This window comes from Nilaparvata lugens, chromosome 2 (genome assembly GCF_014356525.2).
Source record: "Nilaparvata lugens isolate BPH chromosome 2, ASM1435652v1, whole genome shotgun sequence".
NCBI classification, from domain to species: domain Eukaryota; kingdom Metazoa; phylum Arthropoda; class Insecta; order Hemiptera; family Delphacidae; genus Nilaparvata; species Nilaparvata lugens.
In genome coordinates, this window is record NC_052505.1 from 70296185 (window position 1) to 70418977 (window position 122793).

General features: G+C 34.1%; 2 protein-coding genes across 3 annotated transcripts in view; both read left to right on the top strand.

Moving 5' to 3' along the window:
- The window catches only part of LOC111048858, a 118687-nt gene extending 92991 nt beyond the window's left edge, over nucleotides 1–25696 (top strand). For both annotated transcript variants that reach the window (XM_022334837.2, XM_039421586.1), the window contains 3 exons: nucleotides 11279–11527; nucleotides 20199–20458; nucleotides 23302–25696. In XM_022334837.2, the coding sequence (XP_022190529.2) occupies nucleotides 11279–11527; nucleotides 20199–20458; nucleotides 23302–24331 (1539 nt within the window). In that variant the 3' untranslated portion in view covers nucleotides 24332–25696. The remainder of the gene's footprint in view (nucleotides 1–11278; nucleotides 11528–20198; nucleotides 20459–23301) is intronic.
- A 15010-nt stretch (nucleotides 25697–40706) lies between these two features.
- On the top strand, nucleotides 40707–98458 carry LOC111048855 (kinesin-like protein KIF23). Its single transcript, XM_039421589.1, has 12 exons — nucleotides 40707–40961; nucleotides 44566–44647; nucleotides 45742–46223; nucleotides 49708–49878; nucleotides 62373–62571; nucleotides 67374–67724; nucleotides 68794–69005; nucleotides 70247–70377; nucleotides 71473–71576; nucleotides 90263–90367; nucleotides 92939–93583; nucleotides 94592–98458. The coding sequence occupies exons 1-12, from the start codon at nucleotides 40957–40959 to the stop codon at nucleotides 94784–94786; spliced, it is 2682 nt and encodes an 893-aa protein (XP_039277523.1). The 5' UTR covers nucleotides 40707–40956; the 3' UTR covers nucleotides 94787–98458.
- The last annotated feature ends 24335 nt before the right edge of the window (nucleotides 98459–122793 follow it).

Genomic DNA, 122793 nt, shown 5'->3' on the forward strand with positions numbered 1-122793 from the left:
ACTCGACTCCTGATTTATGATGAATAATTCTCTAGTCTGATTTTTACTCTAATATTGGCGTATGAAAGAGGCTCCTTTTTTCTTTTATATTATCCTTGAAATGCAAAATTTCCAAAAACCTTGTATATACGTCGACGCACAATTAAAAAAGGAACATATCTGTCAAATTTCATGAAAATCTGTTACCGCGTTTCGCGCTGTAAATGCGAAACAAATAAACATTTAAACATTCAAACATTTTAGCATTTAAACATTCAAACATTCAAACATTCAAACATTCAAACATTCAAACATTTAAACATTCAAACATTCAAACATTCAAACATTCAAACATTCAAACATTCAAACATTCAAACATTCAAACATTCAAACATTCAAACATTCAAACATTCAAACATTCAAACATTCAAACATTCAAACATTCAAACATTCAAACATTCAAACATTCAAACATTCAAACATTCAAACATTCAAACATTCAAACATTTAAACATTAAGAGAAATGCCAAACTGTCGACTTGAATCTTAGACCTCACTTCAAACATTTAAACATTAAGAGAAATGCCAAACCGTCGACTTGAATCTTAGACCTCACTTCGCTCGGTCAATTAAACGAGTACTCAAAAAACAAAGCAACAACGATATTCAGGAGCTCACATTAGTTGATACTTCATTAATAAAAAATTGTTCTACTCTCTCACATGGAAAATTTGGAGAAGATATTATAGTTTTTCAAATTATATTTGCAGACAAGTTGTGATCTCAAGTAACGTTGATGTAGTAAGTTGTCAAGTACGCCTATCCAACAAGCTCTGCAGGCTAGTCCAGGCTAATGGCCTACAAATTGTGTTAGTCTAAACGTGACGTGAAATTGCACATTAACGTCTAGCAAACTCCCCTTCACAAGTAATCTGATTCGGCAACTCGTCATCTTCAACCAAGCAACGCTCATCGTGAGTTTCATTTTATACAGTGATGAGAGTTTTTAGAAGTGCACCATAACCCGAAAACAATTCCTATTGAATCCGTCTCAACTTCAAACTGTACGCTACCATAGAGAAACAATAGTGTAAGTAGATATCCCACGGTATAGGGAATTTATGTCGCAACTTTTACTGTTATCTCAAGCCGATTACTGTCGATTATTGTCAATTTTTACTGTTCTGTTGGGACGATAGTGTATGAACGGCACAATTTGAGAGACTACCAGCATCACACAGCTGCATAAGAAAGAACTACGTGAACTATTGGCTTGGGATAACAGTAAAAGTTGCGACAAAAACGCCCTATACCATGGGATATCTACTTATGCTATCGTTCCTCTATGACGCTACCGAATAATTTTACTTCTATATCATAACTTGAGAATGATCTGTGAATTCATTGATTTTACGGGAAAGAACAAAGAATAAAGGAACAACTCTCACGTTGCTTCTCATTTCTAAAATGTATAAAATTACAGAATATAGTTATCGACGACTTATGTTGAACTCACAGTATTGATTGAAAGTTTCAGATTCGGTGCCAGAAAAATAGAAAAACTTTCTCGAGAATTCAGGATCTAAAATGGACTACTATCATTCAAACTCTAATAGGATTGCAACAAATTTGTTGAATATTACTCAGTGTTCACTGATTGATTAATGGAAAGAGTTCCATATCAGAGATAAATTCCATTCCAATATATAGTAATAATATTATTCATTGTCATAGCACAATTCCGTCAATATATTTTCAAATTGATTCTAATAATTCATATGTAATTGTTACTCTTGATTAAATATTCGCAGTCACATGTTCCAACCCAGCATCCACTTCAGCAAAAATGTATGATTGGAAAAATTCTTTCGATGACTGAAAAAATAATGACAGAGTTATTTCTTCCCACTACTCTCAATCTAAATATATTCCATAAAAATTTCCAGTTCGATTCATGCTTGTCCCATTCAATACATTAAGAACGTTGAGAATCGTAGATAAGATGAATAGCAATCTTAGTTAGTGACATTATTCTGGTTTACCACGATAAGATTGAGAGAGGAAAGACTCAAGATCCTCTGAATAAAGAAAAGTACATTGAATGGTGAATGGAGTTTGATGCATCCCTTTTTTCTGTGGCCGACTTTACGCGTTGTTGAGAAGTAATGATCCTTCCTATCAATTGAACGAGAGCACTGGCTGAGATGAGATCAGAAATGGAGAAGCAACAAAACGAAATGTCATCTTCCAGGAAGCACATTTAAAAGAGAACAATTCATTCTATCTTGCGAAATGGTCAACACCATCTTCAGCCTACTTTGCTCACTTTATACTAGTTTCAAATTCAATACAAGAACAAAGAAACAATAGATTTTCATTCAACAAGTTTCTCGAGTAACATATTTTGAATAGTCATTAGGTGGGAAAACTTATTTTTCCTTCCCATTCAATATCGTCGGTAGACTCTTCCTTATTCATTTGTTCAAATATCTTCACAGTTTTGAGTATTCGTTCTTTTCTGGTCAGCGGAACTCTGTTTAAAGCTACTTCCTGAAAATATCTCAACAGTAAATATTATTGTCTGCTGAGAGCAAAATATCCATAAGTTTTATTCTCCATTTATCATTTCTATCATCAGATTATGTTTTAAAATTGTATAGGCCTACCATAGACTATTGATCCACTCAGTCTAGTCCTAATACTTGTTAGTATTTTCACAATATTCTCTCTAGACCCGATTGACTTTACTTATAAATCTTATCAAAGAAATAGCTACCTTGGTTTCTTTTCCGATTTAAAAGGATGAGTGGTGACTCAAAGATCCAAGTTTTCCTTAAAGAATTCACTTAAATCTCTTTACGTCTGGTATAAAACATTCTCTCCAAAAGACTACACGAATATATTATCGAAGAAACGAACCTTGGAGAGTAAAGCATTCATGAAATTGAATAAATCAATCATGAGTGTAAGCAGCTGGATAACTGAGATGAAGGTTATACAGGCTCAAGTGGGAGAAAGTGCTGAATTCGGTTTCTTTGAGTGATCGTAGATCTCTATGATTGAATTGGTAAGCAGGTGGGTTCAGAGTTGTAGCAGTGGATAAATTGTCGTAGCAGAGAGCTCCCTTGACTGATATGGGATAGCCCATGCTGGAACTGGGACCAGGGTTTGAGGGTTTGGTTGGGTCACCGGCTGTCACTGTTGCCCTGGTAATCTCATCAGACCGTTTGGTAGACACGCAGTAATTATCGACTCGTTCACAAAGACCCTCATCCACTCATAGACCGCAGACGTTGATGGTTTCTATCCACGATGCTGTCGTTCATTGGGTTTTGTGCGGCCGCTTTCTAATCAACGCCGCTCCGTCCGTAGCCTATGCATCGATTCAGCTGCTCAGGCCAAGGCTTAACTCTCCACTTGTATATGTGTATTAATGTACTCTGATTTGGCGACCGCTCGCCATCAATTCATACGTGTCACTACGAATTGAATGGGGCTTGCACGTTCATGTGTTTATTCTAATGTAGTAGAGAACCGCTACTGTAATATTGTTCAGAAGGTCAACGATTTTGATCGTTGTTATATCTTCCGCTCCTGATCTCAGGAAGAACACTAGCCAACTTACACTCTCAGGACGAGTGGGAGGTAATTCACCTAAACCATAGATATTGTGACCAGTAATACGAATTAAGCTTACGACATTTTGCTCTCCTTTTTCAAATAATGATTCAAGATCTTGGTAAAAAATAGAATTAACGGATACATGTATTTGAAAAATGTAATTAGAGAAAAATACATGTACTTATACAATTTAAAAAAAATGAAATGGAAATATTTCCTTTTTGAATAAACCTTTCACTTCTTTAAAAACCAACCAACTTTTTCTATGATTTAAATCCATAAAAATGAATTATACTTATTACAGAGGGAATTGAATAGAGAATGCATCTGTAACTGGTTGGCCGCTATGGCTTCGTATAAAATGAGCGCTGCTATCCGGAGATTGTCAGTTTGGTGTAAGGGTAAGCATTCCTGACTGGCAATTGGGAGGTACCGGGTTCGATTCCCGGGCTGGCAACTAATTTTTGAATAGTAGTTCTCATCGAATTTCTATCTAGCTGTCAACCCTGTTGTCAATGTCTGCAGTAGCAGAAGTCTTCGGGGTGATTTAGAGCATATTTATTTAGGATTTTCGTTGAATAATAATTAATTTTACTTATACTTATCATACATACTCACATATCATACATATCATTATACTCAACTAATACTATACTATACCCATACTAAATATTTGATAGAAAAATAAATATTATCAGTGTACGATTATAGGCTACTAATTGCACTCAGGTTATTAGGCTACTTTTATTCTCTTTGATAACTTTACTTCTCGAGCAGTAGGCCAAAACCATGACTGCTTTGGGAAAAAATGATTGCATTCCGCTTTGTCCTAAAATAAGAGTGGAAAGATCGACTTCAATTCATGTCATATTCATACTATCACGTCGTGATTATTCAGAGCTTGAAGAAACGATTTGTCACAAATCCAATCATTTTAATTTTGAAGTTCATGTGCAATATGTATCATTCCCGCAAAAAGTGATTTCTCTGAAATATTTAAATCATAATATGATTATATAATAATAATAATAACATGATTAATAGTAGTATTATTATTATATCATCCGTGTTTCGGATGGACACGTTGAGCTGTCGGTCCCGGCTGCCTAAAAAGCAGTCGTTAGGTCATATCAGAGGCCCTGATATTGATCAGTTGTGACCTGAAAACTCTGACACCAGACCTGAGTCAGCCAGGTCACTCGACCATATTATTATCATTATCATCAATCATCAATACTATAATAAACACGATCATTTAAAACCACCGATTAACTTCAACTTGTCGATTTGACTGGTTTTTAATCTCAGAATGATTTTCGAAAATAGAAAATGTATTTATAAAATAGGATTATATTAAACAACTAGTTTCAGTGATCCACATCATCTTCAGGTTTGAAATATTCTATTTTATAAATAAAAAATAAGTAGCCATGAATTCATACATTTTAATAAAATAATAATGTATTTATTTTATTACCAGAATCACAATCAAAGTTATTCTGTACAACTAATCGAGAACTCATGCCACACATGATGTAGATTAATTGATTGTTACTGTGGCAGCGAACTTCGAATTATAGAGGCTGGATAACATAGGCAAGTGTGAGGATTATAATTGGGTGCAATTTTGTAATACTTTGGGGTCGGTGCGCTGCGGCCCGGCAAACGGCTGCATCTCGCAGCTATCTCCATCTCCATCCCCACTGCGTAACTAATACTGAATTCCTGTTTCCCGCTGGATGAAGATTTACGACGCGAAGTTTTCGTGGTTGTTGTTAGTCGAGTACTATGCATTGAGCCATCGGGCTTCTGGAGAAAATCGTGTTAGAACTGAGCTGAGAGCAAAGTTAAGTTCATGCACCGAAATTTCCTCGTCGATGTTGACCAAGAGTTGACAGACTCGTGTTATTCTGCAAACTGTAATGCATTAGAAGAGAATCTTTACTGAACATTAAACTTGGAATAGTGTCACACGTGATGAGCGTTTCAAATGAGTGTACTTTTCCAACTCAGTCTTTGTGCAAGTCTCGTTTCTGTTGAGTTTTCAGGTTGAAAACAGCTCTTCAAACTTGCCAAGTATGGTCCAACTGCGTAAAACTCTGAGGTCTGTTTGAAACCATCAGTTGCTGGTTGAGTTCGATCCACGGGATATATCTAGAGTTGATTTTCAAAATTCAAGTAGGTTATAAACTTTTCAGTTTGAGCTATCGGTTTCAACAAAAAATATCGAATAATAAGGAATACATGTTGTATTTTTATAACTTTAAACGACACTTACCAAAGAAAAAGTACTTCACAATAATTTCTCAGATGATTTCCTAATGACGGATACCTAATATCCACACATTTAGGAATTTGACTGGGAGCACGTATTTGTCTGGGAGCCAATTTTGTCAAGAAAACTTATAATTATTATTCATCTGCAAAACGTGCAATCGATATAAGTGTGGAAATCCCTTATGAAAATTTTCCTAGTCTAGAAATAGTACAGCATACGACTCAAAATCAAGAATCAAAAAAAAAATTGATACACAATCCATTGTAGTTCTCGGGCCATTCAAAATTTCGCGCTTCCAGAAATTTAGTAACTTTCGAATGGTCGTCATCTAGTTAGGTAAATAAGTCGGTAATAAGCAGGACTTCCTATATACCAGGTAGTATAATATATGGGATCCTGTATTAAGTCGTCAATAAGTCGATTTTTATCGAGATTATTTTTTGTTAATCAATATATTAGTGACAGAGGTGTTACTTTGATACTTCTTGAAACTTCCATCTTATTTTCTAACATTTATGAGTGTTAATTATTTCAAAATTCCCCGTTTTTCTGTGCATTCCTGCGTATTGTATGGTGTCCACAAAAGTTCTCAAGTTATTCAATTTCCTAGTTTTTCCATCTCATTTTTCCGTTTTTCTCCGTAATTAAGCTCTTTTCCTTCTTGGGTATTGTCATTTCTCAACAAGTTCGCAAATAACTTTCATTATGGAGCTTCAATATATTCATGATATCCTCTGAGAGACGAATGAGTTTCCCTTGCTCTTTTTCAAGATAGTCTATAATATTCCGCATTGGAAATTGGTTATCCAGTCAATTGTTTCTAGATACATAGTTGAAGTTCATCGAAAGTTTGCTTATTGCAAAGGAATAGATAAACAATAATATTGATGAAAAATACACCTGAAGGAGATTGTTCTGAACTCCAAGTTACGGTTGAATCTGCATTTAGTTTCAAAGAAGGTCGATTTCGTATTCAATTGATTAGCCAAACAAAAAGTTTATTTTTGGTTGGAGCTCACCGTGAACAGAACTCCCTTTCAACTTTGCAAACCCAATCTGGAGATTCTGACTGATCGATGACTTTAACGAGTTAGCTAATTATAATTTATACTCAGAAGAAAAAAAACACAAGGTACTAATCTCATCATCCATCCGTATAATATGTCTCTTTTGCCATTGTATTAGAGGTCTGAAGAATCTTTAGATTTATCTGATGAAAGGTCTCTTTTTCCTCGCTTAGCAATTTTGCTATATCTTTTAACTTTTCTTACAGAATTCGTGAAATTTCATTTTCAATAGAAGCATTCTTCCATGAGTTCTCTAAAATTCTAGTATTCAGGAAAAGAAACTTTTCACCGATAATGAGAATCAATTCAAATGAATCATTCTACAATATCAGTAGACTCTTTCATCACTGATGTAGTTACTACTTTTCCCCATATCTTTATCCTATTAAAAGATAGCATAAAAGCAGAATTTATGAAAATTCCAAACAAATATATTTATATTATGTTGTACTTGTCAAGGAGTGGATGATGGAAATGTTACTTAATTTTAAAGTAGGTAGATAACCAACTTTGACAGGATTAATAGTTTGTATATGGAACAATATTGATTCTGATAAGAAATTTCTCCAGAGAGCTCCATAGGATTATTTTCTAATTACGTCAGAGGTTGACAATGAGTGACATGGAATGCCATAATAGAGAATGTAATGTACTTTGTCAAGTAGACAAGCTTTGCTTTGTGGTATGCTGGGTGCATTGTATAAGTTTGGCAACTGGACTGTGAGCAGGTGAGCGCGCATTCTATGATAGCTGTATTGTGCTCCTCGAGATAAATCGTGAAGCATTCTGAGATGAAAAGACCGTTGCCGACAAGTTGGCAGTAAAATCCTCGTCAGATCGTCGCACTGTCAAGCAGACTCTCGCTCTAATTGTCTGCTCAAATGACGCTCACCTTCCACAGCTGGACCAATGAAAAATCACATTTTCCTTCCATCCTCAAAGGTGCAGCACGAACGAAGCTCTCTCACAAATTATTCGTACGATTCCAATTTTCTGACAGATAAGTCGTGAAAATCCCTCAGTCACCGAACCACATAGCATGACTTTGTTAATGAACAGTGGGCGCTATCACAAAATCTCATTTCCAGCTATGACCGCTTATACCGCTCTTTATTGAATTGAATGTAGCCTTGAGTGATTCATCTACTTCAAAAAAAAAAAAAAAAAAAAAAACTAATGAAGCATATTATGTACCCATAAAACTCCCTCGAGAATGTTTTCATTGGTATATGATATTCTTATAGAATTAGGTTTCTGATAATCTTCAGGGCCAAACCACACGAAGCGTTTTTCAGGCGTTTTCAGAAGAGTAGACAGGGCAGGAAGCTTTCCGACCTTGGCGTTAGGGAGTCATTACTTGACTGTATTTTTATGACTTTATAATCTATTTGGGTATATGGGTATCTAATATCTATATGACTGTATCTAGGTATCTAATATCTATATGACTGTATCTAGGTATCTAATATCTATATGACAGGGATGGTTTTCCCTTATGTACCTGACGATGTCCATGTATTTGTGTAAAATTCTCGTGACATTAAAGAATGAACTGAATTGAATTGAATCAGCTGATAATCAGTCAATCAGAGATCTCCATGCCCTGACGACTCGTCTGAAAACGCCTGAAAAAACTCTTCGTCTGGTTCGGCCCTTATTCTATAAGACACAACCGTTATCGGCTGATTATACCATTGTCGAGTGTTCAAAAAAAGGTAGCCTACTAATAATTCTATAAAAAGACAAGCCCTGTTGAAATAAATGTAGAATATCATCATCATTTGAGATAATGGCATTCCAAAAAATAAAATTAAATCAATCCTGATATAAGTATAATTTTCAGCCTTGATCAGAGTAAAACCTTGTGAAAAACAATGACACAGTTGCTGAACGTTGATATAATCAAAGAGTCATTTTTTCTTACCCTTACAAGTTAAGAACTTTCCGTTTCATAATTTTCAACTTTCTCCATTCAATGGCGACAATAGGCCTACTTTTCGTTGGTTTCATGGTAACTCAGTTCTTGAAGTGAATCTAAAATAGAATTTCTAGATTCAGTAGTTGGTTGGAAAAAAGGAAGCAAGAGAGGGAAACATATTCAAACCACCAATAATAAATAAATCATTCCTATCGCCAGTTCTCCCCTACAAATCGAACCAATATAAATTCATTTAAGTGTTGCATATGGATTCAGATTCGTTATCCTGTTTATGCTTCAACCACTCATGCTCCAGCTCCTATTTGTATTCATAGTATATGGCGAGAGAGGTCAATATAATGATGTAGCCAACAAACCAACTATTATAGCATTGCTGGATAATTTGATACCGTTTTATTGAATGATCTGCTACAGCTTAATAATTATTATTCATGTACTTTTGTTATCTTTGAGATTGCATGTATAAAGAATGTATCTATAATGAAGCTATTAATCAGAACATTAACTTCACAGATGAAGGCATTTTCCTCCAATAAGAAGAGCTTGATTATAATCAATCCACTTGAGCTATTTCCTATGAATATAATCTGGTAACAATATCGATAATATTAATAGAATGAAAATATTCTAATAATATAAATAAAGAATCGGCTTAGGATGAGGAGAAAATATAATCTTGATACGTATTTGCGAAAATGCAGCAAGGTATTCATCTGTATTAATTTTGCAATATAGAATCCTTACTACACTAAAACAACAACATTACAGTTTCTGGTGCATTCCGATTCCTTGATCGAGTTAGTATAAGAATCCGATGAAATTAAGTCCATCAAAACCATAATTTACGACTCATATTACTGAATACAAGATTCAAATCACTCTCACTAATTATTGTCTATATTATATAGGGAGAATTTTCCATAAGTAACGAAATGATAATCCGATTCCATTGAATAACTCCGAGTCGAAAACATTTCAGGATAACTAGATAGAACTAGATACTGTATTAAATCAGAGAGTAAATAATACTCGGAGAAAAAAGAATATAAGTTTGTCTCTGATTGAATGTAGTCTGTACAAGATAGACTAGGTGTAAACTAGAGAGAGAGGCAGATGAGATGGTTTTAATGCAGCTAAAGTACATATGAGCTCTTCAAACATATTATTCTGAAGGAACTTGGACATCACTGGACCCCAATGGATTGTAGCACTGGATGGCATCGCTTGTGTTATTTCCCATGAGGTTGCACAGAATGGACAAAGCTAATTTTACCAACTCCATGTGTCTCACTAACTAGGATTGAAGAGGGTTCTTCGCTTCTTCCAAACAACTAGGTTCCAACAAGAGAATTCATAATTATTTATCCTAGCCTTGCTTGCATTAAACTAATTGCTTCCAAAAACTATTGAAGGTAATCTGCAAGAAATGAGGTTTAGTTATTGAAGATCATAATATGAAAGAAAAATGACAGGGTTTCAATATTGACTTAATATTAGTCCATGTGCTGACTTAAGTGCCGGTTTCCGAGCTCGGGATTTAGCTAAGTTCTAGACTTTGAACAGCTGGAGTCAGAAAATTAGCTTTCCAAAACGGAGCGTAGCCGCAGTCTTTATAACAGTAGTCACAGTTTTTATTCTCTCATTTCTATAATTGGAGACGTTTACCTTGACGAAATTAAACATTTCTGAATAGCTGAAACTTTACACTATTTTCTCTTTATTTTATTTTGTGTTTAATTTTCTAGTTTTTAGAAATTTATTTCAAACGTGACTTTGACAATGACTACGACTACGCCCCGTTTCGGAATGCCAATTTTCTTACTCCAGCTGTTTAAAGTCTAGAACTTAGCCAAATCCCGAGCTCGAAACCCGGAGCGATGAAAATTCACGGACGATGGAAATTAAATATTGTCATCAATCATAATAATACAGAATTTTATAGAACCGAGGCTCTGATAATTCTAGAGTTTTACCACAGAAGAACATTATACGAATGGAAATAAGTATTTCTTATCACATGAGCATTTATAGCTTTATAGCAATCTTTTATCCGTTTTCTGTTCAATCTTACCAAATCCTATCCCATATTATATCAAGGAGGACCAACAAAGATGAAGAATATTGGAATGTATATCTAAAATCCAAAGTGTTCAAAAAGTTTTGAAACTCAAACCATATCAAAGTCTAATCATTTGGGATGCGTGAATTCTTCAAGATTCTACAAGAATTATTGTATTGCAGGAAATATATATTTTATTAGTGGATAGCTTTCTCCTGGCAGTGCAAAACTCAAGATAGCAACGGCAGCGCTAGTATTAAATTTGTCCAAACGATTCTTGATTGTTCTTCAGCTTATATTGGTGAGAAATGATGAAGGTCACTGTTGTGTTTTAGATGCTGCGGCGAACTTCTCTGACCGGGCCGCCGGGCTTGGGGGGACCCAGTTCGGAGCCGCTGATCGTGGTCGAGGAGTCGGGCGCCGAACTGGAGGAAGAGGAGGAGGATGGAGCCAGAGCCATGACTCCGACCACGCCGCTCGACTCACCCCTCCTGCAGAATCCATACCTACTATCGCCCTACCGAGACCTCAGGAAGAGGTCTTTGCCCACCCCTCAGTGCACGTCAGGAATCACTGCCAGTCAGGTGACAATCCTTCTTATATAATCTATAATCATAGATATCGTGTTTATACATTATCTACAATCTGATGATGGTACTCTGAGGTTTTTTCTATTTATAGTATTAGATGGATGGAACAACTCTCCTGTGTTAAACCTATTTATTTCTATTAATTAAACAAAGAGCCTCCAAAATATATAGACCTGTTAGTGGGAGATTCTTTGACTCTTCGAAATAAGCTCTGCAACTCTGAATCACCCACCATCATTCTAACTGCCGCTTTTGAATCTTAAATATATTTATCGCATGACTTGAACTACCCCAAAATACAACAGAGCAAAATAAACACTCCTGAGCGTTCCTGTATTTATCAGTTTCTTCAGGGTTCTAAGAACAAATACTGCCGAGTTTAGCTTGTTTTTTAGGTTGTCCAAATGAGGTCGGCAGGAGAGTTCAGAGTCCAGCACCACTCCAAGTACCTTTGCCTCATTTGCTGAACCTATGTAACCATCTCTTGTCTCCAATACAGCCTCCCGAGCCGTCCTGAATGGAAACTGCTAAGTCTTATTATAATTTAGTACCAACATATTGGAAGCCAGCCATTCTTCCACTCTTTGAAAAGCTCCTTCTCTTTCAGACTTCATGTCATGCTGACTATTACTTCTCAATAGAATACTTACATCATCAGCGTATAAAACACAGTGTGATGGTTCAAGGTGTGATGAGAAGTAAAAACAAAGGACCAAGGACCGATCCTTGAGGGACCCCACTTCTTGCCATTACCCATTCTGACCGATCCACAAAACGGTGAGACTGTATTTCCTAAAGATATACCTGCTCATATCTTTCATCAAAGTACGATACAAACCACTTGAGAAACGTGCCTTCAAAACCATATAATAATTTAATTCTTTTCAATACAATTTCAATATTTACGAGATCAAAGGCTTTAGAAAGATATGCGATCAGGCCACATACCCTGGATCCACCATCCACAGAATTTAGCACTTCATCTATTAAAGAAAATAGCTTAAAGAAAATCTTGTGGTTACCTTTCTTATAAATGACCTGCCATCTTATAAATGATGCCATCTTAGAATATTTCATCTTTGCACATAACCGAGTGGCATTGATTTATTAAAGTTATAAGGCGGAGGCTGAATTATAATTATGTTCTGCTGTTTGTATCACTAAATAATTTGAAATATTGTAGTGATCATAGGATTTTTATTTCTTAGTGATTTAATCAGAGTTCTGTTCTACTCATTGGATAAAATTCTTTCAAGTGAGGATTACGCGACTTTTGCATGATGTAAACTGCTGAAAATTAAAAAAAATATATCTACTCAGTATTTTTACAGATTGCTTGCTGTATTTCCAGAGGAGTGTTTTTAGAATAATTATTTAGTAAATCTGCAGCTTGTTTACCTCATTTAATTACTCCAGATTCATTGGCTATATTTGTTACTAATGTTGAAGCATTGCTCTTTCCTGTCTCAGTTTCAACAATTTTCCATATTGCTCTTGTTTGTTTTGTAGATTTTTTATAAATGAACTAGCTGCAATTTTTTGGCAGCATTCAAAACCATTCTATAAGTATCTTTGTAGATTCTAAGATAGGATTACAAGCTCAATTATTTCATACCTGGCGATGTAATTGAGTGAATCAAGGTACCTTCTGAAGATGGCATTTTCAATAATAAGCTCATGATCTCAAACTAATGATCTCTTTAATCTATCTCTTGAATATCCCAATACCTTGAGTAATCCACGAGAGCCAGTCAAGCCTTGAAAGTCAAGTAGTAAATAGGAATAGTGGAGTTATATTGATCTATTAATTGCACCCATAATTGCACACCAGGATAACAGGAAACACACAAACCTACAAATCGTATCATTATGACAATGACAGAATCATTATTTGAGGCTTGCATTATTTGAATCTATTTTGGAGACGATTGACAAAAGTCTGTTGGTCTCTCATACGCGTAGTGGATATGAGGCGTTTTTCCGAAATGAGGTGTCAGGCGAAATTGAAATCACGGGCGAATGACGCCGGGGAGCTGAAATAGGATTCCTTCATTAAATTAGATCCTAACGGAGCTGGATAAGTGATGGGGATGCCATTAGAACTCAGTTGCAGAAGCGCTGCTGATCCAATCACGCTCTAGCAAAGCAAACCACTCACTCGTCTCTTTTTATGCGTCTCTGATTCTCGCTAAAAACACTTCCCAGCGAAAGATCAATAATCAACATTGTTGGACATCACTCGCCCTACCCAGTCCACTCCAAATGTATTCTACGTAGAAAGAGCTTTAAAGCTCTTCTCTGAAGTTCCAATGTTAGCTTTAACACTTCTACTGGGAAAGTCTGACCTCTCTGATAAATCTCAAATCTGAAGTCATTTGATGGAGAGTTCAACTGAGGAGATCTTTATTTAATACTACTAGTATTCTTTATATTTATATGTGCATATTTTTTATCCATTATCAATACAACCATATCATGTCATTTTTACAAAAATACTTGTTTATGTTGAGTTATAATCCGTCTTAATTATGTTTTGTCTGAATTTATAATTCTTTCGTTATAAATCCTACTTATTCTAGCTTTAATCTTCTTTGTCTTTGAACTTTAGTTATCGTTTGGATTAATTTGGGCTATGTCGTTAGTTCCATGAGTGTTGCTTTGCTAAAGTGTAGATCCAACTAAATTATAATAACTCTACATTACTTGCCTTTGTCTATTATTTCATTGTTTGTTTTTTTACTCAGAAATGTCGGCGCACGAGTTGATTTTTGCCGGTAGTGCCATATTGTAAAAATAAGAAGATGAGTGGAGCCATTCCTAACATAAAATTTTGTTCTATCATTTTATGGTCTATGAGAAGAGTGGGGATTTTGTTTAATCAGTGTACTTCTGATCACTTATTATTTATTGATATGCCAGTGAATAGAGTTTGGATGTCATATCGTATTTTGGGAAATGAAGATAGAATCATAAACCAATAACATGAATAAGAACCACAATTTTTCGATCAATATTCATTCTCATATTCTCATTTCCATTCGAACTCAGATTTGAATTATAATCATGGAATATGCGGAAAAATAATATAATGTTGTAATGTATCCTATATCATAAGGCCTAATATGTTAATTCGAATGGGTTTAGCTAGATGGGTTGATGTTCCTAATCAATTTCTATCAAATGGATTAATTTCAAGTTTTCAATGAGAAACAAAATGAGAGTTTCCAATGAAGCTGTTGATTCATTTAGAAAACTTGTGCAATTTATGGATCAGTTCCTCCATTAGCAACGGATAGAATAGAAATTCAACAGAATAAATTATCTTGAACTTTCTGTTGAAAGAGTTTCACATCAGCTTTTCTAATTGAATTTCATTTAATTCTGAAGAGCTGAAATTTTAAAAAGTTTGGAATAGACTGTCACACTGTACTTCTCAATCAGCAAGGAGGGTTTTCATTTCAATTTTGATTATCACAATGAAACTCATGAGCATTCAGAAACTAGTGCTAAAGCATACCTAGGTTCTGTAGAGCTTTCCTTTACCAAGATATTATATAGATTCCTTTAGTTTCATCAAGGAAATATTCAATTATTTATGCTTTCCTGGTTTGGAAAAGTGGATGATAAAATGCAACAGTGGTAGAACCACACTGTGGTATTAAATTGGAAACAAAATGGCATCATCATCCACCAATCATACTTCTCATGAGAATTAGCAGTTGAATTTCATGCATATTCATGCCGGAAAACTGAATAATACAGTATTCGCATTTGGTGCCAGTAGTCGGCCAACTTTCAGCACCTCACTTCATTATTAGCGTCTATCATAAAAACGTGTTTGTTTTCTCAACAATATTAGAAGCTTCCAAACTTGAATAATTTACTGTAGTTCACTTGAAAATCTATGAAGCACTCTTATCATACCAAAATGATTTTAGTTTGAAATTTTATTTATTTATTTTTATTTATTGTATTAAATACTATAATCATAATACAATTATGACATTGGAGGAAAAACTAGGCTAATGCCTGTACTATTTCTCTCCAGAAATTTTGATAAAATGTTAATGTTGTCCAAAAGATAAGGTTATATAATCACACATTGCTTCGTCACTTGATTTTCGGTCCAGAAATGATGATTCAAAATTTTGAATTTTGAAGGTTGATTTTATACTCTAAATGAATCACAGAATGTATCACAATAAATTAAAAACTTTACAAATATTGCACTTATTTAAAAAAATTGAATACAAAATCAAAAACCTACTCACTATTTGTTATTCACAGCTGAAACCATGAAAATAATATCATTATTATTACAAATTTATAATGATTTAGAATATCATTATTGTTACAAATACAGCACAAAAGATATCCTTCTTCTCTACAATTCTGTTTATTCATACATGAAGAGAGTGATCCAATACAACAACATTGGAGAAAAGAACAAGTTTCACCGAAACACCTACAGTTACTCATAATAGAAAATCAATCGTGTACGAAGATTAGAAGAAATCATGATTGATCTACATTCAACTAAGAAGTGGGTTGTAATTCCCTTGATATGGATGATCTATTCATAGCGTTTGGAAATGAAATTTGAAATTTTGTGCTAGTTCTCGCCACAAATAGGGGTGACTTTCACGTATCTCGCGTCCAAATATCAATTTATCGACTGGGGTTGTTTCCTAGGCAACCAAAACAGCCAGGTTTGTGAATACAACTTGTTTGAGGCTCAGTCGGCTCGCACGATGCACGTGCTCCATTCTCCATTCTCCATTCTCCATTGATGTTGTCAGTTTGATGTTCAGTCCCCGATTTTCAAAGTTCAACAGGTTCAAATAATTTCCTGTATCAAGCTTTATCAAAGGTACTGGTGTCAATGGATATCAATCATAGCCCACGGTAAAATAATTTATTCTGAAAACCTTGTTCTTGCTCAAGTCTAATTTTTCCATGAACTTGTTAGACATCAACATTCAAAAGCTTTTCATTGTTAAATTGGTGGTTCTAGAATAAGAGTCTTTTTCTAATTTCAAAGAGGATCTATCGATCAGTCTCATGCAATTATTTTCAAGAGTGCATGATCAAGATGGAATAAAAAGTTGTATGAAACCGTTGAAAAGAAAATATTATTCATGAATAATAAGATCTTCGATCTTGAATAATAAAGAAGCTCTTTTGACATTTTTATTGTAGGAACATGGAAAGCTTGTTGAATACTTACAATCCCATTTTTAATTTACTGCTTTTTTAAATTTATTTTTGGAAGAGACATCTTATTTCAAAGTTTTCAGTTCTTCTGCATCACTCTCATAGAATTCTTACATTATAATTATAACAGAAATTCTTCAAAAGGAAATTCTCATGCTGACGAGTTATTTTGTCAAGATTATAGATAATTTTAGAACTTTTCCAACGATGCTGCAGAGCAAGTAGCCTAAATCACAAAAGTACTTCATATCACTAACAACTTCTTCACTTTATAATCAATTTATTTAGACTTTCACAAGTGCAATACCTACCTATTTTTCCTCTATAATGTACGCTATTATTTTCAAAGTGAATTATATTATTTCTAAAATGAAAGTGATTGTTGAGAAGATCTCTTGATAAAAAAATATTCCTAGAAGATGATTATGTGATAATCATCATACGCCTACGGAAAACTAGTAATTTCAAATCGTAGAAACCCATGAAATAAAAAAATCAACCCTAAAGCTATAGAAACAATCACTCATTTAAAACATACTATACCTTTGTTCACCGTAACTCAGTAATGCTAATGACTTCTTCCGTAGTACATGATAATACTTGATATTATATCTTTCTATACTATATCTTTATCCCATTTAGGCCTAAACCAGATACATAAAATAATACATTTATTTCGTGACAATGTCACGATAAGTTTGCGTCATTTTTAGAATTAAATATATCAGATCTTCATATTGAGTGTAATGCATACACGCAATATTGAACGCGTGATATAAGGACGAATCACTCAGTTCATCCGTACTGAGTAATGTGCAATTTTGGCGTGTAGCGTCATTTATGTCGGAGAAGTCAAATTCAAATTCATTTATTTGCCATAAAATAATACATATTGATAAAATAAATATTCTAAGGAGTGAAATAGATAATAAATAAGTGATGGGAGAATGTTTATTATTTCCGAACACACCGAATTATGATTTCGATTTCCAAGTTGATTGGACACTCAGAATTATATTCAGTGTATATAGTACTAGGTGCGCTACTGATAGTGTCGTTCGGACTGCTGGTAGAAAAATGCCCACAAACCCACTCGCTAACGAAAATAATACATATTTCGGCTGAAATCATCTCACGAGGGTTTTTTTCTATGAGAATCATCCGTTAGAAACATTTAATTTCAGTATTTCCTAGTAGGGTGGTACGTCATAAGGATACGTCAAGGGTCAAAACTTTAAACACTTATAACTTTCGACAGAATGAAATTCGATGAAAAAATAAAAATCTGGTGTAGCTCACTCACACAACTTTCCTTGCCGTTATGAAAATTAATCACCTGACGCTAGTGTTCCCGCGCATCTCAAGTCTACTATGCAAAGATCTAAGCCAGCTGGTGACAGGACATAACGCTGGAGACACACGAGGTCTGCTATCTCTTCATAGTGAATGATTTAATAGAATCAACAGTTGCCAATAGTTTGCAATTGAAATAATAACATTTTTTCGAATTTCGAGCTTATTTCAAATTTTAGGTAAGAATGTTACTGAACATCAATTGTAGAGAGTTTCATACTCAATCTTTTCCGTTTGGAATTTTTTGTTTAAATTGTATCTGAAGCCTGATAATTGGAAATCTAAAATCAAACTTTACCTAGATGGGGCGGAGCTCCTGAAATTTCTACAGATATGGGACTTATGGCAGTTGATAAAGCTTAACAATGACTATTTCAGGTATAAATGTGATCAAAATCGTTCGAGCCATTTTCGAGGAAATCGCTTTTCCAAATGTCAAGTCATTGTCAATGTCATGTCAATGTGACACACACACACACACACACACACACACACACACACACACACACACACACACCACACACACACACACACACAGACCAATACCCAAAAACCACTTTTTTGGACTCAGGGGACCTCACCTCGAAACGTATAGAAATTTACAAATTGGGGTACCTAAATTTTTTTCGGAAAGCAATACTTTCCTTACCTATGGTAATAGGGCAAGGAAAGTAAAAATTCCTCCTTTAGTGTATTAAAATACACAGAAAAATGGCCAATTTCTATATTCAAAACTGTGTATCTCGGTAACCCGAAATGAGAAAAATGGTACTTGGTCTTGATTTAAAGAATAGAATCTCCTATTTTATGTGAGGTAAATGAATTTTGTAAAAATATAATCGTGAAGTAAGATACGTTTGTTTGTTGAAAAGGTATTATAATGGAAAATTTGTATTTTGGCTATAGGACATGATTTTCTATTTTTGGGTGTATTCCCCTCCCACCACTCCTAAATTAGAAAATTCCTAAAGAATCCTGTTCGGAATGAATTGTTCTTTCACGTGATGTCTGGTTTTTAATCCATACTAGAAAAATATCCAAGTTGTATTGGGTAGAAGTGGTAGGTTTGCATAATTTCGAAAACCCCTTGAAAAATTCCCTTTTTTTGAAAATTCGTAGCTCCGGAACCAAGAATGGTAGAATCTAACGCGACCACTAAATTTATTGGAAATTTCATTCTCTATAATTTTGTCGAGAATGATTTTTCTCCCAAAACTCGAAGTTTTTGAGATTAAATGGAAATATTAGAAAAAATCCAAAATTTTAGGGGAATTGGGGGTGAAGCCGCCCTCTGACGTGTCAGCAAATTTCAGATTCGAATTCAGCGGCCCAAAATAAATATAGAACCGTCGAGAAAAATTCTTTCGTGGCTGTTTCCTGAAAAACGACCATTTGACTGGACTATGAAGAAGGAAGTGTTGGAGAAGAAGGAGGCTAATAATGAATGATGATGGAGAAATCACTCGAATTATAGAATGCTGAATATTCAATGTGCAATCACATTATGGATATACATTAAAAATAATTTTAATTTGAAATTTGAAAAAAAATATTGACAGATTTTTAAAATGACAAATGTTAAATGATCAGAATTCCTGACACATTTTTAAATATTCAATCAACTCAATATTTTCTTTCAGTTGAACATTTTTTATCGCATCGTATTCATTTCTGGTAGACTAGCGCACAACACTACTCATAATTTACATTCGAAAACAGGTTAACAAATTCCTCATGCTGACATCCAATGCTGAACTGTACTTTCAATCTTTATCAATACACAATATTAATTTCGTCTGATATTTTCCACTATATATTGTTTCACTACGATTTGTTGATGTTTTTTCAATGGACCGTGCTTATACTACGAATTATATTGGTCTGAATTGCCGAGGCTCTACTGTGATTATTATTGATAGAGATTTGATATGCGTGGTCCCATCAACTACGAAATATAGAGGTTCTACTGAACATTGCGTTACTACGATTTGTAGAGGTTTTTTCAAGGGACCGTGCTTACAATACGAGTTATAGAGGTGCGAATCATTGAGGTTCTACTTCAATAATAATTGATAGAGATGCGATGTGCGTGTTTTAGGTGCGACGGCTGTCAGAGCAAGGCGGCGAGGGCAGCAAGTGTCCGTCTGCGAGGGAGACGGCGTTCCTGGCGACGCTGAGTCAGGCACCCGTGCCGCAGGCGGGTGGACGCCGTCACTCGGTGGTCACCATCTCCCGGGCGCCTCCCACCTCGGTGCTGTTCGGCCGCAACCGGCGCGAGTCCATTGCTGCCTTCCCCGCCGGATTGCCGCTCGCCGGCCGCCTCTCTCGCAAGGACTCGTCTTCCAGCATTGCTGCTAGGTACCACCATAGAAAAAGAATACTACTTCTACACTAAATGATACATTTTACTATAGTCCGATATACTTTTATTATCAGATATTACTTTCAACACGGCTCCCACTCGAAGACAGAGAGGCCCGATACTCTTTCCTTCACTATATCACTAATCATTCCCACTACCTAACAGCATTCTCCCTACTTTTGTCGCAGCATCCAATTGTTCGCAGCATGCTTACTCCACTACTCCACTACTATGTCAATGCTACAAACTGTGCAAGGAGAACTGATTTACCCTTTTCATGTTGAATGTAATATCTCTCGGAATATAGATATCTTCTACTAGAAGATAGCCTATTCATTTGTCTCTGGTAGCACTCATGCTCGCTATCACCCTTCCCTCCACTATCACCTACTACTATATTCAAAGTCGTATCTCATCTCACTCTCTCAACAGATTACTCATAATATGTACTATAATTGCGGCTAGTGTTTGGTGAGATTTAGTGATAGTTATTGAAAAATACAAAGATGTAGTCAAATATCACGAATTCAATTTGGAGAAAAAAAAACTAACATGTTCCAGCACCTGTTTTATTCACTGTTTGAATTCGTAGGAATTGGAAAATATTTGTGTTTTTCTTCCACACTGTGTGTATGGTGTCATCTGTACTTTGTGAATAGCCTACTGTCATCTTCAGACACTGATGTGAAACCATAGGTGTTGGAACATATTTGCTTTCTTCTGTGTTTTCCTTTTCAACATGTTTGTGTCTTGTTGTCATGTTGTCTATTCCAGGTAATCTGAATAAAATTACTAATTATCCGCTCCCAAGGGAGAAACATCAATACCCTACCAGTACTCAAGAATTATGTTCCAAAGAGTAAAATACAAATGTATTCCGTTTAGAAATGTATCAGACTTCTAAGTATCCCCAATCCATATAAGAAATAACAGCTAAGAATCATAAAAATAATTATAGCGGAAAGCTGATTTTTTATTATTGAAGGTCCAGATACTGCCATCATTGAGAAGGCCTACTGAGGTAAGCCCCTGAATTGTATGAGCTTCTCAATATTCAAAATGAGAATAGAAAACTGTTTGAGAAATAGACCCATCTCACATCACCCACACAATAATAGAATAATAGTTCATTATCATCACTCTAAATGCTTATTTCATATACAAATGTCGGGATCAGGATAGAGAAAAATTCTGATTGTAATAATATTACTTACTTACTTACTCCGTGGCTCTACAACCAACCCATTGAGGGTCTTGGCCTTCCGCAATATGCCTCTCCATTCGTCTCGGTCTTGCACCTTTCTCCTCCAACCTCTGATACCCATTTCTTTCAGGTCATTCTCTACGTCATCAATCCAGCGCATTCTCGGTCTTCCCTTTAATCTTCTTCCACCTGGATTCATTCTGTGGACTTTTTTCGCACTCCTGGAGTCACTCATTCGTTCAAGGTGTCCCAGCCAGCTAAGACGCCTAACTTTTATCTCACTCACAATGTCTGGGTTTCCGAAAAGCTCTCGTAACTCCTGATTAGTACGTATCCTCCATTCTCCATTACTGAAGATAGGTCCATATATTTTCCGGAGGATTTTTCTTTCCCAGACATTAAGTAGCGCTTCGTCTTTTTGAGTTAGGACCCAAGTTTCTGCACCATAAAGCACTACTGGTCTAATAACGGTGATATATACTTGTATTTTCACTTTCCTAGTGATGAGCCATGAATTCAAAAAATGTTTCATGGCATAATAGCATCGATTACCTGCTGACAGCTTTGCTTTGATATCTACCTGCACTTCATTTCTATGTGTTATCATAGCACCTAAGTACTTGAATTCGTCAACTCTTTCAAAGATACTATTGCCCATCACTAGTTGCCTTTCGTTTTCTTGACCATCTATCCTGCTGTTGAACATGTATTTTGTCTTGTTTGCATTTATGGTGAGTCCTGTATTCTGAGAGCCAATTTCCAGTTGGTTGAAACCTTCTTCCAGAGCTCTTTTGTTCCTAGCAATCAAAACCACATCATCCGCATATGCCATATATTGCAATGTTCTATCCATGATTGTTCCATTTGGATTGACAGTCAAGTTTCGCATTACTTTCTCCAAACTTATGTTGAACAGCATTGCTGATAAAACATCTCCTTGTCTCAGACCTTTGCTTGCCATGAAACTGCTAGATAGTCTCCCTTGCACCTTTATTTTATATTTAGTCTCAATGATACAATAATACTGATCTCATACTTTAGGAGTTTAAAGGTGTAATAATATTGATGTATGAAAATAGTTAGAGAAGAAAAAACCGTAGCACTCTCACTCAATTTGTTTCTATAAACGTAGAGTAAAATTTTTATGGAAAATATTACCTTTAACCCATTCATTTGCATTCCAATAATATTTCTGTTGATACGATTACATTTATTCACGGTACATCCAATATATAATTCTTAAATTGCAGTGATGACCTCCCGCCAAGCCCATGGATCCCCCTTAATTATAAAAAATCAGCTTCTATCCCTCCTGCCCTCCCATAAATAATGAACCCTCAAAAAATGTTGTCAGTAGTAATTTAAAACACTGCTGACTTTTTTGGGACTCTCCACCCCAAAGAATCTGCCCCCTGTGAAATAAATATAACAAATTGAAAATAATAAAAGAATGAACAATATATAGATATAATTTTTCAAGTGAACATACTCTGAGAGTTTTCTTCAGCATTTCAAATAATCGAATGATGACTCATATTCATAATTATGCTTAGTACGTCTTGATTTCTTCTCTCAATAAACAACAATTACAGTTAATTTATTACATCTATCAATAAATTATGAATTCAATTTCAGATCACCGAGTCTCTCAGGAAGCAGCTTCAATCTACAGCTTGACATTATGGATGACATAGCCGATATTAAAACTCCGAGGAAAGTGAGACTGAAGATGTGGCAAGATGAAAACGAAGAAAAGATTTGCGAATTGGAACCAATGGAAGGAGGTGCAGCACCGCAAAGATATCAGGCGCCATCGAGGCGGTTATCAGAAATTCCACAACCAGTGACTCAGGCACCAGCAAAAGAGAAGCGCAGGGCATCTGGAATTGTATGCACCAACACTGACCTAATGTCTATTATGTCACTGACGTCATCAGCACAAGAAATCAACACATCAGAAGCATTGGCAAAAGTGCCTGAAGTTCCAACTCCAGCGCCATCCGCTACTGCTCCACCATCTCCAGCTCCAGCAGTGGCTGGACCATCGACAAAACCTCCAAGCTCTCTAGACCAGAAACGAGGACTCCTGAAAGGCGCCCGGTCCAGCAGCTTTGACGTCTCCTTGCTTCCAGACTGCAAAGATCCTCAGGGTCCCAACTGGTTTGCCAGACGCCATCAGCCGATGGCCAACAAAAAGTATCTCACACCCCGGCCAGCCACTGACCAGAAACCTCAGAATATACCACCTCCCATGGATAAGTCTCCAACAACTATCACATTTGCTGACGAAAAGGTAGATCCATCATCAGAGCGTAAGAAGTCTGGCAGTGTGTCTGAAGCAGAACTGAAAAATGTTCTTTGGGATAAGCCCTCTGGAGCTGTGATTGATGCAGAAATGATAGGCAGTGCCATCGAAGTGTATCTGAACAAAAAGGGTGGTGAGAGTGAGAAGGCAGCAGGAGCGGGTGTGGTGGCGGGGGCAGGGACGGAGGCGGCAGCAGTCGACTCCCCACCACCTTCAGCTGGCCCATCAGACCAGTCCAAGTCCAATGCCAATGCCAAAGGCTCCTCATGGTTCGGAAACAAACCTAAGCCGGCTGATGAGGAGGAGGGGTCGTGTGACAACTCCATTTGTTCCACTCTCAAAGATCTCTTTGTCAAGTAATTCTAAAACCTCCAGTTTTTATTCATTCCGGGAATCGAGTTTTATAATAATTTAGCATGGATAAAGTAGATGCAGCATTGTCATCTATATGAATCTTCGAAGCAATTTCCATTCTCAGTTTTAAATTATAACTTACCTAAACCTATAATTTTGTATTGGACCCATCAATCAAAATGATGGAATCATTAAAAACGTTTCCTTTACTCTCGAAACATAATCCCAAATATTATTTCATAGTTACAGTATTTGTTATAATGATTATTATTGAAGGCCTATACATGTGAATCTAAAAGACTGGGCATAATATTGTACTTCTTCCACAAGAAACGTTTTTTGAAAACGAAAATAGTTCTGTGAAACGTAGGAAAAAATAATGAAAATATTTGAATCTGATCTCAAAATTAATTGAAGTTCAACTAATAGCAATAAATCCTGAAAAATCACTGTAAGCTAAAAGTCAACAAAATCAGTCCTAATTTATAATCAACTTTGGAAAGAATAGATCGAGTGGAGAAATTTCTATTAAAGTGTCTATATAATTTATAATATGAAAGCATAGCAGATGACATTTCTGGATATTGTTTTGTTGAAAACTGTCAACTTTCTCATGAAAATCCCGTTTTATTTTCGCTTGTATTGTAATAGGAATGTCGTTATCCGGGTGAAAAGTGGAAGATGTTTTTCAACATGTTTTTAAAAAAATATCCACAGTTCGCACTTTCGGAAGAAATGTTTGATTCAGCTATGTCATTGCTATTTAGCTATGAACATTGTCGAGATAGGATTAAATATATTTGTTGGACATGTTTCTTAGTGGAACATGAAATATACAGAATTCCAATAATGATGCACACATATAAGGCCTAAAATAACCAAAAAAATTATGTTCAAATGTTGAAAAATCTTCTCTGTTGGTCGAATACCGTAGGTACTGGCACAGTATGATGTATTCTGTGGTACCGGTAATAGCTGATAATGTTGTGTGCAAAAGTTGAATAAATTACAAAGAACGTTCTTCTTCAATGCAAGAGTAACATTAAAATAACACAATAATGTTCATACACATATTTGATAGGTGATAAAAATAGTGTTGTTCAATTTTCTCGACAATTTGTACTACTAGCCTCTAGAGTATGGTCTCTTTACATTGTAACTCTCCCCAAGATGACCAATAAAGGATACATTCAACATTTATATAATATATGAGGCGTCGTCCCATAACAAAACTCGCCTTCTCCATGTTTTTCGAAAATGAGTTATGTATTGCCTATTAATTATAGAAAGAATTTATGGTGTTGGTACCCATGGGAGAATTGATGTATACAAAAAATACGACGAGTAAGTCCGTTATCAGAACTCGTATTTCAACAAGATTTCAGAAATTATTTGAAACATCCTAAAATTTCAATAAGCAAGAATAAAGAATGATAAGTTGGCTACAACTCATTCATAAGATATATGTGAACTATTTAGGGAATGAGCTGTTAAATTTCTCAATAGATACAGCCTATTACTCGTTACAGGCAAAAATATGAATCATAAATGCTTCGATTGATTAATGCATCACAGTATATCTATATTTGTTCGCAGTCTGTTCTCCACTACAAAGAATTCAGGTAAATTCATTACACTGCACTAATGTTGTAATTCCAACTGTTTTAAAGTCCACCCTCTTATAATTACTTGAAATCCCACCCCTCATCTTGCAATACCGTACTAGAACTAATAACATACCGTGCTGTGAACAGTGTAAATAATGATTGTTATTGTGTAAATAAGATTTTCTCTTGAAAAATTGATATGCATGTATAATTCATTGTATTAGTACAATGAATACCGTATAATGTTGTTGATAGTATAAACTGTAAGTATCGTATGTTGTGTAAATGTTCGATCGTAAAAGATTCTACTTGATATTTTATTGTTGTAAATCCTTCTCCTTTGATATATTAAAAATTTATTGAATACCACTAACATTGAGAATAATGTATTCATAAATAAATCGTTAATTTATCATCCATAATAAGATGGTGAGATTAGGTAGTAGTTATAATTGTTGAAGTGATTATAACTATCAATTTCACTTGATCAAACTCCTTCATTGATGAAATAATTTTCAACTATTATTTATATTTTACTTAAACGCGGAATTGATCGCATGCTAAGTTGTCACGCTGGATAGTGAAATCAATCTCAGAGATTGAAAAGTTCTGAATAAGTATTGTTGATGGATTCGACAATACTAAAACAATAAATTATTCATTAGTTAGACAAGAGTGAGCACTTCCCTTCTGTGAGTGTGAATCATTTTTCATTGAGCATTTATCAATCATGGGGTAGATTCGCCATTTGATTAAAAAAATGGAACATATTGGAATCAACTTGATAGTAAATCATTTTATTGGAAGAAGGCAATCAGTTACTCGAAAACGTTGAATCAATAATTTAAAATATCGGCTTTTCTACTAATGAGATCGAAGACTGATAGGGGAGAAAGTATAGAACTGGAATCCAGGAGATATATGGATCTGAATTGGATTGTATTCAATCATGATAATATTTTCCTGGAACAAATAATTATCAACTAAATTATTGATTTCTGAAAACATATTACACGTAGCAATCCCTGATAGCTTTGATTATGCTTATGAAATAAAGAGAAAAAATCAAGTCAAAACATTGATGATGCATTGGTTTACTGGAATAATAATGCAAATTTCAAATATTTTGGACATAATATGGAGCAGTGGTTAATAGTGTGTCATTCCACAATCATGACATATTTATCTCTTATAACTCCAGAAGAAAAATGTTATTCAACTGGTGAATTAAATACCTAACTAAATGATTTTCGTTTAAAATTCTTCAAAATACCAATAAATAATGGGCAATCAATGTTTAAAACAGGCAAATTTTAGCTTATGGATATTTAGGTACCTACAACTCAAAATTTAAATGTGTCTGACCTGTTGATTCATTATGCGATAGTATGATAATTATAATAGCTTGGATTGGTCATTTCTATATCCGTGTATGTTCCTGATTGACTCTGTTATATATTAAACTTTCCTTTCTTAACAAAAGATTATATCTACTGACTATATATGAAAAGTACATAATGCCTGGAATAAATAACTTTAGTTACTTTAAGAATGTGCTGCCAACATGAATGTCTGCTTTACCTCACCTGAAAATTTATTTATTGTGAATGACACAGAAATAATAATTCATTATTATGTGTACCACTTCCTAGCTTTAAGAGTTTATCCTCTACTTTTAGAAGACTATATTTTGAACTTTCGGACTCATAATAATTATATTGTCTTTGTAAATATGTTAATTATGCTTGGACTTTGAGAGGTTGACGAGGTCAAATGTGGTTAAGAAATTCAATGTCAAAACAAAATTATTAAGATGTGTCGATACAGGAATGACTCAAATCACTCGTTTATTATGATTAAATAATTGATTTATTAGTTCGTTTTCATCCTTCTCACATTAGTCGAACGCTCTCTCTCACAGTCACAATCCTACTACATCATGTTGCTCAAGTGAACAACATAATTATTCTAATATATCCTATACGGTACGAGAGATATATTTGTCAGGCACTTTTTGTGTAAATAATGTAAAAACTCAATATGAATAAGTCACCTACTTCTTCTTATATTCTTTGATGATTTCATATTTTCTCAGTATTATCACATGAGACTCTCTTTAAGCAGTATTTTTCAAGTTGTAAGTGAATGTTTTTTTTCCATTTTATATCCTTAGGTTGGCTACTAGGAGAGTAATGAAAGTTTAATTGGTACATTTTCATGATTCCCAATGAAACTACTCAAATAAGTTACAATCAATATAGCCTACTTGTCATAAACTAACTAGTCATGGTATTTCTCACAATAATAATATATTAACATTATTATGCATTATTTTCTAGTCGATCATTCTATTTTAAAAGTCTCTTGCTGTTATTCTATGAAGATTAATAATAATTATTAAATTAAAATAATAAATATAGTCTTGATAATGTGAACCCTTCATTGTGAAAAAGGGAGAAGAGAAGCTGAATACCAGCAGCAGTCCTCTTCTCAATGAGCAAATGACTATCAACATATTAAGGTGAATAATAATGGATGATGTTTGGAATTGCCTTAGCATATTTAATGTTACCTACCTGTTACATGTTCAACCTATTCATGTTATAATAATTCTATTCTGTGAATGTTGTAGAACTATTCAATATACAGGAACTCAATGTATATGGAGAATACACTCAGAATATGGTACCATATTACTGTTATGTAGAAAACCTGGATTTTATAAAATGTTGGATTGAAACTATAAATTTTCTCTATCTATTCAACAATCATTCCATTGTTTAAGTGTTTTGTACAGATTAAACAATAATTTTTATTTTTAATGAAATTTCACAATTCTTTATTTAATTCACCTACAGTTTTGTACTCTTCTTGGAACAAGCCATCATCATTCTTAGCGCATATACAGTCATTTTGTAATAAGGATGTGCGAGTGGCTAAATAAACTTTTCACTGGTGATAGTCTTCAAAGTTATTCGATCCGGATACTATCAAGACTTGATAGAGACAGTGAATGAAGACAGTTACAGAATAGAAACATTTTCTCAGGAAGTTAATGTTTATCCAATTATCACTTTTAAGATCCATCTTAATTTTATTTTAACTTGAAAATTAAATTCAAGCTCTTATCTCTAAAAGTAATAATCAGAAAAAAATGTTCCTGGCAAAAAGTATTTTATACAATTAAGAAGTTTTGAAAAAAAATACCAATTGGACCAGTCAAGGAAAGGTTATAGAGGGAAAAGTTTGGAAGACAATTTTTGACCCCGCAGTTCTGTTCAGGGTGGTAGGTAAGGAGGTGAACATATCATAAATCCCCAGCCCCACCCCTTGTGCTAAGGGGGCCACCCCCACCCCTTTATAGTGGATAGTGGAATAGTGAAATAATACACATCATTTCAAAGAGAATTTAATGCCCTACAATCCTACGATAAGCATTAATTTTTACGATGCATTGTTGGAGGGTTATATTAGCCCTGAAAGAGCAAAACATTGAATAAAAACCTGTTATTTCAACAAATACACACTTTCAAGAGCGAATATCTCGGAAACTGTTGGGAATATTACAAAATTCAACTCAACAAAAAAGTGTAGAGAATTTATCAAGCTTCATAAATTTTTGAATAGTTATTTATTTAGGTTGAACGTATTACTCTCAAGATATGAGTGTGGAAGCAAAAAGCTGAAATAGCAACTTTTAAACCACCCTCATCCCCATGAGTTAGCACATGAGTTAGGAATGGGGACTATATATATGTTCTCCTCCTGACTAGTCTTAACAAAGCTGCAAAGTCAAAAATTGTGTACAAAACATTCCTTCCAAATTCCTAGTCAATTATTGGTCTATTGTTGAAAAACTGGAGATTTCACACTCAACACTAAAATTGCTGCAATAGTTGTAGAGAAATGCGTAGAAGTGTGAAAATTTATCTGGCTTCTGTAAAAATGGGTAAGAGTGTAAGTGAAAAAAATCTGGTGTGGTACACTCACACAACTTTCCTTGCTCATTGATCTATATAAGCCTCATTCTTAAAAGAGGATAATTTCGGGGAATAACATTATGCCGATTGGCGGCTAAAATAATTGAAACTATGATTATACTATTGTTATTGATATTGAGTACATTTTCCTTTGTTTGAATTATGAATTTGAGGATTTTTTTAAATTTGTCAAAACAGCTGTTTTACAAATAAAATATCGACATGATGTGCTCTTTTGAATAAACTGCTCTACCTACCTACCTCACGCACGAGAAGGAGGTTACAAAGTAAATTTCTCAGGGATGGGTGGACCCCCTGTTAGTTTCCCAGGGAGGAGACTCATGCCAGTTGATAGAGCTGATAAATAACTATACAGGATATGAATTTGAAAAAAATCGGTCAAGTCATTTTTGAGAAAATCGTGATAGAAATTTAACAAAATTCATACTTCTCAGGAATATTACGGAGCTCCTGCAATTTTTCCCCAGAAATGAGACTCATGTCAGTTGAAAGGGCTTATAAATAACTAACTAGGGTATAAATTTGAAGAAAATCGTTACATCCGTTTTCGAGAAAACCGTGAAAAATATGGTTTTTTAGCCATTATCCGCAATTTTTTCCGTCATTTCGAATGGAATTTTATTGAATTTCTTATTGTCGGATCCTCATGGTATAAGGACCTTAAGTTAAAAATTTCAAGTCAATCGCTTAATTAGGAATGGAGTTATCGTGTTCACACACACACACACACACACACACACACACACACACACACACACACACACACACACACACACACACCCAAAAATCATGTTTTTGGACTCAGGGGACCTTGAAACGTATAGGAAACATGAAATTAGGGTACCTTAAATTTTTTTGGAGAGCAATACTTTCCTTACCTATGGTAATAGGACAAGGAAAGTAAAAATCTGGTGTGGCGCACTCACACAACTTTCCTTGCCGTTATGAAAATTAATCACCTGACGCTAGTAGTGTTCACGCACATCTCAAGTCCACTTATAAACAAAGATCCGAGCCAGCTGGTGACAGGACAATAACGCTGTAGACAAATGAGGTCTCTTCATAGTGAATGATTCAATTGTCATAGTGAATGATTCAATTACAATCAACAGTTGCCAACAGTTTGCAATAATCACATTTTCTCGAATTCTGAGCTTATTTTCTATTTTTGGTGAAAATGCTACTAGACATTAATTGTAGAGATTTTCATGCTCAATCTTTTCCACTTGAATTTTTTGTTTAAATTGTATCTGAAGCCTGATAATTGGAAATCTAAAAACAAAGTTTGCATGGATGAGGCGGAGCTCCTGAAATTTTTACAGATATGGGACTTCTGGCAGTTGATAGAGCTCATCAATGAATATTTCAGGTATGAATTTGATCAAAATCGTTGGAGCCGTTTTCGAGAAAATCGCAAAAAACCCTGTTTTTGACAACATTTTCGCCACACACACACACACACACACACACACACACACACACACACACATATACAGACAATACCCAAGATTAGATAGCATCAGCTTGTTCTGGCTAAATGGTACAAGAATTTAAAAAGGATTTGAAGGAAGTTTACTACTCATAAATAGATTATTTATAAAATATTTGAAGTTTGAGGTTAGGTAGATGTATTCACAGATCGGTGACCTAGAGATCGATCAAACCGAAGAACGTAGAATCTGACCAAAACCCCTTGGCAGAGCTTTATTGCATTCGGATGGTGTGCAATGTGAAAAAACACCCGTCCACGTGGCTAATTATTAGGTAGCATGGAATTAATATTAATGTATAGAATATTAACTAGCATGCAAAGAGCATAAATAAAAAACCAATAAAAATAATTTGATGTATTCAGGAAATAAGAGTTACCAGGCGCATGAATACCTAATAAAAATTTGCATGCACCAATAGTAAAACGGCAGTTAATAGGCGGCAACTGTAGGCCAGTTCAAAAATATTTATATATATTTATATAAGTGTAGTAGATTTTGTGTAAAAATTTGTGTAATCTATGTTATCAATATGGCTCGAATGCAAAGAAATTATTAACCATATAATCTAAGCAATATTTTGGCATTTTTTGTAAGATCTATTTGAATTTAATGGCGGAGGATTGAGATATTTAAATTTTATGCTAATTTGAAAGTCGGAAAGAGGATCTGTAAAACTTGAAAAGGAAGAACCAGCACTCGCCAGCCAGATGCCACCATAAGAGGACCCCAAATATTTTAGAGCGAAGTACCTTATTAATAATTTTGTAAAAATTAAAGTTAAAGTAAATTATTAAATTTCTTAAAAGACTTCGTGATGCTATTGTGAAGCAGAAGTCATTTTTCATTTTTATTAAATCTATAACCCCTTGGAGGAGACGATTCCGGCTACCATATTCCCGGACCACATGGAGTTGGATCGACATCGGCGGCTTACAAGAAGATTTTCGACACGTGAGTGATTAAATTTGAATTTAGTGATGGGCGCCCTAGTGCTTCGAATTAATCTGATGATCAAAGCTAGCTCGCCGAAAGGGTTATTATAAATTGAGAAATTAAAAAGAGTAATACTTGCGCAAGTAAAAATTAGTATTAAAGGTATTTAATTGAAAGTAAAATATATAGATCAATATTTTAGAAATTTCTATTTAATCAAAGAAGTACGAAATCTAGGCTATCAAACGTATGCATACAATATTTAATTTTTTGCAATACAATTTGCGATAATTTATCATAGTTCTAATTCACTAGATGAATGGCTCTACCTATTCCGTCAGGTGCCGAATCTTGCACCCTGAGATAAAAATGTATATTCGATACAAATAAATCTACTAAATACTAGAGATTTTAATATATAGATATATTTGGATTATTAGTGGCTAATTTATCAAGCTGATCTTAGAGCACATATTTTCGATTGAATTATCCAAGCCGACAAGTATTAGCAAGTACATGTCACAGCTACATGCCAAAGAATGCATATGATTTCAAGATAAAGGCACATGGTAATGATTCGTGCCACAAATCTAGAATATAAAGTTAGCCTGTGATATTTTTATTGATTTCAAATATTGTTCTATTTTTTATATTATATTTTTTATCGCTCTATATATATTTTTTGCCTCGACTGATCTTTGCATTATTTATGTAATATATGTATGAACATTCATGGTGTGCAATTTATTTTATATTCCTCATCTCTATAGTATAAGTATCATTTATATATATATTTATTATTTATTGAATTACAAGAGTTATTGGAGAAGCCCATATCTAGGCCTATCAAGATTTTTTAAGACTGAATACTATTAGAAAACCACGCCCTAATTATATTAAATCTCATGCTTTACCGACTGATGCCAAGCAGGAGGCTAATCGTTATTTTAATATAAAGAATAACGTGACAGAAAGACATGGCGCCCAACGTGGGGCCACGGATACGGCAGAAAGACATGTCGTACCAACGTGGGACTGATGATGAGAGCCAAGCTCATTAAATAATTATTTGAAATTAAGTCAATAACCATATTGAAAATTATAGATAACTTATACGAGTTGTGAGGAAAACTGGCGAAGGGAAATTTGTATTACTTTTTGGGGAAACAAGAGCTTTAAATAAAGAGAAATTATATGTTTTAAAGAAAATTTTATATTATTATTATTGTAGAAAATATATTTTATAGAGAGAGCTATTATATTTTATGGGCCTAAACTGCTAGTCAGAAATCAATGAATAGTATTATTATATTATAAGAGCTTAAGTAATAAATAGGTTACCTGGCTTGTAATGTCCATAGGCCTATCCTCATTTGTGTCCTTATTAATGCCTTGTTGGCCAAAACTTTCACTTTTTTAACAAACACTTGACACTTAATCCATTTTTAAAATATGAGTCTCTTTTCGTCCACGCAAAGTAAGGTAGCAGACACACTGCAGACGGCGATAGTAGCGGAGATCGACGCTGAGGGGGGCGCGATGGAGTCCAACGCCCAGATATCTTCAATCACCGCCAAGAATCCTGTGAACAGTAATAAACCGTTAAATGTCTCCCAAGAAGCAATAAGGAGGGTTATAGTAGAGGGGATGATCAAGTCATTTTCTAATAGTTTAGAAAAAACAATGACCACAGTAATGAAGAACTTAAAGGCGGAAATGAAGGAAATGCGGGAATCACTGAAGGATACATCGGTAAGAATGGGTAAGGAGACTGCGGAAAGAATAGATAACCTACCAGCACAAAACACTTCACAAATTCATGAAATAGCTACAAACAGGAACAATAGTCAACTTATTTCCATAAATAAACAACAGAATAGTAAATCTACACAAATAGCTCACCTAAATTCTGATATAAATCAAAACAAAGTACAACTTAATTCATTGGAGACAGCCGTTGGAGAACAGCAATTATTTTCATCTGAATTAAATGCCGAAGTAGTAGATAATGAAACAGAAGCTTCTAGTCATTGGAAACAGGCCCAAGAGAAGTTGGTACAACTTGAAAGTCAAATACATCAATTTCCGCACGAGAATATAGAGCCTATTCCCATAGCAACGTTTGATTCACTACACAGTTTCAATGAATTAGGCCGTTTTGACAATACAGACCGCTATCTCCAACCTAAAGAATTATAGATCAGATAAAACTAGTTCAATCATTAACACCCACCTCTTGGAATTTTTGGCGTCTTCGTTTGACTAGTTTATTGATTGGCGAACCCCTGATGTTCTTTCGGAGTAGAGTCCATGAATTTACATCATTGGATGAGTTTGTAGCTGTCTTCCTGGAACAGTATTGGAGCAGAAGTAAACAGTTGGACGTGCTAGCGGACATTATATCATGCGATTTCAACCCTAACTTAGACGGTGCATGTACCACTTTCGTCACTGCCCTACAGTTTAAAAATTCTCAATTGAGCGAGCCCATTAATGAATCGGCATTAGCAAGTATTATTTTAAAGAAGCTACCGTATCAAGTTAGAATGGCACTCGCCACACAACCCATTACTGATTGCAAGCAGCTGATAAATCATTTATATGGCATACAGTCTGTGATGGCAATATCAAACCACCGTTCAGACCAGAGATACGCACAAAATCAACATAACTCAAAATTTAATCAGTATAACAGCCAAAATTATGAATCAGTACCATATGATTGCTCACGATCTACCCCTCAATTTAAACGCCGCTATAATCATAATCATAATAACAGCTGGAATAATAGAAGTTTTCAGAATCGTCAAACAAATCATTATCCACAGCAAACCTATGAAAGAAATTATTATTATGGCCGTGATCGATTTAACACAAATAATGATTACACTCAGAATAATTATAATAGAAATTACAAACCGCCACCTCATCAAATAAGTACAAATTATACACTAGCACATGCAATAGGATTGAATCAACAAAAAACCCAGAACCCAGCACCCAACGACCCGCCACCAGATATACAGAAAACTACAGCTAATAAACCAGGACTATATGATACCCCCGATATAACAAGCACAAGCTCAAATGAAACAAACCAAGAAAAGCAGGATATTTCAACGTCATACACCACATTCAGAATTGATTTACCGGAGACTTTGTTACAAGAAACACAAGATAACCACCACCAGACACACAGGATCCCATACAAGACAGCCTATCACAAAAACCGCCGCCCAACATGCAATTAAAGCCAGCCGCAAGCATCAGCCTCTATTAAGTTTCCTGTTCCCCACCGAAGAGCAACCTGACACCGAAGAATCACTGCTAAAAATAAACAGTTGCCAGGAGGAGACCGTCACCATACTATCCGCTTTGAACGTCTCACTCGCGCATCAAGAGACCGCCACCGCACCCGCGCATCATTTGACCCCACAGCAGACCAAGGACCCGGACCAAGAGGACGACACCAGAGAGGACGGCATGCAGGAGAAAAGAGGCATGCATCATAAGGCCCGGAGACGGAAGCGCCCGAGGACACCCGACCGGCATCAGGACGAGGAGAACGGACTACATAACCAAAGGTACCAGCATCGCAAGGCCCGGAGGCGGAAGAAGCGACGAAGGAGGAACCGCGCGCGCGCATACCGGCCGCATGCACGGTTCAAATGCCCGAAGAGGACACCGGACCGACACCGTGGAAGACAGGAGCGGACCGACGGCGTGCATCCGCGGCACATACGTTTCAAGAGGGCAAACCAGCTATGTGACCGGAAGAATAGGCCAAAGGAATATGATAAAAACGGAGCTGCTTACGAAACTACTATGGATTCATGCGTGGAGGATAATTAAAAGTGGACTACTTATTGAGGTTAATTAAGGATAAACGGTGTTTGAGAAGAATGGAAGCAATAAAAAGTTATATTAATAAAATGGAAGTATATAGTTATTATATGATGAGAGATTATGCTATTAAAAAGATAAATAATGTTTTGATATTGTGTGTAATGATAGTTATGGCTGTGATATTAATAAAAGAGTGTGTTGTGGATAGAACGAAAAATATTGTATTGTTGTTGTTAAATGAATCTATTATTGATGGTTGGAAATTTAATATTATAAAAATGTTTATTGTTGTAAGCCTAATGAGTTATAATGAGCCGAAATCAAGAGTATTAAATGAAAATAAGAGGAAAGGTGAATTAAAATTACAGGATGATGGGAAAAAGAATGGATTGAAAGGAATTACTATTAATGAAACAAGGAATTGTTTAAAGGAATACACCAGATACAAGGGCTTTAAGTTTGAGAAAGATAAATTATCAATTAGGACAGCCTCACCAACAATCAACAGCAGATAACCTCACCAGCCTACAACATCTACAAACAGAATGCAAGAAGATGCAAGTAAATCACAACATTTCCACATGCAATATCGTTGAATTTGAAATAAATATGATAAGAAATCAAGGAAAACATTATTATCAAACCGATTACTAACCTTCCTTAATAAATTTAATATTGGTATAGGACCTCGTGGCAACAATCCAATGTTTTAATTCCTTCCAGCCGTTAGAAGCCTGCAATAAGGAAAAGAACAATTTTTAAATATGTAATTAAATTATATACATCAGATAAAAAAGGACACAAGCGGGGATAATAAAATTAAAATTTGTTAATTACCTTTTTAAGAGAAAAAATTGAGCAGTTAGGTTAATAGTTATGAAACTCGACAGCAAATTCTGTAGAACCAGTGACCAGCTGGCCAAAGCCACCCAAATCAAATGAATGTAATGTCTGTTGAACATATGTTTATAAAAAGAAGTACTGTACCCAAAAAGTTATTTATTATTGTTATTTATTATATTTATTAATGTCGATATATTTATTTATATGTTTTATATTTATTACTTTTAATTATGCCACGTTTGTTACCTGAAAAGACTTAAAGTGAATACCAGTTACCAAAACCAAAGAGCCATTAGCAAAGAAAGTATTGTACCTGATGTATAGAAAATTATTTATATTAAGACCTAAGAAATACTATAAGATATAAGCCCAGAAGTTTATGAATCGAAATTATTGTCTAAAAGGAATCATTTATGAGAATTATGAAATGTGTGTAGTTAAGTTGGCGGCCTGCAAGCGGCGAATTCAAAAATTACTGTGTTGTAAATGGTGTCAGGAGGAGTACGTTTAGAAGTTTATATTTATGATATTTTATGTGTGTTGAGGAGGAGAATTTGTTATTGTTTTTGATAAAGGTATAAAGGAGATGCAGCAAATATGTCTGCGAAATGTGATAGAAGTAGGAGAGTATAATTTATAAATAAAGTATAGTGTATATCAATGTATTGAAGGGTGGGTTTTCATTAAAAACATTGTGATTCTCAAATATTTTGAATTCAAACCCAGGGGCGCGTGTAACATATTAAATCTGGGTAGATGAAAAGCCCTAACAGAAATAGTAATAGGTCTAAAAATAAAGTAATTGGCTAATATCGCCAAGCAGATAATAACAAGATAGATAGCATCAGCTTGTTCTGGCTAAATGGTACAAGAACTTAAAAAGGATTTGAAGGAAGTTTACTACTCATAAATAGATTATTTATAAAATATTTGAAGATTGAGGTTAGGTAGATGTATTCACAGATCGGTGACCTAGAGATCGATCAAACCGAAGAACGTAGAATCTGACCAAAACCCCTTGGCAGAGCTTTATTGCATTCGGATGGTGTGCAATGTGAAAAAACACCCGTCCACGTGGCTAATTATTAGGTAGCATGGAATTAATATTAATGTATAGAATATTAACTAGCATGCAAAGAGCATAAATAAAAAACCAATAAAAATAATTAATGTATTCAGGAAATAAGAGTTACCAGGCGCATGAATACCTAATAAAATTTGCATGCACCAATAGTAAAACGGCAGTTAATAGGCGGCAACTGTAGGCCAATTCAAAAATATTTATATATATTTATATAAATGTAGTAGATTTTGTGTAAAAATTTGTGTAATCTATGTTATCAATATGGCTCGAATGCAAAGAAATTATTAATCATATAATCTAAGCAATATTTTGGCATTTTTGTAAGATCTATTTGAATTTAATGGCGGAGGATTGAGATATTTAAATTTTATGCTAATTTGAAAGTCGGAAAGAGGATCTGTAAAACTTGAAAAGGAAGAACCAGCACTCGCCAGCCAGATGCCACCATAAGAGGACCCCAAATATTTTAGAGCGAAGTACCTTATTAATAATTTTGTAAAAATTAAAGTTAAAGTAAATTATTAAATTTCTTAAAAGACTTCGTGATGCTATTGTGAAGCAGAAGTCATTTTTCATTTTTATTAAATTTATAACCCCTTGGAGGAGACGATTCCGGCTACCATATTCCCGGACCACATGGAGTTGGATCGACATCGGCGGCTTACAAGAAGATTTTCGACACGTGAGTGATTAAATTTGAATTTAGTGATGGGCGCCCTAGTGCTTCGAATAATCTGATGATCAAAGCTAGCTCGCCGAAAGGGTTATTATAAATTGAGAAATTAATAAGAGTAATACTTGCGCAAGTAAAAATTAGTATTAAAGGTATTTAATTGAAAGAAAATATATAGATCAATATTTTAGAAATTTCTATTTAATCAAAGAAGTACGAAATCTAGGCTATCAAACGTATGCATACAATATTTAATTTTTGCAATACAATTTGCGATAATTTATCATAGTTCTAATTCACTAGATGAATGGCTCTACCTATTCCGTCAGGTGCCGAATCTTGCACCCTGAGATAAAAATATATATTCGATACAAATAAATCTACTAAATACTAGAGATTTTAATATATAGATATATTTGGATTATTAGTGGCTAATTTATCAAGCTGATCTTAGAGCACATATTTTTGATTGAATTATCCAAGCCGACAAGTATTAGCAAGTACATGTCACAGCTACATGCCAAAGAATGCATATGATTTCAAGATAAAGGCACATGGTAATGATTCGTGCCACAAATCTAGAATATAAAGTTAGCCTGTGATATTTTTATTGATTTCAAATATTGTTCTATTTTTTATATTATATTTTTTATCGCTCTATATATATTTTTTGCCTCGACTGATCTTTGCATTATTTATGTAATATATGTATGAACATTCATGGTGTGCAATTTATTTTTATTCCTCATCTCTATAGTATAAGTATCATTTATATATATTTATTATTTATTGAATTACAAGAGTTATTGGAGAAGCCCATATCTAGGCCTATCAAGATTTTTTTTTAAGACTGAATACTATTAGAAAACCACGCCCTAATTATATTAAATCTCATGCTTTACCGACTGATGCCAAGCAGGAGGCTAATCGTTATTTTAATATAAAGAATAACGTGACAATATATATACAGACAATACCCAAAAACCACTTTTTTGGACTCAGGGGGCCTTGAAATAACGTATAGAAATTCAGAAATTGTGGTACCTTAATTTTTTCCGGAAAGCAATACTTTTCTCACCTATGGTAATAGGTCAAGGAAAGTGAAAATATTATAACAGCTGTTGAGTTACATATTTGAAATATAATTGAATTGTATTAATATTCATATTGTATTGTATATTGTAATCAATTTGAGAAACATCTGAAAGGCATAAACAGATTAACAGCCAGAAGAGAAACACATTCCTTATTAATAATCTGAATTGGTTCTAAGCAATTTCATAAACAGAGTTGCTCTCAACTTCCTGCTCAATATTCTTGTAACAACTTTCCATAACAAACATTCCATACTATCAGTAAAATGCATGAGTAGACACTGCAAAGTTGTCAAGTTTGATTAAACATTAACTGCACTCTGATTTACTTCTAAATTTCTGCCCCTATGAATGCCTTTGAAATTTTCATAAACCTGAAAGTATTTGAAATATTGATTGAGAATCTTACTCAACCTGAACAATCATAAACTCCACATTATTTTCAAAATCAAATAAAAATATCAAATCTGGTAACTTTTCTCATGAAATGTGTATTTCTCTAGTTGACAAAATGCACACCTGCAGCTCTGTAAGTAAGTATGACTTTAAAATCATGCAATAACGGTTAAATTCCACGGCAAAGTATTTATTTATTCATGTTGTTTCCATGTTATAATTGTATAAAATACTGTTCAGTTGTGACGAATAATTTTAAAAGTATCAATAAACTTAAAATTTGAATTTATGGAAGATATTGGACTCTTTTGATTTTCCAATATGTTGAAGTTGGCACTTGGCAAGCAAGTCATGTTGGTATACATGTAGTTTGATTTGGAAGTTTGTCATTGTCAGTTGAGTTGAATTGAGTTTTGTTTTTGTTTGAGATGAGGTTGGATTGGAATTGGAGGTTTGAAGTTCAAGTTCAAATGTTGGGGCATGCATGATTTATGATTTTATAGTTCAATTTATTAATTATAGGCCTTTATAGTTTACTTCGACAGTATTATTTGTTGCATGTGGATATAAATCTTACTTTTGCTTATTAAAACTAGTATGCGATAATAATAATATTTTATCAACTCAAGAGCTTTTACAAACATAGAGTTTCGTCATAAGCATGAAGTAAGTACAGTGTTTCAACAAGTTTGTAAACATTCATTAAGTTATGTATTCTTTGTAGGACTATACAAATAGGATATATCGGTACTTTCTTTAATTGCAACAGTACCTACTAGTCTTAACTCTTCAAAAGCCATTTCATGAACATGTTCAAAATTTCATACAAACATGTATGAACATGTTCATAATTTCAATACCGTACATAATAATTTGATATCATTTTAAATGCATAAAGGCCTAAAATCTTTTATATACCGTATGCTTTGAATACGAGTAAAAGCTTGGTTTCCTTCTTTTTATATGGCCCTGTAGTTTTAACCTTTTAGGCCTACTCCTGTCTGAATAATCTACCGTTAGGTATTCTAATTTAATCTAATATAGAATCTAATCTTCGGTAGCCTTACTTACTTACTTTACTTTATCCGTCTTCCCAGCAGTCCTGTGGCTGCAGGAGCCTATAATATAAATATAATTTCTCACCCTATTTTCATATTTCAATCATCCGAAATTCTCATTAATTTTGTATTTTGACTGCAGATGACATGTCAAATGTCATCTGGTAATCTAAGTTGTATTAGCATTTTGCCTTTAGTCCTATTTGGATTTTGTTCTATAAAAGTTGATACTTTTATACCTTCTTCATCCATTACCCTTCAGTTTGTCTATATGCTAAATACTAATCATTTCAATTTTACCATTCACGTTTACAATATTAATATGCAGGTTATTGACTGTCAGCAAAAGCGCGTTTTTGTTTGTTTACGACTTAACGTTTTATAATTGAACAAGCTTAGTAAGTTCTTACTGATGACTATAGAGGCTCGAGTCTTTGTTCGTATGTGGTCTTGTTTTCATCAATCAACTTTAAATTGTCAACACATATTCTCTGAACCATTATAAATACACATAACAAGTTTGTTGGCCAACAGAATAGACTCTCTTCTGTTCTTTTTGAGGATATAGATAGGTAAAAGGTTAACATTAAAAGTGCATAAGAAAATAATTCCAGTGACATAATCCAGCTCAGCAGTGGTGTATCCAGAGAAAAATTTGGGGGGATCATAACATTAGCCAACTTTGGGATCACCGGGGGTGTGGGGGTATGGAATACCTTTTCGCCAGATATTCGAGGAGATGTGTCCTGTTCCTAGTGGAAACTACGCCCATTGTTCATAACTGTGAAATTTTATGGGTAGGCTACCTACTCTAGAAAAAGCTAGAAAAAAAATTCACGAGAACCTCATTACCATCAAAGGCATTAAACTAAAATGAACTATTATGTGTGCCTGACCTTTTTAAAAGATGATAAAGAAGATAATTTTGAATAAAATTTAGAATTTAGAAATAGGCAGACACATCTAGAAAATACCTGAGTCTATACCTAATTCATGCAGGTGAACGGGCTAGAGTCAAGAAAACTTCAATTAATCTTGCCATGCCTGATTCAATAGGTTTATACTATAGAATAACACTACAATTTGAAATAATTGAAAAATACAAACAGCTTCAATAAACATTGGCAACTAAAAGCGAACAACAGAAACAACAATTTCATGTTACTTTGTTGACATTCTTCATCTGATTTGGGGGCGCATTACTATCCTTCGTTTAGATAGCAATACGTCACAAAACCAAACAATTTCAGTCATAAAATAACAAATTAATTTCAACATGAAATTACTCAAGAAAGAAAAGCCCGTTGAACCCAAATTTCGTCGATAGTAACTCATATAACCCATTTCATAATAATTTTGAATCCCCACTTTTGATTGACATTTTCGAATGAACCTTTGTTTCACTACACTGCACTTTCGTTGGTCTGTACGTTGCTTTATCGTCGGGGTTACAGCACCTTGTTTTTGGCGGTGAACTTTTACCGGTTGAATTTGGCTTGACGGCGACGTCCTCTTACGTCCCTAGACCTGTCGTCTGAACGGGTGTCTTGAAGCGGTGTTACATAAAATTGCGGAACTAAAGTGGTGTTAGTACATGAAGTTGGTTTGGGGACACATGAACCGCTGTAAATAAATGTATTACAGCATTAATTTCTAACTCTTCCTACAATTCATCAAAAGCTAAAACAGGAGTTTATTCTGTTATTTAATTTAGATTTTATCTTGACGTTCTGATTTCACAGATTGAATTAAAACGGATTTACTTGCCAGAGTGTCATTAATATACAATGCAACATTTATGAAAACACTCGTAATAAATTAATATAATGCTTTTAGAAAAATGAATACTTCATTAATTATGATGTTAACTTTTATATAAATTGATATAATACTCTTAGGAAAGGAATAATTCAGATGGGAATGATGCTAACTTATATGATATTTTTCGTTTGGTTTGCGAAATCAAATATAATTTTTCATATAGTAGCTCGACTAGTATTGTTGGGAACTTGTGCGCTAGCCAACATTTATTAATATTAATTTCATGGAAAAGAAAAACTTTCTTCTTCGTCTATTAAGATTTCTATCATAAAAATTTACTAAATCATTCGAAAGCCTTAATGACATAAGAAAACAGAGTCTGAAAAATATAAAATTATAAAATGTCATAAACTCAATATGAACATAATCTTAAAAATTTCATTCCAATTTAAAGGCTATCTTCCTGACTTTCAGCAATACTCTACGATAATATATTTCCAGAAACAATAACTCAAATGTAACGTACCGTAACTGAAAACTTTCTATACTTCTTTAGAAAAAAAATTATAATTATCTTCCATCACTAATAAAATCAAAAGGATTATTCTCAACCAATATCATTAACTTGAAAAATAACAGGCTTTGTTAATACAATACTCTTATGGAAGTTTCAATCAATTAAATTCCCTAAATTATATTTTAACCTTATTTTACATACCTTAGCGGTTATTTGAAGAAACAATTATTCATACATGATGAAGAAACACAATTAAACTTTTCAGGACATGGCACTACTAGAAAATTTAAACTTTAATAAAAATAAAACTAGCTCCTACATTAACTAATGATATAAACTTGTAAACCTGCCCAAAAAGGGCGAAACATAATGACTACATCTTTACTCTCGTAGTGCTCCTAGCAAAGTGTCCTCCGTAACGTAATCTGGTCTCTCGGCTGGGGAATCCCCTCCACTAACTGTATTTAGAAACAGGTCTCCTATTGGGCGAAGGGAATCAATTTGACCAATCGTCGCGTGGCTTCTAGAGCCTTTGGACCAAATAGTAACTGCAAAATCGGTAGTTTGTTATAATTTCAATGCTTGCTGTTTTCCAACTTATCACACTCTATGTCGCGACAGGAAGGCTAAGTTTTAGAGATAATTCCATAATCTACATTCCTCGACGACTCGGAGCCACAATTTTTAAATATCTATCATGGGAAACTCGAAGTCATGGCCGTTCATAATAGAGAGAGAGAAAATAATTTATTTCGCTAACTCACAATAATGGCTCTAGTCTATTGCGTATTAAATTTACTATTATAACTTGGGAAAAGGCCTGAATTAAAAATAGTGCTCGGCACATATGAATAGAAGCTAATCTTTATCACAGTAGGTTACTATGTTTCATTTGTTATCAAATATATAATTTATTGTCAATCTTTGCTTGCAGGCGGATGAAGCAAAACACTGTTAAAAGTACTATAAAGAAAGCTAGATCAAATGAAAATATCAAAGGAAAACATCCTTTACAGGTGAGAGACATTTTTCCGACTGTAGGCTATTAATATTTATAATAGTAGTGAGTAGGCTATAGTGAGGTTCACGTTATAATGGCAGTGGAGAAAGATAGCAGAACATTGTTGCCAATCTCTTTCCTGTCAATGCCTTCTATAGACGATAGCTGATACAGGTTTATTGATGTAATATTAACTGTTCATTCTCGTTTAAAATGATCAAATCATCTTATATTCTGTCAAGCAAGAAATTATATTCTTCTATAATTTCATAATGAATTTTAATGATTAAGATGAAATATTTTGTTAAATTATTATTAATTCTACAATTCGATTTGGCAACATAGCAAAGCAAGAAAGAGATAGCGCTATCTGCTTTGTTGAATGATGGACAAGGATAGCAATACCATTGATCAAACACTGCCATTATAACGTCGTGGTTCTCACTATAGGTATAATCATAATAATATTGATTTTAAATTTATTAGAAGTAGAAACTGTTGCAGGTTTACTTATCACTAACGATAATAAAGACAATAACTTTAATAATGTTCCCTCCTTCAAATTTTAATAATGCATATTAAATAGAACTATTTTTTAAATGCCTATTCACCTTTTAATTAGCTCATATGTTAATGAGAACAGCATTCTTCGGCAATTGGGTTTTGTAAGCACAAACTACATTTCCAATTTAAAGCTGATGGGATCATAGAAAAAATAAAATTAGGAAGTTGGATTTTTAAAGAGATGCATGGACGTATATTCAAACTATTGATAACCTTGAATACGCTAAAATTGAAGAGGTTCCATTTGAATTAATGTATTTGAAAAACACCATCTTTCATTGCAAACATGATCAAAAAATGAATAACATAGATATATAAATATAAGTTAGTGAAACCTCCCCGTTATATCAATCAATTCTTTCTAGAGTCCCCCTTTTTATTTGTCCCCTGGAATGTAGGTTTCTATATCGAGGTTCCTCTATACTACCTCATATTTTAGGCTACATTTATTTAAATCAATCTATTTTACATCTATTTAAATCAATATGTTTATGTTTCGATGTGTTTGTTTGGTTGAAGGCATCAATTGTTGTGATTTGTGTGCAGGTCTATTGCAGAGTGCGACCTCTGCAGAACGAGAATGAGTCGTCGTGTGTGAGGATCGAGTCAGCCAACAGCCTGCTGCTCACTCTTACCGATGTAAACCGCGCCGGCGCCGGTCTCCACAAACAAATGCGCTTCACATTTAAAAGCGTTTTCGATGAAACTGCCAATCAAGATCAGGTGTTCACAGAAACCTCTCTGCCATTGGTGCAGAATCTGATCGCTGGGAAAAATGGCCTGTTGTTCACGTATGGAGTATCCAATAGTGGCAAATCGTTCACCATGGATGGCACGCCTGATAACTACGGCATAATGCCCAGAAGCATCAGTGTGCTCTTCAATTCAATCAACATCCGTCAAGCACCCAAGTACCTGTTCAAACCTGATAAATTGAACGGATTTGATGTTCAATCAGAACCTGATGCCTTGCTCGAACGTCAACGAGAGCTGATGTCTTCTATGAGGAACCCAAAATCAGCAAAAAAGTGAGTGCTTTCATCCGATAGTATTTTAATATAGGCCTAATACAAATTTCATGGTTGAAAAGACGCTTAATATTTCTGTACAATGTAGTATAGTACTTAAGGTTCGTACCCACTAGAACGTATCATACCATGACCGTGCACGTACCGACACATGCAAAAAAATATTCTTTGCATCATTTGATATGTAATACACCCCATTAGACCGTTCCGTCACCGGCCAAGCACGGAGCGTGCCATGCACGTCCAGGTCAACATTTGTTTTCCAGTATATTTTGTCTGTGACGAAACGCTCCTTGCATGGTACGTGACGCCTGCAAACCTCGTTGTAACCGCGCATTCGCCGCGTTGGTAACCAGTGTAGACACCATTGTGGTAAAGTACCTAGTTAGTTGCTACTTGCTAGTTGTTGTTATACATTAGTTGTGGTTATACCATTTTCAATTTTTCTCAACAATTCATTAAACTGGAATGACGTCATACGGAAATACGAAAAAACTTTTCTTCATCATCCATTAGGTGCCTATATAATGTCCAATACTCCCCCTCAGTTTTCCGTTTTCTTAGAGATTCGTGAATCCAATAGCGCCTCTGAGTTCCTCTATTCTCCTCTTCCTCGTCCAAAATAATTGCAACCATTGCCAATTCTGTTAATGATAATCGCCTAATAGCCATTTATTTAAAAATAATTATGTGAACACTGATTAGAACACTATTTCACAACACCGCAAAATACGTACATCTGTTCATCGCTACATTCTCTTGCTAACTGACGCGTTCCCAACAACTTCTGACCGGGCATCATACGCGTACCATACGCGTAATGTACTGGCATAGAACGCTGTTGATCCGTTGTAGTGGGCATAGTTGTTATTTTACGTGCCTGGCATGGTCTGACACGGTCCGTGTCTGGTACGTTCTAGTGGGTACGAACCTTTATAGTACAGTATAGTGTACTACAGTATATTGCTTCTGTACAATATAGTACCAACTTACTCATAATTTCAAGCCGCAGTGTATGTGTTTATTACAGTTGTGTGCCTAATGTTATAAGTAGGTATTATATTTTACAATAATATTGAACGTCTATTTCGTGCTTAAGGGTATGTGCACACACCCTAACTTGTGCTATTGTTCGACAATATTGATAAATAAAAATATGAGTAATGCAACGAATGCGTCCAAGTAAAAAACGATGAAAATTATCCAAGTGTTGCATATCTGAAAGCTACTAATTTGTAATGGAATTTGTTCGTGCTCTTTTCCATGTGAGCTGATACAGTGCTATTTCCGCCCTTCCCCTTGAATCGCGATGATTCACTGAAGGTACGGAAAAGTTTGATACAGGTGACTTGCTTTCCAGGTAAAAAGTAAATTCTTTCGCTTTTTGTTGACGCGCATTCCTTTGCGGGAAGGTCCCACCTCGCCTGAATACATTGTTGTTCAGGATATGTTGTTTCAAATTGGGGTTGTTTGTTCTGCCGCATCGGATACAATGACAGCAAAAAAAAAAAAACAATCGAAACCAGATTTTAAAACGAGTCTTGTAGCTAAACGTTCAGCCTATGTAATGAATGAATTATTCATCCATTCAATGATGCACAAAAAACACAATTAATTAGGGTGTTAATAATGAAACTCACCTGGAAGTTGTTAAACTACTATTTGTGGTCACGATATGTTTACTTACAACTCTCGTGAATTGTTAAACCAGTAAACTTTTTTGTAGTGTTTTTCTTTTTGCGAACACTGAAGTAGTTTTCTGTATTCATATTTATATAAAGTAAATAAATATAAAGTATTGCCCTGAAGCGTCGCATCTTCAGTCTGCTACTGCTGCGCCTGGTTTGAATCTCTCCAAGGGATGGTATTTGATCATATAGTTATGAACAATATCTTATGTGGGCATCATTTTCAGTATAAATGTATAAACATTTAGTATAAATTTAAATTAGAATGGTGATAATAATAATAATAAGACATTGTTTTCGACCGTAGTAGCAATCAAGTCGGTATTTGTGTTTTTAAAAACCTTGATTTAGCGTGTTATTTGGATATGATGAAACATATAATTTAGGCCTATAGGTGAAATGAATGTATCTAAACCATGTGAAATGGACTTTATAGGCCTATCTATAATGAATATGAACATTCTCTTTCAAATAAATTAGTTTAATTTCGTCAAATACCTTTTTTAGCAGGCATTTTTCGATTTAAACTCATAGCCTATTATTTTCCTATAAACTCAAAATATACTTCTTGAAGTTTCTTTCATTCTACTAGAGTACTGATATCATATATTATTTCAAGCAAAACTAAAAAGGAGGAAGTGATACCATTTTAATGATGTAATTCATTCTGTGGTAGCTGTGTTATCTTTGTTATAATTTTTTCCCAATTAACGAATGAAATTTTTTGTCAAGACCAATTTCCGATGTGTTCTGATTACAGTACCTATTATATATAAAATCATCCGTTCATTTAAAAAGTATTTTCGGAATGATTATTATTCTTTTAATTTATAGTACTTTCGTTGTTTGCCTCACATCCGGAAAAACTTATCTCTCTTACTCTTGTGAAATAGATGAGTTTATTGCTCTTGCCTAATACCGATATCTAACTCTCTTGAATCGCCTGTCTACCGTTATTTGAACATTTGAATTTTTTAATAATGCTGATAAAACCGTATTGGGATGACACAATTGAAAGTTCCGTAAATGCATGTCTTCAACAAAACAAAATGTATTTCGTCGAAAAAAATGCATGGGATTTGAAAAATTAATAACCAAGGCTCGTATTACATTCGGACACCAGTTTCGGCACCCAGTGGGTCGCTAAGTGTCCGAGTGAGTTGAGGGGCATTAGTGCTTATTGCGCTCATGAATCTAGGGTCACCAGATTCTAGCGCCGGACACCAAATTCAGGTGACCCAGCTGATGTCTCACTCGGGTAGCCAATCCTGGTGTCTCAGCGTACTTCACACTTGGCTGCCAATGGTTGTTCTCTGGCGACCCGCTAGTATCCGAATACTAGCGCAAGACCTCAAATAACTTTGAATAACGAAATATTTCCCTTCGTGTTAGAATCCTTGATTCAGGTCTCAGTCTACAATAGATGATTCAAATTCGAGAAACTGCTCCTTCCTATCCATGGATGTTGTTCAAGTTCGCCCGTATTTTACCCAGTTAATACCGAAATACAGTCCGTGAGAAAATGAATAACATTGATCTTAGACTGCTGGACTGATAACACGTCTTAAGAAATCTTACTCCTTATCTAGAGTATTTTTTACTTTTCTTATATTATACCTTATATTTCTTATTTGTTCATACTCACCGTAACGTGTTTACGTTCCTCAATTTCAATTAGAAATAGAACTCGTTCATAGTTTAAAAAAGTACTTATTTTTCATCGCAAATTAATTTTACTAAGTAAACTTCATTTTTAATTTATTGCTTCAAATCAAACATTATTCTTCTGTTTTCAGAAAAGATCCTTCCGCTGAAATACTTATGAGAGGAAGACAAGTTTCTAGTCAAAAATTTGATGTGAATGAAGAAAACGTATTTGCAGTATTCATAACGTACATAGAAATTTACAATAATTGTGTCTATGACCTTCTAGAGGACTCTCAAACGGAGGATTGCACAAGAATAAGGTAGGCCTACTGTCCTTTAATGTGTATTTCTATTCACATCTAATATTAAGATTAAAACTGTTTCCAATACCTAACAACGTCAATTAGAAAGTTATGGATAATCATGTTTATAATTTCTATGAAAATAATAATAATAGCAATATCATTGTTCTCTTTTCAGAACAATACTATATATATCATTCTTTTATTTAATTATAGGTAACAGTATCTGCTTCAATCATATTAATTTAAAATCCTGGGGGCGCGACAGTCGAGACCGACGACATTCGAGGCCTACGACCGTAGAGGACGGTTTTACAGTCCTCTACGGTCGTAGGCCTCGACTGTCGGGAGTGTACGAAAATTAGAGTGGCCTCAACTGTCGCCTAACGCAGGCGACATTTGAGGCCACTTTTTCAGGAGTCCTCTGCCGTCGCAGGTCTCGACTGTCGGGGCTGTACAAAAATTTGAGTGGCCTCAACTGTCGCCTAATGCAGGCGACATTTGAGGCCACTTTTTCAGGAGTCCTCTACCGTCGCTGGCCTCGAATGTCGCTGGTCTCGACTGTCGGGCCTGTAAAAAAATTAGAGACTCGCTTGCAGCAGGCGACAGTTGAGGACACATCCTACTGCGATTCCAGACAAAATACATTTTGTAATGATTATAACTTCTGATTTGTTGAAAACCAAATAATGGAAACTTCCTTCATAAAAAAAACATATGAACTTTGAAGGTAGATAGGGCTTATCCTTGGAGGATTTTCAGAACGATCATCTTTGTGAAGATTTACAGCTTAATCAGTCAAGTATTTCAAGCGTGATGAGCTCACATAAAAACAGACAGAAAGACAGACACCATCTCGTCTTATAGATGGATAGAAGATAGATAAATATTTAGATTTGTCAATGAAGGAGGCATAATGCAGTAGTAATAGATTCCCATTACTTAAAAATATGTTTAGGGACCATCATCCAAGTACTGGAATGTATATGACTTGACCACCTTTGTTGACGAAGCTCAATTGGAGGATGGAAAGATGCTGGTATCTTTATTTTACATGCTGAACTTTCAAAGTTACACGAATTTAAAGTTATAAAGAATTTAAAAGTTACAAAATTACTAAGCTTCAGAGAATAGAGAAAGGTTATATACAGTAGTATGATGCTTAGAGTAATGAACAAATTAACCTTTTTATATAATCTAGGAAGTTGATTTGAAAAATCAACAACTTTACATAAACATTCTTCCTTAAAAATATTTTTTACTGTGTTTTGGAAAACTATACCCGAAAGATCTCTAACAATTACTATATATAATCAGGCATATAATTTTGTACCTGTGTAAAACCACCTTTTTTGAGATCTTGCAATTTGTAGAAATTCAGTTCTAAGATTATTCCTGTGCCTAGTATTTATAACCCGCGGCACCCCTGAAAATGTTATTTTATATATATATATATATATATATATATATATATATATATATATATATATATATATATATATATTATTTTGGTTGATTTTTTTTAATTGGGGTTGGGCTGTACCCCCTTGCACCACACAATGTTTAATTGGAGTGATAAAAGTTTTGGGTTGGACATTTTTAGGGTTAGAAAGATTTGAGGCCTAAAAAATGATTTGTTTTAACCTTTTTGTGGGCTTGATATTTTTAAAATAAATTAACTTGCATTCCCCTTATTTTCTAACCATTCTCTTCCATTCAACTCAGATTAATTTTCTGAACGTCTTATTCCTTTAGCTTTTTTGATAAAATCATCCAGTAAAAAGTTAGATAATTCTGAATTTATTTCAATTCTTCTCTCATGAATTATACAAAAGCCATTGTTTCGAGGAAGTAGTAGCCATTGAACTGAGAGACAAGGAAGAAGATAGGAAATGGTATTGAATAGAAAGAGATGGAGAAACAACAGCCAGCCGGTAGCCATCCAGCTCTGTATAGGGTCGGTTGCACAGAAGCCTGTCAAACTTTAACCATGATTGAATGCTATGAAAAGAGGCGCCTTCTTTTCAAAAAAGACTGACCTGATTGGTTCTTTTGGCATTTAATCATGATTAAAATTCAACAGGCTTTTGTGCAACTAGGACAATGGGTTTGTTTAATTTGGAGTTGAAGACCATCTTCCTATATGAGTAGGTGGGTCTCACCATATTTCCTGCTATGCTGATTCACTCATTATAGCAGACAATTTTTCATAATTATTGAGCTACGACTTTAATTTATAACAATAAATTGATATCAACAGGTACACCTTTACATGCTGACTAAAGACTTGAATTAATCATACCCTTTTATTTCCGAAATACCTGGTAAGTTGTTATAGCATAACATATATTAGTCAATATAGACATCCACTACACAGTTCATAGGTTCGTATAATTGATTTTTTGAGTTCATATCATCAGTTTCTTATTCAGTGTTTCTATAGCTTCCTTTAATGCTACTCTTGCTTACTATTTTTAATCTCTTATTTATTGCTAACTGTTCTGTAACATCAGAATCTACAAAGGACCTCAAAATATCTTGTGATCTATAATTAGATTTCCTATTGAATAGGACAAAGGCCTATTCATACAGAAACCACATGGTACAAATTGTATAGGTATTATGTGGTCGCTGTATTCATAGCCCAAAACATAGGCCTAAGAAGTCCTGCAACTAGAGAGTTAAAGTAAGCAATATTCACATTAAAAGGACAATATCATTTTGAGTGAACCAATGTTTGCAATGCACCTTTGAAGAGCTAAACGAATCTTATCTCTTGTCAATATCCTAAAAGTTCTTCAGCCCGGGGGAGCTTACCAGTTTCTACAGTATTATTATCACCTCCTGACTACTTCTAACCAATCTACTATCCGTCTGATTTCGTCTTTTTTGTCTTATTTCATTGATGCAGTACAATGAATACTGAATACTGTTCTTGTTTCTCAAATGATCATCATTTTTCTCCTTTAGAAACTTCGGCCAAAGGATATAGAATATTTACAGTGTATGCGAGAGTGGAATAAGCTGTAACGGTGTTGAATAGTACTGTATTCAATGCAACACATTTTGGGAAATACGTGCTCCAAAATATACAAAGCTTATGTGTTTTAAAGTATTGCCAAACATTTAATATGACAATAGGTTGACATTATTTTCGTTTGTGTTCACATTCATACTTTGTTCGTTCATCAAAAATCCTAGTTCAAAATGTCAATACCTGAGAGAAACTAACAATCTGGTGATTTTAACCGTTGTGCATTGTATTACCACATAAAGAAATAATTACAAGTGAGAGACTAAAGTTGCTCTTGACACTTGACAGTTTACACTTGATGGTGTTTGACCTCGAAGAAAAACACATTAATTCAGTTTTCAATAAGTTATCATCATAGTTCAGTTTAAAGTAGCCTAACAATATAACCATGGTTATATAGTCATCGTCAGTTACTTCTAATGGAAGAAGACCGTTTAGGGAAATAATTCCAAAGTAACTGAAAGATTCTTGGAACGATTCTGCAGTATTGGACAACGTCAATGAAAAAACTTGACCCCCTATTCGCGACCCCCTCCCCGCCCCAGAAAAATGGCTTCAAATATATCGGAAATTGGTGAGAAAGTATGGAATTATGAAATTCAATTAATTTTAAGGTGAAAAATGAGAAAGCATTTCTAATATAATTTTTAGATATATTATTTCCGATTTCGTGGAATTATTACAAAATTTTGATTTTCAGAAAGTTACTGATATCTTTGGTTTTAACTTGAAATATACATACAATTTATGTCAATTGTAAAGCACTAGTATTGTTAAATACTATTATTTAATGACTTCAGGTTAGTTACCTTTTCTAATGGGCCTTTCTTCTCGGCAAGATCTTGCACATCTACCGGACGTTTTTCGAATGAACTTTCATTACCATTGCACGCTTCTTGCACAATCTCCACTTATGAATAATCCCCTTTTCCTTAAGAGACTCAATCGATTTGTGCGATAATAATGTTGTGTGCAACCAGTGGCAGATTCTAGGCGGGGGGAGGTGGGGGTTGATCAAGGATTTATATCATCTGAGCTAATGTCACGACGCTCAGGTAACGTTTCTCTTCTCGAAATATGAGCAGACATTGTGAACTTGAAGACTGCACAATACCAATACAAATGAATTCTGCCAACTGACAATCCATAATTATTATTATAGACTTGAAGAACTGGGAAGGACTGAGAAGTGTTTTAATGGTTAAGCGCAGTTGAATCTATCCAAAAATACTATCAATACCGTTCCAACCTATTCCGCTTCATCAATTCCATACACTTAACTCTTATAATAATTATCATGCATCATCTTCATTGTTGATTTTTGCATCTTCATCTTCATAGAACTCGTAGAATTCTTCATAGAATCTCTTTTGGTATCATAGAATTCGAAACTGAGTTTGTGGTAACTATAATCACAATCAAAAAGTTAGTCTTGACGCGGAGTTGATTTCTAACCATGGTACCAAAACCTAGATTTGAATACCAAAATCAATCTAAAAATTTACAAGCATTTGATCTGATTCCTTATAATGATAACTCATCAAATCCTTGTAGTGGAGAATTATTGAAAATTGTTGATCAATTCAATTCAATTCAATTCAATTCAATTTATTTTATTCACGTATCATACAATTTTAACAACACAATTACAATTATAAAATGAATATTAGAACCCACATAGACTATACGTCCGTGTGTGGGAGCAGTTCTTAAGATTAGTTGTGTTCAATAAAAAATATTGGGCTATAAGTATAAGATACATACGGTAAATGAAATAAAAATAGATTATATTTAATATATTTTTAGGATTAATTATATGAAAAAAAAAATCAATTTGAATTTGAGAAGGAAGAAAAGACAGATCCATTGGAAGAAAATTAGACAATCGGCTTGTAATAATACCTATTTTTATAATTTATTAATAATTATTATTTTCATCACACCAGAACAGCCGGAATCGCTTTTTGCAAAATGTGTTTGGTAAGAAAAACAGATTAAAATTTGAATTTCAAACATAAGGTGATTTGATTAAATTCTCTGCATCCTGCGATCCAACATACATTAACCATTCAGAAATTCTGTGCTTTAACACTACAGTGACTCGGCCCGCCCCAGCCTCAACTATTTCTGGAGGAAGGTTTCTATACAGCCATTGCGAAATGTAAAATGAATTGTGCCTTTGCAAACTGATACTAATAGGAGGATTAAATAAACGTGACATTGTTTGGTTTCTGGTTAGATGACTGTGTTGAATCTCTCTGAAAAAAGTGTCCTTATTATTGAAAATGTAAATTACTAAAGTTTTTATGAAAATCTGCCTAACATTCATTACTGGAAATATATTGAATAGTAGATTGGTGGGAAAACGCTGGTTTTTTTGTAATATGGTTTTAATTATCAACCTCTGGGCGACCGACAGAGGCTCCAAGACCGCTAATGACGCACCTCCCCACGCCAGAATGCCATACTGCAGCAAAGACTGCACATACGCAAAGTACACTGTCCTGCAGCGATCCACAGTAAGCACTTGGCCCAGCCGTGAGAAGGCATAGATTAATTTTCTCAAACGGTTCTTCAGCCCTTGTACATGAGGAACCCAGCTTAATTTACTATCCAGGATGACTCCTAAATATTTATAATGAGCAACCCGTTCAATTATGCCACAGCCGCAGGCCTCCGACTGAGGATCGTCACAGGTGTGCATCCTTAACACATAGCGATCACAGTCAATATCTTGTCGACCAATAAATGGAAGATGTTTGGTTTTTTCAATATTAACTGTAAGAGAGTTATGGTCAAACCAATTTCTAATTTTGGCAAGGTCATGGGATGCGTGCTTGTATGCCTCACCCCACGTGCAGCCCTCAGATACCACAGCCGTATCATCCGCAAACAAGAACAGTTTCCCTTTAATTTTCAATTTGCTTATATTATTAATATAAATCAAGAACAATAGAGGGCCCAATGTACTGCCCTGGACTACTCCGTACTCTATTGGTAATAGTTTGCTAAGAGATCCATTGATTGAGACAATTTGTGAGCGATTCCCTAGATAACTAGTGAACCACTCCAATTCTCTATTTCTCACTCCTATTGTTTCTAGTTTTTTGTAAAGCTTTGTCCTATCAATCGCATCAAAAGCTTTTGCTATATCTAAAAATGTAATCAAAACCTTCTTCTTATTTCCTAATTTTGTAGCTATCTCTTTGGTTAGGTCAAACAAAGCATCTGAGGTGCTTTTGTTGGTAATGAATCCATATTGTTCGTCTGCAATAATATTTTCCCTAACAAGGTATCTTGTGAGCTGAACTTTAACACATTTTTCTATTATTTTACTAACAACTGTGAGAAGAGAGATTGGCCTATAATTGCTTATTATTGACTTTGGTCCTGCTTTGTAGATAGGGATAATTTTTGCTGTTTTTAATGATGTTGGAAATTTTCCTGTATTGATACTCAGGTTTATGATGTGCATTAAGGGTTGTTGTAATTCATTAAAGTTATTTTTAATCATTTTAGTAGGTATACTATCTAACCCGGGTGATGAGTTTCCCCTAATACTGTTATAACACCATAAAGTTCTTCTGAACTGATCGGCTGTAGGTTGAATACAGACTGAGTAGCATGATCAGCATCATCCACCTCGGCAGGTCCTACTGGGTTCAGAGCCTCCGTCAGTTGTTTTCCCACAGAGGAGAAATATTCGTTAAAAGAATCGCTTAAAGTTTCGAGCGCTGTGGCAGCCGAATCACAAGTTTTGTGCCCAAAAGCCCCGACTGGAAATACCTCCTTGCCAACTGGACGCCCTGAAATCTCATTGACGATTTTCCAGAATTTTCTTGGATCGCCAGCTGCGGAATCTATCTTCTTTTTATAAAAGTTATTTTTAGCATTTTTTATTAAAGAGTGAAGCGAGTTCCTATACCTAATATATCTTTGTTTTAGATCGAGATTAAAAGGTTGGGCCCGCACTTTTTTGCTAAGTTTATCGCGCATTCTAATAGATATTACTAATCCTGACGTAATCCATGGTTTTATCTTTTTGTTCTTTGAAGTTATCGGGGTACTGCTTGAATTAGACTCTAAAGTTGTTTTCAAGATACTGAGAAATGAATCTGTAGCTTTGTCAACATCATTTGTATTCAAAACTTCATCCCAGCACTGAAATTGCAAACAATGTTTAACTCTGCTCCAACATACTTTTGAATGAAATTGATTACTATTGTTATTGTTGTTATTATTACAATTACTACTACCGGTATTATGAATTATGTTTAAGCAGATAGGATAGTGATCGGTTATTTCGGATTTTAAGATAAAAGATGATAATTTTGTTCTGTTGGGTATTTTTGCAAAAATATGATCAATACAAGTATTACTATCAGGCCGGGTTACTTTATCAATACATGAAATTAAGCCGTTTGCATACATCACCTCCATGTAGCGATCTAATTGCATATTTGGGGTTGGATTAAGTATGTCACAGTTAATATCGCCAATTACTGCCGAAAGGCCAGCGTTATCAAAGTTCTTGCCACAAAAATCATTCAAGGCATTTGTGAACAGCAACTGATTAGAATTTGGACTGCGATAAATAGCTAGGAGATTGCAAGGCAGACCAAACCAGTCGAAAACAAGATTCAGGCAGGTGGCAACCCCTCCCAGACACAGCTCGGTACACGAAACAGACAGGGCACTATCAATGTAGATAACAATACCATCATTATTATTGATACTATTGAATGATCTAAACACATTGAAACCATCGATGTTTATTAAATCAGTATCGTAATTAAGCCATGCTTCAGTTAGAATAATGCAGTCGAATTTTACTTTGAGATCTTCAATCAATACTAAGAATTCGTCGAAATTGCGATTATAGCTCCGGATATTCTGGTGGATAATTTTGAACGATTGAGTATTATCTATCTTATCTTCCTGGCTAGCCTGATAAAAACTACCTGTATCTTCACAGTATAAGCACTCTACTAACTGGTAATCAAAAATTAGATTCTGTTCAATCATAAAAATCAATTCGAATGTATCCGCTTTCGGAAAGCTGCTAAAAAATATAAATAGAATTATAAGAGGCCGATAGCTTTGTTGATGATTAAAAGACTTTACTAAGTTAGAAGCAAAACAATATACACTGAAAAAATAAATAAATGTGGGTATTTTCCAATTTGAAGTTTTTTTTTTATAGATCTAAGCAATAAGATATCATACTTTCAGATAGTGATAGCCAATTCAAGTTGTTTTCATAGATTAAATTATTCGCTCACAACTAAAGTTAGTATGGTCGCCTACTTGAGTAGAACAATTTGAAAGACTGAAACATTTTTGCAATATGTTTCACTTTGATCTCTCCTTCAAAATTGTAAATGAACAAGATAAAATAAAATAATTATACATGTTAATAATCATTTCAACAACTGAATATCATTTAAAACTGTTCGTTAAAACTGATTAATGAATATTAAAAACGAAAATGCAATGAATCTTTCTTGGATTTCCACTTCATTAAACTAATTGAGGGTTTCGGAAAAACATTTCATGATATAATATATGACATAAATAAAATAAGAATTAAGTTACCTCTGTTAGTATGCTTCTAAATTAAAACAAAAAAGTCTTCAACTTGAAGTTATTTAACGTTCTTAAACTCAAATAATAATTCAACTTGTCCTTAATCAACTATATTCATAAATCAAAATAAAATCTATTATTATTGATTTTATATTATCATTCAATACCACAATTATAAAAATAATACCCACCAATATCAGTAATGTAAAAAAGAAGAATATTCTCAGTGTAACTCAGATTCAAAATCTGATGATTACCGTATGCTATTTAAATTAAATTTAGCAGTTCCATCGCTCAAATACCCGGCGATTACTGTATAAAACAAGTATGAATAGCATTGTACCTATTGACTAAATTTAAACTGTTCCAAATACTTGGGAATTATTAATACTATTGAAGAAGTATTAATATCAAATGTATATAGGCCTACTCGTATTTTATTATTATTATCAGTCTCCTATGCACAGTGGGTGAAGATAATTATTAAAAACTCACAGTTTGATCGATTTCGATACTTAAGAGCCTGATCCTGAAGCCATCGCATTCGTGTTTGGTGTAGCCGCTACATCATCACTTGTCGCATCGGGAGCAGCGGGGTGTGACTCGGTATCGGCAGCCATTAATTGTTGCTGATTTTTGTCCAATAATTGTTGAAAGAACTCCACATGCTTTACTCGTTGTGGGTTCGTGGTCGGCGTCCGCTTGACCAGCACTCGTCCGTCGGCGACCCATGCAGCCGCCAGTTTGCCGCTCTTCACTTGTCGCCTCGCCTCAAAGTAAATAGCGTTGTTATTCTCAGTGAGATGGTCGTTGATGTAGATTTGTATATTCGGAAAAGAAGGATGCAGTTCTTGGGCAGACATTACTTTCCTCGCTCGCCTTGCGTGAATCCACTGGGTTTTTGTCTGTCTTGAAACAAAATTAACTACGATTGACGGTGGACGATTATCTCTCATCTTAGATGGTAAACGATGGGCGGCAGACACATCGTAACTGTTAAAGTTCACTTGTAAGAGTCTAGCAAGTTCCCCAAGTATTTGAAAAATATTCTCACCTCGCGTTCTCGGCACACCAGCAATAATAATGTTATTTTTCCTGGTTTGCTGTTGTAGGTCTGACACCTCATACTTTAACAAATTAAGTTGAGTATTTAAACGTTCGTTTTCAGTTCTAAGGTATTTTACTTGCGAAGTATTTTGCTCACACTCTTTCCTCACACCCTCGAACTGTGACTTGAGTGATCCTAAGTCTTTGACAACACTTGCAATGTCCTCTTGCATTTTTTTAAGAGCGAGTTCTGACGAGTCACTGCGCTCGTTAAACTCCTCGCGAAAAGAAGCAATTGCCTCAAGCACTGACTTTTCACTGTTACTAGTGGGTACACAGACACTGTTAGCCGAGTTAGGAGGTTTCATACATGAATCGCACTTCATATTTTTACGCGTGTTCACTTTATTTTTGACGTCGCCCGAAACACATTGAGCATGAATGTTGACCGAGCATTCGCTACACTTTATAATGTCTTTCACTAACATTTCTCTCCCGCATTTTCCGCAATCATCACCCATTATAAATAAATTTGTGAGAAACAGAACTGAAAATAATAAATTGAGGTTATAGATTGGAGCTATTGGCTATTGTTAGGTCGACACAATTATTTCCGAAAGCGGATTCAACCGGTCTAGTCTCGTTTAAGCAGGAGCTTCAGCAAACGATCCGATCCCATCGACTGACTGATAAGAATAATTATAGAATATGTATGAATTGATGCATACTCAATAAAGAGAAGGAAATTAATGAAAAGATTTCTAAGTACCCAAAAAGCCAAAGAAAGTCAGTCTTATCAAGCAGTGTTGCATGTAATGCAGTGTTATGTTTTGTTCACGTTCGTTTCATCTTGTGTGTTTAGTTTATATTTGTTTTATTTTCCATGTTTTGTTTATGTTTGTAATCCTTTTCATATTCATTTATTTTATGGCTTGAGGGCAAGCCAATTTGTCAGAATGACCGAGTGTAGGATATGAGATTGCAGCTATGTTCATTCTATTTCGACGTATGATGTTATCATCATATGAAAGTAATCATGTGTGATTCATTCCATAAGCTACATCATTAATGAAATAATTAATCAATTTAGTTTTTACGAGGAAAGCTCAATGTATGGATCAAAAAATCGTAAAATTTGAATGTTTGAAATTAATAAAAGTTATTGATTTGTAACAGTATATGGATTTTTTGAATAATATTCAACATCTATAATGTACTGAGAATTTGACATCCAAGTATCAAAAAGATATTCACGAGTTTGAAAATTTCGTTTTTCATGAAGAAGCAGCTAAGGTATATTTTCAGTTGTAAAGTTGCAATACTTATTCATAATGTGGAAGGAATAATGGGATAAATATATTATTCAATTGCTGGTAAATCCATACTAATTAAATGATAATTCTTTTGGTGTTGTCTGCCATTCTGGAGAGCCTAGCGCAGGCGACAGTTGAGGCCTCTTTTTCAGGAGTCCTCTGCCGTCGCAGGTCTCAACTGTCGGGGCTGTACAAAAATTAGAGTGGCCTCAACTGTCGCCTAACGCAGGCGACATTTGAGGCCACTTTTTCAGGAGTCCTCTGCCGTCGCAGGTCTCGACTGTCGGGGCTGTACAAAAATTAGAGTGTCCTCAACTGTCGCCTAACGCAGGCGACATTTGAGGCCACTTTTTCAGGAGTCCTCTACCGTCGCTGGCCTCGAATGTCGCCGGTCTCTATCGTCGCTGGTCTCGACTGTCGCAGGACTCTTCTGTCGTTTGCCTCGTTTGACATCGACCCAAAATCCTCATTGAGGAGTAATAAATTATTATTGTATGATTCCGTTAACTGACAGAATTAAAGTCAACAATGGAATACAATATTGATGCTCTATTAAATGAATTGATCCTTCTTTACTTCTTCTTTATATTTTAAAAGCAATTATAAAGGTTGGCTCTGTAACCGCACTGCTATCTTATCGCTTAGAACAATTAAATGGGCCAGCTACTCCCGTTAGACAGTTGACCGCTTGAGAAGCCGATGCCGCTAAAATCATTTGTTTTAAAAATCGCTTTTCGTTTGTTCGGAATCCACCTCAAGCTGCACGTCCTTTTATCTCTCATCATCCTTCCCATTATTCACGCACAAACCTCCTGTAGCTTCAATGTGTACCGTACTTGACTGTGATGTATTCAGAAAACTTATTTATTATTATTATTATTTATTATTCGTGATTACAATATTACAAATCATAAAAATTGATTACAAATCATCAAATATGATTGGGTAGGAACAACAGGCTTGGCCCAAAACTATTCCATTCCCAAATTTTGATGTTACATGTCCAAAAAATAGGTAATATTTCTACTGTAAAAAGTTCAATTTCAATATTAGTCCAAAAATATATATAAGCTGGAATATATATATAAGCTAATAATAACCGGGGTTAAATTGGTTAACCGACTGTGTGGATAGCCATTTCGGATAAGCAATTTTTTGTTAAACAGTCATATGCTAAAAACAGCCTATTAACATGTTGTATTCGAAAAATTAATACTAACAGTGTTTTTTTTTTGCAGCAAAAATGTTATAATGGATCAGAGAATTCTATAAACTGAAGCTACTAAAGAAGTTTATTCATAGCATATTCCAGAAATAACTGAGGTTATGTACTTGAAATTATTCATGGAACAGTGTCGGCAGACCCGGATTTCGGTTAACAGGGGCTCCACTGTACCATTTTTCCTGTAATTTTTGTAAAGAGTGTATCATTTATACATATTTATTGACATCAAGCTTCTCAATGTCAAAAAGTATCAGTTAGAAGTGTATCCAATGAAATTATTTGATGTTTCATATTTCTGTTGTTGCAGGCCTCTACAGCCGAAAATTATTCGAGAAGATGGTACGCATAACATGTATGTGCATGGAGTCGATGAAATAGAAGTAATGACACCTGAGGAGGCTCTCGACATTTTCTACAGAGGCCAGAAGAGGAGGCGATTGGCTCACACCGCCCTCAACACAGAGTCCAGTCGAAGTCATTCTGTTTTCACAATAAGGCTGGTGCAGGTCAGACATTTCATTCATTCATTCATTGAATCTGGTAAAAATACAATGCGAAGAAATGACATTTGCTAATAAAAACTCAGTTCTCAATCAAAAATGAATATATTGCAGTGGAAGCATTCAACTTTTGACGTGTTGGTAGACGTTTGCTTAGATATAATTTCCGCGCGCATGACCGACACGAATATTGCATTTCAAATTGTGCACTCGTCTTTATTGAAATGATAAAATAATAAAATTATCCTTATAAACTACTAGGTGGAACAGAAGTTTGCTTAGAGCAGTTTCTAGTGCTTTAGCAATGGTTGCCTTCCAATGGGGTAATTTACCCTCTTGTTTCAATTGACACAATGTAGTGGAAGAATGTGCAATGCAGATCTTCGTTAAAGGAATACTCTTTCAACAGTTAATCAATCCATCATTACACACAGCGTTCATTTTGTGCCCAATTTATTATTGTACCTCATTGCTGAACTTGTTCCATGTTTACGAGTAGAAAAAGTTGATGATGAGAAGAAAGCAGGATTTGATATGCAATATTTAAATGTACATAAAAGGCACGTTAGCAATCATAAAATGATTAGAATAGAATAATAAAATAGTAATTTTATATATTCACATAAAATTGGCGTTTCACATTATGTCTACTGAAACGAGAAGGATGAAAAATGTCCTATAATATTTTCTCTGATGGCCCTGCACGAGTCATTTCTTCAGGACTGAAATAAGCTAACTATTTTGTCATAACCTTCATACAATGATCATCAAATAAACGCATGATAAAGAATGAAGTGACATAATAAGTTCACTATTGAAAATTGTAGTTTTGAAACACAATTATTATTTAAATTCAAGAAGAATTGAAACTTTCCAACTTGTAATATTATAGATTAAACCAACTGATTTGAGATTGAAATATTGCAAGTAATTTTAAAAATCATTTCCAGAAAAACCAAACATTGTTTTCAAATTTGTAATGTTTTTTTTATTCGCTGTCCATTTATTAATTTATTCAATAAGCACAATTGGGAACAAAAACCAACCAAATCCACAACTTATCTCTCACTTGATGTAATGTCATTGATTTTTAATTTTTAAAATATGATTTTTTAATTCTCAATTTTTTAAATAAAATCGAGAACTTTTTTATGATTTTTTAAATAATTTATTTAATTTTAATTCTCATTATTTTTAATTTTAAAATATAGGAATGAAAAAAATCTTCATTTTTGAATTAGGATGCTCAAATGAAAGTTTATATACACCAAGCAAATAAAAGTACAAATTATTAGTACGGTACTATGATAATACACAGATCAATACTTAAATGCTCAACTTGTTGATTATTTATTTGATAGATTTTATTGTCATATTGTCATGATTATTTATACAAGTACAAGGACATCGCCAGGTTACTAATTATATTAAAATTATACTTTTGTATTATACCATAGAGAAAATATAGCATAAGAAGACGTCCCATGGCTTAGGGCGTTTCTGTTCTAAATTTCGCTGTTAACTCAATCCCATATAGTCTTAGTGGTTATTTTTCGTGAAGCTATATGACGATGTTAGTCCCTCAAACTGTGCCGTTCTAACACTCTCACCCGGCAAAAACGGTAATAATAGAGACAGTAGTCGACAGTAATCGGCTAGAGTTAATAAAATATCGACTTGAAATTAGGAATATAAACGAACTATATGGGATATCTTCTTATCCTATCTTTACTCTATGATAATACCAACCACAATCAGTGTGTCTAACATCTTTAAATGCTAATAGGCGATATAAATTTATGCTTACTTGAATCTTCGCGAATTGTAGACGAATACCAGACTTTAATGAGTAGCCACGGCTTCACGCAACTATTAAATTCTCCCACACGTGGTAATCGATGTATAGATCATATATATCTCAGGTCAAGAGACAATATATTATCTGAGGCCCATGTATTATCTTCTGGTCGTAGTGATCATGATGCAACTATCTGCCTTTTGGATTCAAGTTATTTTCTATCAAATGTCAAACCGTTTTATTATAAAAATCAGAAAACTAAAACTATTGATAGGACTTTGCTTTCTAATCTGTTGAGAAATGCAGTTTGGACTGAAGTTTTCAATACAATGAATGTGTCTGATGGATTTGATATATTTTTAAAAACTTTTCACGAAATAGTAAATAAAGCCACCATTGAGAGTAGTAAATTAAATAAAATAAATAATGTCAAGATTTTGAAACCCTGGATGACGGTTGAGCTATGTAAGAGACAGCATCATAGAATCGGTTGTATAAAAAAGTAAAGAAAAATCCACTAAATTTTAGATTGAAAAGAGAATTTGACATTTTTGCATTTAAATTGAAACAGGATATGGCAAGTAGGAAGAACCAATACTACCATAATTTGTTTGATATGAATAAAAATAACCCACGAAAACAATGGGATACAATTAATAAAGTTTTGGGTACAGCGAATAATAAGAAAAATGCCCTTGATTCAATTAGGACAGTTGACAATCCGCATTTGACTGTTCAGCAACCGCTTGAAGTGGCTGAGGAGTTTAATAAATTTTTCGTCACAATTGTAGAAAAGCTTATCGATCAAATCGATGACTCTAGCAATATGAACCCTTCTGATTTTAATAAAATGTTTCCTCCACTTTCTGTGCAAAACTCCTTTTTCTTTTTCCCAACTTGTGTAGATGAGGTAAAACGTATAATTTCTCAATTGAATCAAAATAAAGCATCTGGAATTGATGGTATATCAGCGTTTATCGTTAAACTTTTCAGTGAATTCATAAGTCCTGTGCTAGCTCATTTGATCAATCTAAGTTTTGAAAGTGGTGAATTTCCCGCATGCTTGAAGAGGGCGGTAGTCATCCCATTATTTAAAAAAAGTGATTGCATGGATTTGAATAATTATAGGCCTATTTCACTATTATCTGTGTTCTCGAAAATTATAGAAAAAATAGTTAAATCAAGAATTCAAAAATTCTTCAATTTAAATAATTTTCTGAGTGAGAACCAATATGGCTTTATTGAGAAGAAATGTACAGAGGATGCATTATTATCTTTCTGTTCAGGAATTTTCAATGGGCTAAACAAAAACTTAAATGTCTTGGGCCTGTTCATTGATATAACCAAAGCTTTTGACTCTGTGGACCATAACATTCTTTTGCATAGATTGAGGGAGGCTGGAATAAGAGGCATTGCTTTAAACTGGTTCAAAAGTTTCTTGGTGGGCAGAAGCCAGTGTGTTCGGGTTAAGAATGTTCTGAGCTCTTATTTGACAATCTCATGTGGGGTACCCCAGGGCTCGGTATTAGGACCAATTTTATTCCTGGTGTATATAAATAAATTATGCGCAAGTAATCTGAGTGGAACAGTTACTTGTTTTGCGGATGATACGGCTCTGCTATATTGTGAAAAAGAAATTGATACGGCAACTTCTAAGATGCAAAGTGACTTAGATTGGATAAAAATTTGGTTCTCAGTGCATAGGTTGGCTCTGAGTACTAAGACCAAATTTGTTCGTTTCTCTTTGAGATCAAAGCCCATCTTGCAGGTTCCCTTACTATTCAAGTGTGGTGTCTGCCTATCTAATCTTAATGAATTCTGTACATCTTGTGTAAAGATAGATCAAGTGCAAAATATCAAATATCTTGGTTTAGAGCTTGATGAGAACTGCAATTGGAAGGTTCACATCCAATCACTCAAAAAGCACATGAATATGATGCTTCGTAATTTTATTTATTGAAATTCATTTGCCCTAGAAAAATTCTGAGATCTGTTTATTTCGCTATTGCAAATAGCAAGCTTCAATATGGGCTAAGCTGTTGGGGGGTGCATATAAAACTAATTTAAACTCTATACTTATTGCACAAAAAAGATTGATTAGAATGATGACATCATTACATAGGAGAGCTCATTCATTTCCCTACTTCCAGGCCTTGGATATATTGCCTTCAAGGCATTTATATATTTTCAGGGTCTTGAGAATATTCTTTTAAGAAGTGGTCAGATTACAGGGAATGCCTTAGTTTTCTCAAACAGATTGAGAGACAGAAATTTGGTTGTTCTTGCAAACCCTTCATGTGAAGCCTTTAAACGGTTTTACGATTACAGTGCTCCAAATTCCTTTAATAAGTTACCTCTACATATTACATCCACAGGCTCACTGATAACATTTTTGAAGAAATTGAAGCACTTTTTATTCAATTTTGATTTTGATGAAATTGAGGAGTTCTTTTTCACATGAATTATTTTTTTTGCATTCTTTTGGGAATTTCTACTATTGCTTCCTAGGCTTCTAACGATTTTTCTGTCTCAGGATTTTTATTTATCTATTTTTTTTCATTGATATATTATGACTTTAGTTCATATATTGATATAAAAATGTATATGTCCTCAAATTCTTCTTAATTTATTTTCCTAGGATTGTATTATACCTTTTGGTTTCTATAAATAACTTCTGTAATGTTCACTCCTTTCAATTCATTTTCTGTGAATAGACAAAGATTTTCTGTTAATTTTTTTTTCGAGGCTTCTGTCTCTTGCAAAGGTCAAATAGTTTAATTTTCAGAGTAGGTAACTTCAACTCAGCTAATAGCTTACGAAGTACCTTAATCATAACTCTGACGCTACATAATGTTTTTGTTAGTTTTTAATTATTTTCATTTATTATTTTTTAATCTTTGTGTATGCATTTTATGTATTATTGTGAATGAATCGAAATAGCTATTGAATGAACGTTGGAAATATAAAACTAAACAACAATTCTTAGTGAGAGATGCTTGTTTGTTGTTAGGCGCCACTAGACGTGTCGGGTGGAGGAGAGGGCGGGGTGCTAGACGCGGAGCGGAAGCAGTTGAGCGTGAGTCAGCTGTCGTTGGTGGATTTGGCGGGCAGCGAGCGAACGTCACGCGCCAAGACGCACGGCCAGCGGCTGCGTGAAGCAGGCAACATCAACAACTCACTCATGACGCTGCGAAACTGCTTCGAGCTGCTGCGTGAGAACCAGCGGAACGGCACCGCCAAGATGATCCCCTACCGCGAGTCGCGCCTCACGCACCTCTTCAAGAACTACTTTGATGGCGACGGTGATGTGCGCATGATCATCTGCCTCAATCCGCGTGCCGATGACTCTGACGAGATCAATGTCAGTCAACCAGGCAATTCATTTTATTTCATACAACAACAAACATTGACAATACTCATAATATACATTCAAAACATGTCAATCGTATTGGGAGTACATCAGTTCGTCAAGTTTCCAGTTAGTCAAGTATCTATTTTGTTGTTTTGACAAGTACCTGAGATACTGACAGAAATGGGAAGTTGAGTCATTTGTTACTTCAAGTTTTCATGGCATACATTTATCGTGGCAGGCTGATACACAGCTAGCTACATCGTTGCACTCTAGTTAGTGATTAGGGATAAGAAAGGTTAGTTTAGGTGTTATGTTTTTACTCTTAAATAGCAATATACTAGCATTCAGAATTATTTGATAATTTCAGAATTAGGTATTTGATACTGTAAACACTCGATTTTCTCGAGAACTTGACTTAGTTCCTACCCGATTTAGTTAATGTCACTCATCATATTGATATTTTTATTGTCTTGAAATATTACAATGTTGAAATAGCGTTCGGAACAAAAATTGATTTATTGCTCGTAACACATCATTTGAAATGTTTGTCATGTCATTATTCTCTAGACTTAAAACCGGCAAACATCAACTATCATTCTAGTACTGTTATGATTTTTTGTTTTGTGTTTGATTTTATGAATGATTTTTTATGATTTTTTGATTTTATTATTGTTTGATTTTATGTTTCTGCAGAGATACAATTAAAAATAGGGTCTCCAAGAGTTCAATATATAAAGTGATGAAAGAATGGGTCTTTTTTTTTAATATACTTCATTCGAGTAATTTATCCAACTATGGATTATTTTGTAAATTGCTGGTTGATTTTAATGTAATATATTCATCTATTTACCCCACTCTATCAATATTGCAGGTATGATAGTTTCCGGATAACCTCTCATGATACAGTTCAAAACAGCTTTGGTTATAACATTCCAGAAGAATGCCTTCTTCACCTTCATCATCATCATCATCCACTTGGATCTTTAATTTCAACATTTCTTTGTCGGAGCAATTAACCGATGTTATAAAAGGAAACTCATGAATTAGTTGCTAATTACGAACATATATCTTATTTCAGCATGTACTGAAATTCGCAGAGATGTCACAAGAAGTGAAGGTGAATAGAATCAGACCGACCCCCACCCCCACCCCCGCCAAGGAAGTGGTGTGCAGGCACAATGAGGGCTCGAGGAAGCCACCACGCTCTGAGGAGGTCAAGCAACCAAGTGAGCTGCTTCCACCAGAGAACATCAACTCGAAATTGAACTCCTCTTTTCTTCTGAGTTGTCGGTAATATAATATAGTAGTTTTCAGTATTATCTAATATGTAGTATTATTCTTTTCAATTTATTTATCAATGTGTGTTCTCTCAGTATTTCGCTCACGAATACTGTCCAAATAATAAGTAACAATCTACTTTACCCGAGTATCGCGGATTATCTTTACTGATAAAGGGCTCATTTCATGCTGCTCATTTCTACATTTGTTTGTCATTTGAAGTTGGAAAATTTTATTAGAAATTGTACTCAACCAACTGCTGGAGTATTACTACTGTATTACTACAGTAATATAGTATATTAGTATTATTATAATCATTATTTCAAATATCCAATGAAAGCTACATAAATAGAACTAATAGATTCTGCTACTGTAAATATTGACAAATTATTGAACTCTTATATTAACCGCTATGTAAATAGAACAAATATCAATATCCGGTCAATATTTGCAGAAGTCCTTAGTTCTATTTATATAGCTTTCATTGGATATTTGCGATAATTATTATAGAGCAATGTTTGTTATTTATTAACCAATAAAGGAACCATAGACTTATGTGAGAATCATTGTGAAAAAGCTAGTCTGAACCCCCATCCAGTTCTATTACATTCCTTGACCGCCTTGAATGTTACTTATCTGGGTTTATATTGTGGTGATTTTTTCCTGGCTTAGTTGCCATCTATACAGGATTCTTTTTTATTCTCCTGGGTTTCATCACTCCATTTATTAGCCTCATCCGTTGACCGTCCACTGCTTTCTTTTTATATACATTTATTGTAACCTGTAACCTATAACATTTCAAATTATTATCGATCGATATTTGCTGTTTTTGTGTTACACGTTACCCAAGCAACAGTAACCTTTCTTCAGACTTGACTACTAACAAACCGCTCTTTGTTAGTGTGGCCTTGCACTTTCCACTGGAGACATGTACGATTCTTATATGCTCTTCTGTACTTGCTTGTATTCTTATTAATTATCAGGTATTTTTTATGTATAAAATATTTACTTTATATTATTTGACAATATCCTTGTACTATTTCAGTTGAGTTCAGTTTGTATTGAGCACACTCGCTCATATGACCCAGTCCCCTCACCTCCTGGAAATTTCCCCTCTATATTTGCTCTGAATAGAAAATTCGTACAAATACACTTATTTCAATTCACTTGGTTACTCAATCTTTCTCAAAATTTATTAATATTGTTTTCGATGATGCTTTGACTATTATTTCTGTCTTCGATTTTGATTACAGTTTCCAACAAAGTTTCCCGGTGACAGATATCTCGAATTCAGAAAATGAAGGAGTCATTGCAGAAACTCTAAAATTACTCCTTGCCAGGAAAGAAAAGGCGAAAGAACTCCATACCCACACGAGAAACTATGGTAGTTACTATTTTGACAAAATAGCACATTCAATTAAAGCCAGTTTTAGGGGAAAAACTACTGACGTGCAAGACTAGCCTATTATAACCTGTAGTCCTTGTTCACATGTTAGTTGTCACAAAATTTGTACTTTTGCTTCCCCCCCCCTAGCCCACTACCTCCGTAATCACGGAGGTAGTGCCTAGCCCCGTTCGTGCAGAGATACACAAATTGATGATAAATCAGAAGTATTATTTATTCTCATGTAATAAATTTCACTTGAACAAAACTTTTGCAGATTCTAATAGGAAAAATATATAAATAATTTTTCGAATATCGTAACTATGTTATTATCGAAATCTTTTTATTAAGATAAGCATGTGATATAGACAGACCTATATGTTTTGAAGTGTTCAAAATCAAATTCAAATCAATTTATTTTTAATTTTTTTACAATATATACAGAGCATGAAATTACCATAGTTACTGAAACAATTACCATATAACTAAAAAATCACAATCATACCCTGAAGAACATCACAAAAATCAAATATATATGGGAAATAATCCCAAAGGTTACAAAAACCTGTTTGGGCAGAAAAAACTACTTAAAATAAAAAAGAAGTGTTACAGTTAACAAAGCAAATTGAGAGAGAGTAAAAAAATACTAAAAAGAGAAGAAAAAAGGAAAAATAACTTCAGTATCAGTATAACATTATTAAAATACTAACAATATTACACTATACACAATAACATTACAAACTAAAAAAAAATGTCGCGCTTACCAGTTGTAAAAAAAGTGTACTACTGTGCAGGCCTGCAGTTCACACAATATTTTTATAATAACCAGAAACATATTCATGTATCAGATGGCTATGTAATAATCTGCAGAAAATTGTCTTCTGCCTACACCTTTTTAAGTCCACAGGAAGCCTATTAAAAAACGTTGATTCAGTTCGAACTTTGTTTAAAACATTGATCTAGGAATTCTGATTAGTCCAAGAATATAATCAACTTTTGAATGTAAATAGCTTTATGTTTGTGCATTCTTTTTCCAACTTTATAATTATTTGTAGTTTCTGTAAATTCGAATCAACTCTTTTCCTTGTTATGCAGCGTCTTCACTCCGTTCAGGACTTGAGGCCGTCTTCAGTGCGAGTGATGATGATCAAAAGAAAATCCATAGTTTGACTGAGTTGAATAGAGAACACAACCAAACTGTAAGTCCAACTCCATATAGTCACTGCATTAACTAGTGTAACTCCATATAGACTATAGTAACTCCATATAGTCAGTGTAGTATGTAAGACGGCAGATTGAATTGGACCAGACTATACTATAAAACTTTAATTATTTGCAAATGGCATTAATCTTTAGTGAATCGCTTGTTTTTTTTTTTATTAATGGAATAGAATTTTCTTCCTTATTCATACTGCATGCAAGTAAGGATGGTATTTGACTTTTTAAAATGTGGAATAGTATCTTCATAATATAATGACTTCTCTATCTGATGACTTGGCGAATTTTTAACAGTCTCTACCATTTGACCACGACATGTCTAATACGATGGCAGATTAAAAAGTTTCCGACTCAACCATGAAGATGACAACCCACGTGAACAAGATCTTGTGTATCTTTTTAGTAATATTTCAATAGTTATTCACTGAAATTTCAGCCATTTTGGAGACGCACTACTGAAATCACAGTCGTTTGAGTAATCTGATGACGGGTGTTGGATGCTGAGTCTGCTCACATCAGACCTTGTTCACAAGAGTTGTCATCGTCATCGGTTAGGTTGGGAACTTTTCAATCTGCCCTCGTATCCGCCTTGAGGTCAAGTGGTAGAGTGGACTATACAGTTCGAACTTTGCTACTGCTATGTCATTAAATAAATAAGTCATTCTATTCTATATGAAGATAGTACTTATAATTTTAAGAAATCAAATATCATCCATACTTGCTTGCAGTATTGATAATGCTAAAAATTCCATTCCATTCATGAAAATCAATCTACTATAGATGAGAGCCATCTTATGGTAAATATATATTTGTCGATTCATACTGTTAGCATTCCTAATGAATAATACTAGTAGTTCTGTGAACAGTAGACCTCGCGCTCAGTAAGTTACATTGACCTGTTGTTATGTTTTCTCAAAAATTAATAAATAATTTATCAATTTAAAATAAATAGAAAAATCCTGAATAAACAGAGCTTTCTGTCCTATCGTACCGTGACGTGTCGTCCCGGAATGTGAGTGTGAGCGCTGTTATCAGATCTAGCTGCCGTCGATACGCCAATCCAATCAACCCATCAGAGAACATTCTGTGTTGTCGTGTTGGTGAAAAATCGGTGTGTTGAAATATTTACAAAATAAACTAGGTACCATAATGCTGATTTCCTACAAAATTCATTTCTCACTTATGATTTTAAAAATCAATTTCTTCTCAATAATATTTTTTGCAATTTTGATCATCAGATTAAAAAAGAAAAATGTAAAAAAAATGTTTTCTATCAATAACTCCAAACTCTAAACTAGAATCATGACCTCAGCTTATGGAAAGACAAAGTTAGTAGACAACTGTCTACTAACGTTGATGGAAAGATACATTTTCAAGATGTTCGATGTTTTTGAACGGGTAGTATTATAGTCCACTAGACAGCTGATTTATGATGAATAATTCTATAGTCTGATTTTTACGGTAATATTGGCGTATGTAGGAGGCTCCTTCATCCTTTTATATTATCCTTGAAATGCAAAATTTCCAAAAACATTGAATATACGTCGACGCGCAATTTAAAAAGGAACATACCTGTCAAATTTCATGAAAATCTATTATCGCGTTTCGCCGTAAATGCGCAACATATAAACATTTAAACTTAAAGAGAAATGCCAAACCGTAGACTTGAATCTTAGACCTCACTTCGCTCGGTCAATAAACGCTCCTTTTTCAAACAATGTTGATTTCCGAGTGAATTGAAGTATTCATTAAAAAAAAAGATTTATCTAGTAATTTGTTAACCCTGCCTCGGTGACACCATGGAACAATGCAACAAACATTTACGATAATAATTCTCCGTCAAAAAGTTTGTCCGTCTATTGATGACTCTGACATTTACTATAAAGTTCCATAGATCTCGAATTGAAGATTCGATTCAAATGTGAGAAAAAATTTAATATTACAAATACCCCCCTCTTGACATAAAAAAATTTTACTGTTTGAAAATTTAAAGAAAAAATTTACATTGACCCTAATGAAAATTGTTGAAATTTAAATTTGAGAACAGTAACAATTTTTTCTAGAAAAACAATACATGTCATCCAATAATATTGAAAATTATTATAAAAATTCATCAATAGCGTTTGTTATATGTTTCCAAACAATATTTCAAAATATAGAATATCAATATTACTTTTGATTTAGCTTTATAATTTAAAGGATAATATCTCAACAGAAAGTTTAATATGTAAAGAATAGTTTTTTGAAATTGCACATAAATTTAATAGATAGAAAAATTTAATTTTTATTGCATAAAAAAAATTTTAGTATGTTGAATAAAAAAAATTATTATTATTATTTTTTTTTTTTTAAATGAATTGATGAATTGTTACATTTAATTTTCATATAACATTTCAATAAATCAAAAAATGTTCATTTCTTTCACTATTGATGCGGTTGATTTTATTGATGCACATTTTGGAAAACAGTCCGTTAAGGCACTCAGTATGATTTTCAGTTAAGTGTGACTCCAATGTGATGACGTTAAGTGTTGGGTTGATCTGGATGCACGTAGTGTTGGGCTGATATTTGTAGTCGACTGATGCATATCAAACTCGATACAGGTGACATCTCAGTTAGCATTGCTTCATGTTTGTAGTAGACGGCTGCATTCCAAATTCAATACAGAGTCACATAAATTTTGTATCATATAATTATACAATGTACATTTCAGGCTTGAAATGACAATGTAATTCGTTTTTTGGAAAAGAGATAGACGCTGCATACAGGATTAATTTAGGTGAGGATTAATTTAGGTAAGGTTTGGTTTTTTGATATTTTCAGCTTTCAAGGTTTAGAGTTCTGCATACAGGAATAATTTAGGAGAGGATTTTTTGAATCAATTCTTTCATGATACTGTGACTGTTCTTCTGAATTCAAAGTTGTGAATGTGAACATGGATGGCAATTACCTCCAGGTAATGCAGTGGTGTTGAAGTTTGAGATACAGAGTCAGCAATAAGCATTGGCATTGCTATTGGCGTATGCTTTGGTGTCGGCTTTGGCATCGGCGTTGATATTGGCATTGGCGCAGGCATTGGCATTAGCATTGGCGCAGATTTTGGCATTGGCGTAGCTATTGGCATTGGCGCAGGCATTGACATCAGCACAGGCATCGGCGTTGATGTTGGCATCAGCATTGGCGCAGGCATTGGCGTAGCTATTGGCATTGGTGCAGATTTTGGCATTGGCGCAGGCATTGATATCAGCACAGGCATCGGCGTAGATTTTGGCATTTTGGCGTAGTTATTAGTGTTGATATTGTTGTAGGTATTAGTGTAGGCATCAGCATTGGCACAGATTTTGGCATCAGCATTGGCGCAGATATTGGCTTCGGCGCAGGCATCGGCGTAGATATTGGCGTTGGCATCAGCACAGGCATCGGCGTAGATTTTGGCGTAGTTATTGGTGTTGATATTGGTGTTGACATTGGCGTAGTTATTGGTGTTGATATTGGTGTTGACATTGGCGTAGTTATTGGTGTAGGCCGCAGCGTAGATTTAGGCGTAGTTATTGGTGTTGATATTGGCGTAGTTATTAGTGTAGGCCGCAGCGTAGATTTTGGCGTAGATATTGGCGTAGTTATGTCACACTAGATTGAAAATCACCCAAATGTTCTTAACACTCTTCATGGCGTTCACTTGTTGCTGATTTCGAGATTCACATGATAACTATTTCAATGTTAATGTCTGTGCTGTACCTGTTATCTTAAAATGCTTATAAACTAAAAAGAAAAACTTGATTAGGCTATCAATACAATCTAATACACATGAAAATTATTTTTAAATATTTATGAAATTGAAATTTGTTAACATCTTATTATACAGTCAGCAATACATAAATTGTGAAATATGGACATATCAATGATAAATTTAAAAAAAAATCATTCTCATCTATTCACTGTTCAATTATCAAAATTTAATCCATTCTTCAAAATAGAAATAGAATTTCATAACACCCTGTATCATTATCAAAATTGTAAAAAACAAACATCAGATTATCACAAAAAAAATTAATTTCAATACATATTTCAATAATTTCAGACAATTGATCTTCTATTCACAATCATTTCATAATATATCTGCATTTCATTATCATTTAGTATAACATTTCATTTATAGCATTTATAGCAAGTTCATTTCACATTTATGATTTATCATTCAGGGTTTCAAAATTATTTAGTTTTAATTTTGTTCAAAAATTTGTATAAAAAGCAAATTATTTAATATTGTTAATCATCGTTTGTTGGATACTATAGTTTATTTCGACTCTTCAATGTTCTAAACACAAACTACATTTCATGACAAAACTTTACTATCAAACATTAAACAAGAAACCATTCAAAACATCAATAATATTTTGCTTCAAAGGCAATCAATATTCATAATTAATCATCATTTTGCATCTATGGCAATCAACATAAGTAATCAACACAAAAAATATTATCTCATTACTGCCTCTCTAAGTCATAACCTCTGTTATTCCTTCTTTAGGCAATAATGGGTTTCCATCTCAAAAAACAATCACATACCAGCAAAATTCTAATCAACAAACCCCACTAAAAATTCTACATACACTCCAGCATCCATTTCAAACGATAATCAATCATATCAAAATTTATAGAACAAACAATTTTAAAAATTTTGAAAAAGATATCAATCACAAAAACTTATTTCAATTAATAATATAACAAAACGTTTTAAATTGAACCATTTATTTTTTAAATAATTTAAAATTTAAAGACTGTATAATAAGTACAAACATTTCAAGATTATAATACAAAGACGATCAAGATGAATAATGGGTAAATAAGTTCCCTAAAAAATACAAACAAGAGGAAAAGAAAACTGGGTAAATAAATTCCCTAAAACAACACACATTTCAAAATAAGTGATACATGATGAAAAAATATACCACAAGCAAACAATTATTTACACAACAATGGATAGATTTTAGAAAAGTTAAGTTTTATCAGCAATTTAAAGATTAGGAAAATAAGCTACTATTTTAACTTCTAATATTATTTCAGAAGAATACAAATTTAAATGACTATGGACAAGATTGGTTAAGATATGCATCATAGAAGAAATTTACTGAACATTACACAAAGACAGGAAAGAATCGAAATTTGAAAAGATTAAGGGCCAAGAACAATAGGCTACAGGAAAGAAAAAAGACACAATTATGGACTCTTACCATACACTGTGTAGCGATTATGCTATTCTGAATCCCGGCATAACACAGGATTCCTAATCATTGTGTGTTGGGGAATACCCTTTCATCATGTGATTCACTGTCATCATCTTGTAAATAAGCAACTTGAAACAACCTTTGAATACTAATACATCAATGGAGACTTTGCGTTTTGTTTTCTTCAAGAACATGATTTTATTCATGGGTTCATTTGTTTCAACAAAGCCGTTTTGCCTACAAAAGTTAGTCATGTTCACTTGAGAATGCATAGCATACACCTTTTCAAATCTCAGTTGAAAGTTGAACTCATCAACTTGACTCAACGCAACATTCATTTTGTTTACATTGTTCCTAACCTCCACAGAAACCTGTCTCATGTAATCATTCACTTTGTTTATAGTTTTCCTAACCTTCAATGTAGCAATATCACTTTCATGATAGTTAACTTTCAGTGAAGACAACTCCCTACCTACTTCTTTATTCAATTCTACTGTCTCACTATGGTTGACTTTTTCAACAACAGTAACTAGGCCTACATTGTCAGAAACTTGAATGAGTTGATCTTGTAACTTAACACTACTATCATCCTGCTTCAATTTGTTTTCATTTTCATGATTATCACTCAATGTTTCAGCAAATTCTTGCTTCATATCATCAAACCTAGCATTAAACTTAGCATTTTGCTCATCAAATCTAGCATTTAACTCATGAAACCTAGCATTTTGCTCTTGTTTAAAATTATCAAACAGTTGTGTTAAGGCAGCTATTAACTCATCATCATTTTTAATATTTTTCATATTGTATGCCATTTTGCTAGTCTGCACAGATAATATATTCATTAGGACTTGATCTCTCTTGAACCAATTTCCCACTCAGCAACAAACCATTCACAACCTATCAAGATATCTATCCTACTAATAATTTTTATAACCAGGGATTTCATGGTGTACCATTTGGGACATATTTATTTTGTAATTTGGTCCCACCACAGGGGTAACATTTGCCGTGCTACCAATTTTTCCTTAAACGGTTGGAATAGCATTTAACACCTATCAACCTAAGGATAGTTGTCGGCTCCAATGAAATAGATTCTTGATAAACTGTGAATGGATCTATTGCCTATGAATGAGAAATCCAGTTTTCAGAGCAAATTAACTTATAATCTTCAGATGAATTTACACAAATACACAAAGAAAATATATCTTAAGCCTAATTATTTCAGAGTTATTACGAACTAAAATACTTATCTAGTTTACAGTTGAAACACAGTGGCTATTGGCTTGAAAATACAAACAGCTATTTAATAACAAACTAGTACACAATAAACTTGTATAAAACTCAATTTAAAACATTAATAAATTCACTTAAACAGACAATAATTCAGAGCACAAAATTACACACACAACAGCCAGCCATGTTTTCAGAAGAAGCAAGAACAGGAAAATACCTAAGTTGCAAGTCACGAAGCCAACGCCTAGTTCAGTATCGATTTTTACAGACACGTCACCAAAAAATTATAACTTACAAGTTTAGAATTCACATTCTACATCTGTTCTCAATAAAACTTTATTTTGAAAATGTTATTTTAAATTTTTATATATATCTCGATTTAAATAAACGATTTATCTAGTAATTTGTTAACCCTGCCTCGGTGACACCATGGAACAATGCAACAAACATTTACGATAATAAATTCTCCGTCAAAAAGTTTGTCCGTCTATTGATGACTCTGACATTTACTATAAAGTTCCATAGATCTCGAATTGAAGATTCGATTCAAATGTGAGAAAAAATGTAATATTACAATACCTATCAAATTTCATGAAAATCTATTCCCGCGTTTTGCCGTAAATGCGCAACATATAAACATTTAAACTTAAAGAGAAATGCCAAACCGTAGATTTGAATCTTAGACCTCACTTCGCTCGGTCAATAAACGCTCCTCATTCAAACAATGTAGATTTCCGAGTGAATTGGGTACAACATGTCCAGTGTGCTAAGAATAGGCTCAGAAAGCTGCTTCACGCATTTTCAGAGCTTAGTAATGTTCTGAGTGTGGATCAGTGCAAAGTAGTTTACTTTGCCTATGTCCAATCTATAATACTATATGGAATTCTAGCTTGGGGAGGGGCTTCCTCCTCAGTCATTGAGCCTCTCGCAGTCACCCAAAGATCAATTATAAAAACAATTTTAAAGAGAGACTTTAGATACCCAACAAGACAATTGTTTATCGAATTTCCCGTACTGAATGTTAGACAACTTTTTATTAAATCCTTGTTGATCCACATAAAAAAATACAAAACTGAACTTCTAGGAGAAACAGTTAACCATAGCTACTCAACTCGCCACAGATCCAATTACAGCTTTGAGATACCTCAGCTGACTCACGGCTCTGAATTGACAAATCCTTCATACCTGGCCCATGTCTTGTACAGAAATGTGCCAGGGGTGATTAGGGAAGCAGAGGCATTTAGTTTGGTAGTGTTTAGGAAGAGGGTGGACAGGTGGCTGTACCAGATTGGTTGGGAAGCTTCAGAAGAACTACTCCAATCTCGTTATGCTTGGTGACCAACACGACTTCAAGGTTTCCAGACAATTGATTGGTATTTATTTTATCATTGATATAACCGATTTGACTGTTTTGCCTTTCTGGTTTATGCTTTTTTTTCATTCTCTCTTCTGAGAATTTCTGGAATCCCTGCCACTGCGGTCTTCAAAAAAATATTGTTATTTCTTCTTTATTTATTCTTTTATCAATCAAGGTATTAAGTATACTTATTCCTACATACATATTCCTACATACTCATTCTTAAATATACATCAGCACATATATTATCTATTTTATACTCAGAATATTAATAATACATCCATAATATAAGTGTATTCTCTATTATTTACTTCTATGAGCAGATTAAGCTTATTATGTATAAAGTGGAACTCCCCCCCTACACACAGATGGATAGTCTAGTAGGGGGATTCCAAAATATGTTGTATATTGTATTTCTTATTCGTGTAATATGTTTTTGGAAATAAACTGAATTGAATTGAATTGAAAATTGAATTGAGGTATTCATTGAAAAAAAAGATTGGGCAAGCCCATAACTACTGACGCTTGCCTATTGCATATTTTTTCAACTACATAAAACAGTCTTCATGAAAGGTCCTGTTCAAATTGTGAATATGAATACTCTATATCAGTGATATTAGGCAATTCTTCAATTTGTTGTTGTGTTGCTAAGGAACACTTCTTATTCCATTGGCAAAGAAAAAGTTTTTTTGCGAATTGCTTCAACAAGCTTTTCATCGCAACTTTGATAATCCTTTTTGATTTGAAAATATACAATAATTGGAAGTTATGTTTTGTCAGTGTACAGTAGATTCTCGATTATCCGACATAATTGCGAATTATCCAGGAATACGATTTATTCAATGATTCAGTACAATTTACTATTTTATGAAAATCTTAATAGAAAAAACAACATTCACATTATCTCAAACAACTACTTGCTACAGTTGGGTCGTCTTCTGTCTTCTTAAGCTATCATCTCAACTTGATTGTTATTTATTACTGTATGTCTTAATACCGGGTGTTTCAAAAAGAATGGCACAATTTTACATCAAATTACTCACAGAAGTATCGAGTTTATGATGATGTATTATAAGTGTTCTATACATGTGCCCTCCTTTTGAGGCTCGGACGATATATTAGCCAAATTCATCCCAGACTGTTTGCAAGATGTCTTCTCGGACTTTAGCTACTGCATCAGTTATCATGGATTTTAGCTCCTCAATATCAAGTGCTAAGGAAGGATCAACATTAAAGATCGTGTTTATGTTACTCCCTTAGCACTTGATATTCAGGAGCTAAAACCAGGATAACTGATTCAGTAGCTACAGTTCAAGAAGACATTTCGGGAACAGTCTGGGATGGGGAGATGTCAGTATACACCACCGTCAAAGTCAGACACATCCATCCTAGCACTGAAAATCAGTCTTGTTTTGGCGGTGGCTGCTTTTGTCGTTCTTGTGCTGAAAAAGAAGTGTCTTGTTTTGGTGGGGCGAGTCCGTGACTAATTTCTCTACCTGGAAAACAGTCTCTGGTTGTCGCTATCACCTTTTGTCGTCTATGCCAGTTTTGCTGGAAGATTGGCGAGGAAGTAAACTGGTTTGAATTTTGGCACAGACTGTACCTTCTTGGAAATATTCTATTTATAACTTAGTGTGACTGGAGAAGTGTGTGTGACCATTCATAAGACAATACTCCTACGTGACATTGTCTCTTATCTCAACCTTATTTAGTTCTATTGCTTCCTCTCACTCTCTCTCTCTCTCTCTATCTCTCCCTCACCCTTATCCCTCTCTCTATTGCTCCTGCGCCACTCTCTCCTCACCCTCATCCCTCTCTCTATCACTCCTGTGCCACTCTCTCTCTCTCACACACACACACACACTCTCTCTTACTCAGTTGTGTGCTGATGGGAATGATACTATTTTATTTCCTTCTTTCAAATGGCATTCAATCTTGTAAAGACGTGCTTCCTGGGGGGTTATCTCTTATGATAGAGCCCCAAAATGGGCGCCATTTTGTGTAAAGTGGTAAAATTGTAAATCCTTTATAGATGAAACGGTGTTCTTGATGTTTATTAGAGCGGTTGCTAAAGTCCCTAATTTGCGAATAAATTCGCAAATAGTTAAGGCCGTCCGGCTCGCAAAATTGCTGGGTTCAAACCGCAGCTCTAGCTCAGTGGTAGATACATGAATTTTCCAAATATAATTAATCACCACAAGGTTCAATGACTGGTGATTAATAATTCTTACCACTGCTTCTGTGAAGTTCTTGAAGAATACCAAGAAGGAAATCAAAAAGATAGCTGATGACTGATTATCAGTAACCATGTATCCAATTGAGGATAATAAAGACCAACTATGGTTTTTTCTAGTTGATTCTTAAAACGCTTGCCATGAATACAGGTATCCACCAATTTATCCTTCTGAAATTCCTTAGAACTTACAACGCCAGTTCTTGAAGCTCTCCGGATCCTTATATGAAATAACTGGAACCTTATTAATATAATTATCAATGTGTTTTTTCTGGCGGACTAGTATGACTATCATCAAAGGATGATAAGTACTGAATGCTCTTAATAAGATCAATATTAATTGATTCACTAATTTTATATGCTGCAGAATATTTTTCTTGGTACTGAGACAGCCCAAACTGTATATCACGAGATGAATTAGGATAAAATAAACTTCTATGATTTTTGTATGCTGACATAAAACACAAAATATATTCCCATAAAACAATATATATATATATAAAATATTCTTATATCTATAATTTTCTCTAAATAAATTCTTTAACGGTTTAACAATTATCACAATGTTTAATAGCATTCACATTTGTGAGCTTTAAAAATTATAAATTTGTATTTAATACTGATACATGGACTTCAAGTCAATTCAGAATTCTACAATTTAAAACATGTTCGGTCTGTAGATTTAATAGGACATGCTTTGATAAATTAGCAAATAATAATTATTAAAATTAATATTTAAAAAATCTCAGGGTTTTTAATGAGTCTGTGCCATGCATGGAAGTAAGCTTCCTACATAAATCAAATAAAATTCATAAAGCGTTCTCATAAACTATATGATAGCACTCAACATGTTGCGAATTTTTCTTTGACTGATTTTATTTATATAGCGCTTTGATTAATTCCCCAACTCTAATAAAAAAGGCCTTTATAAAACGAGCTCGTTTGAACAAACACTCACAGTAATGATGTTCTTGGAGGTCTTGTAGAATAAATTAATTATTTTCAATAATTAATTATGCAGGTCCTTTTCGTCTCAGCTGGGCTCGCGCGTGGTCCAGATTTCTTATAGATTTCTTTCCGTATTAAAGATATATTTGTGGGAATTGATTACAATTAAGAACTCTTAAACAACACTGAGTTCACAGATAAATAAACATTAATTACAAATAGTTCACATTTAAAAAAGGGATTGGCTTGATAATTTTTTAAAATTTAACAAGAAGGAAGACCCTAATTTCCATGTGCATCCTCTCAGAACGAGATCACTAGCCAAAGAGAAGTGGTTTTCAGAAAAAATGTATCTCTTCCTTGAACGATTTGTAAGCCTCTTTCTGATTGGCTTTTAATTTAGCAAAACTCAATACAATTGGTTACTTCAGATTCAGGGTTTCGAAAACTTTATTATAGAAAAATAAATAAAAAGTTTTTATATAAATATATGGAGTGATTGTCTTAAACTATTCTAATAAATCGTGATATACGATGCTATCATGCAACATATATTTTTAATTTTTTATACGAGTTTTGTATACTCTTGATTTTCGTGCTTTTTTAGATTGTAATAAATATTTATGCGGCAATAATAGTTCTCCCTATTTATTTACATAAACCTTCCTTAGTATATATAATACATCTTTTGTGAGTAGACTTTATAATTCAACTTATACTGGTTGAACGAACGATCAGCTGATTCGTTAGGTGTTGATTCAAATAACTATCGATTTGTCCTAGATCGATTGATTCATTTAAAAGTGTAAATAAACAATTCTAACCTCAAATGTACATGCAAACTTTTATTTTTTATGATCTGCCAATAATAAATAAGCCGCTTTATAATTTTTAATTCTGCCAATGGATCCTCATTATTGTTGAATTACAATTATGCATGTTTTTTCTTATCGCTTTAGATAATACGATTACTCTTTATCACTAACAACATTCGATTTTACTTGAGTGGTTCTTTGACTAGGTTATCTTTCCTTTCCATATTATAATTCTATTAAAGTTCAATAGTTCATTTCAAAAATAGTTTGTGGTGCTAAAATACCACGTTACAATCTTTATTCTAATTATTAAATTTTTCATACAAGGAAATTCGTCGTTTATTTAATACTGTCATTTGATGTAAATCAATGTATAAGGTACAGTTTATAGTGAACTATATTATATTATCGACATTCAAATTGCATTTTATATTCATTGTGATTAGTAATATTTTTCATACTTCTCTCCTTTCTTTTCCCTCAGGGTTTTGTTATTATTTCATACAATGCTTCAGAGATATTATCTTCTACCTATATTGAATTTGACTTTCCCATGCCTACATTTGTATTTTTTGTGTGTGTCAATTATATCCATTACTATCAACTCTTGCTTGTAATATTGTGAATCCCCCCATTCCACTGAGTAGGATTGTATAATATAATATTGATGTAGCATCATACTGGAGAATGCGAGAGGTTGAATGTGAGAGAAGGCCGGCTGTGCAACAAAACTAAAGCAGCGATTCAATTGAATCCTCTCTTCTTCACTTTCTCACTATAGGACTATATCCCTCAGAAACATACTCTCCTGTAAAATATACAATCCCCTAAACTGAAATAATTTGACTCCTTCAAGTTATGTGCTTCCAACTTGAGCATACCGCCCGTTGTTCTCTCAATAATATTTATTGAACGAGCGTTAGCAAGTTCTCACTTTTTACCCAAGTTCAAAGTTGTTGCCAGTCTGTGGGTTTGTTTGAATGTACAGCAATAACTTTGGAAAGAGTTGATCGATCAGCTTCAAATTTTTAATACTCACTCTTCAAACCTTTTTACAGGTCAAGTTCGTTGAACAACAAAATATTTTACTCACCTTTTTCAGGAAATAAAAGTAACATGTCTGCCTTACTATTATCCTTCAATAACATACGCGTAATATTAATAATACAAATTCTGATGGCAGTTTGCTCTGACGTTTGTATTATTGATTTTATGAATTTGAATTTTGATTCTGAATCATTCACCCATACGGAGAAATCTTTGAAGTTCTATGGATTCATATAGGCCTACAGCTTAATATTAATAGGAAAACAACTCAATGCTCCTTTTCGAAAGATAATTTGACAGTGGGCTCCACTGGGAAATCCTATTCAAATTTTGAAAAAAAAATCTGTATGTAGCTTCAAAATTTTGGACTTCCATCTTGGTTCTGCCACATTGAATCTAACATTTTTTATGGGAAGGTTTTAATACATGATTCAAAAATAGAATTTCAAGAGATAATGAATGGTGGTGGCCCATCAATTTATATCAAACCGTTTCAAAGTATATTCACATTCTAGTGTTGAAGTTTTTGGGTATCTGTGATACAGAAATATTGCTCGCCTAGAACAGGATAGATTATTCATCACATAATCTTATTATTATCGTTCCCTAACAACCTATGTTAAGCGTTGCTGAGAGAGATTTCTGTGATAGATATATAACCGAATAATACTATATAATCGTACTATATTCGACTAAACAACGAGAGACAAAATGAAGGGATTCAAGATATTAAAAAAATGAAAAATGGGAATGCGAAAAATATTATAATAATTGAAACTCCAGAACTTATCATTTAATTAAGAGACATTTATGGCATTAATAATTTTCTGAAAAACAATAATAATTCAGCAATATAGCACTAATAGTTTTAATTTCAGATTACTTTCTCCTGGGTTATTGAAATCTGTGTTGGAGATTCCTCAGTGATTGCTGCATCATCTGAGAAAACCCCGTGAAAGTGAGCTCTGTTCGAAATTAACAGAATGCTCAAGTATAGAGATTTAGAAGAAAACAACCATTTCATTTGATGTTCATTGAAATCGACCACATCAGTATTTCACTTTTTGTGTTATAATATTACATTTTTCTCACATTGGAATCGAATCTTCAATTCGAGATCTATGAAACTTTATAGTAACTATCAGAGTCATCGATATACAGACAAACTTTTTGACTGAGAATTTTTTATCGTAAATGATTGTTGCATTGTTCCATGGTGTCACCGAGGCTGGGTTAACAGAATTAATAGATAAATGGTTTATTTAAATAGAGATGATATATAAAAATTTAAAATAACAGTTTCAAAGTAAAGTTTTATTGAGAACAAATATAAAATGTGAATTCTAAACTTGTAATTTATAAATTTTTGGTGACGTGTCCGTAACGTTGAGGTGTCTAGAAGCTTTGCTCTCTTCCTGGTAGATAGATTTTTCCTGTGCATTCTTCTCTCTGAAACATGGCTGGCTGATGGGTGTTGTAACTTTGTGCTCTTTAAATTATTTTCTATTTAAGTGAATTTAATCAGTTTATAGTGTTCTATTTTGTCTGTTTATTGATTTGTGTGTATACAAGCCAATAGCCACTGTTTTTTCAACTGTAAACTAGATAAGTATTTAGTTCGTAGTAACTGTAGATGCTTAGGCTTGTAAGTTATTGTTCTTTCTATATTTGTGTAATATATTGCCAAAATTCTTCTGCAGATTATAAGTTCATTTGCTCTGAAAACTGGATTTCTCATTCATAGGCGATAGATCCATTCATAATTTATCAAGAATCTATTACATTGGAGCCGACAACTATCCTTAGGTTAATAGGTGTTGAATGCTATCCAACCGATTAAGGAAAAATTGGTAGCACGGCAGTGTAGTTGAGTTGATATTGTGGTAATTATTCATATTGAATGAAAAAGACTAAGAAATTGTCAAAAAAACACAGATTTTTCTTAATCAGATTAATCTGTGGTTTTTTGACAATTTCTTAGTCTTTTTCGTTCAACATTAGTATTTACTTATGAATTACCGGTAGCGTATTGTTAATGTATTAAGATCTGAGAAGATAATATGAGAAACTTATTGGTTTTTCTCACAATGATTGTAATGGACGGCTTAATTGCTTTTAAATAATTATAAAAATATTACAGTTTATTGACCGAACGTAGTGAGGTCTATGTTTTAACTCGGATTTTCTTTTGTCTGTCTGTATGTAACGCAATTACGGCCAAACGCGTTGATAGAGTTCGATGAGATTTTGCAGGAATATTCCTTTTTCAACTGCGCGTCGATTTATACACAAGGTTCTTTGAAATTTTGAATTTTAAGGATAATATGAAAAGAAAAGGAATTCCTCCATACTCTGACATTACTATATAATAATCTACTCTGAATATATCATAGTATAGAATTATCAAATATATAGAATTATATATATATATATATATATATATATATATATACCACAGTATATATCATATACTCTGAAGATAGGATTAATCAGACTATAGAATTATTCATAATCAATCAGCTGACAAGTGGATTACACAGATGTCTGGAAAAACCGTGTCAATTTCTATAAGGTCTACAGTTTCAGTCAAAGACCTTAAAGAGATATACATTTCCAAGGTTTTTGGTTTTAATAACTTGTTTTGCACTCATCCTATTACATTAAGAAAACAATTTCTGTACATCTGTTTATATTTTTATATCTGGTTGTTTATGTTCAACGGATCTCGAAAACGGCTGTAACAATTTTCACGAAATTTGGTACATATACCGTAGTAGGTTTATGATATAAAAATTTGATTGCACTAGGTCTCATCCCTGGGAAAACTCACTGAAGGACATGAAAAGAATAACAATAATTCATCCTTGGAAAAACAGATGATAGTTTTGTCGTCTGTCGAAACAGAAGATGCGTGTGTGGGAGAGAGACAGAATTATTTCCAGCTGTGTAATCAATCAGAAAGAAATATTATCTAGAAATTTTAATCGACTTGATCAAGATAATATGATTTGTTGAAATGACATAATTATCATTCTAAACTAGAGTATATAATAATTTTCAAAGTTATTCATTATTTGACAATTTTAAGTCATTAGTGAGTGTTATTTTGTTATTCAATTTGTTTGTAAATAATCTAAATTAGATCTTTTTTGTTTTTAAATGTTTGGACTGAAAATTGAACCTGAATGGAAGTGTATGTATGAAGCCTACTTTCTGGACTATTAATTTATAGTATACAAAAAAATTAATGAATAAATAAAAATTCGGGGAAGAAACAGTTTTGGGCTTTGCCTGTTAGTCCTTCCCCAATCATTTTAAAGAATTGTGTTCTGTTTATCAATAGTTTATAAATAAATAACGAGCGAAGCTCGGTGCCCCGATATTGGTATTATTATGCGTGCCCATCATTATCAATATTCTCACTTTTGAAAAAACTAATTTAATAGTTGATTAAAAATAATCAAATGAACTTAATAATGCTGAAGAAATTATAATATTTTTTATTGTAAAAAATTGATTCTCATCAGATAGAAAGATTATCACAGAACTGGATGAATTATATCATATGGAATACAAATTCAAACGTGAACTGAGTTTCTTTTCAAACATCCCCATTGGATATACTTGTGGACGAGAAAACCGCGTGAGGTCTACTGTTCACAGAACTACTAAATACATTCCAGTACAATATTATAATCTTGTTTCACAATCCAATATCGGGGCACCGAGCTTCGCTCGTTATTATTTTATTTATTGATAAACAGAACAAAATACGAGAAAATTGTATCATGGATACTGATCCCATCATTACCCATAATTAATTCATAATATAGCCTCTATGAATGGATATTAGAAAATATTGTTATAAATATTAATTTGACATACTTGTAAAAGATTTCAGAGATCAATACCTGTTCATGAGCGTGTTCTTTAACCCAGGGTGTCTCTGGTTATATTATTATATGTGGATCCATAGAGCTGTCAATGAATTCATAACTGGAGTTATCAGTGTTACAATGGCATATTAGTGTATTTATCTTTATGGGAATACTAATTACAGTGTTTTTGATGGCAAAACTACGAATTATAGAGTTATCGAGAGGTTTCAGTGTACTCACTAATCTTGATAATTTAACTATGAAGTGAAGTTATTTTTGTTTTGTGACAAGAAATTCACTAATAGCTCTATTATTCATGCTCCAAATAACTGCAGAAAAGAGAGACAACTGCACAAAATAGGAATGATATATCGAATTATACAGTTACAAGATAAGTCATCGCCTGATATAACTACGAAGAGAGATAGAAATGAGTGATAGGTTTCAGAAATAAATTGTCAATGGTCTTGTTAAGAATAGCCTACACATGGGGATTCATCAAACAATGACCATTGTTTGAATAAAACAAGACAGCTCTGCGTAGTACAGTCCGTCCAAGAAGTGTAACCTAACCGTCTTGAAGTGTCAGAGATTCGATGTGTCTGACTTTGTCGTTTCTGTACGAATGTAAAAGTGTCCTGTTTTGGCGCCTAACGCACACGCCAATTCCAGACTCTTTCAAAACAGTCTTTCCCTGTCGCTGGCGTACGGTGTCGATGGATGAGATAGTCGCTGATCACTCCTGTCAGGCTCTGGGTGTGTCGGAGGACTAAGGTGGCGCGTACCCGTCTGGGATCAATTTGGCTACCGCTAGATATCATCCGAGCCTCAAAAGGAGGGTACATAGAACACTTATAATACATTGTAAGCACGATATGGAAGGCGGGAGAAGCCTCCACCAAATATGTAAGCAAAATGTGCCTTCACTGAATATGTAAGGGTGGGAAAATGAAAAACAAGAAAAGATCGTACAGGTTTTTGATATTTAAAACAAACAATAAATTATTTGTACAAAATTAGAATTATAATTAGAAATAACGAAATAATAATAAACAGATGAATATTTCAAGGGCTACTCGCTTTGCTGCTAGTGAAGATTCATTTGTTGTGGTTATGAAAAATTTAAAGCAATGACTCAGTAGTCACCTACCTTTATGAAAATGGCTTCCCAATTTGGCATCCACTGGTTGAAACGCGATGTTAATTATTAATTAAAAATCAAAATAACTGATCTAATGAAGTGGGTTCAGATCCCTTCCTATTCAATAATACAATTCTCTTTAAACTGCCCGAACTGTGACAGGAAAACTGTATTATAAAACAAGAACAAAATCTATCCCCTTCACCAGAACAGCCGGACTTTACTCACAGTCGAACGAGCTCACACACACACAAAAGTAAAATTTTGGGTATTAATATATAACTCAGTCAATGCCAAACATGAAGCCATTTCAAATACATATTTTTATCAGTCGCACAAGCGAGCACGTTTGTTATCAAAAACAAAAGAGAAGCTACATTAATTTTCACAACAAATGAAATAAACAATCTTTCTGTCGATGACAAAAATTGTTCAAAGACAAAAACACTGTTCATTAAACTTTTCCAAATTGAAACTCTAAAATCCTGATCAATATGAGATAAATATATGATTCATATATATGTCCCATATGACCAGGTGACAACATCAACATAAACTCGATACTTCTGTGAGTAATTTTGTGTACACCATTTTTTTAAATAAATATAACTGTTTCAAATTGGGTCATAACACTCTGTATTTAATTCTTTCCCACAGTTTATTCCACGTTCCCGTAGTCTTTTTCCAGTTTAAGAACAATCATTATACTTTAATTTTTGATTCCTACTTTTCAATAGCTCTATGGTAAACGAATTCGTGTTATGAGTTCCTTATTTAATGCTTCCAGATTGAGGAATTACAGAGGAAAATCAATCAGATGGAATCAGAAAAACTGAATTTGAAAATGAAATGCACTAGTACCGAACATCACCTCCGTAGTCGGGAAAATGAGGTGAGCTACTACAATATTTGGCTACTCTAGTCTCTTATCACAATTCTCATCATTAATGTACCGTACCGTGAGTTGTGTAAAATCAACTAGTCTTGGGTTTCTTTGGTCATTTGAATTAGTCATTTCAATATTATAAAATTCTAAATATAAATAAAATTTCATTACTCATATGACTTGACAACAATCTTGGTGCACTCTTTCCATTTCCTACAAAAGTAGTGTAGTAAGAAAGCGATAATAGCATGGAGACGAAAGGCATGTGTGGAGGGCTCTTGTGCGAGAGGCAAAAGCTCACATCGAGCTGTAAAGCTAGAAGAAGAGAAGTGTAGTACAAAAAACATTTATGCTATTCAATTTTCCAGATTTTTCTATTGATACTTGATTCAATCGCTTCTGTTCTTGATAGTTTGAGCTATCACGATATTTGACTCTTATTGGAGAAAAGTGCTCTCCAATATTGGAATGTTGACGTTATCTACAAACAATGTATTTCGGGTTCAACTTGATAAATGGATAAAAATAAAGATTATACATTGAGTTATGGACAGATTGCACTATATTAAATTGAGTTCTTCTTACACACAAATAAATGTATTTCTAGAACGATTCTTCACTCTCAAATCTATGATTAATAGTGAACAAGTTGTTTAAATTGAGACTATTATTGTTTCTGCTTTTTACATACATATTAACTTATTTTACTTTTCAAAAATTAATTATGTTATTGTTAAGAGCTTTGACCTATTGATATTTAATTTTGTCTGTAGTGTAATTCTTTTCTTCTGTTTAGTAGCGACTCCTTCATGCACACGGACTAATCGTTCGAGTAGGGAGTAATTTATTTGCACTCATTATATGTTTATATTAATATTACATTTTCTCTATTCCACAAACTTATACTTTTGATTATCATTTGTCTTGTAAAGTTTTCATTTATAAATAAATTTAATTGAGTAATCGTTGGCTGGACATATTAACGTTGAATAACTAAGGCGAATACTTTAAAAAAACATTAAGTAAAAACAAAGTATTTTAATAGGGCTCCTTGAATGTTTAATTATCGTAGAAAATTACTTGTCACTTGATAATGGCATAATTACTCGAAACTAGTTGTATTTATATAAAACATAAAACGCGTGCTTGTGATTTTCTATAATAATTCGAAAAAATCTGGTGTGGTACACTCACACAACTTTCCTTGCTCATATTCGAAACTACGATCAGACTTTTGTATAGGTGTATATATAATTGTTTTCAGAGTACTTTTTCCTTCGTGTAAATTGTGAAATTCAATGATTTTTAAAGTCGTCAAAACAGCTGTTCTACAGATGAAATATCTCGACTATGTGTTCTTTTTATGAACTGCTCTACCTACCTACCTCATGCACGAGAAGGAGGTTACAAAGTCCATTTCTCAGGGATGGGGTGGACCCCCCATTAGTTTCCCAGAAAGGAGACTCATGCCAGTTAATAGAGCTGATAAATAACTATACAGAGTATGAATTTGAAAAAAATCGGTCAAGTTATTTTGAAAAAATCGTGAAAAACATGGTTTTTTAGTAATTATCCGCCATTTTTCTCAAGAATATTACGGAGCTCCTGCAATTTTCCAAGGAAAAAACTCATGTCATTTGATAGGACTTATGAATAGCTACCCATGGCTTGAATTTGAAGAAAATCGTTAGAGCCGTTTTCGAGAAAACCGTGAAAAACCTGGTTTTTGGTCATTATCCGCCATTTTTCTCAAGAATATTACGGAGCTCATGGAATTTTCCTAGAAATGAGACTCATGCCAGTTGATAGTGCTTATGAATACTATCCATGGTATGAATTTGAAGTAAATCGTTAGAGCAGTTTTCGAGAAAACGGTGAAAAACATGGATTTTTAGTCATTATCCGCCATTTTTCTCAAGAATATTACGGAGCTCCTGAAATTTTCCCAGAAATGAAACTTATGCCAGTTGATAGGGCTTAAAAATAGCTATCCATGGTATAAATTTGAAGAAAATCGTTGGAGCCGTTTTCGAGAAAACCGTGAAAAACATGGTTTTTTAGTCATTTTCCGCCATTTTTCTCAAGAATATTACGGAGCTCCTGAAATTTTCCCAGAAATGAGACTTATGCTAGTTGATAGGGCTTATAAATAGCTATCCATGATATAAATTTGAAGAAAATCGTTAGAGCCATTTTCGAGAAAAACGTGAAAAACATGGTTTTTTAGTAATTATCCGCCATTTTTTCCGCCATCTTGAATTGAATTTTATTGAATTTCTTATTGTCGGGTCCTCATGGTATAGGGACCTTAAGTTTAAAATTTCAAGTCGATCGGTTAATTAGGAATGGAGTTATCGTGTTCACAGACATACACACACACACACATACACACACACACACACATACACACATACACACACACAGACCAATACCCAAAAATCATGTTTTTGGACTCAGAGGACCTTGAAACGTATAGAAAACTTGAAATTGGGGTACCTTAATTTTTTTTGAAAAGCAATACTTTCCTTACCTATGGTAGTAGGGCAAGGAAAGTAATAATATTTGTAATTATTTCAGTTGGCAGACAGGGAGCAACAACTAGCTAAGGAACAAGAGGCGCGTGAAAAGGAGAAAATGCGTATGAAAGAACAGATAAATTATAAAGCGGAGAAGCTGGCGAAAGCGTTCCAACGACAAAAGAGTGAGATAGAACAAGATATGTTGCTGAGAGATAGGAACCTGATGAAAGTGAAGCAGATCCTGGATGGTGGTGGGATGACGTCGAGCAGTGACTCGGACGTGGCAAGGGGTGTGCCGTCTGCAGTGACTCTGCGGAGGCGACCGCCAGCGAGCAGTGACTCGGAAGGTGCAAGGGCTATGCCGTCTGCAGAGGCTCTGCGGCTGCGAAACCGCGCTAGACCGCCCAGCAAGTGCACGGTGGATGTGGGATCGGCCAGCAAGTGGAGAGGTCGCGAAAACATGGCTTCAGCCGCCGCCAACCCGCGCCTCTACCGGCGGTCGCGGTCGGCCGGTCCCGGAGACGTGTGGCTCGACCACCGACCTCCCAACCTGTCACCTGACACCCTCTGTCAACCCGTCATGGGCAAAGCTCACCATGTTACCAAGCTCACCCACATCAAGGACGTCAGCAAGTCCTCCAAGTACTGCCTCACCGTCCTCGACAAAGACTCTGATGGCGACATTGAAACTTGTCTCTACAAGGTCAGCACTAGTTATATCAATACTAATTATATTACTTGAATATGATGTTGAAAATGCCACTATTCACTGTACAGAGTTTCACGCAAAAGGTGTAACAGCTGAAGATCATATGCATGAAATTTGCAACAAAAAATGTCCAGTAACATTTTCTTATATTGACCTTAGTTTTCGAGATAATGTATAGATTTTTCTATATTTTTGAAAAACGTCAACAACAAGAAATCTAATTCTAAGGATATGGTTGGAAAGAGGAAGAAATTTCCAAGTTTCATATGTGTCCATTTGTTCCTTTAACGTTTTAAACTTTTTATGAGCGTTCAAACTGTTTGAAATTTGACATTCAACTCGACGAATGTACTTTCTCCAACTCTTAGCGCTCATAGAAAGTCAACAACCTCAAACATTGTTTTGGAAACTATATAATTTTTTAATAAATTAATACAAAGAAACCCTTTTTCAAGTATTACTCATAGTAATATGTTTTCAATGAAATGTACTTTGATATTGTATTATCTATCAAACACCTCATTTCAATGTGGCTGAAACCAATGTTCATTTATTTATTCATTTATTGGATTACAAACAATACATTAGCCAGAAAATAAAAGAACATGCTATTGTTCAAAACTTCTATTTATTAATTTTGTCTCAAATCATCCAAATACTAAGTAGGTTATGTACACATTAATTTCTACACCAAATTATTAATCTTGAAATTACAAATAGAAATAAAACAATCAATTTAAAATTGATAATAAAAATGATAATAGAACTTGATTTTTAATTAAAAATTTAATTAAAAATATTATTAATCTTTAAATTGCAAATCAAAATAAAACAAAACTTTTAAATTTATATAAACAAATTGATAATAATTGAAAACAAACTTCAAAATCACATAATATAGAATAGAAGCACATAGATTTTGAGTCCAAAAATATCACGTTCACCATTGCTACTATGTTGTGATGCATATTCAATGAATCTATTTATGGCTTTTGCACGCAGGGAGACGTTCTTCCAACACCATCTGGCGGTGCCCAGGTCCTTTTCAACGATGTTGAAATTCTGAAGCAGAAGTCACCAATCAATTCACCTCCAAGAAAGCGCGCTAGTCCCAGAGTGGGTAATGCGACACACGAAGACACTGAAAACCATTGTGCACTGTCGCTTGAAGGCCATGGAAAGAGATCTCGTTGCTGAAAATGGATAAAATGTACAATCGATAAAGACCAAAATCGATCAAAATAAGAATTTAGTTCTAACACTTGGTGCTTCCGCTCCGTATCTTCTATTGCTTAAATTGCTTTACTTCTTTATCATGCAATATTACTTATTGTCTATACAATTACTTCTCATTACTGCTATCGCATCACTATATCATATAGGTGTTTTTTATAATAATTGTTGTACAGTATGGCGCAGCAAAACAGGGAAGTTGAAAAAATTTATTCCCGTGAATAAATCCATGAAACTATTAAATTGGTACATTGGACTCCGGTTAGAGCGCGAATCCGGTTATATTGCTCTTACAAGATAGGACCGGCCAATATCCCATATAATTATGTGTATTTCGGATCCTTTTATAACGCGGTGTTTCTCCGGATATAGCGCTGTTTCCACATAATGTCCCATAGCTTTATTGTTGCTCTCAGTCAGTGAAATTCCACAAAATAGACTATTATTAAACAATTCACCAGTTACTGGACAAAATTTTATGGAATAGTTTAGAGCCTCTCCCACCTCTTGGAATTCCCTATTATAACCAGTTTGTATGGTGTCAATCACCCCTACTCTTTCCCTCTCTGTTACTGTACTGAAAAGACTTTGTGAACTGGACATTGTCAGTAGACCGACAGTGGTGTTTATGATTTTGAAGCAGATTATGAAGTGAAAGAGGAATTTTTGAAGCCTCCAACTCTTTCTCAGGCTTTCAATCAAGTGAAACAAATTATTTCTTTTCATGAGTGTAGGAGAGAATGAGAGTGATGACATGATACTGTAAAATTTGTATGAGATTTCAAGTAGCATAGACAGAAAATTCCTAAATTCTAGAAAAGTTCAAAAACTATCAATGAATAATTTAGGATGTAAGATCATAAAATATTCATCAAAAACGCGTTCAAAGTGTTCAGTATATAAAATAAGAATGGCATAGTAATTTAAATAGCTGTTTAGTGCTTGATTGTATAATAACCCATTTCCACTGTTGATAAATGGCAACACTGGTGATAGCGCTGCTCCGGCTATAGCGCTCACAACCGGATGGTCCCTCCAACCGCGTTGTAACCGGAGTCTACTGTATTAACAAAAAGGCATGTCAAACATGTTTCTAAAATAATTTTTTTCAAAAGTGTCCCTACTTTTGAGGATGACATTGGAAAGATGAAGAACCATTCGGCCTTCATCTCTGGAATGAGAGTATAGAAAATTTTGGTGAATTACAGTGATTTGTTTCCAATGTTATCCTTCAGTTCATGGATTGTTGCAGGACGTTTACAATATTCTTTGCTTGTGATGATGTCAGCATTAAATATCTAGCTAAAATATTTGCTGTGTACCAGATATCACAATTTTTATAAAATGTTCTTGCTATTATTGCACGTTACACTCCAGTCCAATGATCGTTCATTACTAAATGGGTATTTGTCACATCAATTGAGCGAAATTCCTAACAATGCCAGCTCTACAGTGCTGCCAGGTGTGATGTACAACATTTTCCGTTTCCCTGCGCCACTGTATAAACCTGCTATTATTTTATTTATTGTGTGTCTGAGATAGAATTAGTCTATTTTTCGCAACTTTGATAATTATGTTTCGATTTTTTAAGCTTTTGAATCACTATTAATTATGTCTTTTCAATTTGATGTCTCAATCTACCTCAGTCGTTTCGAAGAAATGAAATCAAATATTAATGTGATTATGAAAGCTTCATATTGTTGATATTATGAAATATTAACTCTTGAATATCACGAGTTAATATTGCCTTAAAGGTTGCCTGCCGTCAACATTTTTCTCACATCATAAATTTAATCTGATGAAGACTAAGTGGGCAAATGTGAAAATAAACACGAACACTCTCAACACACCCAATGGAAATTGTCTCAACTTTTTATCGTAACGATTTTGAAACCTTTTCATGATAAACATGTGAAATTAATTTCATTTAATAAAGGAAGACTCAATGAAATAATTGATTATTTGAAAAAGTACAAATTTTATAGGCTCATATATTTTGGTAAAAACTTTTTCATAAAACTCTCTTTTATTGTAGTAATTTTATCAAGTAGCAGGCTGTTATTACTCTTAGGACCGTTTGCATAGTCAAAGCTTAAACGAAATTAAATCAGCTGGTGGCTTTGACTAGAAATTGAACACATTATAACAAACGAGACTTGATACGGATTTAATCACTACCTCCGTTTTCGGAGGTAGTGATTTAATCCAGTTAAAAATTAAATTTAGTTTAAGCTGTGACTGTGCAAACGGCACTTAACTTAGTGATATCGCAAAATGTACTTAATTTTTGTATTACCAAATACCTCATTTTATGTATTAGTTGCATAGTTTGAATATCCATGACTTATTTTTCTATTTTATGTAGTAATGATATAATTTTAAGCTGAAGTTGAGAATTGAATGTGGAACCCATTAATTGTTTTTTGCGATGTTTCAATTCAAAGCAATCTGAGCTACTTTACTATTTTTGTTTTCAGAAACCTGAATTGAATTCAACGATGCCATAATAAAAACAACAAATAAGTTTTATGATTCTATTCAATTTTCTAAATAACTTCTTACAATTGAGCTAATTGTTAAAAACCAAGATTACTAAGATTTATTTTAAATGATTACTTAAATTAGCTCTGTGTGATTGTCGCTCAATGGTGTATTAAACCTGATACAACTTAGTTGCTCAATTTCATTATGTGATTTAGTTAACTCTTGGGAGGGGGGGGTTACCGTGCTATGATAACTAATTGCACGTTAATCTGTTGAAGGAACTGCTGCAGTATTGCAAAGTTTTTGTTTGATCTAAACTGTCAAATTCTCTTATTCGTTATTCATGTTCTATAAGTTTCATGACATCTTCATAATATCTTATATAAGTTGTCAGGTCATTGATGACGAAAATCATTTGAAAATCTTAAGATGGAAATTTTTTTTAGTAATCTTATCATAACGATCATTCTCTAATATTTATAGTTCATGTCTTCAATTGCGCTAACCAAATTATATGTTTGAAGCTGTTGTATTTTCATTGACGGGTATATCACGCTTAATGCTCATTTGTATTTGTGTTATTATCTTTAATCGTTAAATTTTATGCGACTGATTATGAAATCATAATTCCATGATGTAATTTAAATTAGTTAATTTAGATATTATAAACATTAAAATTAGTCCATGATACTTTCCGCCAAGTACAGTGGAAGATAGTACAGTCAATGCCTATGGGTCCTATGCTATCGTTGTAATCTATTTTGTTTTGCGAATGATTGTTTAAATACTAATTTCTTTACATTATCTTTTGAATTAAAAAAATATTTTTCAATATTAGTTCAGCTAGTGAAATTCAACGAGTAATCATGTTGTCAACTTCAAAAAATATCTGTCTTCCACGTATCTCGATTTTTCTTATTACTTGAGAAACATTCTAGCTGAATTTTAAGGTAGGTAGCGTTTGGCAATATTATCAGTCTCATGTCTGTGATTATATTTGAAAATCATATTTATGAATTTTCCACTTTACCATTAAAGTTATAGTTTTGTAGATGTATAAAAAATATAAAATTCATCAAAAACTTTCATTATGATTAATAAATATTATTGTTATTAATTTCCATGAATAATATTATAGTCTATTATTAGCGATGATATTTGTATATTGGTTCAGCATCACGCTTAATGCTTCCATAAAAATAAAGTTCTATTTTGAATCCATAGTTCAATTTTAATTTGGACCCTTGCATTAATGAAATGGTTTTAATTGATGTGTAAGTCTTTGTTGAATAATGTTCATTCTGAATATAATACGGCAAAGTGCGACCAGCCGTTGCTGCATCCCATTCCGCACTACGTGCCCCTGGACTCACCCGAGTTCGAGATCGAGTAGGGCTTAGTCCAATTTGGGAGTGGATTTACAAAATTAACGAAATAAGTGAAGATTTCCTATTAATTGCTAATTAAAAAATAATTGGAACAAACATTTGTACTATGTACCAGTACACTGCTTGAACTTTGAAGACTAACCCTATTTATTTCCTCACTGCGTAGTTAGCTTCTCTGTATACAGTGCACCTACCAATAGGTAGGTTATCAACTCTTGAAATCTGTCTATATCCTTATTTGTTTTTGCTAATACTTGAAGATTATCAGAAAGTGTAAATACTCATGGATGATCCGCAGATTCAGTGTGTAACAATATATTTAAAGCAGGGTGTACCATCCCCCAATCACCATCCACCCGCCATTTGGTAAAAAGCTACTCAGAGAGAGAGTGAACAGTAGACTTATAATACTGCAAAAAGACAAACTGAATACTTGACGAATTGAAAACATGACGTACTGAAAAACTTGATAAACTGAGATCTTGTTGAACTGAAAACTTGACGAACAAATACCTTGATGGATTAGAAACCTGACGAATTCAAAACTTGATTAACTGAGATCTTGACGAATTGAAAAATTGTGAAACTGGAAACTTATAAACTGAAACCTGCCGCCAGCATCGAAAACCGCGTTATAATGTTGAAGTCGTTGTATAAAATCCTCATTATAGTATAGTTTCGAAAATCCATTGGAAAAAGAGCCCTATTATAATATTGACTGGGATGTTACGGTAATGTTTATATTATTACATGGTCGTAGATGAAAAATATTAAAACATTTTTATTGATAGAGGAAGTCATTTTTTCAACTAAGCTTATGCATTCCAATACAAACATCATAAAAAACCCATCAATCAAATACTAACATTGGAACATAATACTTTCTTTGAGAAAATCAGAGTATTTTAACAATATTGTAAGTACCTAATATTAATGCTATCCTAGCAGACTAATATTTGATGAGATAAACTTACCAACGCTTCGCCAAACGTACATAACAAACTTAATTATATTCATAAATAAAAATACACATCTATTTACTCAACGCAATGTCACTTACAATTTAAGACCAGCAAGTGTAAGTGCTTACAGTATAAATTTCACTGCATTGACAACCAGCAATCATCAGTTCAAGTTCCAGAGCGATAAGCTAATAAATAGGATACCAGACGATTTCATTAGGGATAAAATTACAAGTAATAAATTAAATAAAATAAGATCCTGGGTAAAAGAGAATTACTTTTTTAAAATCGAAAACTAAATTATTATAATTATGACTTGTTTTTAACACGCTCAGTTTAAACTTGGTTTTTTTTGATTACCTAAAAGAAATTTTTTTTATTATTATTATAATTTCTATATTACCTATTTCTATTATTGGGCTTGTTGATTTTTGATTCAAGAATTGATTTTGTGTGTATATTTATACATATTTTTGGTTTACTATCTTTTGGTTTGTATTTTAGAATATTATCACGGCAAATGTACCAATAATTTAAAGAATATTTTCGAACTCGTGGCTGGAGCTCAAGGCTTCTTTTTCCAGCCACACCAATGTATATTAGTTGATAAGTGTTATTTTGTAAATTTCTAGTGAATTTGTAATCACTCTAGTACCGTACTATTGCCATTCCTTTGCACTCATCTTTACGTATCTAAAACAAACTGCATAGGTTATTAATGGTAAATGACAAAGGAGCCAAATACAACTCGAGCGGGTCGGCTCGTTATTGCACAAGGATCAGAAGAAGTGTTGAATTACCTGAGAAAGATCCATGAAATTGAATTGTTCTCATAATTTTTTACTAAACGAAAATCCCAATTAAATGCTGTAAATCACCCCAAAGGCTTCTGCTACTGCAAATATTGACAACAGGTTAAACAGCTAGAAATTCGATGAGCGCTACTATTCAAAAATTATTTGCCAGCCCGGGGATCGAACCCGTTACCTCCTTTAGGAGGTTTCTCAACTTCATTCAGATGAACCTCCACCCAAGAAATTTCTCTTTAACAATTTATCTTCCCAATACACAAAGGTAGTGTAGCTTGCAGGAGGTTATAGCCGGGACTCCTAGATCTAGATGCTTCAAAACGTGTTTGAATTTCAGGATCCAATTGAAGCATGCAGTGAGAAACAGTAGAGGCCTAATCGTCAAAAGCATGCAGAACAGGCTGCTTGAATGATGGTTGTACATTCACACAGCTGGTTTGAAATGGATTAAATATGAAGCAAACAATGGAGACAATATTGAGACTTGGATTTCACCGGTGACCAGTATGGCCGGAAGGAGAAAGTATCGCATGTTTCCGGTGCGCTGCGTGGCGCGCTTCTGCTCAAATCGCTCGCTTCCGGCCGGCCGCTAAAGTCATTTCAAACCAAAGCAGGACCAAGCTATTCAATTAATAGTCATTCCAGCATCGATAAAATTGAGACCATAAGGATGAAAGAAATTGATCAGATAAACTGTGAAATGAATTATTATGATATATTAACATTAGGCCCATCATTGACTTGAAATTTCATCAAATTCAATAGGGATTTAGTTTTGAGGAAACTAAAATTAACGCAATTCTCATTTAAGTTTCATAGGTTAATAAATATTGTCCTGAGTGATAAAAAATATTAAACTAAAAAGGCGTAGGTCTATTGCCACTATTCAGTGAACGTGTCCGGTAACCTGTTCAGCATAAACATAATATTTACATGAGCTCTTATAAGACTATTCATACACACGCTCGGCCAGGCTGAGGGGGAAGAGTCCCATTGGAAGTCGTGCACGTACACTGGATGTAGGCATACACAACTTTATATGTGGGAATCCATCTTTATACTGCGACAAAGCACTTTGCATATATAAGTTTACTTTTCAATCCATATGAATTATTTATTTCCATCATGATGAAAAGCTCGAAACTTCTTGACCTTTTTTATGCAGTTTTCCATGTGGAAAGCACTTAGCCCGGTTGCAAAAAACCTATTAAATTTTGTCAAGATAAGACTATATTAATGCCACGAGTAGAAGGCTTTCTCGAGAACAAGTTTTCCCTGTTCGGCTCTCGAGGCATTTAATCACGATTACAATCCAACAGGCTTTTGTGCAACCTGGCCTAAAGATATTTCCTCACTGTAGTTAGTTCATACATAAATAAATTATGATTAACAAGCAGAAACCCTTGCTCCGCAAGGATCTATTTTAGAAGTTGGCAAACTGAAAACTTGACGTAATGAAATTTGAAGAATTGAAAATAGGCCTATAACCATCCTTGGTTAATTAAGAATCTATATGAAAAATTTCAAGTTAATTAGTCCAGCAGTTCAGACGTGATGATGCGTCAAACATAATTCTCCTATCCCGTACGTGTATAAACCAACTCTTTTACTTTATTATAGATATAGTTAACGACTGCAAGATGTATTTCAATGTTTTTCATTTTTTTCGATGTTTTTTCAATGTTTTTCGATGTTTTTCAATAGGACTGTGGAACAGAATAGTGGTGAAACTATGTTATGATAGCGCCAGAAGTGTCTCAAACACAATAGTAGGTCCTACTACATGTGCTTTTCGAAAGTGATTTGAAAACAAAAATGTTAAAACAACAGAACTGAAAGTTGTCAACCTTATCATTCTACCTCCATTTAGAGAGGATTTTGTTTGAGCCGAATGTAAATCTATATATAAATGAATGCTGTCTGTCTGTGTGTTTGTTTATTTATTAGACTTGAAAACTACTTGACATAACGGCATCAAACTTTGGGAATATGTTCTGTGAATATTGGGGATGGTTTCTGAACAGAAATTTTCAAAGGGGGACTAATAATAATTATTTATTAATCCATTTTACAGACCTATGTTTCCGAAATTGTCGGCCGAGCGGTTACCAAAGAAAGGAAAGATGATCATGATTGAAGATCATATTGTAATAATATAATGATTTAACATTTAAAGTTACCAGCTGTAATAAACACGTCACCCTGTGATAAATTGTGTACTGGTATTGATACGGTAGTTTGGAGTTGAAGTGTAGTTATTTGGTACCAGCTGTAGATAATGATTCCTTAGAAGACCTATACAAATAATTATCACTCCCCTATCATTGAGAAACTGGAAAATGTTGAACAAAGTTATTCACCTGCCAAAGAGAGTTGTTCACAATCCACCTCATGAAAGAGAGTTATTCATATTGCATTTATTAATTACTGAAGAATGAAAGAATAATTTACATTTTTTTTAAATTTTACCACCCTGGCCCCCTAGAGACCCCCAAACGACTTTTGAAATCAGCTTCGCACAGAAAATTCGATAGAACCTTTTTTTTCAGCTCCCGGAGATAAGACTATAGCCATAGCTAAATTTCAACCAAATTCAAATGGCGACCCAGGAAATTGAGTTTTCATCGAAAATTTGAAGTTTTCCCAAATACCAAAAATTCTCAGCCAAAACTATGAGTTTGCTGTGAAAACAGAACACCAAATCTGTTGCATACTACACTGGAAGCTACGGGAAAACCTCCAGACCTTCCAAATTTTCCCCCCGGCACCCCTGTACTCCCCCAAATATTTGGGACACATTTAAATTTGTTTCCCACAGAAAATTTATAACAAGCTTTTTTGTTCAGCTCCCCGAGATAAGCTTATAGCCATAGCTGAATTTCAACCAAATTCAAATGGCGACCCGGGAAATTGAGTTTTCATCGAAAATTTGAAGTTTTCCCAAATACCAAAAATTCTCAGCCAAAACTATGAGTTTGCTGTGAAAACAGAACACCAAATCTGTTGCATACTACACTGGAAGCTACGGGAAAACCTCCAGACCTTCCAAATTTTCCCCCCGGCACCCCTGTACTCCCCCAAATATTTGGGGTACATTTAAATTTGTTTCCCACATAAAATTTATTACAAGCTTCTTTGTTCAGCTCCCGGAGATAAGCCTATAACCATAGCTAAATTTCAACCAAATTCAAATGGCGACCCAGGAAATTGAGTTTTCATCGAAAATTTGAAGTTTTCCCAAATACCAAAAATTCTCAGCCAAAACTATGAGTTCGCTGTGAAAACTGAACACCAAATCTGTTGCATAGTACACTGGAGGCTACGGGAAAACCTCCAGACCTTCCAAATTTTTTCCTCCGGCACCCCTGTACTCCCCCAAATATTTGGGGTACATTTAAACGCAAAATTAATTTGATCAGCTGATTGAAAAGATTATTTTAAGCTTTCCAATGATTACAACATGTGTTAGAATATCATGTGTCAATTATCTCAGTTCCATCTAGCGTGTTTGAAGAATATTTGTGCAAAGTTTCAAGTCTGTAGGCCAATTAGTTCGAGCTGTAGTGTGATTTTATATAAACATTTTCGAAAAATGCCCTCTCCTTAACCCCCCTGTGCTCCTGATCGGAATTTTTCTGCAAAGATCTAATTTTTTTTCGTAGCTGAACAAAAAAGTGACCTCATGACTTTGCTGTGCAATAAGCGGTCAAAAAGTACAAAATTTTTGGGGGGCCCCAGCTCCCTCAGGGGCGCAAATTTCTGAAAATTCTTTCTTAGTGGATGTTTTGAGGCTATCATAAACAATTGTGCAAAAGATAAAGTTTTTAGGCTCAGTAGTTTGGGCTGTGGTGTGATTTCAGTCTGTCGGGGCTTAGCCTTTTATAGATATAGATGAATGAATAAGAAATGTCGCAAATTCAAAGAGAACGAATCAATACAATCTGGATCAGGGAATCAATTAGTGCAGTTCCCCAACTTTCTTCATGCTTGGCATATTATTCTTGGCGATTTATTAATTCAAAAAGAATACCACAATTTTGAAAATCTGTATTTAATCAAGGAAACATAATAGAAACTTGGGTTGTTAATCAAAATGAAGAGAATTAGAATAAGTTTCTCCCCACTAGAAAATAAGTTCACAAATGTTCAATGTGACCCCTTCCAGACACTCATCGAGTGATATCAATACGATACTCGAACTCGTTCCACACCCTCAGTAGCATATCGGGCGCGAAGCGTGGAGGCTGCTACCCAAGCCTGTTCAGTCATAAAAGGCGATCGGGCGGACGAAGCCCGCCTCCCAGCCGGAGCGCGAAGCGCGGAGGCTGCTAACCCACCTTACTGGGGTGCAGGGCGCGAAGCGCGAGTAATGAATGATACATGACTAAGCACATAGGCCGAGCGCGAAGCCGGCTAAGCACATAAGCCGCACATATGCGCTAAGCACATAAGCCGAGCGCGAAGCGCGAGTAATGAATGAAACATGACTAAGCACATAGGAAGTCCGTAATGAGATGTAAATGAAAATATTGATTGTCAGATAAATTTCATGATTAACCAAATTAAGTCAAGTGTGACATGAGATACATTAACTTTTTAGCGGTACGAAGTTCGCCGGGTAAGCTAGTTGTAAATAAAGCTTCATTATTTTATTAGTCAACGCTGAAAAAAGACATGCTCAATCACCAGGAATACTATAAATTCTATGAGGGACCATTAAGCCATTAATTTTGAGTAGCCTAGTTCAATCACTTCCATTATGGACACTGGATACATTATGGACAATAAATACGTATGAAATGTATTAGCTAAAGAATAAAAAAACTTTTGATTGCAGTGACCCTGACTACTACAATATGAAAAACCATTTAGATCAAATCTAAGGAATTACTCATATCACTCATCAACTCGTACTTTTTATTCACAAAATATTAACAAAAAAAATGTATATATATATATATATATATATAAGTTATATTGAATGAACTCATGGCTAGTACTCAACTTTGTCTTTTTCTGGCCGTGCTACAAATAAATGTAGGTATATGTTTGACATTTTGTTTTTGTAATCTTGTTGTCTATTAAGAAAGTTTTCAATGTGATTTTTTAAAGCAATAAAATTTAAATTTGAAAAAAGAATTACCAACAAACTCCTAACCAAAGAAAATCTCTGTGCTCTGCTCTAATCGGAATGTATGAGACTCCATATACAGCTGATAGAAAGCGCAAACCGAACTGGCCAAGCATACAACAATATGGAACAAACACGTGGCAAGCTCGCGCTCTCCATAAACGCAAAATTAATTTGATCAGCTGATTGAAAAGATTATTTTAAGCTTTCCAATGATTACAACATGTGTTAGAATATCATGTGTCAATTATCTCAGTTCCATCTAGCGTGTTTGAAGAATATTTGTGCAAAGTTTCAAGTCTGTAGGCCAATTAGTTTTGAGCTGTAGTGTGATTTTATATAAACATTTTCGAAAAATGCCCTCTCCTTAACCCCCCTGTGCTCCTGATCGGAATTTTTCTGCATAGATCTAATTTTTTTTCGTAGCTGAACAAAAAAGTGACCTCATGACTTTGCTGTGCAATGAGCGGTTAAAAAGTACAAAATTTTTGGGGGGCCCCAGCTCCCTCAGGGGGGCAAATTTCTGAAAATTCTTTCTTAGTGGATGTTTTGAGGCTATCATAAACAATTGTGCAAAAGATAAAGTTTTTAGGCTCAGTAGTTTGGGCTGTGGTGTGATTTCAGTCTGTCGGGGCTTAGCCTTTTATAGATATAGATGAATGAATAAGAAATGTCGCAAATTCAAAGAGAACGAATCAATACAATCTGGATCAGGGAATCAATTAGTGCAGTTCCCCAACTTTCTTCATGCTTGGCATATTATTCTTGGCGATTTATTAATTCAAAAAGAATACCACAACTTTGAAAATCTGTATTTAATCAAGGAAACATAATAGAAACTTGGGTTGTAAATCAAAATGAAGAGAATTAGAATAAGTTTCTCCCCACTAGAAAATAAGTTCACAAATGTTCAATGTGACCCCTTCCAGACACTCATCGAGTGATATCAATACGATACTCGAACTCGTTCCACACCCTCAGTAGCATATCGGGCGTAACAGTTTGTATAGCTGCTGTTATTTCTTGTTTGAGCTTCTCAAAGTTAGCTGATAGAGGAGGTTGATACACTTTATCTTTAACGTACCCCCACAGAAAAAAATCGGAGGGGTGAGCTCAGGGCTTCTTGGAAGCCAGTGATGAAGTGCTCTGTTTTGAGCTGCTTAACAGCCGATCCATTGCCTCGGATAGTTTTCATTCGAATAGGCACGGACAGATGAGTGCCAATAATGGGACTAAATAAGGAACTAAAAAAACTTCAGAGCTTCCTCTAATAGATGACTGATAGTGCTTTACTCTCTGTTTATTCTTTGCAGAGATCAATTTTCAAAGTTGTGGTATTCTTTTTGAATGACGGTGTATTTCTATATGAAATCTATAATGGGAATGACACTTGAAATTCGGTGATTTTTGTTCGTAGGTATTCTAAATATTGTAGAAGAGTACAACAATTTTCAATCAGAAGTGATTTAGAATAATTATTCGTATTTGAAACAATATTACTCACAACTTTCGACTCACAGCTCACAGCCCTATAGGAACCGATTCTATTGAACAGAGAGATTTCTGTATGAGTGGTCAGGTTAATGCCACTCTTCCGGCGTGGATCAAATTAAAATACAGATCAATTGAAGTTTAAAGAATATGTAACATTGATACTGTAGAACGAAGCATACATTTTAATGTTATGGGAGAATAATAATCTATAATTAATATTTACAATACTGTTTGAAATTTATTACCCTATAGTTATATTTTTCAGACCACTCATAATGAGTTCTTCTTTCCTGGACAACCAATACGGGTATGGTTAAGGGAAAAAGTATGGATATGCAACACAGTAATAAATAAGGGATTCAACTTTTACCAATTCTAATGAACTATATATTAGAAGAATTAACAAACTACAGTTACGAGAAAAATTGGTAGCTCCACTCTTGGGTTGCATTTTGAATTTGTAGCCTATTTGAGACAGCTTGAAGACCGTCTCATCAACATGTTTGACAATTTTAAGAGCTCTTTGAAACGGTTGATCGTTTTTGAAAGTACCTATATAAGACAATAGTGGGACAGTGGGACAGCTGTGATTTAGCCTCAATTATTTGTTGTGTAACTTGCAATGATGAACGTTAAAACGCCTACATAGTTCACTTTCAAAACCAACATATTCTTGTTGAGTATACTCTATTGTGAGAGGGAATTAGATTCTTTCTGAAAAGAACTTTTACTTTTATGGGGTTTGCGTACTTTAATAACGTTTCAGGAGATTGGCATTTTATTTCTTGTTTAGAAGGTACAGTTTGTTACTTTTATAGGTAATTCTTTCACAATCAAATCGAGTTGGTAATCTTTTGGTAATCAGTTCATAAAGTCTCTCATCTAGTTTTTCCTTCTAGGACTGTGATGTGAAGTGGAAAAGAGTTTTCTTGTGAAACTCAGACATTTTTCATTGTTGGCTGCGGTACGCATGTGACCTCGTTGAATAAGAATACATAATGTATTCCAGGTACATTGGTTTTCGATAGAATTGTTTCTGTTTGAGTTCATTTATCATTGGATACAAATAATTCATACCTGTAGGTTTTATGTGTCAATATTATAGCAATATGGTTGCTATAATGACATGGTTATATAACCTTGATAAGGGTCCTGAGTTTAATCGGACGCTTCAAAAAATTTAATTCGAGAGACTATTAGCAGAGTATAACCTCCTCTGTATGGTTTTCTCTATTTTGTTCATAACAATGGATGTTCAAGATCTCTAGACATTTCATAACAATATTGATTTTTGAAGGAATGTTTCTAGGGAAACATTTATGCTCTTTCAAATTTGAATCATAATTTACTCTTAGAAACTGTTATTTGTTTTCTCCAAGATCAAAAACTCACTGATTTTAATAAACTCAGTTCACGTGAGTGAAACTTACGTTTGAAACTTACGGCTTTAGTACACTCAACAATAAATTTTCCACTTTTCGACCAAATTTGACTTATGATGCATGATTTTGGACCGCCTTGACGAGCCGAGAAGAATGAAGTGTAGTACGTTGAAATCTGAGCATTGTGTCAGAAGTTATAAGTGTTTAAAATTTTGATCCTTGAGGTGTCCTTAAGCGAGCCTCTCCACTAGGAAATACTGAAATGAAGTGCATCTAACGGATGATTCTCAAAGAACATAATCTCATGAACTTATGTCATTGTGCGAAATATCAATGTGAAGACTATGTAGTTGGTGATGATGGTTGAAGCTGAAAATTAGGTGTTTTCACAATACAAGAATAGAATAGAATAGAATAGATTTTATTCCTTTAAGTATAAAAAACTATACAATCGGAAACGTCATAATCTTATAAGCATTACAATAATAATCTTACAATGATAATAAATCTAACAGACATTCAACAATAATCACATAATAGGCAATCAAAATATACAAGTCATGAAAGTTTATATATAATAGTTCACACTTATTTAAGATTTACTCTAAATTCAAATTTGATCAGAAGTAGCTACTAATAGTTGCATTGCTCATGTTGAGGAATTCAGTCAATGAGTAAAGCGGATTTTCTGTCAAAAGTGTTCTCATTTGACGTTTAAACTGAGCAACAGATATTTCTTTTACAAAAAACGGAAGCTTATTGAATATTTTTATAGAAATTACTCTTGAACTGATCTGAGTTCTCCTCAGCCTGGCATATGGTACTTCAATACACTGTCTGTACCTTGTATTATGCTGGTGAAAATTCTCCCTACGTAGGAAAGAGTCAAAATTCATTTTCACTTCCATAGCTAGTAGAAATACAAATAAGCTATAAATTGTCATTATTTTCTGTTCAACAAAAATTGGCCTACAAGGTTCTAAGTAGTCTGCATTACCAACAATTCTCAAAGCCTTCTTCTGAAGGAGCAAGATTTTTTGTACATCAGTAGCACAACCCCACAATGATATACCATATGCAAATGTACCTTGAAAGAAGGCAAAATAGGTCATTTTGAGGTAATGTTGAGGCACATATTCTTTCAATCTGCGTAAAAGATATAACACTCGGCTCAGCTTGGAACAAACGTGATCAATATGTGCGCCCCATGTCAATCCTTGATCTAGATATATCCCCAAAATCTTCACACATTTTAAATTATCTTTATCAATTTGCCTCAACCCCAGAATTATTTGTTGCGTTTTATTGCTATTAAGAAGTAGATTATTTGCCCTGAACCATATGCTCATTTCATCCTGACAGTTCGACATTTTTTCTTTTAGAGCCAGGATATCAGTATCTACAGAAAACATAGATGTGTCGTCAGCATAACAAACTACTTTAGATTTGGTACAATAATCAATATCATTCATCATTATCAGAAATAGCAAGGGTCCTAGTATTGATCCTTGTGGTACACCATGACGTACAATGCAACACTTGGAGAATTCGTTATTAACATTTACAGTCTGCCTACGATCACTCAGGTACGATTGCAACAGTTTAAGAGCTTTCCCTTGCACACCTAAATAATACAATTTTTTCAATAAAATTTCATGTTGGACAACATCGAACGCTCGACTCAGGTCATACAGGACTAAACCTGCATAGTTCTTTGAATTGAAGCAGTCTAATATGTCGTCTACAAGCGAGCCAACTGCATCTATGGTTGATCTACCCGCTCTGAAACCGAACTGTGCAGTGGTAAGCAGGCCGTTGCTCTCAAAGTATTCATAGAGTTGAATGGAAATGATATATTCATAAATTTTACCGAATATTGGTGGAACAGATATGGGTCTGAAGTTCTCAGGTTGTTTCTTGCAACCTTTTTTGTATATAGGAATAGTTCTAGAATGTTTCAGAATTTTTGGAAAAACTGCTTCATTTATGCAAGAATTAAAACAAGCTGTTAATGGTGCAACGATTGGTTGAATTACTTCTTTTACCAGTGAGCTGGTCAAGTCATATATATCTTTACTATTTGACGATTTCATTTTTGTGACAATACCTAGAACCTGCACAACCGAGACCTCTTTCATTTCAAATCTACAATCAGTTCCTGGAGAGAGAGATAGTAAATCCTCTGCTAGAACATCCGTTGAGTCAATACTCCTGTGAATTTGTTCTACTGATTTGAGAAAGTATTGATTGAATGTATCAGGAGAGATAGATGTACTAACATCAGGAGGTGGATTAGAGCATTTCCGAATAATTTTCCATGCAGCTGAGCACTTATTATTCGCTGATTCAATACGCCGGACATTTGAGTTGAGCTTGAATGATTTAAGTTCTAATTTATATAGTTTCTTTAAATTGATATAAGTGCGTTTTTCATTTTCCGACCTACTATTTTTGTATTTATCATAAGCAATCAGTACTGTATTCCTTAAACCATTCAAAGCAGGTGAGAGTTGATTCCACTTTTTAACTCTATCAGAGGAAGGCTTTTTAGTTTTTATAGGGCAGAAAATTTCAAATAGATTATGGAATTCATTAAAAAATAATTGAAAATTATTCTCAGCCCTTTCGTGTATTAGAATGCTCGGCCAGTGGATGGTACATAGTTGAGACCAGTGGCGGCTCGCCCTATGTGTTCAATGGTTCATTGAACCCCCAGAATTGAATCAACTTCCTATACAAGGATGAATTTGCAACTCAAATAATTATATTATTTTACACTCATGAAATCACATCACAACATTTTTCATCTACATAAACTTAACGTCGGTGCCTGAGCCTGAGAGCCCGGAGTGGCTTGCTTGAAACAGCACCAAATGGCATGACGAGACGGGTGGTGGTGGAAAGCAGTGTTCATTCCCCGATGTGAACCCAAAAACAGGGCTGGGTGAGGTAGTGGAACGGAGGAGGGGAATCGGTTTGCCAGCACGGATTTGGTTCACAATCCTGTCTGAACAAAGTTTTCACGAGTTCATCCGAGAGTAGCCGAGTCAAGTGAAGCATTCGGTTAACCTCGGAATGAATCGTGAGTATTCGTGATACGGATACAGTGCCATCTTGAACTTGCTTATCACCAATAAATTTAAATTTGGTGGCAGTAAACAGTAAAAAAGCAGTAAACAAGAAGTAGCCTAAGCGTGACAGTTTTGAGGTTATACGGTATGGTTTTGGGGTATACACTGTATACAGTTGTGATAGATTTCACTGCATTTTTCGTTATATAAATTTGTTTTGCGTGTAGAAGAATATAGTAATTTCTAGTGTGTTTCGTGTATTCGTGATTATTTCTAGTGTGTCCATTTTCTTTTAGTGAGAGTGCAAATATAATTTATTGTGTTACCGTAACAGCATTTTGATGAAGAAATATGAATAAGGTTCAGTAGTCTATTTGTTAAATACAAACAATATTAATATTGAGGATAGGTGTAAAATAAATCATAATGGTAGATCAACTCCCGAAGATAGATAGATAGATTTAATTCTTTTGCTATCGGACCATACAGTCATCAGCAACGTCAATAGAATATTTATAACTCTTAACACTTAATTTATTATAAAGTATGTGTGAAAAACTCCTCCAAAGAATATAAGGGGTTTGCACGCAGAAGATCGAACAGTAATTTGCCGAACAAAGAGACTGGATAATTTTTATTGACTCTGGCAACCTATTGCAGACCTTTGTTCCTAAGACGTGATGGGACTTCTGTACTTTGGTTAATCTTGTACGTTGGGTATCAAGTTGTTGTCTTTGGCGGGTGTTGTATGAATGAACCATACCTCTTGTGTTCATTTTACACTTATTTTTATGTATTAAGCTGCGTACACATATTCGCGCTTCCAACCCGCACCGAGCACGCTCCTCCCTCGTACCGCCCTCGTACCACCATCGAACAACAGTCGCACCGCCCACGCACCCATCATGAACGTTACGGAAGATGTTAGATCTTCTCGCGTTCCCCGGTCGAACCACTGTTGCTCGCCGGTCGATCATCAATCGCTCTGCTGAAGTGACGTTCGGTTGCGGAGCAGGGCGAAAGTCTGTACGCACCTTAAACTAGGCAACAACATAGATATATTGGTTGTAAATCGTTAATATTCCAAGAGAAACAAATAACGGTTTGTTATCCGAAGTGAAAATTAAACAAGAAAAATATGAACAGGACAAAAAATTTATATTTGTAGAAAATATGCTCAATCTTTGGGGTTCAATTCCTTGAAATTATTATTGATCACCTTCACACTTGATTATGCTCAATACTCTATATCCTCTTGACCTTTCTCCCCAATAGATCATGAGGTTGAACCCCTAAGCTAGAAGATCACGAGCCGCTACTGGTTGAGACAATAATTGATTGGTTCCTATAGCAGTTATTGGTCTGAAACTATAAGATTTTTCATCTTTTGAATTAGTATGCCCACTTATATTCGTATTGGATCTCACTCTGAAAGATATGGCATCGTGATCGCCCAAGACCACCGGCTCAACAGCCACCTTGAACAAACCGGGGCGCAGGTCAGTTGCAACATTGTCCAAGCAAGAATTCATTCTTGTTGTCTCAAAGTTGGTCAGATACAGATTATGAGATTTTAGAAAATTTACCAACTCGGATTTTTAGGATCAATAGACAGTATGTTTACATTAAAATCACCTCCTATAATAAAATGATAATCCTGCGTGTATTTAGTTAAAGATATAATAAGTCTATCCAATGCATCAAGGAAAAGGTTGAAGTCACCCCTAGGTGATCTGTAGAGTGTTATGATGATAATTTTTAATTTCTTACTCCTAATAGCAACAAATTCATGGTGAATTTCTTTACTATAAGCTGATACATCAATTACTTTGAAATCATTAACAAATTTGTCTGAAATGAAAATAACAACACCTCCATTCTTGAATTTAACTCTGCAAAAGGCAGAGGTCATCACAAAACCATTTATATTGACCAGTTCCAAATGATTCTCTTTCAACCAATGCTCAGTTAAGCAGAGAATATCATAATTATTATCCTTAATACTATTCATTACATTTATTTCATTTACTTTATTACCTAGACACTGTACATTGCAAAAGAATAAGGAGAGAGTAGGAGAATCAAGATCATTAAGATCATTTAAATGGAATTGTTCATTGATAGGAACTGAGAGAGACCTAAAAAACTATTTTCATTATTTGATCTAGTATCAGGATTGGAAGAATTAAGGAGCATTGTTGTCAGGTGTACCTCGAAATCTATATGAGATAGAGCGCTTTACCTGATCTCAGATTGTAGAGCACAAAAATACGCCTAGAGGATTTTGAATTATACATCTAAATGGTAACAATCGGAAGATATTGTTGATCAAAAACTAAAATTCATCAACATTGATTTTTCCTTCAAATTTCACTCATTTTTGAAAAATCATTACTCAGTACTCATTAGAGATAGAGAGTCCCGAATGAACTCATTTTATTCAGAATTTCATAATCTAGAAAAAATGCGAGAGTAAATTTTTCTGTCCGATTACGAGATTTGGCAGAAGTAGCTGAAAACTGGAAAATGAGCCGAAAATATGAGGTTTTTAGGCCACCCTGTATCTAGCACAAGGAAATTTTGCATGAAGAAATTGGTTCTGGACTTCTCTCATGTACCCAAATAATATATTAAAAAATCAGAACTACAATATAAATTGCAAGCACACCCCCTTCTTCATGTCTATATTTACTGGACTATCTGTGTAATGAATGCAATCAATAATCCACTTGTCAGCTGATTGATCATGAATAATTCTATAATATGATATATTCAGAGTAGATTATATATAGTAATGTCAGAGTATGGAGGAATTCCTTTTCTTTTCATATTATCCTTGAAATGCAAAATTTCAAATAACCTTGTGTATACATCGACGCGCAGTTGAGAAAGGAATATTCCTGCCAAATCTCATCAAATTCTATCAACGCGTTTGGCCGTACTCGCGTTACATACAGACACATACAGACAGACAAAAGAAAATCCGAGTTAAAACATAGACTTCACTACGTTCGGTCAATAAGTCAGTTTTACTGCATGTATGCTCACGTCTGCATGCAGACGTTTGATTTTTCTCCGTCTGTCTGCCTACTAATGTATATGCTGTTGTGTGCGTTCGACAGTGAATTTGCACTGTGTGCTAGTATTGTTTATCTGTTATGAATGATAGTAACAAAGAAATGAATCATGATTGTTCTCCAGGGAAACAATTTTGTTCTGTCATCCATTATTCTCATACTACATCCTATTATCCCCTTTGTTGAAGGCTTCCTGCATGTAGACCTAACAAATCATAATATTATCGAGTTTGCGAAATTCTCTTGCATAACAGCAATGAACAGGAATGACATGGAGAGCTCACATCCAATCTAATATAGAGGGACTATTGCTATTGCAGTACTGACATCATTACTACTCCAACTCTTTTGTGCCATCTGAAGATGTGAATTTCTCATTATTCAGATGAACAGATTCAATAGCTCAATGCTATTCTGGACACAGAAGCCCATAGAAGGTAGCATCCATTCAGACTTGAGTTTCAGGATAGGCCAATGGTAACTACTTAATTGTGATTAGGAATTTCAAGTTGTTATCATAACAACAAAGATTCATCAAAAATGAACACCCAGTCGAAATATTATGTCACTATAACTTGATCATTCATTTTAAAAATGGCTAGGAATCATAAAAATCGACAGCAGAGATGGTTTGAGCCATACAATACTTCTTTCTTATCTCATTCATTGATTTCTTTAATCACTCGATACTGTTTCTTGTACATAGAATGGAGTCGAACTGCAAAATCACATCTACTCAAATGAATGGGTCTACACTGAGTCAATTACTACAATTCAATAGCTCTGTGGTCTGCTACAAGTGAATTACACAATTAATACAGGAATGAAGCGAGGAAGAAAATTGTTAAAAATGTATTATTGTTTTCAATTGAAGTGTATGATGATAAAACACCACAATGCACCTTATATATTTTTGTGGGTGCATTTTTTCAAGTGGGCTACAGTAAAAATCACTGTTATTCAAACTCCATATAGACACCAGCTAGGCCTTCTACTCAAACTGAAAAGACTTTCAATTCAGTATTACTAATACAGATTTGTCCAATTCTATTCTACTGCACTTGATTCAGGTCAAGAAATCTCTTTTTAATACCACTTTATGTTTTGGGAAACCGGTACTCATTTGAGAAGAATTATACAACCGGTACTCATTTTATCCCAAATAGAAGTGCGAAAATATTTTCCAAACCTAAAAATTTTCATCTAACCAGCAATATGAAAAATCAAAACTGATAATTATTTGAAACGAATCACTTATTGCTGAAACTCTGGTAACATTGATTGATAGATTTGATTGATTGAGTACTTTATTTATGTAGATTACAATATATATTGGCCTATACACTTATATAAAATAGCTTACAATACAGCAAAATTATAGATGAATTTACATAATATAGACTAGACTAAGAAAATAATTATTGAACTGTACATGATACGAAAAAAGCAATTTGTAATCACTAAAGATAATATTGTAATGCATCTACATAAATTGGCGGAGTTGGCGGAGCTTTGGACATATTAATAATCAGAGAGTATAGAATGTAACCTTCTAAAAGAATGTTACATTCTTATTATATAGAATGCTACATTCTATCCTCACTGGGTGGGTAACATCAATATTCATAACGGTGGAGGTGAAATTGTCAGACGATACTTTCCTACTTCACTTATTGTTACAACAAATCAGTATTCATATTACCACTGTCGACTTGAGAAAATGCACAGACGAAACAAATGACTTTCCAGATTTCAAAATCAAATTTGGCTACTCGAAGTTTTTCTTATGCTGATCAGTTGAATTATAAGAGAAACTGAAAGAATAAATCTTCAACGGAGAATGAGAAGAGACAAACAGCTTTTGAATACAAACGAATCAATAATTATTATCCATACACACTCCTCACCCCCTCCCCTATAAATTTCTTGAATACTCAAATACAATCGAATAAATGATGATATATTAGCCATTCACACTCTCCCCCCGCCACCCTAAATATCCTAAATTTTGTACTAGCCTCCACACAAATAAGGCAACCTCGTAAGAAAAGGTCTTCAGTCAAACACTGTAAAAGCTTGGTTTTTTATCCTTCCCCCCCCCCCGCCATCAAATAATTTATAACGTCCTCGCCACCCCCCTGATGAATGAATTTGAAAAGTTGATTGAGAATGCAAACATCAATCGCTTCATATTTCAAATGGGATGAATATTTTACTATTATCCGTGGATAGCAAAGCGGAAAAAGTAGGTAGGCTTCTTGATTCTAGATATTTTGAGGTACAGTATACCCACCTAAGCTTTTGCTAGGGAGTAGTCATGTGTGCAAAAAGGTCATCAGGAGCTCCTTTGCAGGTGGGTAGAAGATTTTGCTTCATGATGAAAAAATTTATTCATGTGGTAAAGTTCAAAACAACTATTGAAAATAGAGATGAGTATACGGCATTAGATACAACAAACAAAAGTAGCTGAAGCTATACATATATGAGACGAATATTCAATTGAAATATTGCAATTTCGAACTTATATTCCCTTCTTAAACTTAAAATCAATATTGTTTCCATCGCTTCATTCTAATCAACCAAACTTCTTTCCCTCAATGTTAAAAATTTTCTGAAACAATTTTATACTAAGATCTATGAATTGTTACAAAATAGTACAGTAGAAGTTATTTAAAAGGTTAAACTATTTCAGAGTGAAAAATCAATATTCCATATCATTGTGTTAATCTCTTATTTCCCAGCTTCCCTTTCCTCAACATAACATCCTAACAGTGTAACAGAATTTCCTTAGAGAGAAAAACGAGATAAGAGAAAATAGATGGGTACCGTACAGCTCATAGCATAGAGTTGCTGAGATTTCGACTCTTACAGATTATAAAACAATCAGTTCCGCTATGAAATCAGTGAACGAAGTAATAAGAGATATGAATAACTTTGTAATTTTATTTTTCACTTTCTATTTTGAGCGGTTACCTGTAGAGGAGAGTATATTACAATACGCAATGGGTCAACCAATAATATTTTCATAGAATACGAAGATTTAAGTCATGCTTCGATAATTTGCATTATAATTTCGATTGTGTCCGCTTATCGTGCACCGCACAGCAGAGCTCGTCTACTCAAGCCAAGTTTATTGCTTGGACTTAACATTGAAATATTGCAAACTTGATCATTGAACTATATTAATTGAAAACCATTCCATCAATTAAGAAAAAAACCAATGAATCGGTCATCATTTGAGAAACAACACAGCCCAAGTCATTCTAAATCTAATTAATTTGGTCTTTGTTAAATCGTTGAAGTATTGTCTTCGAGCACTTTCATCTACAAAGTAATAATAAAGATCATGTTTCAAGTTTCGAGAACAAAATATCAGCTTCGTGTTCGATAGCATTACAAGAAAATAAATGTATGACTCACTCAATGCGATCACATGCGATAATTTACAACAGCTCAAACAAAATAGTTGAAACTTTTGAAATCGCATGTTAACGGAGATCAATTCTAAAGATTATAGGGCATGTTTTGACATATGAATTTGTAAGTGCTAAGTGGTTACGAAACAAAATTAGTCAGATGACCATTGTCGGTCATTTGTTACAACTGTAACAAAAATTATGCAATAGTTCAAAAATGTTGTAGCTTCTCTGCTGTCAAAACAGGTGCTTGTGGATTATAACCTACTAGGAGTGGTCATGTATTAGCTCAGCTTCAGTTCAACTCGAGAAAATTGGTTAGCCTACTGCTTCAAGCAGTCCAGTTCATGAGATAGTAGGCTACCCTGTTATTATGAAAGTCTGGGTGCTAGATTTTCAATAGTCAAATAGAATGACACCCATAATAAATAGTGTCAAACATCTTCAAACATTTTAATAGCAGTTAGAAATGAAATTCATATTGGAGAGAAATTTAATTTATAGAGGCTCTACCATACATTGATTGATATTCATATATTCATCACTAAATTTTTGATAAATGTAAATCAGTTAACTAGAAATTGATAAAAGTGTAACAATTGAAACTATTATAATTTGTTTCAACAAATAAGTGGTTCTGACAATATCAAGTCATTTAATATGGATACCTAGGTACTACAACATCACCTTCACTAACACAGAATATTATTAAGGTTCAATGAACGTTGTGCAAGTAAATTCCAACCCGGGCCTTATTTTGTTATTAGCTTATGTTAACTCGAAGCCAATTGTTAGGACGATTTGATTCTACCATATATTCCAACATTGCGCTTAGTGTTTTACAATAAGTTCCTCTGAGTATGTTTCTGTATTGATTCACAGAGGATCCCTGTCAAGAATTCCTCCGCAGAAGACGCTTTTTGATGGTGTAATGAGATTGTTAAAGGTTGATGGAAAGTGAAATGGAAAAATAGGAGATTATGCTACACTAAATCAAGAGCCAAATTGCCCAGCTTTATTACAGAAACACGAGAATTCTAGCTGGCACTCCGTAACGAGTTGTATTTCTACCTAATTAAATGTCTATAAAAGTTGACTGTGGAGTTTTGAAATGCTTGGGAGAGAATGGATCCTGGTTGAGCGAAGCGGTTGGAAAGCGAAAAACGATTGATGAAGTTTGGTGAAAGAAGAGGGAAGACTATTGATGAAGTTTGGTGAAAGAAGAGGGAAGATTAGTGATGAAGCAGAGTTGCTTTCTCCGTCAGCCATATGCTGGACGCTCAGTCGTCATAGACTCATCCAACCCACGTGCTCGTCTCTATTCTATTCACCACTTCAGTCCATTCATTTTCGCTTTCCTGATTTTTATGAATGTGCACTGAATAGTGTGCACTATCACTATCATGAGAGTCAACAATAACCATGATCAATGAATAATACCTAGGAAACTAAACGAATTATTTGACTTCAGCAATAAAAATTATAATGGTAGATTGTTCGCTTCATATGACTATTATATGGATAGACCTGTATCTTATTTTTTCTCTAATCATAGTCGTACAGAGTGTGTATAAGCTGGAGGATACTATTAAAACAAACAATTTTCTCAATCATAGACCGATTTCAATTGATTTAGTTTTTGATTTCATACTTAATGTACTTACAGCTCAAGCTCATGTCTTAGTAATAAACAATGAATACTTCCAGACTTGATTCAATCATCCCTTGCTTAATTGACATTCTCATACTATTGTAGCTCTTAAAATCGATCAAAAATAATTTCCTTCTTTTTAGTCGAGAAAAATTAGTTTTTTCAATGTTTATGTATTTTTTAAATAGAAATGAAGGAATCTATTAGAAGATTTGTATCAACACTCTTCACAAGTCTACTTGAAACTCAATCGGCATTAGCAACAGTTAGGAACTTTCTGCACAACTTTCAGAGTCTACTTCTTGAGGGTTTTAAAAGCAAAATAGGTCTGTTGTTGAGCGTAATGTGTAGCCTACTGTAAGCGTAGTTTAGACTCTCCTATTTCTATTTATGTGATCATTAACTTGATTCCATGGACCGAACAACATATCGAGGTGATATTTCGTTCTCTCAATACCCTGGAATTTTTCATAGTATTACGTAAATATATCTGTAAAAATGGGAAAACTTTTATACATCAGAGAACAGTGATATTACAATAGAACCCTGGTTAACCGGAATAAAAGGAATCGCATAACCAATTTTTCGTTTAAGCTGCCGTACGCTAAAAGTTGACTATTATCATGGATTTTTCCACCTGAAGGGCTTTATTATCATGGTGTGTAAAGAAATTAATTTAAACATGGTCTAATGATACAGTGCTTTTTATCAGCTACAAAAACTGTGAAAATGAATTCACAAAATAGTATGCACTGAAAAAGTAGAGTTATTAAAAAAATGTATACATTTTACTAGCACAGAAATCACTGATATTAGGCTACATACTTGTAATATTATCTATAGAGCCATTCCGGTTTGGTTTGTTAACCGGGGCTTGCTGAGCGCGAAACGCGAGTTTGTCCAGTAAGTCCACACAACAGTAATATCCATCATAAGCACATTGAAGTTGCAAATCGTTCTGGAGAGAACTAGTTTCAACCTTGTATGCATCTTCATGGACTCAATTTTGAAAATTTCCCATTTACATGAGCAATTATGATTAAAAAGCTACCCAACTAGCGTAACCGGTACTGGAGCTACATCGATTTGAAAATGTTATAGTTCAATACAAAATACTCAGAACAGCTCCAAAAAGTGGAATCGGCTTTCCATGCTCCACTTATGACATAATAGGAAATAGTTAAGGTAAGGAAATTTATGTTAACCTGCATAGTTTAGCTAGTAGGAACAGCTCAGGTATATAGCTGTCACCTCACTCCTATTGACCTATTACGATTCACTTAAAAGTTTCTTGAGTAATCGTTCAAGATTCCGATATTTTTGAACCCAGGTAGCCAATTTTCAAGTTTTTAACTCTTCTATCTCATAAATGCTCTACTCTCATTTTTAAGCTGCATATTTATAATGTGCAGCAAAACAGGTAATATGTATGCTGTCACAATACACAAAGTGAATCACTTTTCCTAGACCAGTTTTGAACCAGGTCACTGCTTGTAAACAGACATGCACGGATTTATCGCACACAAATAAGGCCTTTCCGTACGAAATTGTACTTTCCGTCAAAACTGGATGAGTAGTTCAGAGCACTAATGACCTATTACGTAGTCTGTTACTAATTCATTGAATAACAACAGGACCAAAACAAACTTTTACGTAAAATTTGTCAGAAGAAAAGTGATGTGTTGATTTTCAATCAATTCAATGGACTTTTACAAGTATGGATTCAATCAAGCAACTTGGATTATTGAATTAATAACTTTTGGCGAGAGAATCCCACAGAAAATCTCATTTAACATAATTTCTCTATTCTTTCTGTGAGGGAGAAAAATCCATTTTGTTTTGTCGTGAGTATAATTACAAAATCCAATGTAAGTTATAGGTACTACTGTATAGTTGCTATTATTCTGATATAAGATAAACGTGCAATGCTTTATTTGTGTTTCGAAACATCGATTCTCTTGTTGAGAAATAATTGAACTGAATTAATAATAATGACTATCAATCTATTGAATTAGTTTTTCTACTGAGTTGTATAGGACTTGCTAGAGACTATCACGTTTACTCACGTTGAATCTGCAATATTACTTTCTATATTCTCCTTGGAGGTAGATGACTAGAAAAAATCGTGAGATTTGGTTATGTTTTAATGCTCACTTGACCACAGAATAACACATTCTCTGGATAATGAAGTTTTCAAACAAAACAGCTATTGAGTTTGTCATTGTTCTCAATTCGGCCTTCAAGTTCCTACAGACTTTTTCAAGAGGAGAAAAAATGAGAAAGATCTTTTTGTGGTATTAATATATTTTTGGGATCTAGTTCTTGGTCCCAACTTGGAACTTCGCATTTTTCAATCAATCTCACTTGACTCTCTATATGGAATTAATTTTAAATGAGAAGCTGCGTCAGTTCACATAAATGTAACTTGCAAAATTGAGGCACTGAATTCGAATTGTTTATGTGCTATCCAGATTCGCGACACTTTTACCGCTCACAACCCAGAGTAAACATTTTGAGAATTAAAATAAGTGTTCTTTCGAGTTTCTGGAAATATCTTAATCCATCCTCCTCAAATAGTGGTTATCAATATAGAAAATTCTAGATTCTTATAGAACAAGACCAATAATGACCAACATTTTTCTCTGATGAAGTTAAACAACGCAAAATGAAACATGAATAACGAAGTTTTCCATTTCAACAAGGGCAATAACACAATAGTTTTAGTTGATTATGTATTCAGCTACATATTAAAAAAAATCCAATTTTTTCCTCATTATTGAAAGTTTTACATTTCCTGAACCTTTTCAAATAGATGCATCCTTGAATTCCATTTGAGCATATTCTATGCAGAAAAGTATCCCCTGGAGGTTCATTGAAAATAATTTTTGATTGGAATTTCAATTGCTGAGTTATTCTATTATTTTTGACTACTTATTTGCAAGTAGAAGATGTATAATAGATATATCTATTTTCACCTCAATGTTTCCAGTTTCCTCCCCGGCTTTCAAACTAATAATATTTCAGAATAGCTGTAGCCTACGGTGTAGATCACTCTTTTTCCTAGTGGATCCTAGGAGCTAATCCTGGTGATATCATCCTCACTAGG

Excerpts from the sequence above, each read along its gene's own strand:
- LOC111048855 (XM_039421589.1), top strand. Across the intron at positions 62,572-67,373 it reads TCACAATAAGGCTGGTGCAG|GCGCCACTAGACGTGTCGGG; the intron begins GTCAGACATTTC and ends GTTTGTTGTTAG. Across the intron at positions 71,577-90,262 it reads ATAGAGAACACAACCAAACT|ATTGAGGAATTACAGAGGAA; the intron begins GTAAGTCCAACT and ends TAATGCTTCCAG.